Source organism: Malus domestica, chromosome 07, assembly GCF_042453785.1.
Source record: "Malus domestica chromosome 07, GDT2T_hap1".
In the NCBI taxonomy this organism is placed as follows: Eukaryota; Viridiplantae; Streptophyta; class Magnoliopsida; order Rosales; family Rosaceae; genus Malus; species Malus domestica.
In genome coordinates this window covers 28,038,690-28,180,696 of record NC_091667.1, presented here as the reverse complement: position 1 = coordinate 28,180,696, position 142,007 = coordinate 28,038,690, and the positions used below count along the sequence as shown (strand labels likewise).

The window sequence follows — 142,007 nt, the reverse complement described above, 5'->3', positions numbered from 1 at the left end:
TTGATGAAGATATTACAGGTTCTTCTGGCTTGCATGAAGAGTAAAGCATCTGTTATGTTGAGTAACCAGCACGTTTGCACTATAGTGAATACATGTTTCCGTATAGTTCATCAAGCAGGAACAAAAGGCGAGTTGTTGCAACGGATAGCTCGCCACACAATGCATGAACTTGTTAGATGTATTTTCTCACACCTTCCTGATGTTCACGACACTGAACCTACACTGTCAAATGGAAGCACTACTAGAAAACAAGAGGTACTGTGACTAACAAAGTTTGCATGCATTAGGTCTTAAGCTTAGATGTGTTCTGTTGATTATATAGTGTAAACTTATTAATTGATGCGCAAGTGTCCAATGTTTAGAACTTCTTTGTGAATCCGTGGTTGTTTTTTCTTGTGCAGATTGCCGGCCTAAATAATGAGTATGCTTTTGGGAGTAGACAATTGGAGAATGGCAATGTGAGTTCTGGGTATGATAGTCAGCCATTATCCACAAGTCCTGCATCAAATGCTTCTTCAGGCCTGGTAGCACCTGGGATTGATGAAAATGCACTCGCGGTTTCTACTGGGAAGGAGGCTGTTCAATATGATTTGCTTCTCATGACTGAGCCATATGGGGTACCCTGCATGGTGGAAATATTTCACTTTCTGTGCTCTTTGTTAAATGTTTCTGAGCATATGGGAATGGGACCTAAATCTAATACCATAGCATTTGATGAAGATGTGCCTCTTTTTGCCTTGGTTTTGATTAATTCAGCTTTAGAGTTGGGTGGATCCCACATTCAGAATCATCCCAAGTTATTGAGTTTAGTTCAAGATGAATTGTTTCGAAATCTTATGCAGTTTGGTTTGTCAACGAGTCCACTTATTCTTTCAATGGTATGCAGCATTGTTCTTAATTTGTACCACCATTTGCGCACTGAACTTAAACTACAGCTTGAGGCTTTCTTTTCTTGTGTGATATTGAGGCTTGCACAAAGTAGATATGGAGCTTCTTATCAGCAGCAGGAGGTTGCTATGGAGGCTCTTGTTGACTTCTGCAGGCAGAAAAATTTCATGGTGGAGATGTATGCTAACTTAGATTGTGACATAACATGCAGCAATGTCTTTGAAGAACTTGCTAATCTGTTGTCAAAGAGTGCATTCCCTGTCAATTGCCCTTTGTCTTCAATTCACATTCTTGCTTTGGATGGCCTTATTGCTGTTATTCAAGGAATGGCCGAGAGGGTGGGGAATGGATCTGTTTCTGCACATACACCAGTGAGTCTGGAAGAGTATACTCCGTTCTGGATGGTGAAGTGTGACAACTACAGTGATCCTAGTAATTGGGTTCCATTTGTTCGCCGGAGGAAGTACATAAAGAGAAGGCTAATGATTGGAGCTGATCATTTTAACCGTGACCCAAAGAAAGGACTGGAGTTCCTCCAAGGAACATATCTGTTGCCCGACAAACTTGATCCACAAAGCGTGGCCTGCTTTTTCAGGTACACTGCTGGGTTGGACAAGAATCTAGTTGGGGATTTCTTGGGAAATCATGACGAGTTTTGTGTTCAGGTTCTTCATAAATTTGCCGGTACCTTTGATTTCACAGATATGAACTTGGATACTGCACTCCGACTGTTTTTGGAGACATTTCGATTGCCTGGAGAATCACAAAAGATACAGAGGGTGCTTGAAGCATTCTCAGAGAGATATTATGAGCAATCACCACTAATTCTAGCTAACAAGGATGCTGCGCTTTTGCTGTCATATTCACTCATAATGCTCAATACAGATCAACACAATGTTCAGGTAAAGAAGAAAATGACGGAGGAGGATTTCATTCGGAATAATCGGCACATCAATGGAGGCAGTGATCTTCCTCGAGAATTCCTGACAGAGCTTTACCACTCAATATGCAAGAATGAGATCCGAACAACTCCAGAACAAGGTGCTGGTTATCCTGAAATGACCCCAAGCCGGTGGATTGATTTAATGCACAAATCTAAGAAGAGTGCTCCATTTATCATGTCTGATTCCAGAGCCTACCTAGACCACGATATGTTTGCTATAATGTCTGGCCCTACCATTGCTGCTATCTCTGTGGTGTTTGATCATGCAGAACATGAAGAGATTTACCAAACTTGCATCGATGGATTTTTAGCCGTTGCAAAGATTTCAGCATGCCATCATCTTGAAGATGTTCTGGATGATCTGGTTGTATCTCTCTGTAAGTTTACCACCCTTTTAAACCCATCATCTGTTGAGGAGCCTGTGTTAGCCTTTGGTGATGACACAAAAGCAAGAATGGCAACTGTGACTCTATTCACAATTGCCAATAGGTATGGTGATTACATCCGCACAGGTTGGAGAAATATTCTGGACTGCATCTTAAGATTACACAAGCTTGGTCTTCTTCCAGCTCGTGTGGCCAGTGATGCAGCCGATGAGTTGGAGTTTTCTGCTGACACAGGGCCTGGGAAGCCTATATCAAATTCTCTCTCTTCTGTTCATGTACCTTCCATAGGCACTCCTAGGAGATCCTCTGGATTGATGGGTCGGTTTAGTCAGCTCTTATCTCTTGAGACAGAGGAGCCGAGATCGCAGCCTACTGAACAACAACTTGCTGCTCATCAACGCACCGTTCAGACAATTCAAAAGTGTCATATTGACAGCATATTTACTGAGAGCAAGTTTCTGCAGGCTGAATCCCTCTTACAGCTTGCACGCGCACTGGTTTGGGCTGCAGGACGACCCCAGAAAGGGAACAGCTCTCCTGAGGACGAGGATACTGCAGTTTTCTGTTTGGAGTTGCTGATTGCTATTACCCTAAATAATAGGGATAGGATTGATCTTCTTTGGCAGGGAGTGTATGAGCACATATCGACCATTGTTCAGTCAACTGTGATGCCTTGTGCTCTGGTAGAGAAGGCTGTTTTTGGACTTCTTCGGATTTGCCAGCGGCTGCTTCCCTATAAAGAGAACCTTGCTGATGATCTCTTGAAGTCCCTGCAGCTTGTCTTGAAGCTTGATGCTCGGGTTGCTGATGCTTACTGTGAGCAAATTACACAGGAAGTCAGTCGCCTTGTGAAAGCAAATGCCTCTCACATCAGATCCCATGGGGGGTGGCGCACAATTACATCCTTACTCTCTATCACAGCCCGGCACCCTGATGCTTCTGAGGCTGGGTTTAACGCACTGTTCTTCATTATGTCAGAAGGAACCCACTTGTTGCCGGCCAACTATGTTGTGTGTGTTGATGCTTCAAGGCAGTTTGCAGAATCTCGCGTTGGGCAGGCAGAACGATCTGTGTGCGCACTTGATCTTATGGCAGGTTCTGTTGATTGTTTAGCAAGGTGGGCCTGTGAGGCTAAGCAAGCTGTGAACGAGGAGGAAGCGGTGAAAATGTCTGAGGATATTGGGGAAATGTGGTTCCGACTTGTTCAGGCACTAAGAAAAGTTTGTTTGGACCAGAGAGAAGATGTCAGGAACCATGCTTTGTCGTTGTTGCAGAAGTGCTTGACGGGAGTGGATGGGATCCCTCTTCTACATGGTCTCTGGCTACAGTGCTTTGATGTGGTGATCTTCACAATGCTTGACGACTTGCTTGAAATTGCACAGGGACACTCCCAAAAGGACTACCGCAACATGGAAGGCACTCTTATCCTTGCAATGGAGCTCTTGTCCAAGGTGTTCTTACAGCTACTTCCTGATCTATCGCAGTTAACAACCTTCTGCAAACTATGGCTGGGTGTTCTCAGTCGAATGGAAAAGTATATGAAGGTGAAAGTTAGAGGGAAAAAAAGTGAGAAGCTTCAGGACCAAGTACCCAAACTACTTAAGAACACATTGCTTGTGATGAATTTAAAGGGAGTGCTCGTGCAAAGGAGCGCTCTAGGAGGTGACAGCTTGTGGGAGTTGACATGGCTACATGTCAATAACATTGCTCCATCCTTGCAATCTGAGGTTTTCCCTGATCAAGGTTCAGAGCAGCCCGAGACTAAGCTGGGTGAAAACAGAGGTCTAGTTTCGGATGAAAAGGGTAATGTACTTCCAACTGAAATGGCGTCGCCAGAAGTTTCTGGCACTGCAAATTAGCTGCTTGTATAGTTGTTTGCAACTAGAACTGGTCCTGTTAGTGATCCCGAATACTTAGTTATTTTAGGAGGCATCCTGTTATGAAACTTTTATGTTACAGAAACTTGCAGACGACATCTTTGATTGTTTTTTTTTGTAGAGCTGCTAGATGTGGATTATTACAGAGGGAACTGATATACATACTAGTGTTTGAAAAACCCCGCGGATTGGTCGTTTCTTTGTACTCATCTTCGTCTTCCTTCATTTGCCTCCGGATAATTCTGTTGCAGTGTTACTCTTTGCCTAAGGGTAGCTAGTGAATCCATCTATGTTTCTGTACTGCCTTGTTCATCAATGTACAGAATTCAACGATTGCTGACTCGTATTTTTACTCGGCATCTATCGTGCCATGTTTGACATCGATAATTCGGATTTCGTGCATCGCAAATTGTTGGTTCGTTCTAACTTCTACTGATGTGGTTGTTTGAAAGATGTTTGGTTGCGAAAGTTGGTATTTTATGATGCAGTTTTGAGTCTTGTGTGGTTACTGTGGTAGAGGAGGTATTAGATTACGGGCAATACAGCTCTTCCCCCAGCACTTGAATTCAACTTTTGACGCTTTCACAACCAGATGGGTTCAACAATGTGGGAAAAGACCGAAAAGTCATATTGAATGAAAATAATGGTGCTTTTTATTTTTTATCCAATTAAATTGCTTCGACATAATTATTTTAGGGGTGTGATATTCAAACATCATTTTTTACTTCTCCCACATCTTTTTGGTTTTCGGCAGTTGAATCGGATGAATTGAAGAAGATCAATGGACATAAATTAACAAGAGGTATGTGAGAAGTAAAAAGGGATGTGTGGATAGCACACCCCTTATTTTAAAAACCATCATTCTAAGCAAACTACAAGGTTACATTATTTTTTTAACCCACTGCATTTTGAGTTCAAACTCTCTTTCTTTTCCGTTAACGTAAATCAAATTTTACGAGGCAACCATGTTACGCTCCAAGCTTCCTTGTTTCTTAAACCTGAGCTTGGCCTTTTCGTTTTGAGCCCTCAAGCTGATTTACAAAATAACATGATATATTGAATTTAGCCGTATCATAACAAGTTTATAATTATGAATAAATCAAAATTAACATAATACTAATGAGAACTGTTATTAGCATTTCAAAAATTTCATTTTATACTCTTGTGTATTTTTCTTTCTAATTATAGAAAGTTTAAAGTACAAAATGAGATTTTTAGAGTATCAATAACAATTCTCATACTAATTATTATACAATTTTGTAATATTTTTCATTTTATATCTTAGAAGTCTCAAATTTGACCGATAATATTTGTTTTGAAGGGCAATAAATTTTCTTTTTATTAAAACAAAAAATGATTTTTTTTAATGGGCATCATGAAAAACGAAAGAAATCAGACGGTCCACATTTGAAGAGACATTTTATTGGAAGACCTCATTGCTTCGAAAAACAGCGAAAACCATATAATCTGACAAAACAAACAGCGGAAACCATTGTTTTACAGTTCACCAGGACTTGTGGTACCAAGGTGGTTGGTGAACGGATCGAACCCGAACTTGACAATTAGAGCCGGCGACCGCCTCGCAACCGGACTCAGAGGCTTCCGGCATGAGATCGCCGTCGACGTCGAAAGGCGGGAATCTTCCGGGTTAGTGCCCATATGAAATTCGGATTTTGAATTTTCCTTTTCTCACTGAGGCACCCAAACTGTGGGATTCGAAAGGTTAGAGATCACTACGAATCCCCACTTTCTTTTTTCACTCCCATTTCTTTGGAGCTGCTGATTAGCATTTGTTTAGTTTCAAATTTTCTAATTAGAATCAAATCTTGGGTTTTTGGAATATGGATTATATTAGGCTTTTTATCAAAACAGTCCTGAGATTTGCATAACACATCATTTTGATTTTGAGATTTAAAATCAATAGAAGTGGTTTATGAGATTCTCCCTATCCATTATTTTGATCATAGGTACAACACATAACTTCGGTCTATGAGATTTGCATAACACATAATTTTGGTCTTTGAAATTTGCATAACACATAACACTTTGCTCTATGAGATTGTCTACCATCCATCATTTTGGTTATTCTATTAGAAAGCTCAGGTTTTTAATGGAATGACCAAAATAATAGATGGTAGACAATCTCAGGACCACTTCTAATGATTTTAAATCTCATTACGGACCAAAGTTATGTGTTATGAAAATATCAAGGACCATTTTGGCTAAAAAGGCCATTATATTATTACTAGAATCGAAATTGTCGAATAAAGGTTTTATGAAGATTTATAATGTCATTGAATGATTCCATGGCGGTCGTGATTCTTCGAATTTGGTGCTAATAGTTATGAACTTTTGGGTAGTTTCATTGCCTGCCCGGTTAGCTGATATGTTCGATTTCTACTAGGTATGTTAACCTTGGTAGATCTTGAAAGTATGCGATACCCCATATGCTACTTTGCTTCGCTCGGAGAAGTTGGGAAATACTGGTAGAATCTGGGTTCTGTTGAACGATGGGGCGTCTGAAGCTGCGAAGTGGAATCCAGGAAATTGAGGAAGAACATGGGGAATGTGATGCAACGCATTCTAATCATGCTACTTTAGCATGCATCATTAATTCAGAAATAGGCACTGTATTAGCGGTTATGAGGAGGAATGTAAGATGGGGAGGACGCTATGTGTCTGGTGATGATCAGCTGGAACACCCTCTAATCCAATCTTTAAAGGCGTTACGCAAGCAAATCTTTTCATGGAAGCACCATATGCATTCCGTCAATCCTTCTGCATATCTCCGGCCATTTTTGGATGTGATTAGGTCGGATGAAACTGGTGCACCAATTACTGGTGTGGCTTTGTCTTCTGTTTACAATATCTTAACACTTGATGTAATCAATCAAAATTCCTTAAATGTTGAAGATGCCATGCACTTATTAGTTGATGCAATCACTGGCTGCCGATTTGAGGTGACTGATCCTGCATCAGAAGAAGTGGTATTGATGAAGATACTGCAGGTTCTTCTAGCTTGCATGAAGAGTAAAGCATCTGTTATATTGACCAATCAGCATGTTTGCATTATAGTGAACACATGTTTCCGTATTGTCCATCAAGCGGGAACAAAAGGTGAGTTGTTGCAGCGGATAGCTCGCCACACAATGCATGAACTTGTTAGATGTATTTTCTCACACCTTCCAGATGTTCACCATTCTGAACATGCATTGCCAAATGGAAGCAATACCATCAAGGGAGAGGTACTTCTAATATCAAAATTAACAAGCATTATTGGGTCTTAGCATAGAGGTGATCTGTTAATTCTCGAGAGTGAAACAATAAGTTAAAACCTGCAGATGTCCAGTCTTAAATACTATTCTTATTCACGAATATATGGTGTTTTTCTTGTGCAGATTGCAGGGCAAAATAATGAGCATGCTTCTGGGAGTAGACAATTGGAGAATGGCAACATGATTTCTGAGTTTGATAGTCAGCTATTATCTTCAAATCCTGCTTTGCATGCTTCCTCAGGTCTTGTAGAATCTGGGATTGATGAAAAGACAGCTGGTGGTTCTAGCAGGAAGGAGGCTGATCAATATGACGTGCAACTCATGGCTGAGCCATTTGGGATTCCCTGCATGGTGGAAATATTGGACTTCCTGTGTTCTTTGTTAAATGTGGTTGAGCATATAGGAATGGGTCCCAGGTATAATACCATAGCTTTTGACGAAGATGTCCCCCTTTTTGCACTGGGTTTGGTTAATTGCGCTATAGAGTTAGGCGGGTCCTCCATTCGGCATCACCCCAAGTTATTAAGTTTGGTTCAGGATGAATTGTTTCAAAATTTGATGCAGTTTGGCCTATCAACAAGTCCACTTATTCTTTCAATGGTATGCAGCATTGTCCTCAATCTGTATCACCATCTCCGCACTGAACTTAAGCTACAGCTTGAGGCTTTCTTTTCATGTGTGATATTGAGGCTTGTGCAAAGCAGGTATGGGGCTTCTTATCAGCAGCAGGAGGTTGCCATGGAGGCTGTTGTGGACTTCTGCCGGCAGAAAACTTTCATGGTGGAGATGTACGCGAACTTAGATTGCGACATAACTTGCAATAATGTCTTTGAAGAGCTTGCTAATCTGTTGTCAAAGAGTGCATTCCCTGTTAATTTGCTTTTGTCTTCAATTCACATTCTTGCTTTGGATGGCCTTATTGCTATTATTCAGGGAATGGCAGAGAGGGCAGGGAAGGGCTCAGTTAGTGCTGTTCAGGCTCCCCCTATGAATCTTGATGAGTATACTCCATTCTGGTTGATGAAATGTGACAACTACAGTGATCCGAATCATTGGGTTCCATTTGTTCGCCGAAGGAAGCACATAAAGAGAAGGCTAATGATTGGAGCCGATCATTTTAACCATGACCCAAAGAAAGGGCTGGAGTTCCTCCAAGGAACCCATCTCTTGCCTGACAAACTTGATCCTGAAAGTGTGGCCTGTTTTTTCAGGTACACTGCTGGGTTGGACAAGAATCTTGTTGGGGATTTCCTGGGAAATCATGATGAGTTTTGTATTCAGGTTCTTAATAAATTTGCTGGTACCTTTGTTTTCCAAGACATGCATTTGGATACTGCACTGCGACTGTTTCTGGAGACATTTCGATTGCCTGGAGAATCACAAAAAATACAAAGGGTGCTTGAAGCATTCTCAGAGAGATATTATGAGCAATCACCACAAATTCTAGCTAACAAGGATGCTGCTCTCCTGTTATCATATTCAATTATATTGCTCAACACAGACCAGCACAATGTTCAGGTGAAGAAGAAGATGACAGAGGAGGATTTCATTCGGAATAATCGACACATCAATGGAGGTGATGATTTACCTCTAGAATTCCTTTCAGAGCTTTACCACTCAATATGCAAGAATGAGATCCGCACAACTCCAGAACAAGGTGCTGGTTATTCTGAAATGAACCCAAGCCGTTGGATTGATTTAATACACAAATCTAAGAAGAATGCTCCCTTCATTGAATCCGATACCAGAGCCTACCTTGACCAGGATATGTTTGCTATAATGTCAGGCCCCACAATTGCTGCCATTTCTGTGGTATTTGACCATGCAGAACATGAAGAGATTTACCAAAAATGCATTGATGGATTTTTATATGTTGCAAAGATTGCAGCATGCTATCATTTTGAAGATGTGCTCGACGATCTGGTTGTGTCTCTTTGTAAGTTTACAACCCTTTTAAACCCATCATCTTATGAGGAACCTGTTTTAGCCTTTGGTGATGACCCAAAAGCTAGAATGTCAACAGTGACAGTTTTCACGATTGCCAATACATATGGTGATCACATTCGCACAGGCTGGAGAAATGTTCTTGACTGTATCTTAAGATTACACAAACTTGGTCTTCTGTCGGCTTTTGTGGCCAGTGAAGCAGCTGGTGATTCTGAGTTTTCTGCTGACACAGGTCATGGCAAGGCCATAACCAATTCTCTGTCATCCGTTCCTATGCCCCCTCTGAGTACTTCTAGGAAGTCCTCTGGATTGATGGGCCGGTTTACTCAGCTATTATCTCTTAACACTGAGGAGCCGAGATCACAGCCTACTGAAGAAGAACTTGTGGCTCATCAGCGCACCCTTCAGACAATTCAAAAGTGCCACATTGATGGCATATTTTCAGAGAGCAAGTTTCTGCAGGCTAAATCCCTGTTACAGCTTGCACAGGCACTCATCTGGGCTGGAGAACGACCCCAGAAAGGGAGCAGCTCACCTGAGGATGAAGATACTGCAGTTTTCTGTTTGGAGTTGCTGATAGCTGTTACCCTAAATAACAGGGATAGGATTATGCTTCTTTGGCAGATTGTGTATGAGCACATATCGAACATTGTTCAGTCTACTGTGATGCCTTGTGCCCTGGTAGAGAAGGCTATTTTTGGACTTCTTCGGATTTGCCAGCGGCTGCTTCCCTATAAAGAGGACCTTGCTGATGATCTTTTGCGATCATTGCAACTTGTTTTGAAGCTTGATGCTCGGGTTGCGGATGCATACTGTGAGCAAATTACGCAGGAAGTCGGTCGCCTTGTGAAAGCAAATGCCTCTCACATAAGATCACAATTGGGGTGGCACATAACTACATCACTACTCTCCATTACTGCTCCGCACCCAGAAGCTTCAGAGGCTGGGTTCGATGCACTGTTCTTCATTATGTCTGAAGGAGCTCATTTGTTGCCTGCCAATTATGTTTTCTGTGTTGACGCATCAAGGCAGTTTGCTGAGTCTCGTGTTGGAGAGGTGGCGCGATCTGTGTGCGCACTGGATCTTATGGCAGGTTCTGTTGATTGTTTATCAAGGTGGGCCTCTGACGCTAACCAATCTATGAATGGGGAAGAAGCTGTGAAAATGTCTCAGGATATTGGGCAAATGTGGTTGCGGCTTGTTCAGGGGTTGAGAAAAGTTTGTTTGGACCAGAGAGAAGAGGTTAGGAACCATGCTTTGTCCATGTTACGGAAATGCTTGACTGGAGTGGATGGGATTCCTCTTCCACATGGCCTGTGGTTACGGTGCTTTGACACGGTGATCTTCACAATGCTTGATGACTTGCTAGAAATTGCACAGGGACAGTCCCCAAAGGAATACCGCTACATGGAAGGCACGCTTATCCTAGCCTTGAAGCTCTTGTCCAAAGTTTTTCTGGAGCTACTACCCGAGCTATCGCAGTTAACAACCTTCAGCAAACTATGGCTGGGTGTTCTCAATCGAATGGAAAATTATATGAAGGTGAAAGTTGGAGGGAGAAAATGTGAGAAGCTACGGGACCAAGTGCTGGAGCTACTTAAGAACACCTTAATCGTAATGATTTTAAGGGGAGTTCTTTTGGAGAAAGGTGACGTAGGAGATGATAACTTGTGGGAGTTGACATGGCTGCATGTAAATAAAATTGCTCCATCCTTGCAGTCTGAAGTTTCCCGTGATCCATTTTTAGAGCAGTCAGAGACTAAGCAGGGTGAATCAGGGCGAGTCTCTGATGCAACGGGCACCATACTTCCAACTGAAACCATTCCTGCTGAAGGTTCCGGTGGTGGAGGTTAAAAATGTTGTATAGTCATTGGAACCGGATCTGTTTTCTTTAAGGCATATTAGTAAGCACACATGGTCGTCACCATTTCGTAGTACAGAGGGAGGCGGTCTTGTTCTGGCAGGCTACCTCTTAATTTTGGCCGTAGAGCTGCACGACGCAGGATTTAGCACACAGATGGAACTGGTGGTCGGGGAAAACCCAAGCGGATCAAACTTTATCTTAGTAATCATCTTCAACTTCCTTCATATACTGTCTTCATCTCTACACTGTCCCTATAACTTTGTTGTATGAAGATGTCATATATGTCGTGTTTCGGAGTAGGGTACTTAGGCCCCTCTTTTAACTCCCCACACCCCAATTTTTTGTTATGTCGAGAAAATCTGGAAGGGAAGGATTCATTTCTTGCCAAGTTGCCACAGAGTGGTGAAATATTTTTGTTTGATTTGTTTACAATGTACAGAACTTGAGATTGCTAGTTCTAACTAGTACTTTTACCCTGCGTCGAACTGTTTTTTGTGCTCGTCTTTGACATTGGTATTTTCAGGTTGATGAATCGCAATTTGTCGATCAAGTCAGTGCAAGAAATTGGCTAAAAACTGAAATGGTTATCAGACGGACTCTAAACTTGTAGAGTAATTTGGTTTTATTGTCAAAATTATTTTCTTTTGTTGCCAACTGCCCTTTTTACTTTCAAAATTATACCTAATGACTAATGAGGACACTAGTGATGTTGCTACAAAAGTGGACATAAGTGTGACGTGCTTAACAGTGCATCAACCTATTGATACTGATTTGAATATTCTCCACTGAGGAAAATAATAATCACACGTTTTTTTTGTTATTTTTGCTCGTTCTTTTATATTTTTAATTATCGAATTGAATAAATAAAATAAAACAACAAACATAAGTAAACATAATTAAGTACGAGCAGCTGTAGAAAAGAGAGAGATAAAAAGAAATATAGCAAACACGTAAATGAATTTGTTCCGTTTTAGAATGAAAGAAATTTTGACATCAATTTTAAATTGTCACATCAATCTTCAAATAAAACTTTGACAAATCATATTTGACACCCTAAAAATTCTCCTAAGAGCTCCTAAATCTAGAGAATGAAAAAGAAGCTCCCAATGTTTATTACTAATTTTTCAATAAGAATTATATTCTTATTCGTCCACAATTATTACGACTGCTTAAACTAGAGAGTATAATCAAATTTTTTTTTAGGGAGCTAAGTTACTTTATAGTCTTTTTACTTAAAACTTAATCAAGAAATAAGGAGCATGATTGAAGTTTGAAGATGCTCTTACAAAATTTTAGTTTTCTTTTATTGTTTTATGTAATTTTTGTGTTGACTTAGAAGTCACATTTACACTACGTTAACCAACAATAGTCAACAATTATCATGAAGTTTTACTTTTAGCTATTCTTTAAATTGATGTTTTGTATTCCAAAACGACAATTAGATGCACACCGTGATATGCAAATATGATTTTTCCATCTCCGCAGTCTATAAAGAAGTCTAGCATTTGACCCACACCAAACATAGAGATGCAATTTCAAAATCTCGTGCGAGGATAAAAACTTTCATGACTTAGTTTTAGAAACTATCTTGAACAAAACATAAAGGGTAAAAAATGTAAAAATGGGTTAATGTTTGGAACGTTGATATACTAATCTACACTACCTATTAATAAAATTCTCTTTGTCAACTAAAAGACGATGAAAATACTATTAGTCTTCTATCATAGGAAAAAAAATGTTGATGAGCAATAATGTAACTTCACAAAACTAAATTTTGTTGTTTTTTATTGAATCTCACTTAAATCTGATTTTAGCATATATATAATATTAAAAAATAAAAAACAAAAAACAAAAACCAAAAACCTCTCTTTCCAATCCCTCGTTCTCTCTCCTTTTTTTCTATTTAAAAAAAATAAAATAAAAAATTATTCATACACAATGTGCGTAGGCATATGCTAATTGCTAATTACTATCTGAAGTTAGAGAAAATTTCTTATAAATTGTCCTTCGTTCATCTATTTGTCAACTCATTCTTCAATCAACTCACCATATTCTAATTGTTATTTTGAAATTTTTATATCTTAAATTTATCTTAAAATCTTTGAATAAAATATATTGTTGAAACCAAATTGCTAACTTACCGAAATAGCAAGTAGAGTTATAAATATACTAGATCAAATGCTACTTTTTTAATGGGAAATGTTATTAGCCTTCTAAAATTTTCATTTTACACTCTTTATAAGTGTATTTTTCTTTCTAATTATAGAAAATTTAGAGTGTCAAATGAGATTTTTGAAGTGTTAATAACTATTCTCTTTTTAATTTGTAAATTAGATTGTTACCTCTGTTAAAAATAGTTTTTTTTTTTCTCACGTGGCATAACAAATATAATTTTATTATTCAATTCCTACTCTCTTACGAAGAAAGTTGAGGTTCAACTATAAATCAATTTGCAATATAGAAAGTAGCCCGAGTTCCTTATAAACTTATGTAAAGTCTCTCTTCCCATCTATGTGAGATCCATTTTCAACACGCCTTCCACACATATGACAAATTTTTAAATCTAACGCGTGGATAACACTGGAGCACGTGCGGTCGTTAACTTTTACACGTGAGCCAACATGCTATGATATTATAAAGAAAGTTTAGGTTCCATTATAAAAACTAATTGGTAATATATAAAGTAACTCAACTTATTATAAACTTATGCAAAATTCATCCCTCTATCAACGTAAAATTCATTTTCGACGACCCAGGAGATACTACATGGTATGTAGAACAATAGAAGGTAAGTTGCGTCCTTAAAAATGGTAAAAACCTGTCACATATCAGTGGCTAAAGTTTGGTCATAAGCTCACATCAACTTTCCAATGGACTGTCCGCAGTAGTTACTACATAGGCCCAGGCTTAGGACTGTCACGTCAGGTTTAACATTGGTAAAGCAAACAAAACCAAATACTCGAAATACGAACCCCAAATAAAATTTTTGAAAAAATAATGAAAAAGGTATGAAAATTTTGAGTTTTAACTATAAAAATAAAATAAAAGATAAAATAAATAATATCAAGTTTGATTTTTTAGTGTAAAAATATAATTTTTCGTTAAAATAAACAGTATTGCAGGTTTTTCGTTAAAATTCTTATAAATTTTATGATACATATTTATTTCTTTGAAATTAAAATTGAATAGTAAGAGATTAAAATGTTCATGAATTTTGAAGTTTGAAAAAATGGAATTCGCCTTTTTAAAGTAAAAACTAAAGCCGAAGCATCTAAAATTTGGTGTAAGATAGTTGGACCAATTGGTTAATAATCCTGATCATTTGGTATAATGGAATATATTAAAGTTGTGCTACTCAACCATCAAATTACATTTTTTTTTTTGCTAATTCGAATTGAAGAGTAATATAAAAGAAAAATTAATGGAAATGACTTAAAAATTTTAAATTTTAACGATAAAAATAAAATAAAAATAAAATAAATAGTACTAGAATTGATTTTTTTAATGTAAATTTTTTATGAAAATAAATAGTACAAAAAAATTTTCGTTAAAATTCTTTAATATAAAATCGATCTATTTCTATATTGGCACTCACATTTTGACATTGTTTGGATACAAAACTATTGGGAATTGGATCCTCGCCGGATCTAATTGCTGGGGATCCTAGAGATCAACCCACGTGGACCGTTGATCAAAAATCGTGCGGTCACAATTAAATGTTTTAAAAGTAAAACAGTCTTGTTTTGCGTGAAAAATATAAAAAAGAAAAAAATTGTGACCGCACGATTTTTTATCAACGGTCCACATGGGTTGATCCCTAGAATCCCCATAAATTAGATCCGGCGAGGATCCAATTCCAAACTATTGATATCACCTTTGACAATATTAATGGTGAAAATATAGGAGCAAGTAGCTGACATTGACAATTCAACATTATTTGATTTGATTAGCCGCCCAACTCGAGGTTTTTCTTCTTACAATTTGCAATGTAATATAAAGGGTTTTGACTTTTTTCAGATCTTGTTATAAATCGTTGAATTCATTAGTGTATTTGGATAACGGATCTTAAATTTTTGTGTTAAAAGACGAACAAGTCATATGACTCGTGTGACAATGTAGGCCATTCCAGTAAAATAAATTGTACGCCATTTTCAGTTTCAACCAAAGACCAAAACAAATATACGAAGACCATCTCAGACCAAAGATTATAGGTCACTTTTAGCCCCAATTTGCAAAATTTGTCTCAATAATCAGCCCTAATTAAACTACAATTAAAAAAATTGGTAGGCAACTAAACTAGTCTACCTTTTTTGGATCCCAAATGCCTGATGACAATTTAATTAACAATTAATTTAATTATGCCTTCCTGTTTTTCTAACCCTAGGTCGTTAATCCACACAAAACTCATCCCACCACGTACAGCAAAGCAATTCCAGTCCTCACTTCTCTAGATTTTTCCTCTCCTTTCATTCAACCAAAACTCAATTGAATTTGGAGTGTTATAGACAGTTGGAGTTCAAGTAATCAATTATCAAAATTCAACACAAGAATTTTACTCCACAAGGTATTTTATACAACTTTACTTCATTAATTTGTTTTTGGCATTTCAATTTAGAATTTAGCTTTCTAATTTAGAGATCAATGGATGAATGATAACATGATTATTTTTATATAAAGAGATTAATGGTATTGGTAATGATATTATTATTCAACGCTTTCAAAACATGAAAACAATTCGAGGAATATTGTAATATGTTGTATGAAAAACTTTATGGATTAATATATTAGTGTTTTGTTCAATAAATTCTTAAGATTTTTAATTGTGACTTTGTTGTTTGAGGATGGGCTCATGCAAATCTCTGGCTTCGTCCCTGCAGCAATGCCAACATGAATCTGTTAAAAAGAATTAGGGCTAAGTTTAGTCAAGGATAGCCACATAGTACTATTTGTCTAGTCGTATTCTTCACTTGTAAATGACGTTTTAGGTTCGTTTCTCACTAAAGGCGAATTTGAACCATATTATTATGGTTGACCAATTGTAAGGATTAACTCACTCTCTCATCCTACTATAAATAATATCGTTTGTTAAATAAATAAATAAAAAAAGGTTAGTCAAGTACAAACTATATATACCAAGCTTCCAAGTTCCTCAACAGCCCCAACATGTGTATCACAAGCCAAAATAACAAAATTGACATGGCGGGAGATAAACAAATTTAATTCTACAATATTCTTTAAAATATTAATTAAAAAAAATTAAAACATAGCTAAAGGCTCGATATAACGGAAATGGATCCTATCTGGATCCCTTATACCTAATCCTCTTCATTAAACAATCTGAGTTCTTGAAATTTGATCAAACATCTAAAGTTATCATAATTTTTAAAATGGGTTCCTATTTGTAGCCGTTAGATCAAATTTCAAGGGTCTGAATTATTTGTTAAGGAGGATTAGATGGAAGGGATCTAAAGATGATCCATTTCCTGATTTTACTTAGAGATGGCCTTAAAAAACCAGAGCTAAATTTAGTTAAGGGCTAAATACATAAAGCCCTTTAAGACCATCTCCAATGGTGGCTTATAACCTAAATTTCCCCCTTTTTTCCCCCCAAATCCACTACAACCCAAAACCTAAATCAAACCTAAAACTTAAAACTTAAAATGAAGGTAAATATAGATCACAAATTTAGCCCACAAAAGCTGCTGGGACTCACAGATGAGAGTGAAAAGTGGGCCTTGTCCTGTAGCCAACGGCTACTTTTCTTCATCGGGTGGTGGTGGTAATTGGACCGTTGGTTAATCCAACGGTCCACATTCAATTTTTATTTTATTTTATATTTATATATTTATTGAATCCAACGGCTTAAATCGAATATAATCAAATCTAACGGTAAAAAAAAAAATCTAACGGTCCAAATTTAAATCCAATGGCTAGAATAATCATAAAATTTATTGGAATTTAAATATTTTTTTCCAACGGCTAGAATAATTTTTTTTTTAAGTTTATGTAGTTTATCATGATTTTCATGTATTGATTTAGTGATTTTTCAAAATTTATCGGAATTTAAATATTTTTAGATTAAAATATTCATAAAATTAATTTAGAATAGTCTACATATTTTTTTTTAAAAAAAAAAGTTAATTTAAAAAAAAATTAGGCTTAATTCATTTTTTGATAATCTGGGGCTAAAATTTTAGGCCAAAAGGGTTGGAGTAGAAAAGCTGTTTCTGGGCTAAAACCTAAATTTTCTAGGCTAAATATTTTTAGGTTTTAGGTCAGGATTGAAGATGGTCTAAGCCTATCGACTGTTGATTGTCTTTAATTTGTTCATTCCAATTCAAAATATAATCTCTTTAAAGAAGATGTCAAATCTTATGTGGAAATGCCAACATGCATATTTGACTTAAAAAATTTGCCAATCAAAGTATTATTTGTTGACTAAATTTGAAGTTTTTATGATTAGGAATCAAATTTAACGTCAATGTCAAATTTATTTTTCATTAATTAATAGTAAATCCTTTATTCTGCTAACATTTCAACAAATTTTTAAGTATAAACAATCATTTAAAGATTTCATTTAATAATAAAATAATATTTAACAATTTAATTAGAAAAATTAAAATTTAACATAAAACATTAAATTATTACATTAATCGATCATTATAATTTAACTGTTATAATTTCACATTTCTTATTTGATATCGACGGGCTTCAAGCCTTCAACATCTTCATTTCACGTGAGATGGAAAAATTTAGGCCGGTATGACTAGAGGTGGATAAAACTAGTGTTCAGTATTCTTTGAGAAATGATCCTTGCCGGATCTTTTTCTAGGAATTCTAGGGATCTTATGATTTCACCCGTTTATCATATATCGTACGGTTAGAAATTATTTTAAAATTTAAAATTTACAATTAAATATGAATAGTATTTAATAAAAACTGACCTTACGATATACGATAAACGGGTTAAATCACGGGTTTCTTAGGAAACGGATCCGGCGAGGATCCTTTTCCGTATTCTTTAAGCTTCCTATATGACTGGAGACGGCATTAAGCCCCAGTTTGGGGTTGAGGTGATTTTAAAAAAGGCTCATATGAAAAAAAGCTGGGAGTGTTTTTGGTGTTTGGTAAACTTAAAAAAAAAGGCTTATTTTGGAAGCTGCTGTGAGAATAAGCTGAAATCAAAGGAAAAAGCTGAAGCTGCAATTTGTAGCTTTGGAAAACTGGTTTTTTTTCAAAGCGCATAGAACTACAGTGCTCCTTTAATGAAGAGATCTACTATCAGACTGCTTTTTTTTCAAAAGCACTTTTACAAAAAAGTTTACCAAACACTCTGCTGATTTATTTCACAACCGCTTATTCTCACAGCAACTTTTTTTCAAAACACAACAATATCAAACCAGCCCTAAGTATGGGTCATCGGTCGCGGTTTCTGGCGGTGATGTTTTCAGACATTGGCATTCGATATACCTTGTCGCGACTCGCGGACAATGACGACTTCCCACTACTCCAAGCGCACGTTACCCCACACTCCTTTTCTCTCTCTCTCTCTCTTCTCTGTCGGTAAAAACCCAAAAAAAGGAGAGATGAACTCCAATTCTCAGAGAGATTCTTCAATGTGATCGGTACATAAAATATTATATTTATTAAACAAATAGTGAGATATGTATGCTAAAAAATTAATGATTTTAAAAAATAAAATTTTTTACCATTCCTATTAAAACATGTGATGCACTACTTATATTTTCGTCGTAATTAAAAATTTCTCTAATTCTTAACCTTGGCTTGCACACTTGCCCTGCACCTTTCCACCGTCTCTGCTTTCTCAACGTCAAATCAAATTCCCGCACGTCACCTCATGATGGCATAACGGTAATTCCGATTACAAAGATGCTTTTTTTCTTCCTGGTGGTTGGTTGCGGTTGGAGAGTCCAGTTGTTGATGACTGTAGAGGATTAAAATCTCACTCAACTTGGAAGCTCGGAACTTGTAAAGGCAAAACCGGAGGGACAAGAAAAAACCAGGTACTCTCTGCAAAACCGCCTTCTTCTTTTCCCCTCATAATTTTTTTGTTTTGTTTTTATTTTGTTTTTGTTTTGTTTTTATTTTGTTTTTGTTTTTGTTTTTACAAGTTTAAAGATAACATATGTTATCGTACGCCAGGGAGAGTTGGGACCCTTAACGTACGCCCCCCCGCAGCCCCCGAAGTGGTAAAAAGGTGCAGTATTGCAGTAGAAAAAGAGAGAGAACGAGAAAGAAAAGAAAAGAGAGATAAGACTGAAAATTACAGAGGAGAAGAGGCCCCCCCCCCCAACCACAGAAACAAAATCTTTGGGTTAGTTTGCTCGTACTGGCCAACCAAGATTTCCCATTGATTAGACTTGAGAGAGAGGGCAAAGCAACCCAAGCTATAAGGAAGAAAGAGGAAAAGCTAGAAGCTGCTCAAACTCAGAAAGCTTATCAGAGAAGAACACAAGGGATGCACTTTGTGGGTATCCAATAATATACATATATATATATTTGTATTTTAATGTTGTGAGCACAAATATGTGAATCGTTGGGTATTTTGGGACGTGGGTTTTGAAGATTGTTGAGGTTGGATTTGGTTTTTGAACTAGGGGGTTAGGGTTGTTGGATTCTAAATGGGGTTTGTTGGATCTAATATTTCTGGGTTTTTAGCTTTTAGGGTTTTCAAGTAATAAAAAGGAGATAGAGTTTAGGTGGTTTTGTGAAAAGGGATAAGGTTTTTTTTTTTGGATTCTATCTGTTGGGTTTTGGAGATTGTTTTTATATATTGCTTATAGGAGAGATCTTTCAGTCTGTTCCTGCAAGCAAACAAAGAAGAAGGCGAGAGAGAGAGAGAGAGAGAGAGAGGTGGGTTTTAAAGAGATCTTTACCTTCCTTAATTAGCTAGACAGGTGGTTCAACCGTGGTTGTCGTTATGCATCCAAAAACAGAAAGAGTGTAAAAGCAAGAGCTTAGATTTGGATTTTTTTCCATTCTTGCTCGGATTTGGATTTTGGTTTCTAGGTTTTTTTTATTATATATTTTCCCAAGATTTAATTAGAAGGATGGCGAATCGATGGTGGGCCGGAAATGTTTCCATGGGCGGAGGAGGTCATGTGGATTCAATCTCCTCGACTCCGCCGTCTCTCCACCTCAGAAACACCGAGGAACAACTCGACGACCAAGACAACACTACTCCCACCAACAGCAGCACCAGCCCACACAAGCAGAACAACAAACACCACGAAGATGGTCGGGACAACAATGACCTGGAAGGCGACGATCAGGGCCCTAACACCGGCAGCGGCAGCCATGACAGCCTCGAGCCAGGAAGTAGCAACCGGAGGCCGCGTGGCCGCCCCCCTGGTTCCAAAAACAAGCCCAAACCGCCCGTTGTCATCACTAAAGAGAGCCCCAACGCTCTCCGAAGCCACGTCTTGGAAATCAGCAGCGGCAGCGACATTGTAGACAGCATTGCCACCTTTTCTCAAAGACGGCATAGAGGCGTCTCTGTCCTCAGCGGCAGCGGAATTGTCGCTAATGTAACTCTTCGGCAACCAGCAGCGCCAACTGGAGTGATTACATTGCACGGAAGGTTTGAGATTCTATCGTTGTCAGGGGCGTTCCTACCTGCCCCGTCACCGCCCGGCGCGACAGGACTGACCGTGTACTTGGCAGGCGGCCAGGGGCAGGTGGTGGGAGGCACCGTGATGGGAGCGTTGGTGGCTTCAGGTCCGGTGATGGTTATTGCAGCTACGTTCACAAATGCAACATATGAGAGGCTGCCACTCGAGGAAGAGCAAGGTGGAGAAGGAGGAATGCAGATACAGCAGCAATCAGGTGTGAATTCGGCAGGGACAGGAGCGAATTCGGGATCTCGAGGTGTGGGTGAGGATCCTAGTGCAATGGCTGCTTACAATCTACCTCCGAATTTACTTGCGAATGGCGGTCAGATCCCTCATGATGTTTTCTGGGGTCCTCCCCCTCCGAGACCTCCTCCATCTTACTGAGACAACAAAGATTTAGAGAGAGAGAAAGAAAAAGAGAGAGAGAGATACTTGGTTTGATCACTGACTTGTTGTATTTTGGTTTTGTGCAAAAATATGTTTTGGCAGCTTTTGTAGGCACAGCAAGCAAAGGTATATCTTTTGCTTGTTAAATCTCAAATCTCTGTAGTTTTGTTGTTAGGTTTTATTTATTTTTTCTTTATCAGTAGCTATGTTTCGAAACCGGTGGATCATATGGATATATTTTGTTCGTTCTTTCGTTTAATTTTCTGTGGAAGAATATGTTGATGATGGTGTAGGGGAAAAGAAGAAGAAATAGTCAAGAAGATGGAGGGGTTTGGAGCTATTGAAATTTCCATTGCAAATTGTTTGTGAAAATTCTTCGTTATTGGTAAGCTTTCCCAAGAGTCTTTCTATGCATTGCTTTAGTGTCTCCGGTTCACTCGATAACTTTCCCGTGAATTATGAAATCTCAAGCGTGCATGCACCGTTAAATTCAGTAATGTATGCCAACCGTTGATCTTCTGCATATTGTCATCTGCATCTTCCCAAAAATGTCGTTTCATGGATAATTATTGAAAAGTTGAGTTTCCGGTTAAGTGCATGCTCCGACAGGAATATCATTGAGGTTTATTTGGATGGGAGATAACTTGAGAGCAGGTTGGTATGGATGCCTTTATGCTTGCCAGGTTTTAGGGTTTTAGGGCTGTATGATTTGATGGGTCGATCGACAGATATGACAAGTGTGTAGAGGCTTCCTGTTAGGTCTTGGAGAACTTTTTACATTATTGATTCTTCTTTAATCCACGAGAGTTTTCTTGTTTATACAAGGATATGCTGATATATTAAGGATAATATTGACAGTGTGTAGAGGCTTCCTGTTTGGTCTTAGAGAACTGTTTACATAATTGATTCTTCTTTAATCCACGATAGTCTATCTTGTTTATACAAGGATATGCTCATATATGAAGGATAATATAGTGCCATAGTTCTTAGTTAAGTTGTTTAGAGACACTTTAGGATTATGGAGACAATAGTTCACGGATGACAGTTCCCAATCATCCAAATTAATTGCATGTCGAGTGGTATTCTAATTAAACCACGGGAGGGGTAGAGAACAGTAGTCAACTTGGCTACGTCGGGGTCTGTAAATTACTTACACGCCTTTTGTTTTAATAGAATTTACTTAGATGAATGTATGTGCTTTCCTTTCATGTTTGCAGTATTGATCAAGTAATGTTTGAGTAACAAGAAACTTTGGATCATTGGTACAATTGGATGTGAGAATTTTTTAGATGAATTTTAGATGGTGTTTGGTTTAGAATTAGATATTTTTGTTTTTTGTCACACTCCTTTTTTCCCGACACTTGTTTCTTTAAACAAGTGGTGAAAGAAATAATTGGTGGTGTTGGTCGCCAGATTTGACTGTTTTAGGTCATCAAGTTATTTGGATTATTTTTCCCTTCATATATGCCAATTTTACTTGTATGTTGTTAGGATTATTTTTATTGTTTAATTTCTAATATTTATTTAGGTGATGTCAAGAAAAAAAATGGTGGGAAAATTTCACTAATGTCAATGTGTGATAGTCAATTTGCATTATTTGGAAATTTGACACGGAATTTTGTTAACTCATAGGGAAATGCTGGCTATACACCCGGTGTCTTCCTACGCATTTATGTTTAATCATGTTTTTATCAAATCAGGTGCTTAGAAGTAAAAAGAGCGGTGTAGGACGATGTTGTATTTCATTTAACTTCACAAACAGATACAAGGGTGACCAGTTGGGTACATAAACTTCAGTGACCAAGAAATTGATCTGAAGTGAATTTGCCAGTACAACAAATAATAGTAAACCTTTGTACGACAACCACAAATACTGTCCTGACCCTCCCACATACTATCATCAATACAAATTTGTTACAAACGCAAGCAACAAAATTATATAGACGACCACATAAGTCATTGCATGAATGCGAGGCCACAAAATGTCATCGCCGAGCGAGACCACCAACTCAACGCAAAAAGCGGAGACAACATCAACCAATGCAAGCACGCAACCACCATGTACATAGGGAGAATAACCTAGACTAAAATACAATAAAATAAATTCGACATGTCCACAGTGGAGAAGCAAGCAGGAGACGGTGGAGCAGCAAAACGTGCAGAGATGATAAAGGCGTGGGACACCCACCGAAGCTGGGGCGATATCCAAGGCACCAAAGACCGTCATCCGTCGCCCGGAGTGGGACGTAACAGGAGGAGGAAAGCGATGGCTGATAGGATGGCAAAGGGAACCAACCACCCCGCCGCACCACCAGCCCCACCACCGAAACAAACCCAAATAGGCTGAAATGATAGTTCCAAGGGCAAAGCCCTCGAGGAGCCCAAAGCACCAGGAACAACAGTTCTGCACATCAAAACTATGAGCAACCAGGAGGCCCTCACCGGGAACACCCAAAATTGACGCCACCTAGGACAAAGCACGACAAATCCAAAGGCCCACCACGCCAAAGCGAGGGAGAGACCTAGCGAACTTGATACTGGAACAGCAACACCAAACCCGGCAACCACTAAAGTCACCCAAAATCACAAAAAGGCAGAGCCACCCATGGGAGCACCAGTGGGACTAAGGACAACTGTGGGGGGAGAGGGAAAGGAGAGGAGTCCCGGATGAGGGAGGGGGAGAAGAGACACAGGGGGAGAAGCTGTTGAAGGGTGGGATGGGGTGGAGAGGAAAGAGGGGACGGGGAGAAGAGAGGAAAGCTAGGAGAATGAGGAGGAGAGGCGGTCACCGACCCCCAACCTTAGCCAGAGGCCGGCGACCATGGAGGAAGGGGAAGTTGGCTGCTTTGGTGGGAGATATTTTTCTTCTTAAAATTAAAAAAGCTTACTGGTTCAAACTACTCATATATACACTGCTATGCGATTGAGAATTGTTATTGGCACTTCACAATTCTCATTTGACACTTCAAATTTTTTATATTTACAAAACAAATACATTTGTGAAGAGTGCAAATTGAGATCTTTATAATGCTAATAACTGTTACCATGCATTTTAACTTTCTTATAAAATATAAAATATGATCACAATGGCATATTTTGTTATAATTTCGGGTACTTTCCTTTTTTGGTTCTTCACCAACTCCCCCCTCCGAAAAGGGCAAAAAATGTTGGTCCGGGTCAAGGGTGGTTAAACAAGAGCATAGTAGTCGCCAAGTTGGTAAATCAAATTGAAAAATAAGGACAGGATAAGGAGCAGTTATTATCTCCGAGAATTCAATTGACTTCTGCTGCATTTGCACTTTCTGAAAGAAAATGCAGTGTCATGATGTTTTTCTTCTTTTTCTAGATCAGCATGAATTGACTGAACATGCTGGAAATAAATGTACTCTGACCGATGACTGAGTCGGTGTTAGGACTCGAAATACATCGAAGGAAAATGGTACACATTCTTTGTATCCCTCTAAAAACTTTTAAAGAGGGGTGTGCGAGTCTAAGAGGGGCACGAAAGTCAGCTATGAATGTGGATGTTAGCAATCTTCGATTTGGACTATTTTTAATGACGTTTCTCTTTTTTCTCTTTTTACGATTTTAGTTTATGATCAAAACGGTTTACTTTTACATTATTGTTAATGATTAACTACAACAAATTAACTATGCTAGAAATTTTATGTTTTTTATAAACGATATTATTAGTGAGTCAAATTCTTAGTTGTTAGTGAAGAAGGGAAATAATGAGACATAATCTGCACTAGAGTGCAAAAAGATGGCCCTTTTTTGCCATTGCGATAAATCATCATCTATTATGCTAGAAAATGTTAAAATGTTCCGATTAACAAAGTTAACACATTTTGGTGTTTAATTATTAGGGAATTGTTATTGGTACTCCAAAAATCTCATTCTACACTTCAAACATTTTATATTTGGAAAGAAAAATACATTTGTGAGGAGTGTAGAATGAGATTTTTAGAGTGCTAATAACATTTCTCAATTATTATTTAGTTATAATGTTGAAAAAAGAGAGGAAGTAATGGCCTATTTATTATAAAATGCTGATAAACTCCCCCTGTCTATTCTTTTCAACCACATTTTAATAAATAAATTAATATCAATTTACCTCGTGTAAAATAATATTTAAGGACTAAAGCAAAAAAAGAAAAAACAAATCTTTTGTCTATTCACCATTTCACTGCAACCATCTCAATTGTCTCAATTCTTTTAAATAAACATTTTCTTCATTGTTTCCAAAAAAAAAAAACATTTTCTTCATTTTCTACTTTTCTAGTTTCTTCATTTTCTACTTTTCTAGTTTAATCATATATAAGAGTTATTCACAACATTTACTAATAAAATAATTATCTAAATCTTTGAAAAATGAAATGAGAGACCAGAAGAAGAAATTGGGCTTGGACGAGTGGAATTGGATTATTGCGAATTTGGAAATGGGACATGAGGATGAGATTTTGGGAATTCGGTATGAGGCTTAGTTGTGGGATTTGGAAGGGGGTTGCGTTGGTGGTGGAGAGGAAAAGAAGGAGAGTTGCAATCAATTAGAGATATAGGAATTGACCAAAAATTGAAATATTAACTGAAATAAAAATCGGGAAGGGAGGCCTTTACGGTAGGCTTATCAACACTCTAATATTTATTATGGAGAAATTAGGTTCTCATCATTCATTTTGCTACTCCATTGATTAAAATCCTATTCATTCAATTTTTGATCAAGGTTATTGCGTATTAATAACATCATTAATTATTTCAATAATAAAATATTTTTTTATTTCTAAATATATTCATTTAATGTTAAAAACGTTACAATTAATATATTTATATTTATGACTAAATTTTTTATCATATATTTTTAGTTTTAGTTTGTACCCATTTTTTGTCACAGCCCGTCCCGAATTATTTTATTGACAGAGTGAAATATCTATTTTGCCCTTGGACGTTGAGATGTGTTGTGTGTGACATGTTTTTAAAAGGGGACCAATATGTTAAGTTCCTAAGTGTTAGGACCCATTGAGGACTTAAACTTTTGTTTGTTTTGGTTGGTAGCCCAAACTAGGACAACACACACACACCCAAACAACCCCGTTGACCATTCTCTTGGATTTCATCCATCGTCCGTACAAGTTGTACGGTCACTCTTCAAACTAGCTTCATCTTACTCGGATCGAAGTCGAGGAGGTTGCTTTTGTGTTCTTGGTGAACTCAAGAGCTCATCCATACCCTTAGTTCGACGTGAGAGCTCGTAAAACCCGGAAACCAGAGAACCTGGATTGTGAACATTGTTCATGTGATCGTAATTGTTGAATTTTCAGCGAGTTTTAAGGTCATAGGAAGCCTTAAAACATCTTCACGAGGCTCGGGGAGTAACTTTGGAGTGTTTTGGACGTCGGGAAGCTCGGGTTCAACGAGTTACAGAGGTGGCCAGATTATCGTGCTTTTTCCAACGAGATCCTATGAATTTTAGGGCTTAAAATTGGTAAGGTTTTGTCCTACTCGTTGTAAGCTTCATTGTGGTATAAAATTCATGAGTTTTGGTTGAAAAATGAAGAAGATATGAAGGTTTAAACTTTTTCCCAGTTTCCGGCGACGACGACGATCTCTGGCGAACCAAGGAAGACGAAGGAGAATATTCCGTCAAGTTTGACGGAATATTCTAACGACGTCAGGCAACGCCGTCAACTTTTATTAAGATTTTAACGGAATATTCCTAATGGCCGTTAGGTTTAGTTAGAGTTTGGCTGCGCGTGGGTGGAAATTTTTTCTAAAAATATGGGGATGTTCGTGGTGTTGAGTAGATCACATTGGTATATTCAAACACCCGATTTGACCATTGTATGAGAAGTTATTAGCTAGTTTTGGTTATATGCTTTAATTAACGTTTATTTAGTTATTTCGCATATAGGTGAGACCTATCTTGAGGACGTGTACCATCAATCGAGGCTCGGGGGCTACGACCCTTCGACATATCAGTGAGTGGGCTTTTGGTTTTCCGTATATACCTATATACTTGAGATTTTTCCCAGAAAATGAATTTGAATGATTATACGTTTTGAAATGCCATGCAAAGTATCTGTCTATTTTATTTATGCATTAGTAGTTGCATATATTTATGATTGGTGCTGCGGACGCACAGGTAAGTGCCAGGTAAGTTCATAAATTAAAGATATGAGATTGCTTTAGTTATGCGAGATATGATGTGTTGCATTGAGAGCTCATAAACCTGCACCCCGGTGTTAGTGCTCCCGCCCAGAGTTAGGGCATAATCCTTCACGTGATGTTCACCTCCCGCACCATATGCTCACCTTGGATCCAAGTTAGGTGCACAAGCTTGTCGTACAGACCACTTTAGGTGGTTCCGACTCATAGGTGACTCGCGATCATTCGCACAGTCTTCACGTGATCGTAGCACTACATCATATTTATTTTACACCTAATCTTGTTGTACATACCACTTTAGGTGGTTCCGACTCATGTGCAGGATTTGATATGGTTGAGATTGGTTATGAGCTATAGACTCAGCCGTGCAGGTTAAGTTAGGTGGATCCTGCTGATATGATATCTGGCATTGATATATTTTAATTGGATTACTTATAGCATTTCATTGAGATACTTTGGCATGATATATTTCTATGGATTTTCATCCTGAGCATGATTTCTGACATAACATATATTATATTTCATGGGAAATTATACAGGTTTTACGGCGAGGGGTTAGAACTTTTGAGAAATGAAATGATTTTGAAAAACTTTATTTTTACCCACTCACACTTTTTGTTTTGTGCCCCTCTAGGTTTTAGGTAGAAGTGCTTTGGTGGCTCACGGGGATTTCGACGGTGGTTCTGACAAAACATCATAAATGTAGGATCACCTTTGGGTGCTATATAATTAGTACTTGTCGAGTCGGACTGCACTTAGGCTATTTATGCTATGATTGTGTATTTCACACTTAATCTTGCACTAGCACTTTATCTTATCCAGTGCTGCTAGTAGTTTGGTTTTTTATTTATTCATATTTCTCTATGTCAATTTTGCTTCTGCATTGTGCACATGTTTACGTCACTCTCGCGTGACGGCCAACACGTCCTGATGTAGGTCGGGGTGTGTCATTTTTAATTTGTACCAATTTTCTTTTCGGTTTTAATTTGTACCCATATATTAATTTCTTTTTGTGCCCATATTTTTTAAAGTTTATTTGTATTTGTACCCATATTTTTTTTATTTGTACTTTTTATTTTGCTAAATGTACCCATGCTAATTATATGTACCCATTCATGTTAAACTTTTTAATCTTAAAATGTACTCATTCTTAAATATATCAAGTTGTTATATGTAAAATGTACCCTTTTTTTATATAAAATCTATTCAGTTTTTTTCTAATCCATTTTTAAACTTATATGGGTACATTAATTCTTTTTTCTTTGATTTTAAAATGTATCCATGTCAAGTTTAATTGAAGAAATTTACTAATGTTATTAAGCCTAATCTTTATTTAATTTTTTTTTTTTTGTGATTTTGAACAATGTACCCATGTTTTGATACAATAATTTTTTTTTTTGGTTAATTTTGATGAATGTACCCATGTTTTTATATATACACACACGCAATAGTATATTTATATTTTAATATTTTTAATCCCACAAATTATGGTTTTTATTTAAAATGTCCTTTATATAAACAACTAAAATTTCTAATTTTAATTTAAAAAATATAGTAACGTACATAGAAATAAATTATTACATTAATTTCAGGGATCTCGATCAAAAATTAAAAACCAACAAGGTTTCAATAAAAAAATATTCATAGATAAGGACCGCATCCAAAGTCTTCCATTTATTATTCTAACAAAATAAAAAAGAATTTAGATATATATTAGAGGTTATTTTAGGAATAATAGTGGGTGGAAAAATAACACTTCAAATTTTTAATTTTTTTGTGAAGTCTTGATAGGGATTTTACTACACATGTGAACGGGCAAAAAAACTCCTATTATACTTGCAAGAATCACAAGGTTGTTGTAGTATAAACGGATCTCGCAAGTTTGTTCTCCACATGGATTATTAAATAATTCGAAACAAACCAAATTCCAATTAATTATTGTAAAGTAGAAATTGAGATGATTGATTTTATAACCTACTTAAATTAAAAAACGAATTTAATTAATAAAAATAAGACACTCTGCAATATTAAAACTAGAGGGAAGAGAAAACAGTTTTGGGAGAAATCAAATTAAGAAAGCACTAGGGTTCCACCATCACCTAGCAATCCTATGAACTTTTACCAATTACTTATGATCTACACATGTCACTTTGAAGGTTAGATTTTCCAAATTCATATTCTACTTGGAACATCCAACATAGAATGTATATCTAACATGCAACCCGTCCGGACGTTCGGATCAAATCTGAACATGAAAGACTCATTATGCTTTATGAAAACCCTTTGAAAAACCATGCAATCCTTAAGACTTGGTGTTCATCCTAAGTGAAATTACAATTATTAATCACAAGAAGCCAGCGTCAATTTCAGGGAACCTTTCGACCAAAATTGCATTAAATTACTTTTCTAAAGATCCTAATGGTGATCAGGCATTAAGACAATTAAATAGTTTTTATCCCGGTGATTAACAATTCAAAGTATGCATGCAATCAATCATAAGCAATTAAATAAAAATCACATATTCATGCTAAGGCTCAAAGCTTCGCCCTAGCAAAAGAAATTAGTTACACATATTCATAATTGAGATCATAGAAAATATTATTAAGAAAAGAATTGAAAACACCTTAAAGTAGAAAATCTCCAAAACCCTAGCAATTCTCTGTCTCCAAAATTGCATAAAATAAAGCGTCCCGAAAAAATGTAGACGGCCAAGCAATATATCTGCTAAGCCCCCACACATACCCTAAAAACAGGTCCTTTATTCCCCCTAGGAAAATAAAATTAATAATAAAATAAAATAGGAAACATAACCCTAAATTAAATGGTAAAATTCGCCTAAAATCTTAACAGCCACGTTTTGGACCCATAAGCTGCTCCAAAACTGGCCCATTATAGCTGGATTTAATGTTTGGAATATTCTGAACACTTCTTCAGAAGGCCACGAACCCATCCGAGGTCATCTTGGGCTCCAAAAATGTAATTTAAGCCCAAAAACGTCATTTTCCAGCACTGCGCATTGCTTCTTTATTCCATCGCCAGAAAATAACTGCTTGGTAAAAACATCCCAAATTTTGATACAAATACGCCAAGTGACTCACGAATGTCCTTCAACTGGAATTACTCCAAAATTCATCCATTTGATCCTGTTTTGCTCCAGAGGAAGTCGAAAGTCCTATATTGAAAATACAATTCAAAGTATCAAAATTCTTTCAAAATATTAACCAAAATATACTAAGATTAGAGTAAAATATATAATATAAAATCTACTCATCATGAAGGATGAGATTATAATGTGAGTGAGAAACTAAGATATTGAGGTGGGTCTAGTTATTATATAATAATAAGGAGATGATTAATTGAATTTGAATTTAGTTACTTCTTTTTGTAGAAATTACTTTTAAAAAGTAATTTGGGAAATAGAAGATTTGGATATCATATAACATTAACACCTACAGTCTACAGAGATAAGATATTAAAATGAGAAGGTTGCTAGCATTGTATGTTTTCGTGTGTGCGTTTGGGTATTGCCAACCTTTTTAGTTGAGCTTATAAGGCCTTCCATGATTTGGAAATTTTTAATGAGAAATGTTTAGGAGACTCTCTCAAAAGTTGGACTTTCTATTGATTCTTTGTCACCTCATGTTTTTGCCACAATGTTTTATAATGTTGGCACGAAAATTGACGTTAAACAATTAGGTGATAAAAAGTCTATAAAAATACTCAATTTGAAAGAGTTTCTTTAGAATTTCTCATTATGAGTTTGATATTTGAAAATAGATGAAACTTGGTATACTAAGCATGAAATTTTGAGTTCAATACCACTAGACCGTAGTACTAAATAAACAATTATATAAAAAGTTAAAATCATTACAATAACAATGTTATACCATTATTACAAATCAAGTTCATACCATTATATTAACAAGAGAAATGTTAGAGAGACCCCTTAAAAAGTGAAAAAGTAAAACTCTCTATAAACTTTATGACACCTTATGCTTTTGCATAATCATTTATAATAATAGTACATAAATTAACGTTAAATTTAGGGCTGGTTCGGGTCGGGATCCCGAATCAAAACCCAAAGCCCGAATCCCAAACCGACTCCTTTCGGGATGCAATTCTAAAACCCGAAACCGTACTAAAATTTCGGTGTTCCCGAATTTCGGGATTCCCGAAATTGTTTCGGGTTTTCGGTTCGGGATCGGGAATGACTGCAGTCCTAATTTAGAAGATCGAATCAATGCAGATCCCAAATCCCAAATTTGCAGACAAACCCTAAAAATTCAGAGAGTCAACAATACAAAGATCGAAAAAGCCCTCGATCAAAATTCAAAAGCAGAAAGCCAAATACAAAGATATCAAGCAGTAATTGAAATAAGGGGATTTTCATTTATTCTAAATCTCCAAATTGAAAGTTCAAAACCTTCTCAATTTTAGAATCCAAATCAAAATCAAGGTACAATAATTTCATGAATCTTGACACCTTCATTATCATATCAGAGAAGTTTCGGTTTGGAGGTCGTTCGAGGTGGAACCATGGAAGCCTGGATCTGGAATATGGAGGAGTCATAGAGGTGTGGTGGTCGATCGGACATGTTGAGTCAGCTCACAGAGGGAGGAGGAGGAGAGTAGAGTGTAGAGTGTAGAGACGATTTGAGAGATTCAAGAGAGTGTTGAGTTTGTTGACATAGCTTAGGAGGAGAGGAGAGAGTGCAGAGATATTTGAGAGGTTAGAGAAAGAGTGCAGGTCGTCTGAGTGAGAAAGGGAGTGCTGGCACGTTTGAGAGATTAGAGAGAGTGAGGTCTTTTACACAACGGTTGAGATTTAATCTCAACCGAATCCAACGGTTACAATTTATCCTAATATGTATAATATATAATAAATAAATGTATAATATGTATACAAATCGGTTCGGGATTACCGAACATCTGCCAACCAAGTCCCAATTCCCGTACCGAATCTATAGGATTTTTTCGGTATGGGTTACCGAACTTTTCGGGATATTTTATTTCGGGAATTTTCGGTTTTGAATTCGGGAATTTTCGGTCGGGTTCGGGTAATTCGGGATTTTTTTCCAGCCCTAGTTAAATTATCATGTAATAAAGAATTAAAAAAAAAATCACACTTTTGAAAAAATCACCACCAACTTTGAGCCTTTGAGAGTCTCACCATAACACCATTACAGTGTTACATAATTCGCGAATGAAATTCATATGCACAAACCGCGAGAAAGTTGGCACAGATTCTTGCCTACCTCAGCACAAAGTGCACTTAGTCGTTGGTTGAGTATCCCAAAAAAGTGTGCGTCCCATCAGCTTCGAGAAGTTGACGTAAGTAGGTTGGTTGGACCCATTTTTGGGCTGCCCAACGGGTTTGTCCTCCTCTTTTTATCCAGGGGTAGGTTGGACCTACTTCAGGCTTGACTGGAATAATAATGTTATTCAGCCCAACCTTTTCCTCTCGGTCTCATTATTAAGATAGACTTGGTCCGTATAGATTACGCCGGTCTCATTCGTCATATACAAAGTCACAGCATTAAATTAAATTAGTCCTTTTGGTGAAGGATTTTCATGAAATGAGGGTACCGCTATCATGACATTGGTAGAGGACGTTACGATGGTGTTGCACTCATTTTATGTAAGTCGGAAATCATTTGGTGGCCATAAGCAGGAGTATTAGATTATCTTCAATGTAATCTTAATTTTAGTACTCAAGGCTCAATCTTATGATTTTGGACTCAAGTTTCGGACCCAAGACCTCCTAACTAAGCTGGACACCGACCTAGGACCTAGCACTTGAAGACCGGGCCGAGGGTATCAAAACGCAACTTAAAATGATATTGTTCAATTAAGATACTTCTTTAATCTTATGTTATGCAAAATATTAACATTAAGATACTTCCTTAATCTTATGTTATGCAAAATATTAACATTAAGATACCTCTTTATTCTTATGTTATGCAAAATATTAACATTGTATGGTTATTAAAATTGTCCTATCCAATCTAGTGCTATCCCATCTCATTCAATATCCTGATTAAAATCCAATACAATCATGAGTACTAAAGGAAACCTTGGTTTTGAGGTTTGATTGACAGGCCAAGTAACTCGGAAGGAATGTAAACAAAGACGCTTATTTTCTATTCATGAGATTTAAATCTAAAATCTCTCGTTTATAATTTCTATTGGTGAAAATAGTTGATGGGAAAATCAATGTTGTAGTTTCCACCTTTGCTAATAGATTAGCACACTCCTTGGTATTACGTGTTGGTAGATTGAGGCATTTTGTATACAAAATTCATTATTTTCTCAATGATGAATTACAGTTTGGATAAAGGAGAATTAGAATGAATAATGCTCTTGTTCCTAGTTCCCCCATCTACGATTAATGTATCTTCACTGGACGAACATAATGATCCAAACTATTCATTCTCTTTATCATCACGTATATGAGAAAATTCCTTCAATTTGGAGATCGTTTAGTCATTCATGTGCATCAAACGAATGAACAATTCATTATGACGATGTTAGCGACCTGTTATCAAAACCGTTAAAAGTGACACAGATGAATGACTTAACGATCTCTATATTGAATAATTTTTTGCACATCTAATCTTTAGATGATGATAAAAAGAATGAATGGTTCAAATTATAATCATAGGTGAGGGGACAAGTAAGTTCTCCCGTAAGGGAACACAAGCATTATTCAATTTAAAAACCACGGATTCTTCCAAGAAGAGATCATTAACTAGTAAATGGTTATTTGATGAGATCGTACTAGTGGGGACTAAAAAAAGGAATTATCATAAAATTAAAGCATCTTCGAACTTTTGTATTAGATGTAATTATCAACACATTTAAAAGGTGGCAAATAATGGATTGGTTTGATGGATAAGATTTTTCTCTTAAATTCAATGCGTTGTGTTTTAAGTTTAAATTCTCTCATTCTTGTAGTTTAGATGATTTTAAGGTAACTTATCATATTATTTGTATAAAAAAATAAAGTAGAGTAAATTATAGTAATGGTCCCTCAATTCTACTCCAATTGGAGCAATGCTTCCTCAACTAAAAATCCATTACCATTGGTCCCTCAATTTATCAAAACGTGCAACTATGGTAACGTGCAACTATGGTCCTTTTTGTCAATTCCGTCAAAATAAGTCATGTGTCATGCATGAGGCTATATCAAAGGGCAAATATGAAAAATCAAATAAGAAAATTTGTATCAATGGTCTCTCAACTTTAACTCAACTGGAGAAATGGTCCCTCAAATTTAACCCAATTGGAGCAATGATCCCTCAATTTTAACCAAATTGTAGTAATGATCATTCCAACATAACTCATTTTGACAGATGCTGCGTAAATTAGATAACAAAAATTAAACTCATTAAGTCTCGAATTTTAGTGCTCGCAAGTATACGAATCGGATGATTGTATAGCATATAAGCACGGATATCGTCCCACAGAGATCGAATTGATTCTAAAATCTTACTAACCAAATTGAAACAAATCATAGTGGAGAAGCTTTAATGGAAAAGATATGAAACTTTGAAATTAAACTAAAATATGAAATATGACTTTAAATTAAATGCATGAAATAATAAAATTAAAACATAAGAAAATAAGACCTAGGGCATCCGAATTCACTGTAACCAATTCTACTTAATTATCTTAATATGTTATGCTCAAGTAGTTCTCCAATATTGATGATCGATTTTCCCTAAATTATTCAATGACCATGACATCTGGTTGCTTCAAAAGTATCCTTACATGTTAACCCTCTATGACATCTAGATGGATTTAAACAAGTAAGAACCCATTAAGCTCTATGGAAATCGTTGAAAAATCACACAAACCCTAATTGCATGGCATCTACAAATAGGTGTTTATGATATCAATTGCAAGAAGCTAAACCCAAGTTGAGCATGGCATCTACTCTAACTTGCATCAAATCAACCTAATTTATACTTAGATGGTGATCAAGCATCTAAATAAAAATCAAGCGTATTACGAATAGCAAAAGATACTCAATAAAGATGAAAAAACATGACAATAACAATGCCACAAGACAATTAAATATTCATGACTAGGGTTACATCGTAGTCCTAGTAAAGAAGAAACAAACTAAAAAACTCTTCCCTTTTTCCTTCCTTGCCCCAGTCCCCCTTTGGAATATGAATTGTGCGTTTTTTTTTTTTTTTTTTTTTTTTTGTGGCTTTCTACTTCACAATGGAGAATCAATCTCCACATATAAAACCTACGGCAAAGGTTACTAAAGGCCAATTAAAATGACCATTAATCCTAGGTTAATGGACTTTCAAGTCCTTATTAAAGAAAAGAAAAATAAACGGAAATAATAAAAACTAGAAATTAAGTTCTCCCCTAAAGTCCATTGAATAGCGTTCCCATGTCTATTTGATCTCCAAAACCGTTGCAATTTCATCTTCTTGTTGTAATGCACATGTCTTCGCGCAGCTAGTTAGCCTCGTGCTTCACTGGAATTACTGTAGACACCCGAAATCTCCATTTTCCACTTCTTTTTCACGTAACTCCCGTATTGAATGCCTATAAATTAAAACAAAATAAATTAGTGCATTTAACCCCTTCATATATACAAAAATCCAAAGGAAATATATGATAAAAATATATGAAAATATGCACCCATCAACAAAATTCTGAAGGAGTTGACGAAAATGATCATAGCTACAGTTTTGATGAGTTGAGGGACCAATTGTAATTAATTTTTAGTTGAGAGACCATTACCCCAATTTAATTAAAGTTAAGGAACCATTGATAAATATGGGATAAAAATTGCTTCCGAAATTATCAGTAATTCCCTTGTAAAAGTACTTAGGACTTCCTTCTAATTTTTGTCTAAATTTTATGTTTATTGTCTTATCCAGACAATGACATTTTTTTTATAGAAATGAAAAACAAAAAACATTCAATAAAAATTTAAAGGCTTTCCACGTATGCACGTGCATTTGTGTTTTAGAGCAATTTCAGCGGTCCAAGAAAGGCAAAAGCAAGGGCAATTCTAATGCGCCAAACCCACCAAATTTGCTACAACGGTCCAAATAATGGAGGGCAAATTGTGATATTCTTGCTTAATTTTGCCTTACCATGATAAAATGAGGGAGAAAAATTTTAGTTGTGTTCATACCTTGCAAGTTTTTTACCCATGATAAATTTCACTTGTTTCTGTCAAGATTTGTTGTTTTGCAGGATCCATTCCTTTGTTCATCTCTTGAGTGTGGGCGAGTGAAATTAGTTTTAGGCTTGGGGTATTTTATCAAGGAAACCAAAGGGGGGGATTGTGAAGTATATAATTATTGTTTGGCTTTCCTTGTTAATTCTTGTAAATTGTACCACACATGTTCTAGATAGTTTTAGGGTTAAAATGCTTCTTTTGGAATCATACTGCTAGAAATATTCATCTCAAGAGCTTAACTTCTCACATTAAAGGTTTGTTCATATATGTGCATTTCATGCTAATATTTCCAGTTCATTCTATCTAGTGGTTCTGTCTTGTCCAAATATCTCGTTGCTTTCCAGTTTACTGGGCACACACTTTAATCCAACCCACATGGGTCAACTGACACATATTTTCCGAGAGTGATTTTTAACCTTAGATATTTCCTAATTGTATATAGACTTGGCACGTGTCTCTTTGTTCCCTTTATTTGAAATATGCATGCCTCTCTTTATAAAGATCATGCTAGGGTTCATTTGGTCTTTGGGGTTTGAGGTTGGAAAAGTTTTTTAGAGCTTTATTTTCATCTCCATCTCAGATCTCCTAGGAGCATCAAACATATTTTATGGGTAATGTTCTTCATCGAATATTCCTAAATTTATCTTTGAAATTGCTTGCTTAAATTCGTTTTATATGCTCATTTGTTTTGGCTAGGAGTTTTACATTTTCATAAAAGAGTTGTTTTCAGCTTGGAGTTGCCTCTTTGTTTTTACTTGAAAACCCTAGCCACAAAATCACATTTATGCACTAAATACCCACATCATTGCATATCAGGGTAGCATTGTGTTTGTGATTTTGATCTTTGTTTTTAGGTCAAGTTTTTCAAGTTTCAATTATTCAAACTGACCTTTTTTTTTGGATTCGTATCAGTTTCATCTTTCAAGTGTTTGACTGGTGAAATTGACTAGACATTCGAACCTAGATTTGCATATCATTACCATATCATCACATGCATAGTTTATGTGTTGGTCTCGGTGCCACAAGGTGAAGAGTTTAGGAGGAGCTGCCATCTTGTGAAGACTGGAGACAACACTATTTCGATGCCACAAATTGAAGAGCTCAGGAGGAGTTGCCACTTCGTGAAGACCGAAGGAATCCATCTTGTGTAAAGCAAGGTTGTACAAAGGTAAAGCTGCTTCGTAGATAAGGATCTAGGAATTGAGCTTGTGTGATCTTTCTATGAACCTTGATTATACTAGTGGATTTGACTCAGTGGAGAGTCCCCAATTTTTTAACCCATAGTTTGTGTGTTGGACTCGGTGCCATAAGGTAAAGAGTTTAAGAGGAGTTGTCATCTTATGAAGACTGGAGACAACACTATTTTAGTGCCACAAGATGAAGAGCTCAGGAGGAGTTGCCACTTCGTGAAGACTGAAGGAATCCATCTCGTGTAAGGCAATGTTGCACAAAGGTAAAAATGCTCTGTAGATAAGGATCTAGGAATTGAGCTTGTGTGGTCTTTGTATGAACCTTGATTATACTAGTGGATTGGACTTAATGGAGAGTCCCTGATTTTTTAACTCAAAGGTGAGTTTTTCGGGCTAAAAACTTCTTGCGTTGTTGTCTCTTAAGCTTGTCCACATATCTTATTTGCTTGCATATGTTTCATACATCTTATGAATTGTTATTTGATAGTGTTAGACTAAGTTTACACTGCATATTATGAGCAATGAACTGAATTGTTGTTGACTAGGATAACTTGTAGTGAACTAAGTTTGATTCGTAGAATTGCCTTTGATTAATTGATGAATCTGTACTTAGTTGACTAGTGAGCTTGACTAGTCAATCCATCATACTTTAATTCATAATTGCTTTGTCATTGCTGTTTGCATAATGAATTGATTTGTAAATGTGTTCAAGCTTAGGAATTATTGTTGTGAAACTAATCTGGACATACTATGATCAGTTGAACGTATTAGTCAGTTATGTTTTGTTCTTGCAACTGCACTTTATATCACTGACTAACTTGTAGCTAGTTAACTAGCTCATTTGACTAGTCTACTATGCAAAATTAAAATTTTAATTGCAGGATATTCCGCCTAGTACCCAATTTCACAAGTGTTAGGCTCCACCAAGCCTGTTTGAATGCCCGACCTTCTTTGCTAGGCCTTGCGTCTGCTGGGTTAGGGCAATGTCAGCATGGCGTTAGCAACCAAAAATCAGGTCTCACACCTTTTCTTTAAATCAAAGCCCAACGACTCTTTGCTAGGTTTGGCCACAACCGTTGAATTTTCAAAGTCCTAATGGTCTGGACCGTTGGGTTTTCAATGGTAAAAGCAATTGAAAATAGGGATGTTTTGATATAGACGCCTCGTTTTTAAATGTCATAGACTAAATATATATTCCTTTTGCAATTTGATTGAACATTTTCCCTACAATATTGGTACTTTAATTTTATTTCATTAGAAGTCTATTCACGTTAGCATTCCCTTTTTTCCTCATATTTTTATGCATCTCTTATTATGATGATTTAAGATTTTATTTTTATTTTTCATTAAAATATTTATTTTAGTAAATTAAATAGAATGTAACAAAACTCATTGTTAGGTACGTTTGGTTATATCGGTACATTTGATTATAATGGTACATATAGTTACTTGGTACATTTGAATTTTTGGTCCATTTGGCTTCTTGGTACATTTGAATTTTTGTACATTTAGTTTTTGGTACATTTGTATTTTTGGTACGTTTGTTTTCAAAACATAAGTTTTATTACTTTTTTGTCCTAATAATGAGGAATTACTTTAATTAATTATTTTATTTTAGAAGGAGTTGTTAACAATGTAAAAGTTTTAAATTACTTTGATTAATTATTATTTTTATTTATAGAAAGAGTCATTAATCAACGGACAATAGCCTTTTTGTTAATTCAAAATTATATGATTTATCGTTATTATTTAGCATTATCTACAATAATAAGGATTTATCTTTGATCAACTAAAAGTTGTTCCAGAGACTTATCTACCAAAAAACAAGACTATCTAGAGCATTGTGTATGAATCAAACATATTTTTAAACATTCCAAAAAGATGAATATTCATTTTAATATAGTTTATAATTGGGTATGTTTTAATTCGGGGTTGGTACGTTTTCGTTTGACGTTGGTATGTTTTCATTTAATGTTGGTACGTTTCCATTTGGCGTGCGTATACATTTAGATTTGAAAAGTTTAAATTTTTAGATTTAAATATAGTTGAAATTATTTAAAATATATAGCAAATATTTAAATGTAAATTAATTTCAATTAATCTGAAGTAGTTCAAGTCTTAGTATCTTAATCAAATATTTCAAAAGCTTAATCAAAAACTCAAAAAGCATAAATGTTTAGTCTAAGTCTAAAATGAGGCATCTAATTCTAATTTTCTCTTGAAAATATGATTGGTGTGTCATGTGGCACAACCTAGAGCATCTAATTTTCAGATGAGTAAGGAAATCAATGGTTAGGATCAATCCAACAATAGAAAATGGAAAAAATAGAAAGAAAATTTATTTTCACTATCAGGGAAGACGTTTCTTTGCTTGAGGCTTGGGTGCGTGTTGCTCATGACCTAATCACGAGAAATGAGGTGAGAATGTGACAAATGTCGAAGAAGATTCACGCACAATGTTTTGAGCAAATTCAAGGCACAATATATAACGTTGGATACGAATAATATTGTTTTAATATCGTATTTGGTTATATTAGTAGGCTAGGACTCGCCTTCTATTTTTAATTAATTAGGTTTGTTATAATGCTATGTTTTGTTTTGTATTTGAAATTAAATTATTGGAGTTAGACATGAAGTTTTATTTTCAAATAACAAACTTATAAAGTTCACACTTAAACACATTACAAGGCATAAAAATGAAAAAGATATATTTGTGAATAGTAATTGCCCTTGCCTTTTCCCAACGGGTGGAGTTGCACAAATGTAATTAATTTTTAGATTGATAATTACATGTCATTGCCCTTGCCCTTGCCTTCCTCCAACTGGTGGAATTACTTTTATGAAATCACTAATTAAGGCATTACCAGCGATACGCGCGGGGGGGGGGGGGGGGAATTTGTGGGACCGGTGGAATTACTTTTATGAAATCGCTAATTAAGGCATTACCAGCGATACGCGCACAAATATTGCCAGACAAAAAATGTTTAGCCAATTGCAAAAATGGGGGGGGGGGGTGGGGAATTTGTGGGACCGGTGGAATTACTTTTATGAAATCACTAATTAAGGCATTACCAGCGATACGCGCACAAATATTGCCAGACAAAAAATGTTCAACCAATTGCAAAATTTGGGGGGGGGGGGGGGAATTCATGGGACCCATAGATCTTGACTGCTTGCCTAATTGATGGTTGTCTGTGGTTGTGCCAGTTGGCGATGCTAACATCATTATGATGTCAACCACGTTATTATTATTATTTTTTGAATCCAGATTCTCTTTGTAAGGATCTCGGGGATCCGTCAATCCTGTCTGTTCATCGTACATCGTGCAGTCAGAAATACTTGACAAAAACTGACTGCACGATGTACGATGAACATACATGATTCATGGATCCCCAAGATCCTCACCAAAATGATCTGGAGAGGATCTTGTTGGCTTTTTTTTTTGTCTAGCGCTAAACGCGTTGAAGAGAAAGTGAAGCCGATAACTTTTGTTATCGTGGGGCCCGCATGGCTTTTATACAATAAAGCAGCAAAAGCTTTTCCATGTGGCTTGTCCTCTGTTGCTTGATCTTCAACGGTCAGGAGATTCAACGATTTTATAATATGTGATTTATAAAATTAAAAAAATTGTAAACAATTTGAAAATTTAAGAAAACATGAGAACACTATTTATAACAATACAAAAGTATTATATTGTTATAGGCCTATTTGACTGAACTATTTTAAGGAATAGAGAGAGGGATGCCAACAACAATAAGAGAGAAAAAGATAGATTTAATTGTGAGGCGTGTGTTATACCACCCCATTGTGCCTTTATTTATAGTAGTAGCATAGGTTAAATCCTTACCTTTTTAGGATTACAACTCTAATAGGATATTAACTACTAAATGGAATATTCAAAGATATCCCTAGATACACTTGGATTTACGCAATCACATTCTTATTTTAAATATGACAACAACACTTCTCTTTGAGTGTGTAAATACTCAAACAAAACATCACATCAGATCTTCAATCGATAAGGTAGAATAGTTGATGAAGTTGGCGGCACAACGGGCGAATTCGAGTCTCAAATTTAAAGAAAGTATGCATTGGTAGTAAAACTCACAAAATCTTGCTACGGTAAAACCTAAGGTAGGTGAAAACCCATAGATTAAGGAGAAAAGTGAGAAGTATGCATAATGTCTAAAACAAACGTCAAACATGACGAAAATAGTGAACTCACGGAGTATGATCATCTTAGGATGGATGCCTCATCAAAACCTCGTTAGGTAGCAAAAACCCAGTGGGAAAAATGCTCATAATCGTAGGAAAAAGAGTACATTAAGATCAAGTGAGTATGCTTCTGGATACTCCCCCTGAGTTTGACATAACTTCCAAATAAGAGAACTACAAGCAATTCAACTTAGATAATTTACGCATACCGATTCTTTGGATGAGTTTTTGAAAAGTAGAATTGGGCAATGACTTGGTGAAGAGATCAGCCAGGTTGCCCTGGGAACGAACTTCTATGTTTTGATGTTGTTGTTGCTAGTGAGAATAAAAGAACTTCGGCGTTATGTGCTTGGTGTCTCCTTTGATGTATCCCTTATTTAACTGCTCGATACATGCTACATTGTCTTCAAAGATCGTCGTAGGAAAGTCAACGATGGAAGTAAGACCATTAGTGCTTCGAATATGTTCTATGACTGCTTTCAACCAAAAGCACTTCCGCAATGCTTCATGAAAGGCGAGAATCTCAGCATGGTTCGAAAAAGTTGCAACTAGCATTTGCTTGGTAGACCTCCAAGATATAACGGTGTCTCCAACGGTAAAGACATAGCCCATTTGAGAACGTGCCCTATGTAGGTCAGACATATATCCAGCATTTGCGTAACCAACAAGGCGGGAATCAGCCTGAAAACAGAGGGGGCATCACCTCTTGAGGATTCGTGGGTGTAAAACAAGCCCAAATTCGTTGTACCCTTGAAGTAGCAGAAAATATCTTTAACACCATTCCAGTGGCTGCGTGTGGGCGTATTGCTGTAACTAGCCAAAAGATTAACAGTGAATGAGATGTCGGGGTCTAGTGCATTGAGCCAAGTACAATAAAGCCCTAATTGCACTTAGGAAACTTCGGGCTCCAAAATCTCATCCTCATCCTCATTTGGACGGAATGGATCTCTTTTAGTATCTAGAGTCCGAACGACCATAGGAGTACTCAAAGGCTTTGCTTTATCCTTATTAAAACGTCGCAACACCTTTTGGGTATAGTTTGATTGATATACTAGGATTCCATCCGAACAATGCTCGATCTCCAAGCCGAGGCAATATCAAGTTTTCCCAAGATCTTTCATCTCAAATTTCGATTTCAAGTTAATGGTAATTTCCTTAAGCTCTACAAGAGTTTCGATGAGGTTCATGTCGTCGACATAAACTGTAATGATCGTAAATCCGAAATGTGACTTCTTTATGAACATGCATGGGCATAAATCGTTGTTTACATAACCCTGACTTGTCAAATATTCACTTAGACGGTTATACCACATTCGCCCGGATTGTTTCAATCCGTAGAGTGATCTTCTTAATCTAATAGTGAGAGTGTTCCGTGGTCTAGAACTATTTGAACCAGTCAATGAAAGCCCTTCTGGAACTTTCATGTAGATTTCTATATCTAGATCCTCATAGAGATACGCATTTACCATGTCCATAAGCTGCATATTTATTTTTTTGGAAACTACCAAACTAATTAGGTAGTGGAACGTTATAACATCCATTACCGAGGAACACATCTCCTTGTAATTAATCCCAGGGCGCTGAGAGAAGCCTTGCACTATGAGGCATGCTTTGTATCGCACTATTTCATTATTCTCATTACGTTTCCTCACGAAAACCCATTTGTAGCCCACATGCTTCATATGTGGTGGAGTAGGAGTTATAAATCCAAACACCTTACGTTTCACAAGCGAATTGAGTTCGACCTGGATTGCTTATTTCCAGTTTGACCAATCTGTTTTACGTCAGCATTCATCAGTGGAACGTGGTTCAATGTCATCGCTAAGCATGATGTCAGTAGCTATTGTGTACGCAAATGCATGGTCGACTATCATCTCATTCCGATTCCAAACCACATCCAATACTGCGTAGTGGACCAAAATCTTGCGATTCTCGGGAGGTTGGGTTGTCTCATCTAAGACATCATTGTAATCTTGAATAATCTTATGCATTGGAACAAATGAGTAAACGATGGTTGGATTCAAACTAGGGTCACTAGCTGGTGCCGATTTCCTCTTCCGGGGTTGTGAATCCTTTAAATCAAAGGGTTTGCCACCCTTCAAGTTCGAAGCAGATGATTGGCTAGCCTCCAACGTACTAGTCCACATGGAAGTTGCAGCCTCCCCACCTTCATAGATGGTTTGACTTTCCCAGGCGGTGTTACGACGTACGCGGTGTACGTCTATCCTTGCATGTGCGTTTGCAGCAAGTATATGTGATCTTGTTACCTTATCTAGATCAGTAAAAGCATCCGGCATGCTCTGGGCAATGCTCTAAAGATCTATAATTCGTCGCACTTCAGTTTTAGATTGGGCAGTGTGGAGATCTAGATGAGACAGAGTAGAAGCATACTATGACAATTGACGGCGTTCTACAAGAATGTTAACATGCTTATCTCCCCCTAACGACGAGAATACTGTCTCATCAAAGTGACAATCCGCAAAACATGTGGTAAAAAGATCTCCTGTTAAGGGCTCTAAATAGCGAATAATTGATGCGAATCATAACCGACATAGATTCCCATTTTTCTCTGAGGACCCATTTTGGTATGTAGTGGCGGCGCTGTTGTCACATAGACTGCGCACCTAAACACACATAAATGTGAGACATCAGGCTCATATCCAGTAACCAACTGTAACGGTGAATAAGGTTGGGTAGCGGCAGTTTTGATGCGGACCAGCATAACTGCGTGCAATATTGCATAACCCCAGGCAGATATCAGCAGTTTGGTTCGTATAACCAAAGTCCGAGTTATCAATTGAAGGCCGCTTATGAAAGCTTCTGCCATGCCATTTTGGGTGTGAACATTGGGTATAGGATGTTCCACTTCAATCCATACTAACATGCAATAATCGTCAAAAGTTTGTGACGTAAACTCTCTAACGTTATCTAGTCGAATCGACTTGAATGGATAATCAGCTTAATAATTTGTGCTAGGAGTTTCACAAATGAAGCCTTGCGTGTGGACAACAGGCAAACATGTGACCATCATGTCGATGCATCAACCAACACCATAAAGTAACTAAATGGTCCACATGTTGGTTGGATAGGTCCACAAATATCCCCTTGAATCATCTGAAGAAACTTAGGAGGGTTGTGAATAATCTTTGTAATTAAGGGTTGAGTATTCAACTTCCCTAAAGAACAAGCTTTGCATGGCATGAATCTAATGTAGGGAGGTAAATGATGCCTATATGATGATTTGAGGGTACGACGCATTAAGTCACGTCTGAAATTCCCATACGGTTATGCCAAAGCAGCAAAGTGCTCTGGACCTCAGGCACAGGGCCGGCCACATGGTGGCTTTTATGCCTCGAATGATTGTTATGTACAACCCACTCGAGAGACGTTCTAACTTCTCGTGAATATGTTTCTGGCCATACTTGTGAGAGGTGATACAAAGAAATTCAGAACCATTGTCTTTAGTGGTTTCAATATGATATTGATTATCTCGAATATCTTTAAAACTCAGCAGCGTTCTTCCGGAACGTAGAGAATAGAGGGCCTATTTAATGGTTAAGACGGTGCCATTGGACAACATGATACGGGCTTTCTGTATGCTTCAATAAGTTGGATGAGCCTGAGAGAGTTGTCAGAGGTACAAAGTTAGTAAAATAGTGTCTTTCACGTAATATGGTGTGCGTGGTAGCACTATCAAACAAACAACTAACTTCCCCATTAGACATACCTAGAAATAAATTAAGTGGTGTGCTATCCACACACCCATTTTTACTTCTCACACACCCCTTGTTAATTTCTACCATTTGATCTTCTTCAATTCACCCGATCCAACGGCTGAAACTTAGAAGGGTGTGTGAGAAGTAAAAAGGGGTGTGTGGATATCACACCCCTAAATTAATTGAATTGGTCACATGCATAAATATAATTCTATTCATTCAATTAATCAATTCGAGAAATAATATCTATAAAACAATTATCCATAATTCAAAACAAAACAAAAACAAATTATTCCAAATACTTAGAAAAATTGTCTAAAAATTAAACCATAAAACTAGAAATTAGGAAGGGGTCTGGTCACTCCTAGTGGGATCGGCTACTAGGGGTAAAACACCCTAAAAACATGTCTAGAAGAATAAAAACTTATTCTTTCATAGAAGCTGATGCCTCCTGAAAATTTGATATCTTCATGGATGTAGTAGCATCTTCGAGATGATCCATATGCGCAAAGTTAGACTCATGACGGGAATGATACTTGGTAATGGCCTCGGGGGTAGCTCTCCACAGTGGTAGCACATGTCCATTTCAGTGGAGGTCGATTGAACAATAGTTTTTCCCTTGTTCTTGAAGTTTAGGGCCTTAGGGGCAAGTAGGTTGCACTTCTGGGTTAAATTTCTTTCCTTGGATGGGCCTTGGCTCTGTTGACCTTGGTCCCGTGATGGGGCTTGTCGCTCATTGCCACGGCCACGACGATTTTTGGGTCATTTGTGACTGCTACAATTGGTCGCATGTGCTTCAGGCATGGCGTTCGAGCCAGTAGGCCGAGCTTGATGATTTTTCATTAAAAGCTGGTTCTTCTTTTTAGTGATAAGTAAAACAGAGATCAAATCAAAAAATTTGGTGAAATTCTGTGCCCTATATTGTTGCTGTAGGACAATATTGATTGCATGGAAGGTCGAATAGGTATTCTCCAATAGATCTGATTCGGTTAAGTCCACTTTACAGAACTTAAGCAGTGATCGGATTCTACAAACTTTAAAGTTGTATTCATTCACGAACTTAAGCATAGATGCTACCAGTCTTATCTTGCTTCAGGCAAGTAAATGTCTTTTTAGTGATCGAAACTATTGGCCATAGCAAGCCAGAGGGTGTTTGGGTCCTCCTCAGTGAGGTACTCGGTCTGTAGTGCATCATGGATGTGTCTTCGAATGAAGATCATTGCAGTAGCTTTCTAAGCTTCGTCGACAAGTTTGTCACCGATAGGTGCCTCGACGGTCACTCTAATACCCTTTGTAGTAAGATGAAGCTTCACGTCTTGAACCCACTTTAGGTAGTTTCTTCCAGATACTTCCAGAGTGGTGAAATCGAGCTTGTTCAAGTTCAACATGTCTTTAAAATTGGTGTTGGGTCGAAAAAGGTAATGGGCTGGCTACGATGTAGGGATGGGCCCTGCAGCACAGCCGTAGGCCATAGGGCCATGAAGAAAACTACAGGCTGAGGGCCGAGGGATCTAGGTGAGCCTAAAAACCATGCACGGATTAAGCCCAGCACAAAGCTGGCTTGCGAGTTAATGCAAGAAAGCCCAACCGAAGTTAGGTTTTTGGTATTTGGGTCAGGGCGAGTTAAGCCCAACAGCATAAGGCTGCTGGCGAGTAGGCCGAGGCATGGGCAAAGCCCAGTAAGCGAAACGGGCTTGTTGCAGGTGAGCCAAAGATGCAAAACCAGGCCCAACAACACACGGGTTGTTGGTGATGGGCCATAGGTGTGAGGGCAGAGCCCAGCAAATGGCTACGGGGCGTGCTGGTAAGTGGGCTGGGGCAGCAGGCCCAATCCGAACCAAACCCAGGCTAATGAGGCCGAGTTGTTTGTGCTCGCGGCAAGCCCAATGGGCTGCCACCATGGTTCAGATGTCAAAACGACGTCATCCTAGTGGCATGCTCCACGAGGCTGGGCTGCAGGCCAGCGTGGTGGTCAACAGCGGTGCCACGGTGGTGGTGTAATGGCCATGCCGCACAGTTTCCCTTAATTATTTTTTTAAGCGTACTTGATTGGTAGAAAACAAATAAAAGCCTTTGAATTTTGTAGAAGAGAGCCTCCTCCTACGATCTTTCAGTTCATTAGCTTATGGCAAGAGAATACTTATAACATGTTATAGGCCTATTTGACTGAACTATTCTAGGGAATAAAGAGAGGGAGACTGGTGACAATAAGAGAGAAAGAGAGAGATTTAATTGTGAGGTGTGTGTTGTATCACCCTATTGTACCTTTATTTACAGTAGTATGATATGTTAAATCTTTACCCTTTTAGGATTACAACTCTAATATGATATTAACTACTAAAAGGAATATTCAAAGATATTCCTAAATACACTAGGATTTACACAATCACATTCCTATTTTAAATATGATTGCAATATATATATTATTTTTCTTTTATAAGTACCCAACCCATTTTTCTCACTCCAGAACAAAAAATAATCTAACATGTTCGCTAATGATTAAATAACTTTATTGTGCACAAAGGCAATTACTTTTCGCCATGGCAATGACAAACATATAGAGTTGCACAAAAACAATTATATATTTTTTAGAATGAACAGTAACATCATTGAACTGCTATTACCTACCTGGGCAATAGTAAAACGGATGGAAGTGCTCTTAATTTCATAAACAGTAACATCTTAGTACTTCCTCAAAGGCCTCAAAAAACCTAATTTCATAAAGCACTTGGATTTATTTTTGTCAAACACTATAAAAAGTGCTTTAATTAGTTAGTTGAAATCAACTTTCAACACTCGCGTAATCAGAGTCTTAATGATACTCACTCTCATCTGACTACAAAAGTTTGGCGTAGGTATTATAAAACATAATAAAGGTTTCATGTTGAATATGATCATGGAAAAGGTAAAAATAGGGTAGACACGCTTGATACAATACAAGGATATTTTTACATATTCAGGCTAAAGAAGGTTCAACGACTCAGAAGCTGAATCGATTAACAAAAACCAAAGGAGAAGAAACAAACTAGTAGAACATTTGCCTTTTCCTATACGGAATTCTAGCACGAACACGAGGATTTATCTGCTTGCTTTTTATCTCACACTCACGTGATTGTGAGAGATAGATACAAAGGAATAAATCTCCGGTTGCAAATAAGTTTTTCTCCTGTCGACCTACGCTGGTATTGAACTAGCTCCTGCATTTTTCTGAGAGCTAATTAATAAAACTCCCTTGTAGCAGTCTCATTTGACCATGGATTGTTTCCCAACATGTCTTGCTCCATGCCTTCAAGAAATCTTTTTAAAGGATCTGGTGTAAAGTGATCACCAAATAACTTCACTTCTTCCCATTCATGTACAGGAGGCATCTCTATATCCATCTCACTATTAAACCCTTGGTTGGCAGCTGCAGTTCCTATGTGTGGAAATATTGGTAGTTCTGGTAACTGATTCTGGATATGTTCAGCACCATTTTGTGAAAGTACTTGCAACTGATCAGTGAATGTGTTGCTGCTATTACTTGGATGGCAAGTTGTAAAATTAACCATTTGGCTCCCAAGAGTTTCGATCTCCTCTTGTAAGTATGCGACCTGCAAGGAAAGGTTGATGGATCAATGGCGCGCACAAAATTATGTATTGACAGGTATAAGTGAGAAGTTTGGAGTAAATTAGCAGCATGGAAACCTGTTGCTGGAGTGCAAAGATTTGTGAGACACATCCATACACAGGATCGTGCATTCGAGCTAGCGCTTCGTAAGACATGGTGATGGCAGCATCACTTCGATGTTGTACCGGTAAGTGTAGTAGCATCTTGGACACATTGCTTGCACCAAACACTTTGTGCACTGCTGCAAAGTGGTCTGCAGCTTGGTCATAGCAGAAGTAAGGAGCGAACACGCATTCGCTTGTGCATTTTCGCCGTAGGAATTTGCATGCTCCACATGAAAAACCTAATCCTGTCATAGTCCTAAGCTTTTAGTACTAAACCTGTGATGACAAGGGTTTTTTTCAGGTGGTACTATAAATTGACTGGTTCATATCCAAAGTTTAGATTGACTTTATAGCCATCACTTGGAAGGGTCAAGTATTCCTTTTGTTTTCTAAAGAGGACATCCTCACTTTAGTGAAAGCTATTGTTCTTTTGGGTCTCCTTTATGGGGTACATCATCAATCTCATATTGGGTAAGCATTTCCTGATTAATTAATGCCTCTAAATTAAGGGTCCTTATTCTTAAAGAATCTTCAAGAATGAGTCCAATATACTTGATGGAAGACCTAATCATTATCATCATAAGTTGGAAAATGAGAATCAAATATAGCTCTAATTAGTACATTATTCTTGAATATCTAGTAGACACAAGTACAATAGCTATACATTTCTTTCCCGTATATGGAAAGTATATCTTGCCCAAAATAAACTTAATTAGGTAAAGTATGAGAAAGGGTAAGAAACTTTTTAAACTTAAAGGGTTCCATCCATAGAGATAACCTTAATTAATCTTGTTTCTGTAGCAAATGTGGTTCTAACAGTTGGCTAGAGCAGTAGATCCCCACTCCTTCCAGTCGCATTAATCTTTTTCTATGTAAATCAGAATAATTTAGAATATCGAATTGTAAAAGAAAAAAGAAGCCATTATTAGTCAGAATTTCAGGGCTGCAAATATCAAATTGAACTACTTTTCTATAACCTTCATTAATGTAATTAAACTATTTTACTCTACTAAAAGTTCATTAGTAGTAGATGGCCATGGAATTCTCCTCTATTCCACTTACTAGGGCAGCCATTTGACGAGTCGATAAGCCAGTGCATGAGGAGCTCATGAAAAAACACTTTGTAAATTATAATATACCTTGAGTCAAAATCAAATGATGGGGTTGGTGGATTTCTGCTATGTCATTCTTTCCTTAACTAATGAGATTAGTTTTCTTATTAATTAATTAACCCTAGTTTCCTGGCATAGGGATTGGATATAGAGCCTGTGACTCATGGCGTCTAATTGTCGTTATGCTACTCAATTCTCCATTATTAACCTTGTTTTAAATCCATAATACGACGTCTGAAGTCCCCATGTTTATATTTTAATTTTACATTATCAGGTTGGCTGTTGGCCACTTAATTCCGGGCGGGCCGGTGCTAAGACGACTGTTCTTGTCTCTGGAACACCACAAAAAGCTTCAAAAATAGCAAGCTGTTAATCCCCCCACAAACCCTAGCTATCTCCTGTGTTTGGCAAGGAGTTGTAATAAGAGCTTAATTAAAATACCCCCACAAACCCTAGCTATCTCCTGTTTGGCAGAAATATTAGGGCAAATGAGAGAGTGAGTTGGAGGGGACAAAACGCTATTTTCAGCAAAATGTATGAACTTTTCTGCTTTCTGTCATTTCACATTTCACAACTGTGAAATTCCTTTTGGAGTCGAGTGAGAATTAATTGATGCATGAGAAAGGAATGTATGAGGGGGATGGTGGGGCGGGAACTTTCCGTTTTCGGGTTTCGAGTTTAACGATGAAAGTGTCTTTCCCTATCATGGCTCAATTATGCATCGATCCTTTTTAGTTTTACCCAGCTGCAATGGTAGCTAGCTAGGGTTTGCTAGCTTAGCTCACATTTTTTGGTGTCTGTTTGTGCTTGTTTGTTCCTAATGCCATAGTTTCTGGCTTTAAGGCTGCTGCATGTGAATCCTTTTTTTCCCTTGTGTTCTTGATAAACATTTGAGCTGTCATCAACTGAAGTAATCAAGTTGATCACAGTTTCTCATTTAATTCTACACCGCACACTGCTGAGTCTTGAGAGTATTTAATCATAAGAAAAAAGATAATAAAGTTAAAAGAATCATGGGAATTGGGAAGTATGTGGTTTTGTGAGTCATCTGGATTAAGAAGTGTGGTTTCCAGTTTTTCCATGTTTTTATTTTTAATTTTTATATATACTAAGTAATGTTCTACACTAAATTAATCTAAACTACGTGAATGGAGATTCAAACTTGGGTGTAGAGCAGGGAGCACAGTGTTTTGACTAGCCCACGTCTCTGCTCCAGGTTTTCTATATGTTAATTTGCGCGCTGCGTTTTCTTTCTTGTTCTGCATATTCAACAGCAAATGGTTTCGGTAAGACTTGAACCTACTATTGAGGAATTTTTTTTTAATAACGTCTCTGTTTGTTACAAGTTTTGTATGTCAATCAGTTTTTGTTTTCAATATCATGTTTATGTTGTGTGACTAACCATCTCAAATAAACGGCAGGGAAAAAACTTTAAAAAGGACCAATATTCATATCAAGGTTCTAAAAAACGTTAGGCGCTAGTCGGACAGTGGGTTGGGGCATAGTGCCTAGGCGGTTAGGCGGGCGTCTAATCGGACTAGGCGAATTTAAGTAAATCTATTATATTTTGTGTAAATAAATGTCAGTTTATACATAATATATATATATATAATTTCATCATAAACTATAAAGTAGAATGACATATATATTATGAAATATTGGAACATAATGAAAACATGAGGAATAAGCATATAATGTGTGTTCATTTAAGTATTCAACAAGTCTCTTAAAATTTATTGAAAAAAATAAAATGCAAAATAAAAGTTATCTATTTCCTGTCTAAGTGAGTCGCAACCTAGGTGGGTGCTTAGGCGGGTTTGGGCAGGCTAAGCGGGTGCCTAATCAGCCTAGGTGGGCGCCTCAACAGGTTTAGGCGCATTTTCTTAATTTTCAAACGCCTAGGTATTAATCGGGGTTGTGGCCAGCTGCCTAGCGCCTATAAAGGAATGTTTAGAACAGTGATTCATACTTCAATAATCCTATTCTTACCACATTATTATACCACCTTATGGGACGACTGAGTTGGACATACACATCACTTAACTACAGTATACTTGGATTTCTATATACGTTTTACTAATTTTTATTAGTTTTTGGTAGCAAACAGATATTAATTTGAATTTTTTGAGGTGAGATATTAATTTGAATTAAAACACTTCAATCTGACTCCTTGCCGAAACCGATCATCAGAGAGAGAGCAGAGAGAGGAGAGAGAAACAATGGTGAAGTTTCTGAAGCCAAACAAGGCGGTGATCAACCTCCAGGGCCGCTACGCCGGTCGCAAGGCCGTCATCGTGCACGCCGTCGACGAGGGCACCTGCGATCGTCCCGACGGCACTGTTTGGTTGCGGGGATCAAGAAGTACCCGAGCAAGGTCATCCGCAAAGACTCCGCCAAGAAGACGGCCAAGAAATACAGAGTGAAGGCCTTCATCAAGGTCGTCAACTACCAGCACCAGATGCCCACCCGGTACACCCTGGATGTGGATCTCAAGGACGTCGTCAACGTCGAGTCTTTGCAGACCAAGGACAAGAAGGTCACTGCATTGAAGGAGGTGAAAAAGCGGTTCGAGGAGCGGTTCAAGACCGGAAAAAACAGGTGGTTCTTCACCAAGCTCAAGTTCTGAGAAGGGAGATTCAACAGCGCCGTATCGGAAATGGGGTCTGATTTGCCTACTCTGTGTTTTTTTTTTTTAAGTTAATGTTTTAATTTTGGAATTAAATGGATGTGACCTTTTCATGGAGAAATTTTTAGTTGTGACGGGAACACAAGTGGTACATCACGTGTTTTAATAGGAATGGTAGGAAATTTTATTTTTTAAGTTATTAACTTTTTAGCACACATGTTCCACAATTTGTTTAATGACACATGATATACCTTATGTACCGATCACACTGAAAAATTTCTCATTTTCATAGATTTATGGATCAATGTTTAGCTAAACAATTATATTTGCTGTTATTGAGATATTTAATTTGTGGCATTCCTTGTTAAAAAAAAAAAGAACACTTCAATCTGATAGAAAACTTGTTCCTTTTGACTCCTCCAATTTTTCAAATATGCACATAAAAGCATTGTTCAATGAAACAATTAGCTAACCCTTATTTTACGACAATGAAAAGAAAAACAAATATGATCAGCTATAAATGAAATAAAATTCGACAAAAAAATGGAGATTGCTGAAGGTTGAAAGGGCAAGGAGGGAGGAGATTGGGCGTGAGAGGGACTGGAAAACGGAACGTGAGACCTAATCAATTCTAATTAGGCTTTTTAATTATTATTATTTATTTTTATAAAGAACGTGTTTAAATTATACAGACTAGCATATGGACACATACAAATGTGTAAGAATTTTTTTTTTTTTTGAAATAGAAGGAGAGAGGAAGAGAGTAATAGAGAATGTGGGAGTGAGAAGTTTATTTTTTATTTTTAATTAGAGATATGTTAGGATTATATGTAGGTGAGGTTTTGAAAAAAAAAACAGTAAAATTTGATTGTGTGAAATTACATTCCTGCCCCATGTTTCTTATTCCTGTTCTATTTTAATTAGAATATTAAACTGGTAATTTCATAGGGTTTTTGTTGACAATGAGTATTTTATTAATTAGTAGAGATAATAAAATTAAAACTAAAGATGTGGCATGTCCACGTAAATTGCCACATAAGGTAGTATGAAAATTATGACATAATAATGGAGAGCATTTTTGCTCATTACCATAAAATATGGTGTATGCTCACCATACATATAATTATTTGCCACGTGCCCTTTCACTTAACCTTAGTTAATTTTTTTTCAAAACTCAAAAAGTAACATTTAACGTGAAAGTTAACTAGAGTTATATGAAATGACACATGGCATATGATCAGGTGTATGTTGAACATACACCATAGTTATAGTGGTGAGAAAAAATGTGGTAAGAGTAGCATTATTTAACATACTTATATTAGTATTATAACTGACAAACATAAGTTTTCTCCTTTATATATAGTCCCAATCAATATACAGGATTAGAATGGAACATAGGTTTTCTCATGTCGTTTTAATGAGTGAAAATTTGAAATAGTCTATATATGTCTTCATGTGATTAAAGATTTCTACTTGTGAAATTGAGTTGTGTGGTCGTGTTAACTGTTAGAAAGCAATCATGATCCCGATCATAAAAGGCCTAGAATAGGCGTGTAATCAGTAATTAATATAATAATTAGTTTTGTAAAATGCGTATTCCATCAAAACGATAGATTCACTAATACTAAAAGTTTATTTACATTTTTATTAAGTATAACATAAGATTTTGTGGTATCCACTAATGTAAATATTTTAAATTGAAAATCAAGTTCATTCATTGTATTCATATAGAGTCAAGGAGTGTCACAGTAAAAAATCATCAAAATCGGAGTTAAAATAACCATTAAATTGTGATTTTTCGTTGATAACTGTCAAAAAGTTTTGTCCCGTTACTTGATCTCTGAATGTTTGTTTTTTGTAATTTTTTGCGTATGGGATCTCAAAGTACATACAAACATATTTGACGGTTGGATCGTTGAAACTAGTTTCGTAGAATGCGTATCCCATCAAAACAATAGATTCACTAACACTTAAGAGTTTATTCATACTTTCATTAAGTATAACATAAGATTTTGTGGTATCCACTTGTTTAAATATTTTAAATTGAAGATCGAATTTATTCATTGTATTCATATAGGGTAAAGGAGTGTAGCTGTAAAAAAAAACATCAAAATCAGAGTTAAAATAACCGTTAAATCGTGATTTTTCATTGATAACCGTCGAAAAGTTTTGTCCCGTTACTTGATCTCTGAATGTTTGTTTTTTGTAATTTTTGGCGTATGCGATCTCGAAGTATATACAAACATGTTTGACAGTTGGATCGTTGAAACTAGTTTCATAGAATGCGTATCCCATCAAAACAATAGATTCACTAACACTTAAGAGTTTATTTATACTTTCATTAAGTATAAATTGAAGATCGAATTCATTCATTGTATTCATATAGGGTCAAGCAGTGTAGCTGTAAAAAATCATCAAAATCGGAGTTAAAATAACCGTTAAATCGTGATTTTTCGTTGATAACCGTCGAAAATTTTTGTCCCGTTATTTGATCTCTGAATGTTTGTTTTTTGCGATTTTTTGCTGATGCGATCTTGAATCATATACAAACAAGTTTGACGGTTGGCTCATTGAAATTAGTTTCGTAGAATTTGTATCTCATCAAGTTCAATGGTGTGTGTATATATTTATATATTTATCAAGTAGATTTAAATTTATTTTTTTTGTACGTATAACACTTAAGAAATTGAATGGTATGTATATTTACGCCGATCCAATGGTCACCAATTTTTAATATTTAATTTAATATATATATATATATAATTATTATAGTTTTTAAGGGTATAAAATTGTTAAATTAATATATATAATTATTATAGTATTTTTTTAGGGTTATAAAATTATAAAATTAATATTTTGCTTATCGTGTATCGTGTTACCCACGTGTATACCCGAACCAACCCGTTATCTTAACAGGTGCTTATCGGGTTACCTGATAACGACCCGATTCGTTATTGTGTCAACCCGAACACCTGTTAATTTCGTGTCGGGTTATCGAGTCGTGTCAGGAATTACCAGGCCTACTCACAACCGACATCGGGTTTCAAAATATTTAAAAAAACTAAAATCTATGTCGCTCAGAACCGACACAAGCTTTAAAATATTTAAAAACAATAATTAGTGTCGCCTAGAAGCGACACCAATACTTTATGTTGCTTAAAAGCAACATTGTTTTGTTTAAAGCGACGCCAGTATTTAAAATTATTAAAATATATGTCGATTATAAGCGACATTAAATGTTTACGTCGGTTTAAAAGCGACGTAGACATTTTATGACGCTTATAAGCGACAGTAAATCCGACATCATGTTCAATTAGTGTCGCAACTGTCTTATGCGCCACTACATTTGTTTATACCATATTTAGGGCCTCGTATATTTGGGCCTTGGGCCTTGTATTTAGGCCTCACACTAAAGCCCATACTTTGTAAAAGAGGAGGAGCCCCTTATTCTATAAAAGGGGACTCCTACCCTCATTCTAAGAGAGGCAAAAGAGCCAAGCCTAAGAAGGCTAAGAGAAGCTATCATTACATTCAGGAGAGACCTCACACCACCGAGGCTCTTCTCTCCCTTCTCTTCTTTCTCCTCCGGGGGACTTCCCCCAAACACTTGTATCCATACAATTACAGAGAAACAGAATCAACTACAGTGTGGACGTAGCCCAAACATTGGGGTGAACCACGATAAAATCCTTGTGTTATTTACATTACATGCAGATCCACGGTCGGATTTACGTTGTTCCAAGACCATCCGGTTTTGTGCATCAACAACATTATATTAAATCGACACCACCTATTGACATTATAAGTCCCTTTTGTAGTAGTGTTCCTTCCTTTCTTGTATGGTAGAATTGCAGGATCAGCTGCTTGTTTATAGGGAACTCTCCGTATAAAGTTAGTAGACTAATATCAATACCATCATTCTGGCCAATTCTATTCCTCAGTCATTGGATTAGATTTTACATAGTATCAGAGCAGGGCTTCCCTTAGCTCTGCTCTGCCACGCTTCCGTCAGATTTTCTCGTGCCTATATAGCAAGCTTTTTCTATTTTTCATTTTTCTTGTTTTGTGTTGTCAATCCTAGCCACGGGTAACGTCCAAAGCTTGGATGGAGGCAAACCAAAAACCTCTAATCCATTTTTTATTCACATCCTTGTTTCCAATGGAGAAAATTATGCAACCTAGTGTAGATCACTCTCAGAGACGCGGTTTCAACAAATGTTTTCCATCATGAATAATAAAGTGACCAAGCCGTCGTCAACCGTTCCACAAGCTTATACCACAGGCAGTGAACCAATTCTGTCCAGATTTCCAGTGGACTCTCGTCAATGGTTAATCAATAATGGAGTAACATACCATATCACGTCTTCCCCTCATTTGCTTGACTCCACCAAAACCTCATTGCCACCGGTTGTATTACCTAGTGGAGAAAAGGCTCCTATAACTTCTATTGACAATTTGTCTTTAAATTCATACATAAAATTGAGAGATGTTTTGGGTGTACCTAGTTTCAAAGTTGATCTTATGTCGGTTAGCAAAATTACAAAGGGTTTGAGTTGTTCGGTGACATTTTTTCCATATTGGTGTATTTTACAAGACTTGGCTACAAAGAAGATGATTGGTCTGGGAAAACAACGCTGGGGACTTTACTACCTTGTGGCGTTGGCTACTCAACAATCCTTCTCCAACAATAAACCCTCTTGTAATCTTATAACTATTTCTTCTGATTTGTGGCACAAGCGTTTGGGTCACAATTCTTCCAATCGCTTGGAATTTCTATCCAAAACTTCATTAAAATTCCCTTATTCTCATACTGTATGTGATATTTGCCCTTTAGCCAAACAAACACGACTTCCATTTGGTACAAGTTCCCTATCTACTTCTAGTCCTTTCTTTCTTATACACTGCGACATTTGGAGACCTCATAAAACCACTTCCCTCTCTGGAGCACATTATTTTTTAACTATTGTCGGCGATTTTTCTAAGTATACATGGGTGTTCCTAATGCACCATAAATCCGAAACACAAGGCAGTCTTAAGTCTTTTTTTGCATTCGTTCAAACATAATTTAATTCCAAAATACAACAAATCTGAGTGGATAACAAAGGTGAATTTTATTCTTTGCGACATTTTTTCCAAGATAATGAGGTCATTTACAATATTCATGCGTTTACACACCCTAACAAAATGGGGTTGTCAAACAGAAACATAGGCATCTTCTTGAAACCGTCAGGGCATTACTTTTTCAAGCCAATCTACCCCTTCAATTTTAGGGAGAGGGTGTCTTCACTGCTGCCTACATTATTAATCAACTTCTCACTCAAATCCTTGCCAAGAAAACACCCTTTGAGAAACTATATCCCAAACATCCCTCTTACACCCATATGCGTGTTTTTGGGTGTCTTGTATATGCCACTTATGTTCACCCCACTTCTAAATTTTCGCCCCACGCCTTTCTCGGTTATCTCGCTGGACAAAAAGCTTATCGTCTATACAATTTAGACACTGAAATTTTTTTTACTAATCGTGATGTTGTTTTCTTTGAAGAAATTTTTCCTTTCAGACTACCAATCCTTACCAACCCGGGGCCACCAATACCCATGCTCCAGATCCAACTACAATAGTCCCTCTTTTTCCTCCCGTGGTCCCAACCACATCAGACCCTATTATTCCACCTATTGTTTCTTCTTATCCATCCATGTCTGACACTTCTCCCTCTTCCTTAACTATTCCAACACATGCTCATTTAGCCTCATCTTCTCCTTCAATTACGTCGTCTTCTTCAGCCTCACCCTCTTTTACTTCATAATCATCTCATATTTCAGAATCTTTTGCTTCACCAACCAACCTCATCCCTCTACCTTTAGACGATTTTCCTTATTCTCATATGCCACCCATTGTTATCACTTTTCCTACTCCATCTGAGTCCCCAGCACCACCATATGCTCATTCTCTTTGCCAATCACAACACTAAAAACAACCTTATGTTCTTCTCAAAGACTTTGTCTGTTCGCAGGTGACTCTACCCCCAAACCCTTCGTCTTCACAGTCGCCTAGCCATTCACTAGGTACTCGTTATCCTCTTTGTAATTTTGTTTCTTACCATCGGTACTCACCCATGCATTTATCATTTATTGCCAATATTAGTAAGGATATCGAACAAACCTCTTTTGCAGAAGCAAAATCACATGTTCATTGGCAGCATGCAATGAACGTCGAACTTAAGGCTCTCCAATCCAATCATACATGGACCCTCACTTCCCTTCCACCAGGCAAACATCCAATTGATTGTAAGTGAGTCTATAAAATTAAGCGTCATTCAGACGGTTCCATTGAGCGTTACAAAGCTCGACTTGTCGCCAAAGGCTTCACTCAAACTGAATGCATTAATTACCATGACACCTCACCCACAGCGAAAATGATCATTGTGCGTTGCATTCTTGCCATTGCCTCTGCGTAACTGGCCACTTAATCAACTCAACGTCAACAATGCATTCCTTTATGGCGACCTTCTTGAAGAAATTTGCATGACACCTCCTCCGGGACTTCGACGACAGAGGGGAGAACCTAGTGTGTCGCCTCAACAAGTCCTTGTATGGCCTAAAACAAGCCTCACGTCAATGGTTTGCTAAGTTCACTGAAGCTGTTCAAGCGGTTGGTTTCGTTTAGTCGAAAGCTGATTATTCTCTTTTCACTTGTATGAGAGGTAAATCATTTATTGCTTTATTGATTTATGTCGATGATATATTGATTACTGGCAATGATGAAAATGCAATCAATTCCCTCAAAAAATTTCTTCATTCCCAGTTTCGTAGTAAGGATCTTGGTGATCTCAAATATTTCTTGGGCATTGAAGTTTTTCGTTCGAAGAAAGGTATTTCTTAGCGAAAATATGCTCTTGATATTATTAAAGATGGAGGTATATTGGGTGCCCGACCTATTTCATTCCCAATGGAGCATGGAACCAAGTTGTCTAATACACGTGAATTACTAAAGGACCCATCTCAGTTTAGACGGTTGGTAGGTCGTTTGATCTATCTTACCATCACACAGCCTGATATTACATATGACGTACATGTCTTCAGTCGATTTATGCATGAGCCTCGTCGACCACATATGGAGGCTGCCCTTCGCATACTTAGATACCTCAAAAGTGCTCCTAGCTAAGACTTTTTATTTCCAGCCAATAATACATTGAAGTTGAGTGCTTTTTGTGACTCCGACTGGGAGAGTTATCCCATCACTCGAAGGTCTACCACTGGATATTGTGTATTTCTTGAAATTCCTTGATTTCATGGAGAACAAAGAGACAAAAAACTGTCTCACTCTCTTCGGCAGAAGCTAAATATTGGGCGATGACGGGAGCATGCTGCGAGCTCACCTAGCTACGGAGTTTGTTGCGTGACCTGCAGTTACCACATCCGGAAGCCTCATGACTTCATTGTGACAATGAAGCCGCACTACACATAGCTGAGAATCCGGTCTTTCATGAGCGAACGCAACACATCGAAACAGATTGTCATTTCATTAGAGACAAAATAAAAGATAGACCGATCACTACCAAGTATGTCACCTCCTCGCATCAACTATCAGATGTTTTCACGAAGCCTTTGGGTAAGGATTCTTTTTCAGTCATGATTCGCAAGTTGGGAGTTCTTGACATCCACTCTCCAACTTGAGGGGGAGTGTTAGAAAGCAATCAGGATCCCTATCATAAAGGGCCTAGAATAGGCGTGTAATCAATAATTAATATGTATATATTTCCTTCCTTTCTTGTATAGTAGAATTGCAGGATCAGCTGCTTGTTTATAGAGAACTCTCTGTATAAAGTTAGTAGACTAATATCAATACCATCATTCTGGCCAATTCTATTCCTCAGTCATTTGATTAGATTTTACATTAACGAGTTAAAAGGTTGCATAAAAAAGCATTGCTTAAGCGCTAATTAATTAATAACTTAATACGGTGCTAATCACTCATTTTTACATTAACGAGTTAAAAGGTTGCATAAAAAAGCATTGCTTAAGCGCTAATTAATTAATAACTTAATACGGTGCTAATCACTCATTTAAACCCGTTGTACTAGTTTGATTGCAAGCAATCCACCACTTGTACTAGTTTGATGAGTTTTACTTGCACAATCGAATTGTGTTATGACGTGTTAATGGGTGAAATGGTCAATAGGCTTGAGGTATGGGCCAGGCCAGGACTCTTAGAGGTTATTATCAGATGTATGAGGCCATGACTCTAGCTCATAGGAACAAAATAACCAGCCCAATATGATCTGATCTAGGCCTTGGACTCAATAAACATTTTTTTTTCGTCGAAAGACTCTCTAAACATTTTGATTGACTAAACTTTGTGCCCTAGGCTCCTATCATAACGCAAACATGTTTGTTAAAATTCTTCCACAAATCCATTTTTTTAAGGAAATGAATTGTTGCTAGTCACAAACATTTTATTCATGGTGCACCTCATTTCTCCATGCATTTTTTTCTTTCTGTAACATGGAAGAAAAAGAGAAAAAAAACACTAAGGAACAACTAGCTTAGCTTTAGCGACACTAGAGTAGTCATCGGAAAGAGTTTGAACTAAACAGGGAGGAGGCTCCACAAGCTCTTGAAAATTCATTGCACTATACCCAACTTGGCCAACCCGTCAACTGCAAAATTACTCACTCTATGAACATGCTACAAATTGCAGCTCCAGTTCTCTTTTATCAGAATTCTGCACCCTGAGACAAGACCGTAGAGAGGATGATTAAGGCTAGGAGAACCATGAATGAGAGAGACCACCAAAGCAGAATCAACCTCCAAATAAGATGAGAGAAATTTCTACTACAACTATCTTAAAACTCATAAAACAAAGCCCAAAGCTTAGCATGGAGAACTTCCCCAACTCTTTTTTTAGCAATAATATCGATGATTCAATTACCTTGTTAATATCTAATTAATCCTCCAATTTCAATCACCCCGTTAATTAGAACCAAGCCTATCACCCATTCACATTTAATGTGAAGTCCTAAACGGAAGAGAAACCAAGCCAGGAGAACTTGAACATGATTGTGTTCCATAACCTCCAACCGGAATTAGCAAGACCTCTCCATGCATTTCCATTATAAGAAAACAACAAAATAAAACCCCACAATAATAGACATGGGCTTTCCCAGTTTCTTCGATTCTCTCAATTCTGTGGCCAATAAATTGTCCAATTTTTACTTTTTTTTTTTGTTACAAAAATTGCCTAATTTTTTGTGTGTAGAAGAAGAGAGCTTAAACACTACCCTCAAGTACCAAGAAACGAGTCAAATGACTGAGTTTCCATGCACTCTTTGTTTGACACGTGTCATCAAAGCAATCTTGATTCAATGATCTCAAACCATTCAACAAGCAAATCCAAAGGGTATCAAATTCTGTACACTCATAAACAAGTACCATAAGTACAAACCATTTCTCATTTCTTTTCCCTCCAAAACACAAGAATAGCATACTGTGCTTGCAGGCAACCAGGAGTGCCCCCTCCTCTCTGTTACTCACACTAGAAAACAACCGTTCCGACGGAGATCATGGCCACTGCTGTATCTACCATTGGAACTGTCAACCGAGCACCGGTATGGCTTAACTCTTTTTTTGTGTGTTGTCAATCACCTGCTTAGAAGCTAAACAGTAGTTGGTTGTCCTTGATTATATTTAGTTACCTACTTAGGGTAATGTTTTGTCAGACGTATGTTTTCAAGTCTTCTAGATAAATACTTATGTTGTCCTATGAATCCAAACTACATATACAACCAAGAATAGAAGTTATCCATACCCATGCGAGTTTGGGAAACAATTAGGCATGGGTTTGTTAGTTTGGGAGGTGATCACAATAATACGGGTTGCACTTGAGCCTGAATGGCTCTAGGAGCAGTGCTTCAGTTCCAAGCTCAACCTTTTTGGGAAGCAACTTGAAGAAAGTGAACTCAAGGTTCACCAGCTCCAAGGTTTCCTCCGGAAGCCTCAGGATTGTCGCAGAGGTGGAAGAAGAAAGGCAGACCAACAAGGACAAATGGAGAGGCCTTGCATTCGACACCTCCGATGACCAACAAGACATTACAAGAGGAAAGGGTATGGTGGACTCCCTCTTCCAGGCACCTCAAGGAGCCGGAACTCACTTTGCCATCATGAGCTCTTATGAATACATCAGCACGGGGCTTCGCCAGTAAGTTCATAGATCATATATGTTCTTATGAATATTTCACGTTGCCAAATCCACGACCGATATAATTGTCCCCAAGTTTCGGGTTATTACAGTTAACATGGTAACGAGATGGTTCTTGAATAGGTACAACTTTAACAACAACATGGATGGTTTTTATATTGCTCCCGCTTTATGGACAAGCTTGTTGTTCACATCACCAAGAACTTCATGACCCTTCCTAACATCAAGGTAAATATCACTATCAAAGATGTAACTATGACACACCCTGACCGGAGTCGAGGCATGTTGATCAACACCCGAAGATGACGTAACCAAAAGGGAAAGTGAAGCATAAAAATATGGATAAATTAAAACCAAAGCTAACATTTATATAATCTAAAATTGAGAGTGCGCAGTAGAGGGAAGAACTCATAAAACACAAGTGTTCAGAGCATAGATGACATAAAAGTGTGCAGTCGAAACTAGTTAAAGTGCTTATTACACAACAGGAAAAGCTCCTACATTTATTTAGGGGTATGTCATAACCGCCGGATATTCCTCGTACGCCACATAGTAATCAGCTATCAAAGTCCTGGAGGGGCGAAAAACAAAAGGGTGAGTGGGAAAAAACAAAGGTTTATAAAACACATTTAGTTTCTGAACATACTAGCCCCTCGCCGTAAAACATGTATAGTTTCCAGAAAATCATACTACGTATAAGTATGAAATCAACTGTAAATCAACAATAAATCCAGAAATACGCTAAATCACAATATCTCAACAGTAGCATAATAAAATCAGGTGCTCATCAATCTATGCTAACACACGAGTCATGTAGAGGGGATCTGACATGAACAGAACTGGGTGTAATCATAATATACGCTTTAGTACTACAATCACGTGAAGACTAGTGCTAGGCGCATCACATACGAATCGGAGTTGCCTAGGGCAGCCTATATGACATGATTGGCACCTACAATGGATCCAAGGTGAACATGTGGTGCGATGTGTACATACACATGAAGCCTGGCATTGGCCCGGGCGAGTACTACACAGGTGCAAGCATGCATGATCAGCAAGTATAAAGCGTATGAACATGCCATGACAATATATAAATCTCAACAATATAATGGCATTTTTTAAATTAAATAAAACATGGCATGATAGGCGTAAATCAATCCAAAAGCACTTGTGGAAACTATAAAACTTTATATATAAAAACAAATGCTCACTCACTGATACATCAATGGATCGTAGCCTTCTAGCCTTATTTGTCCTCGTACCTCCTTAGGGTAAGTCTCACCTATATGTGAAAAATAATTAATTAATTAAGACCTACACAGAACGGCTAGGAAAATCCCCCATAGTTTGCTCAACGGAGGGTTTAAATATACGAAAACATTCTACTCGACGTCATGGACTTGTACACATCAAGCACACACTGGCCGATAGCCAGACGCACCCTCACTCACCGCCAGGATACGGCCACACGTGCAAGCCACTCGCTTGACAAACAGATAAATTCCAGGGATTCTGATGGAATATTCCATTAAGTCTAACGGCATCAGAATATTCCGTTAACTTTAACGGAATATTCTCCTTCTTATTCGATTGACCTCCATCGTCCGTCGTCGTCTGGTTCACTGGAATCTGGAAAAATTCACCGATTTCTGGAAAAATTTCAAAACTTTTTCATTTCTCAACCATTTTCAACGTACATTATATGGAAATGAAGCCCATAAAGAGGAGAACAAGTTTATACCTCTTGAAAGTCCAAAAGGTAGACAGAAATGGATCAAAACTCAAGACTCTCAGCCCTAATTTTTGTTGTCTCAAACTCGTGGGTTTCCTCGTTGGCTCCACTTCAAAACTAGGCTAATGGCCTTGGGGAGTTGCCTAGATGCTTCCAAACCTCCCAAAATCTTGTGACTCGAGCAGAAAAACGTCAGGGAAAACTCCACCTAAGTCGAAGCTCCGAGTTTGAAGCTCAAAACTCGTTTATTTTAATATCAGTTGGTACGGATGGGTTCGTGAGGATGAGTGGAGCACAATGGTGGTGCTTTAAGGGTCGATATGTGAGGTTTGATGTTGGTGTGTGCAAGGTTCTAAAAAACGTTAGACGCTAGTAGGGCGGCTAGGCAGGATCTAGGCAGATTTAGGTAAATTTCTTGTAAATAAGTTCATATTGACACTTACAAAAAAATTATACTTGTATGAAATCCATGAATAAGATAATAAACGAATGATAAAATGCAAAAAGATTATCCAACAATATCTCTCCAAGATAGAATTTTCTTTATATTTTTTTAATGAATTAGATGGTATAAGATGAAAATTCATATTACTTAATAAATATTTTTTAAAGATTATTTATTATATAGTGAACTTAAAAAAATAAAAATAAAAAGTAATGGTGTAACCTGTAACAAAGGTTGGGCACTCTGCACCAAAAACAGGTGAAGTGGGGCACACCACACCAATATTCAATGTATGATTGTATGTTATATGTCCCTGCAATTGATTAGAAAATTTAAAAAAATACAACAAAAAGTGGAGTGGACCGAGTGGTCATGTCTGTCTGTCACGTGGGGGAATGCGAATAGAGAGAAACTCATTTTGATCTTCTTCTTCCTTTAGTCTTCCTAAATGTGAAACGCAGAATTGCAGAACCATAACAAGAACACAGCCCTCTACAACGACAAAAACTCTAAAACTCCCAGACCGCCTAGGCCATCGAGTCGCCCGCCTAGGCCGCCCAAGCACCGCCTAGGCTGCCTTCACGCCCGCCAAATCCTCTTGCCGATTTTTCTCCTGATTATGGGCTAATCGGAGCGGCTGGCCACCGTGTAGCGCCTATGCGCCGTCTAGGCTGCCGCCTAGGCCGATTTTTAGAACACTGGGTGTGTGTGTTGCAGAGGGAAGAGAGGCTCGGGTACGAGGGAGAAGAAGAGAGAGAGGCTTTTCTAATTGGCTAAGAAGAAGAGAGGGGGATTTTCTGATTGGTTGAAAAAGTGAAGGTGTCTTATTGGGGGAGAAAGTGTTTAATTGGTGTGCATGGGTAAGTCACGGACAGGTTTTAAAAAAAGAAAAAGAGATAAGGTTTTGTACAACTGAAATCACACGAAATCTAATGTACATTATCGAAAATAGTAGTTTCCAACACTGAATAATTAGCACATGCATATATAAATCTATCCGTTGTTAACGTATTTTAACTAAGCGTAACTTTTTTGTTACAAGTCCGATTCAGGTCTAAGTTGCGCTCATGCACTCGTAACAACGAGTATTATTTAATTATGATAGTGAGAAAAATAATTTAAATCCGAATAACTACGTCCACGTCAGGTTCCTTTTGCCAAAAAGGACATAAACGTCAATTTACACACTGAGGGAGAAAATTACATGAAAAATTAGGGACGGGTCGTCACAAACTATGAGTTTTTTCCGAAAATATATTAATTGTAGGAATTTAACTTGAATCATCACTTAATTTTGTTCGCAGGTTCCTCTCATCTTGGGTATTTGGGGAGGCAAAGGTCAAGGTAAATCTTTCCAGTGTAAGATTGTCTTTGCCAAGATGGGAATCAGGTCAGTACATCTGTCACACATCCTCTACGTCACTCAGTTTAAATTATCCATATGCTAGACTCGAAATGTCAACATTAGAAATTTAAGTAACTAACGAGTCGTTTGATAACCTTCTTTTTTTTTTCTTTTTTTTTTTCAATTTTTGCTTTTGTTATCAATTTTTTGTTTATTTAAACAGATAATTTCTTTAGTAACTTTTTTTTTAGAACTGAATTTTTTTTGGTAATTTACTTTAGTGAGTTTTCAAATTTTGGCTTGATATTTTGGTTTCCAAATTTTTTTTTTTTACAAAAAAACCTTAAAACTGAACTAACTAGTTTATGGTCACTTGGTCAGATAAGTTTGCTTCTTACTGCCTAGCTTTTTGATGACATTTTTTCAGCCCTATCATGATGAGTGCCGGAGAATTGGAAAGTGGAAACGCAGGAGAACCCGCGAAGGTGATCAGGCAAAGGTACCGTGAAGCGGCCGACATTATCAAGAAGGGTAAAATGTGTGCACTCTTCATCAACGATCTTGATGCAGGAGCTGGTCGGCTTGGTGGAACCACCCAATACACGGTCAACAACCAACTGGTGAATGCCACCCTCATGAACATTGCTGATAACCCGACAAACGTCCAGCTCCCAGGTATGTACAACAAGGAGGAGAACCCCCGTGTCCCAATCATTGTCACCGGTAACGATTTCTCAACACTGTACGCTCCTCTCATCCGTGACGGCCGTATGGAGAAGTTCTACTGGGCTCCCACCCGCGAAGATTGCATTGGAGTCTGCATTGGGATCTTCAGGAGTGACAATGTTGCTAAGGAAGACATTGTCAAGCTTGTTGACACCTTCCCGGGACAATCTATTGGTATGCTAAATGTTTTTCCTGTACCTTAAACAGCCCGACACGTTATATAATTAATCAGTTAGTCAGACATTTTATGTCATGTCATCATACAATTTGACATGTTATGTATCCCTATGTCATGATTTTGCAGATTTCTTTGGTGCCTTGAGGGCTAGGGTTTACGACGATGAAGTGAGGAAGTGGATTTCGGGTGTTGGCGTGGAGGGCATTGGGAAGAAGCTTGTGAACTCAAAGGAAGGACCCCCAACTTTCGAGCAGCCGAATATGACAATCGAAAAGCTCCTCGAGTACGGAAACATGCTTGTCCAAGAGCAAGAGAATGTGAAGAGAGTTCAATTGGCTGATAAGTACTTGAGCGAGGCTGCTCTTGGTGATGCCAATTCAGATGCTATGGACAGATAGAACATTCTACAGTTAGATCCCTTGATATTCAGAGATCCTCTGTGGGAGGTTTGCATCCATTAGCTTGATTTGGTCGTAGGTCGTACCCAGTGCACAAGGCTCCCGCTTTACGCAGGGTCTGGGAGAGGTGAATGTCGGCTAGCCTTACCCCCATTTATGGAGAGGCTGCTCCCAAGATTAGCTTGATTTGGTAAATTTACAAAATGTATTAGGGGTGTGTGTGTATTAAAGGTTTTATAATTGGTCTTTGTGCAGGCAAAGCAGCGCAGCAAGTGAATGTTCCAGTTCTTGTACTGATCCAACGGCTAGGAGTGATGATGGAAGTTGCTTGTACACATGTTAAGTCCTTTTCTTTTAGGTTATAATTGGAGGGAGGGAGGAAGGAGGGAAGCACTTTTATAAGGATGTTAAGGGTAAACAATTAATGTTGTTGCATTGTCTTCCTATGTTGGATTGGTGTAGTGTAATCTTGTATTTAGTCTTGTTGTGCTGCCTTATATCTCTATCGTTTCTCCCATGGACTTTCTTCCTTTGGTTAATATGAACCCGAATGTGAAATTATAAATTTCACTAGTTTATACTTTCAGATATCTAAATTTTAATCTTAACATGTAAGGCCATATGATTGATTCAAGCTAGGTTTGATTTTCAGAAGGATCAGAATTAGGGAATTCAATTTTCTTTTTTAGGTCGGAAGGGAAATTGTTGCTCCATAAGCTGGGGTGCTTATAACACCAAAAGCGGAGGGTGGAGGGTTGCACCAGAGGCCGGACCACTTATAGCACCAAAGGATGGGGTGGTGGTAGCACCAAAAGGACTTGTTTGAGCAGGTTTGGACCGAAATGCTCCAAACACGGGCTTCTGACAAAACCAGATGAACCACCGAAAGGTGAAGATGAAGGACTAGAAGTTGTTCCTCCAAAAGTAGGCGTTGTATTAATATTTCCAAAAGTTGGTGACGATATTTATGACCGAAAGTTATGGAGGAAGGAAAAGGTGAAGAAGCTTGAGTTGCGCCAAATACACCAGTTGAAGTTCCTCCAAACATGGAACGACACCCCGTTTGCGAGCCAGATACACCAGTTGAAGTTCCTCCAAACGTGGAACTCCCTATTTGCGAGCCAAAACCAAAAGTCTTGGGAGCGAAAGGATTGTTACTTGCGTTGCAAGTCTGCCCAAATACCGATTGGGACCTAAACGGGCTGCTAGATGACTGCCCAAAAGGATTAGAAGAAGCCTACATCTTCTCTTACGATGTTATTTCAAAGGAGGAAGTAGGCCGCAAAAATTGACAGTACGTTATTGTAGCGTAAAAACTAAAATGTACGTTTGAATGTACATAATGAAGGGGAGTAGGCTCCGATGTTAAATTAATTAAACGACCTTTGCAATGAAATTTTTATTTAAACAAGGAAGATACGTTGTCACATTCTCTAAATACCACAAGGCAGCTGCAATATCCAATATTTTCAAGTCGAAAAGGACTTCGTTTTCTTCAAAAGTTCTACAATGCACCAGTGTGTTAGACGCGGAATTTACATGGCTTAATAATTTCGACAATAACATGATATACGACTAATAATATTTTAGAGGTTGTGTTCTTGGTGTGTTTTAAGTTTTAAATGATTTTCTTATTGTTCTGCTGCGTTAATTGGTATCACCTTATACACGAGTGTACTGTAGAAAACCCCGTTTCTTCTTCAATCTCAAAGCAACTGGTAGTATGAAACATAGCACATATAAAACCAGCTTAATTTTAAATTTACCCAAGATAGAGTGAACAGATTTTCTAATACTTTTACATTTCATCTGGACGAGAACTAGATTGGAAATTTATCTTCCTAACAACATTTTAGTTGCTTCAAACTATCTGCTTAAAATTATCAGCTACAATGCACTACACTCTAATAATGAAAACTACCTGTGTGGAGGCTACAAAATGTTCCAGACACAACATGCACATCTACTTAACTACATCTTCCTCTGCTCGGTTGCAAACTACAAGGCGATGATTCGTAACCATGGGTCCTTGATGTCGATAACTGACTCATGGATAAGGCTCTAATGATTTTCTACATTGTCTTCAACATTTTCCTCTTCACCGTGTTTTGCTCTGCTAAAGATCTCATAATCATAAAAACCTGCATATATAGACCAAGGTTAATCAGTGTACAATGTGATTAAGAACAAAGGTCATTTGATTTTTAGCAATTGTCCACTTTCAAGTATAAAATTACCAGAGCCCAAGTCATCGGCATCATCATTGGACGGCCCTAAAAGCATTGTGCTGGCAGAGGTTGAATCGAGTTCCATCCAGTCGAAACTACCATTGTCATCTAAGCACATGTCCTTCCCGGTAACCCAGTCTTCCGTCATGCTAATGTTTTCAAATGATATGGGATCCATAACATCTTGTTCGCTGTTCTTATCAACCCTGTGAGGAAACAAAAATTATTATTAGCAAAAGGAAAGGAATTTCTCCCCACTATTTTTAAACCGCCGTTCTTAATTCCATAACAGTATTGCTTTGTGCTTACATTTGTTTCAGTCGCAAGTTATACTGAACAAAGACAAGGTCACTGAGACGTTGACGCTCAAGGCAGTTCCTTGTGTTGTGTGCTCTCTCAAAAGGAATCTCATTTCGCCTGCACCCAATCGAACTGCAAGTTTGACTGAGAATTCGGATTGCCAAGCGTGTCAAATTTGGGCAACCTCCTCCATATGTTGACCACCATTCAGCTAAGACAAAAGTACATTGTGGATAAAATTAGCTAAACGTGAGAGGTTCAAAAACGAAGAACATAATACAATGATGACAAGTTCAGTTTCTGTTCCAAGAATACTTTCAATATGTGCAAGACAGGTAATTTGGCATCGTAGTTACACCAAATACACCCAAAAGATTAAAGAGCTTCCGTTTTACCAGCAGTAAACAAAATTGAAGGCTTGAATTGATTTAATACATAAAAATGCTTATAAATGTCATATATACTACTTGAATCGGAACAGCAATATTTATCTGACTTAGCAGTTAGCATGCACGAATGCATATCAAATGGATTATTCGAAGGGAGTTTTAATGAAACACTCCTGGTACTGTTCACTTTTAACGTTAAGGACATTTTTAGCCTAAAAAGTCACTCCTGATACTATTCACTTTCACCTTTATTTTGTCATTTTGATTAAAACTAAAGTTTTTGAGGACTTTTCGTTAGTTTTTCTTTATTCGAATGTGCTAGTACTTAAATCATTGCAAGCTAAGTCATGACACAGAAGTTAGAAATAACAAAACAATCGAAAAGATTAGGCCCTCACCAGGAAGCAGAGTGTCTTTAGCCCTAATTGCCATCTTCCTTCGAAAATCTCCAGCAGCACTCTTGTACAAATTTAGCTCTTTGATGATTTTATCTTGGACTTTTGTATCAGGAACCAATCTCTCGATGCAATCAAACATATGTGAGAGGATATCACCATGCATATCTCCTTCGAAACTATAAAATATTTTGGGGTTAAGGTAGAAGCCTGCAGCATGAAGAGGAGAACGCCACTGCTGTTCCCATCGTTGATCTATGATATTCCAGTATATCATGTACTCCTCTCTCTTGACGAGTTCTTTCTTAATTGTTTCTTTTGCCCGATACATTCCAGCATACACGTATCCCATTGCAGGCCTCTTCTCACTACCAACCATTCTCAAAACCCGCAAGAGAGGATTTGTCAGGCCGACAATCAGGATGCATGAGGACCAAAATGACTGACTACTAATAAGATCTAACATCTCCAGTCCCCCCGGTTCCTTTGAATATAGGGAGTCCATCCACTCCTGTGAAGTAACCATAACCTGTAAACAGTGTTTTAGATCAACCAGTCGTTTTAGTGTTGTAAAGTTTGTTGAGAAGCGAGTGGCACCTGGTTCTACAATATCATTGCCAAAAGTAGACCTTCTGACCATATTCAACACTACACTATGATTGTACACAAACTTTGTAATGGACCTTGCTTGTTCAATGACCGTATTTATCCACTCAATGTTACCAAAATCTTCGAGCATTAGATCTAAGCACCGAGCTGCACATGGAGTCCAATATAGCGTAGGGAAAGTATCAGTCAACCTTCTCCCTGCAACCATACATTGCTCTTCACCACTAGTAATCACCTGCAGCACATCTTTTACTCCAACTTCTTCTACCACTCTCCTAAGCAGTTCGTAAAGGGCATCCGATGAATTTATAATGTCTGATGCATCCACAGATTCCCAAAAAACTGTTCCTTCAGGACAGTACACCAAAAAACTTAGCAAAACCTTACCTGACTCTGTGTTCCACTGATCGACCAAGACTGAACAACCAGTTCTTCCCCATGTTTCCCTATGTTTATCAATATTGTTCCTCACTTCTTCAACCGAATTCTTCAATATCCAACTACGAATATCATGGTATGTAGGAGGCACAACCCCTGAACCACCTGAAGCAATTGCATCAATCATCGGTTGGAAATACGCAGAGTTCACTGCATCTGGAGGGGCCCCAATATCATACAAAAACCTTCCAATTGCCTCGTGAACAAAATTGTTCACTTTTGGAGGACCTAACGCAACACTATTACTAACAACAAGAGCACTATGTCCTGCACAAGAACTTTTGCCCCTCCCCCTTTTCCTTCTCTCCAAACTCCTCCCACTTGTCATTCCTTCTTGATTCCCCAACAACCCCTTGTGCTCAAGCGGTTCGGGAACTCCAATCAACTGTACCCCATTGCTCACATCATTCTGAACAGCAATCAATTCCCCCTCACCATGAGGTGAGGGGTTAATGTTAGTAATCTCCTCATCAAGCTTCTGCCTATTCCTCTTCTTCACCACAACCCCATCTAAACTCTGCTGCATTTGAGCCCGAACATCTGGCGGAACTCTCAGACAAGTCGAAGCATTACCCTTCTGACCGGCAAGGTGTTCCTTAATCCTATGAATCCCACCACCCTTAAACAATTTGTTACAATATATGCACTTGAGCTGAACCCTCTCCCCAATCTTAAACATTTGACAGTGCTTCCATGCCGGGTCGTGTTTTTGCGATGTTATCGGCACGGGCTCCATTACCAGACCGGACGCCATGGCTAAAACCTCAGAGAATTAACTAGTTTATGCAAAAATGCCAAAACCCATTACAACAAAGACATGAACTTTCTTGTTTAATTAGAATTAAACCAAATAATTAACAGAAACCCAGCAACCAAATGAAGCAGATAATACACTCAATTAAATTAATTGAATTAAAATTGAGAGAGAGAGAGAGAGAGAGAGAGAGAGAGAGAGAGGGAGAGAGCTTACTTGTTTCTGGTTTGAATGCTTGCAGATAAACAGAGAGGAAGGGAAACAGAACCGAGTTAGGGAGGTTAGGAGAGCGAGGAGACCGGATGGACCGGTTAGGGTTGGCTCAACCGGTTAGTTTGGCCATTATTTAGATTTTTGGGTTTTTTTGTCCGAAAGACCCGGTCAGGTAGTGGTTGTAGCGGTTTTGGATAACGAGAAACCGAACCTTCCGGTTGCCTGGCTGACGAGCCGTGATTGTACTCTAAACTCGAGCCGGCCGCCGCGGGAAACTGACTGAACCGGCGATTCGTGGTAGTTTAACTTTCAGGTCTAAGTCTGGTTTCTATTTCGTTCTGTCTAACAATATATATGTATATATATCTTCTTTTTTTTCTTTTTTGCAAGTGACTCTTTATAATAGTGGTAAAAATGTGTTAAACTTTTGCATGGTAGCTAATCTAACAAAATTTATCGTTTGATAAAAAAAACAATATTTTTTTTAATTTCTTTATTTTGTTCCATTCAAAAATAATTTCACTATTTACAATTTTTTAGTGTGTAAAATTTTTGGCTGACTTTTGGTAGTTTTTTAGTTGGGATAATTTGATTGCGGTCCCTAATCCTTAACATTTTTTGATTAAAACCTTAATAGTATTCAAAGTTTGATCAAGGTCCCTTGACTTTGTACACCTCATTATATTACTATTAATATTTATATTCTTATAGTTTTGCAATTAATTGATTGATATTTTATGAGATTTATAATCCTATAAATTTAAAATCCTTCATTATAATACTATTAGAAACGGTTATAATAAAAAAAATTCAAACATTTTAATTGAATAAATGGATAAAAACTATGTAAAAATAAGAAATAATAAATGGCAAAAGAATGTATCCATAGTGTTAAAAAAATTGGTACATTTTACAAAAAAAAATTGGTACATTTCACATATAACAAAGTGGTACATTAATAAAGAAGAATGGGTACATCATAAATAAATTAGGGTACAAATAAAAGATTAAAAATTATGAGTACAAATGAATTTTTAAAAATATAGGTGCTAAAAGAAATTAATAAATGGGTACAAAATAAAACTAAAAAGAAAATACTACAAATTTTTTTTAAAAAATGTTGCAAATTAAAAGTGGGTACAAACTAAAAATATAAATATATGGTACAAAGTTTAGGCATAAAACATAAATATACCATATGTAATTTTTCTATCATTGATTAAATATACAATGTCACGTGATGGTATACACATGGGTACAAACACAAATAAAACTTTAAAAAATATGGGCACAAAAAGAAACTAATATATGGGTACAAATTAAAAATGAAAAGAAAATTGGTACAAATTAAAAAATATTTGCAAATTAAAAATTGGTACAAACTAAAAATAAAAATATATGATAAAAAATTTAGCCATAAATATAAATATACTAATTGTAACATTTTTAACACTAAAGGAATATATTTAAAAATAAAAATATTTTATTATTCAAATAATTAATGATGTTATTAATACCAAGGACCTTGATAAAAAATTAAAAATGAATAGGATTTTAATCAATGAAGTAACAAAAAGAAGGATGTGAACCTAATTTTCCCTTTTTAGTTTGTACAGTTTGCAAGTCACATTAATTGATGAATACAAAACTAGATTTAATGATGCTTATTTACGTCAAATGGGTATCGAAATTATATTGGTTATGAACTTCTAGCATTTACTGAAACACAGGTCTTGAAATTACTTTAGTTAATGACTTTTTAAGTATTTACTAATACACTTATAGTGAATTTCATATGGTTGTGTTTGGTACGCTTAAAGAATTCATGGAAAATGACGTTAAAAGATACCAATTAATGTTTTTTTTTCCTTGAGGAAAGAAAGTGAATACCAAGGGGGTAGAGGGATTCACTTTATCCCAATTTTTCTATAGGCCGGAAAATCACTTCTCAAGCCTAAACTTACTATACATGGGAAATGCAACATTTTCCCATTCCCCAACATTTTTTTTCCACATAGCAAACGTAACATTAAATCAGTAATTCAATTTTTATAATCAACTTATTAATTTGTATAGATTCCTTATTTTGCTCCCCAATTCATGATTTCTCACATTTCAAGTGAGAAAACATGTACAAAAGCTATAACATTGTTCAATTATGTGTTTATATCTTTCATTCCGTGTAAGTGGTACACATGACTAGAGATTAAGTATTTTTGCACTTCCATTTTCTCACCATGCACTTCTTCATTATTGTTGTTGTTTCAAGATTAAATAGATCAAAGAATTAACGAATAAAAAACAAAGAAATGCACTTGTTTCATGTAATTTTTTTCTTTTTCTTTTTTCTCCGAACCTACTTCCTTCTTGGAAACTATTCATTATTTATCAAACATCATCTCTTCACTTTTTTTCACTTAATAAGCAATCCTCTTTTTATATAGACAAGCTTCATGGCGCTCACAGATCCAATCCACATGAACAGAACTTCTATTGTAAAGGGAATCTAGTACAAAAAAGGATAAACTTATTCTAAAAGTGGAAAGCATCATTGGTTATGTTGAACTAGCATGTCATCCTCCTTCAAGCTTTGTCCTTGTAGAATGGCTTCCTTTTAGCTTTTCGAATTATCTCAAAAGGTACCAAATACCATGATAGCTCATTCTTTTTTCTTTTTTTTTGGAAATTTAACGAAAAATTCTACTGTTCACTTTAATGAAAAACCATATTTTTACACTAAAAAGTCAATTATGATACTATTCACTTTACCCTTTATTTTGTCCTTATCGTTAAAACTCAAAGTTTTCAAGTTTTTTTCATTAGTTTTCTTTTTTTTTTGTTTTTTAACATACTAAACTACTCAGATTTACAGAAAGAGAAATTCGAATTTAAGTGCAAAAATACAAGCGTAATGTTCTGATCAACTCGTCTAACTCACATTCAATGCCCCAATAAATATCAATCTCACTCAAATTACCTATTAATGAAATCCTGTTTGTCAACTAAAATTTTATCATATTACCATTCTAACCTCTCACCAAAACTGAACAAAAATAGAAATCATGAGAAATTTAGTAATTACCTGTAACATAAATTTTGTTGTTTTGTACGCCAATCTCACAACCATGTAAACATAGCATGCCTTGTTATGAAATTAAAAAGTAAATAAAAATAAAAATAAAATATACCGGGGGTTAAAAGAAACTGCTCCATCATTGTTCCATTTTTTCATAATTGATTTGTTTTTAAAACTTTAAAAACTAATCACACTTCTTAATAAAAAATTAAATAAATTAAATAAAATTAAATTGTTTACACAGTGTAGTCTTTTTAATAAAAAGGAAAATCGAGAACTCTTGCAATTTGCAAACCGCCATTGCATGTGCAGTTGTTCGTAAAGTTACCACTCCTTTCCGTGATGGCGAGAAAGAAGGAGCCTTCCCCTTTTCACTTTTCCACACGTAGTAAATAAAAGAGCCTCCCAGTTACCAAACTCACGTCTCCGTTGCTCATATGAACAAATGCCAATCTCGCCTGAAATCTTCTTCCTCCTCTCCTTTCTCATCTCCCTCTCCTTCACAGGTGATCAAATTGTCTCTTCTTTTTTATGCGAAATTTTTCGGTTACATTGGAGAGAATCGAACGCTGAACGTTCCTTATTTGGTGGTTTCTGTAAAATTTAGATTGACAAATAGCATTGTTGTTTGCAGATGGGACTCAACTCATCATAGTGAACAACTGCAAGGAAAGCATATGGCCCGGAATCCTTGGCAATGCAGGCCACACAACACCTCAAGACGGCGGCTTCCACCTCTCCAGCGGCGAGCAACAAGTCCTTAACGTCCCCGAAAACTGGTCAGGCAGACTATGGGGCAGGCAAGGCTGCTGCTTTGATGAAAAAACCGGCAAAGGCACATGCCAAACGGGTGATTGTGTTGGGCTCTTACAATGCAGGGGACTCGGCGGAGTCCCTCCAGCCACACTCGTTGAAATGACACTCGGAACCTCGAAATCCGCCTTGCATTACTACGATGTGAGTTTGGTTGACGGTTTCAATGTGCCGGTTTCGATGAGGCCAGTAGGTGGTGGTGGCGGTGGTGGGTGTGGAGTTGCTGCCTGTGAGGCTGACTTGAACGTTTGCTGCCCGCTTGCCTTGGTGGTCAAGAAACAAGGTAGGGTTGTGGGGTGCAAGAGCGCTTGCTTGGCCGGGAAATCGGACCGGTATTGCTGCAGAGGGGCGTTTGCGGATCCAGAGAGCTGCAGGCCTACTGTTTTTGGGCATCTTTTTAAGGCTATTTGTCCTAGGGCTTATAGCTACGCCTTTGATGATTCTACAGGGCTTAAGACTTGTTCGGCTCCTAGGTATGTCATTACGTTTTGCCCTCCTAAATATTGATTTGTGTAGACCAAACCCTAGTGCAAAATGCTGGGTAGGTTTGGTAGGGTTTTCTTGTATTGTCATGTATTACTTTGGTTCTTTGGTACTGTGGTTTCAGTTTCTTTTAAGTTTTTTGGTTGCCGGCTCCAGTTTCTATATTTGGACAACTAGAATCTAGTCCGGTATGGAACCGATGTCTTTTCTTTGTTGGTATGTCATGGATTACCTGTCGATATCATTGTCGCAAATGAGTAAATGAAACTTATTGATACGTTGTTGATGCATTTCCGACAATATCGATGCACTTTGTTAAAGGGCAAACGTCCTACACATGAATTTTGATCCAGCACACAAAATTTAGAGCTCAATTTCACGTTAGGCATGTACATGCCTACATTGATATCTAGTTGTTTAGGTAAAGTCAGGATATGTCAAAAATCAAACTGATATTCCTACCATACATGCCCATTCTTAATAAATAAACACAGGAAAATGATTCTGCAATTCTTCCTTTCTTCCAATATACTCCGCTTTGTTCTAGCCGTTGATTGAATAAATCAAAGAATAATCAACAAACTGAAACGAAAAAGAGTGCATAAGTAGGAAAAAAGGGAATGTGGAAATGATTTCCCTGAACATATAAGCCTCAGTTAAAGGTCCAATCCTTTGGGAGGACAGACGAATCACCAATTTGAGCTTCAACATGTGCTCGAAATCTCAAGAGAAACAGCGAAACGAAACATTTGAGATTTCATACGACAGCATGACATAATGAATCTGTAAATAGAATCCCAACTCGAAAAATTGTTCGAAGAAAAAAAAAGTTGATTAGAAAATAAGGAAAACTAATGAAAAGGGTGTCATACATCAAAAAAATTTATGGAGGACTCAACCTGGTAAAACATTTGTACCATCACGACCACAAATTCTACTACCGCCTCGCTTTTTACACCCTTAAAACTTGTACACTAAATTTATCTCCTCTGCAGGGGGCCTCAGGTGTATTCACCGTCTGAGCCGCGACTACTCTAAGGTATATCCTCAAACTAACAATGTACAGTTTGAAGTACAACCAACAATCTTTATTTCCGTTGCGCCTTATCCATCTCAATACATGGACAGAGCCTTTACTTGACATGTATGAAACAGAGGGGCTCACATTATCCTCAGTTAGCTGTACAACTTCGTTCCCGTGCCCCATCTAAGAAGCAGATGCCTGGGGAGCCAGAATGCTAATCCTCCTCTCTGCATAAGATTGAGAACCTTGTTAGCGATTTGAGAAAACCCGGATTCATATATTAGTAGCATAAGAATCCAAACATGAACGAGGAATAACAATACATATCACGTTAGAAAATCATATTATTTATGCTAGAAACGACAATCATTAAGTATAATGAAGTAATAAGATAGCGAAAAAGTACCCCCAGCAGCAACAAGTTTCTCTACACGTGCAACTATATGCTTCCCATAAGTATACTTCTTCAGAGCATTCAGATGAACCTTAATTCGGTTAAGGATTAGTTCAAGTTGCTGATCGTCACAAGTTTCCAGCACTTTCTGTACAACATAGTTTGCGAACTGATCCTTCATCATCGCCTAAATTCAAACAGAACAAGAATAAGCAAGGATATTGAAAGACCCTAGTCTAGGCATATGACCGTCTTAAAAACCAATCCCTGGCAAATCATTTTCCTAAAGCCACAAAGTATTTGGAAAGTTTGATAATAACAAACTGAAAAACCATCACAATTCAAAAGTTTGTCAAACTCATTCGAAAAGTAGGCAATGTTAATAAAAAAAGAAAATGATATGCATTAACAAATTCAAGCTTTGAATAGTCATTACTAGCACATTGTTCAATCTTTATTACATACTAAGTACACGATCCAAATCATTTGTCAAAACAGCTAGATGCATAATAAAGAAAATGATTCGCAAAGATGAGGCAAATTGTCGTTGAGACTTTTAGAGGCAACAGTTAACTTTTATGTGTCAAAAGATATAACAGACAGCATCATAGCTATTGATCAAAGATATAACAGACACCATCATTTCAGGGAACAGCATAATCATAGTAAAAGTAATCATAAGAGCTTCAGATGTGTATAGATAAGTTACTTCAAATTGTAACAGGATTATGAGTATTATCATAAAATCCTCAAAAGTTAGAGACGTCGACTCTCTTCAGCACTTTGCAAAGGATCCCACTTAGTTCGGGAAACCCAAATACGCAAACTTGACCGAATATTTGAAGATTGCATATTGAGAAAAGAAAAGCAGTAAAGATAATAAAAAAAAATACAGAAAATTATAATACAATGAAGAATATACCGCACTAAAAAGTTTATAGTAACCGGCAAACCTGAAGGGGCTCATTTTCATCAGTGGTACCAAGCATCTCAGTTACAAGGGCCTGGCGTTCAGCAAGAGTTCCAAAACTTAAACACTTTTCTATAACATTTGACGCAAACTTTTGCTGGCTCATTTGAACAATCTGCCCAGTTAGTTCCTTAATTATACATGACCGTTCATGTGGCTTTCCATGTTCCAGCACATGCTGTAAAAGTAATTGCAATCGGTTAACTGAGTTCAATGTAAACGAAGAACAAAACACATAATTTACTTTATACAGCAAAGGCTACAGGTTGTTGTTTCCAAATTCAACCACAATTTAAAGTATCCACAACTCCTTTCTGGGATAAGTAACATTGGATCAGTTGTAGTGGCAGCTTATTTGTTTTTACGGTTTCTGAGTTGGCTTATGCAAACCTATTCTGAATTCTACAGCAAGTAAAGTTTATAAAGCACAAAGGACCAAAGGTATAAAACATTTATTACTTCTTTTTAAAAAAATATTATGTCATCAACCTGATGTAATGGCTCTGGTAAAAAACCAGAGGCAGGGAGGTAACTCTCTGAGTAACAGTTCTATGGCATGTGATTATGGTTTAATCAACAACAGCATCTACCAAATTATACTTCCACAGATCATCACCAAATATATTATTTGTCTTTCGACTCATTGTAAATGCAAACAAAACCGTATTAAGTTAATAAATTGCACCAGGAAACAATCAAGTATGGGTGCATAAACTCATTCAATAAGCCAAGTACGGTGTATAAACATAGCTCAAAGAAATTAAATATGAAAATACTAAATTGGTGGACGAGGGGTGGACTGGAGCTGAAATCATCTCATTTAAATAGAGAGCTCTATTTGATACTAATATCAAGAACCCTATCTCACCAATGGGTATTATTTTTTAACACTCCAAATCCAGGCTAAATTGAACTGTGACTGATGAAAAGGCTGGAATCACGTCCAGAGAATGAACATGATGGACACTAACAGTCCCATTATTAGTATGATATCGGAACTTGATTGACAGGTTAAGTGAAGTCACAAATGCATGGTCGTACCCAGTGCACAAGGCTCCCGCTTTACGCAGGGTCTGGGAGAGGTGAATGTCGGCTAGCCTTACCCCCATTTATGGAGAGGCTGCTCCCAAGTCTCGTACCCGAGACCTACTGCTCATGGGTGAAGTCACAAATGCATGAAGAGCCCAAAAAAATTTGAGCTTCAGGTGAGACCAGAATGTGTAGAGAAATCAAATTTGAACCTCTATACTGTATAAAATAAGAACCAAAATAACATCCAACAATGAAAGTTAGTCGATTAAGTTAAGAGGTCTGTTTGATACTTCACAAAAGATTCCATCTAACCACTGTGGGCTCATTTTCTTTAACAATAAGAAGGTAGTGTGACAAAAATTTCTTAGAAATGAAACAAACCTGCACGACATAATTTCCATACTGGTCTTGTGCCAAAATGCAAACGGACTGCAAAATCTCATCCATCATTATTTGCTGCGTTTTGGGGTCATGGCAGTGCTCCAAAACTCTCTGTCAAATCAAAAAGTTACTATACCATTTAGAATGGCAATAGTTGCATTCATAATCATTTATCTTCAACGTATCCAACATATATGATCAGTAGGCATATGCAAAAGTATGAAGGCATGAGTCAGAAAACAGAGAGGTTCTTAACCTGTATGACACGACAACCATATGGATGAGTTGAGAGTGTCACAACTTGATCATAAAAAGTTGAAACAACAAACTGGATGGCATCTTCAGGTACACATTCAATACACTTCTGGACAACATGGTTGCCATTTTGATCACGAACACAACGCATAACATGACCATCCAGTTCGGCTACCATTTTAGTCTGCTGGTCCAGCTTAACAAATTCTATAGCCTGAACAGCAAAATGAAAGCACATGAAAGCTGAGTTCTGGTGATATGATAGATATCATCAACCATTTATTTTTCCTAGAAACCTTAAAAAGAAAAGAATCTACATAATTATGAAAGTAAGAAAAATATGTTTTTTCTCTAAAATCTTAGATGATCTATATCTACTAGGTCGTATTCTGATTCCCAGGAAGTACAAGAACAATTAGCTCAACTGTTGTGACTCATGAAATTCAAACTTGAGAAAATCCAAAATTAAATGGTGTTTTCTTAAGAGACTGAAAAAGTTTGTTCGTTTTACTAACAACTAATTTCCAGGGATACCCCCAAACATATTAGGTTAGATACTTATCTTGTCTCCTGCAACACATACAAATATGTAGAAGGTGATCCTTCTAAGTTTGTATGATAGCCGGATAGTAAAACTTGCAAGGGAATATCAATAAGATAAATTAATTACTGTCTTCAGTCAACTAACTATACATACCTTCTGGATCACTCGACAGCCATACATTTGAAGGCTAAGGGTCAGCACATGCCCAGTGAGCTGGTCCGCAAGTTCTCTTATTTGTGCTGGAGTTCCATGCTCAAAAAACTGAACTCAAATTGCAAGAGTCAGACATATAAAAGAAAAACTGCAAAACTTATTTTCATTCAGGCACTAAACCACTGCATATCATGGACATGCTAATACACAGAACACATAGCACATAAAGGCAAATCAAACTAAGGGGAAAAGGTACCTTCTGAATCACATAATTACCAAACACATCAGTCATAAGAGATAGGGCTTGCGGCATAATTTCATCAAAAACCATGTTCTTTTCTTCAATTGTGGCAGTTTCAAGTTTCTGTTGAATAAACCGACTTCCATACTGGTCGGCACTGTTCAAGGTATTATATGAGTGAATTAAGTTGTGGATATCTGGAAGCATATAAGGCACAAAGTTTTAAAGAAACAGCGACAAATATTTACCTGAACTCAACAACATGCCCTGCAATCTCTGAAAGTTCAAAACATCTAGTCTTATTGCTTTTGAACTCATCTAATAAAGAGGACGCAAAACTTTCATCCAAATTTCCACCAGTTTCGGAGTGCCAAGCTCCCACGAGACCTCCACCCATGTTCCTCAACCCAGAAGAAAAGCGCAAGTTCCGCTCACCATGCCTGGCCGGACTACCAGGTCCAACAGGAGAGTTTGGAAGAAGGGGACCACCCAATGGTGTTCCAGAATAAGACATCCCATGCCCATATGCTGGATTTCCATAATAACCGTTATTCAAGCTAGCAGACTTGCCAACGTAGGGAGCACCAAATTGTGATTTTTGGGGTGTGAGGAATTGCCCCAAATAAGCTTTTTGCAAACCAAGTAAATCCATGTGCATACTACCCATGCCTTCCCTATCTTTTGTGGGGTCATTAAGGGCTGCAAGCTGTGCAGCTGCATATTCATTTGATCTCAAGTACTGAACATACAATGGGTCCATCATGGGAACCTGAAGAGCACTCCCAGTACCATGATTTCCAACCCTAATGTTCTGCAATTCAGCGGCTGCTGCCAACAGATTTGGTCCTAGAGACATACCTCCAAATGCTCCGGAGTCCAAGCCACCCATTGCAGATGCAGCAGCAGCATTTTCAAATAAGGGTGGTAAACTACCATTACCAAGGGGACTACCCATCATGGATGGAGACAAAGGACTACCAGAATAGCCGTAGTTCGGAAATGAGGTATTGTCTACATTCTGATAGTGGGAGTGTGAGCTTCCTCGGCCATGAAGAGTTGGCACAGGTCCTCTTAAGTATGAGTTCGCAGAAGATACAGCAGGATTATTAATATCAACTAGATCATCGGACATATATGAAGGGCTATTCAGATCCCTGCCAAATCCACTGCCTCTTGCCATATTCTGATAAGGCTTGTTAGACGATTGAGAAGCAGAATGCAGATGAAAACTCCCAGAATCAGACTTATTCAAGTACGAATTTTGTTTATTATGGTTCCGATCACCTTGCATATCAAAACGGTTATGGTGATTATCAATTTGTGATCGTGCATGATTCTCCTCATCCATCCTACCATTAGTTGACAGGTTCATACCAGATAAAGCAGCTGCCAGATCTGCAGACTCATTCACTTTGGGCGAGGCACCATTGAATGAGTTTTGACCATTGCCAACTTTTTTATCCATGGAGGAAGTCCTTCCTCCACCAACTGGTGGAATTCGAGGACTAGGAGCCCTAGCTACAAGCTGAGGGTCTGGTGTATTGCTTCTCAACAATGAAGCACCCAGAGCAGAAGCATATGTATGAGAACTGGATGAACCCCCGTTCTGAACAGCTGACATTCCCTGTAAATGGGCAAACTGGGTATCTGAAGCATCAACACCATCATCAAACGCATTCTGGCTAGCTGGACGAGAAGGGTGCCTTGAGACATTTGTATTATGTATATCATCCTGCATTAAAATATCAAGAGTTTTAGACAGCATATCTGACAAACAAATTCAATTTTTATTTTGCAAAATTTGTAGCAGACAATCAAACTTAACCAGGAAAAACAAGCACACAACAAAAAGACCACTACATCCAAATACCTTAAGCAGAAAGAGTTTCCATTCCAATTAACTTTATATTTTACTGGTGAAACATTTATGCAGAATGAAAATTATAACAAGCAAGATAAAAGCATTACTGAAAAACAATTCCACTTTCAATATCAGTGTCTACAGCAAATAAGCTGATAAATAAAAAAAACTTGAACCAGTATCAGGAGAACTAGTTCAATCTCTCGTCCCAATGAGCACTTCCATCTCATGGAATTAGTCTCATCGGCTAACGATTTAGAGAACCCACTGTCAAGGGCACTAATCATTGACTTGTTCCATTTCATTAGGATAACAGAAAGGCGCACCGTACTTAGAGGAGCTGAGCTAGGTATCGAGTAATCATCATATAATGGTCAAAACACAAAACATACGCAAAAAAATCAAGGAAGAAACATAAAGACTAAGCCTTTATAAAACACAAATTAGAGATGACATCTAATCACTTGATACTCCAGTAAGCTTAAGCTCATCAAACTATATTACAACAAGAAAACTAACATGAAAACATATAATATTTCCTAAGGCAAACAACATTCAACATTCAAGATAACAAGCTATCATATAAACCATTAAAAAAACAAACTTTACTAACACTTAACCTGAATAATCTCCGCAATACTCTTCCGCCTACTCCCAAGTCCCAACCCCGGTAACCCAATCAACCCATCACCGCCCCACTCTGCAGCACCCTTCCTCGCCGCCACACCATTCTCCTCATTCCCTCCAATCCCCGGCTGCACAGAAAAAAGTGACCCTTCACCACCACTCCTGCCACCTATCCTCCTATCTCCAACCGCCGAAACTCCACCTCCGCCTTGCAACCGCTGCGCAAAACGCCAGTCCTCCTTTGAAAGGAGCGGCGGCGGAAGCCGCGGATTGAGATTGACATTGGAATAATAGTAATTCACATAAGCTGGATCGGCGCGAAGCTCCTCCTCAGTTGCAAACCCTTTGCTGTCGTTTTTCATGAAACCCGACAGCGAGGACGCCTCAAACAAGCCACCGACCGCGTTTAACGAACCTTCCACGGTAGGCGGCGCCGACCCACTTCTGTATATATTCAGTTCCTTCTCCCGCTCACTTGCTTCGTGCTGGCGCCTCTGTTCGCGAATCAACATGCTCAAATCTTCATTGTACTCGCCGCTTTTCAACATCGATCTCATAGACATGTCGGACATCGTCGAATAAGTATCGGTGACCATATCATACAATCAACAACAACAACAACAAATCATAAAAAAAAATCGAATAAAAACCACTGAAAACTGAACAAAAATTGAAACTTTCAGCCCGGGTTTAGGCTACAAAACAAATGTGAATGCTCCAAAACATTGGATAAAGTGATTTTCTCTATTAAAAACTACGAACTCATTTCTCAGAATTGCTGAAAAGAATAGTTTAAAGTGTAGATTTTTGTGGTGAGTGAGACGAGAATCGAAAGCTTAGATGATCAAAAATATGGATTCAGCCATTTTTTTACGAAGGAGAGAAAAGAAAGAGGGAGACGGGAGACAGTGAAGTGAGAAAGAGGCAATGATAAGCACAAACGGTGGAGGGATCTGATCCGTTGGATACGAGAAATGACGGCCAGGATTTGGTTCCAACAAAGAGGTCCTTTAGGGTTCTATTCATCGACTGCTGCAGCCCCTCCTGCCTGTTTTTTCTTGGGATTAATTTTTGTTTTTACTTACTCGGCATAAATTAATTAATTTAATTCAAGGTTTTAAAATTAAAAATAATTAGTAAATTGCATATATGGGTACAATTGTTCCTACGTTTCAGTGCTGCAGTTCAAGTTTACGAAGTATATAGTGATGAGTTACGTCAAAGTTACGGCTTTACTTTACTAAACCATCACGACAGTTTAGAAAATTTTCAATGTGTTCGAAATACGGAATTGTACACCGTATGGCATTACACTTATATAAATGAAGGAACACTTAAAAAATAAAATTTTCCTCTATTTATATAATAACATGTGATGTATCACTTTATATTCCAAGCATATTAACAAATCTCTACTCAGAAAACTTGTTTTTTTTCGACAAAAGTACTTTTTTCTTTTGAATCATTCATCTGTATGTATTTGTTCAAAAAACTCGGTTTGATAGTTTGTGGTACAAAAATATGATGTTTTCGCATTATAGTTGCGTTTGAGGTTCCGAGCTTAAAACCATGAATTCAACCCATCTCAGTAATCATCCTAGATTGATTTTGAGAACCCAGCTAAACATAGCTGCTTGGTTGAAAGTGTGATACCTAATTGCAGTAAGAGTCGATAAATCTCGTTCATTAGGAGGACGGGTCAATTACTCTTTGAAAGTTTGAATGACATGTTTGGCACATTCATACTAGTGGGAGAGATTTTAATTAGGTAACAATTAAGGCCACAAGAATTCTTCAATACACACGCTTTTAGCATCTTTTTTTCATTACAAATATTTACTGTTGTCGCATCTATCCAAATTATTGAGACATTCTCTAATCAAATAGAAACTAAATGCCCCTACACCAATTGCTCATGACTGGTTTTTTATGATCGACATTGATGAAATATTCAATTTAATACCTCTTTCAACATTAAGAAGATAAATATCGCTAAATAAAGTTCCAAGATTTTTCTACTTCTTTCCTAGTAATTAGAATGATATAATATATCTCAACTCGACCTATTGAATATAAACACTCAACTAATGTTAGCATATATCAACGCAATTTAAAAATGGAATGATGACTAACTTATTTTAAACTTTCACTAACTCCGCCACCCGCTAAAAACCCACAGAAATATAAACTTCAGGATGCAACTAAACCCTAGCTACCAACCCTACCACCACCAAGACCCCAAACCATGAAGAGATTTTTTAATATGATCGGCACATGAAGCGGTACACTACGTGTCATTAAATAAATAATTGAATATGTATGTTAAAATGTTAATAACTTAAAAAATAAAAAATTTCACCACAATACTTCAAAATAGGTGATGTATCACTCGTGTTGCCGTCACATTGAAAATTTTCTCCAAACCATGGGCAAAGAAGATGCCTTTTTCTTTTTTTCTTATATATATATATATATATAGACTACAAAACAGCACTGATAAAAAAGAAGAAGAAAATACAGAAAGGGCATACGTATTACGTATTGTGAATTTGTGATAATGTTAGTTTTGTGATTATGTCAGCCACAGTTTGTTTACATTTACAATATTTTTGCAGAAACAGTGGATAACGATGCCGTTCAGTGAGTCACTTGATCCATCATCTCCTATCATATTCTTTCTTTCGTTTAGGAGAGGGTCACTTGACTTGACTTGTCCGTGCTTTCTTCTACATGATCGCTATCACGAACAAGTCCACGTACCATCTTATCATATATATAAAACTATTATTCTGTCTACAATTCATGGGTTGAATCCCTAATAATCTTGTGCCTTAATTATGCTTAAAAACGAATACTATCCAGAAAATAAATATAGAAATTTGTTGTAGTATATTTCCTTTATCTGTTTAAGCAAAAATAAATAAATAAATAAAACACTTCAGTTATTTATGTTATCTTTTATATTCCCGATTTTCAGTGTCAACTCATATGCAGATATACAGATATTTTAGTAAAAAAATCAAAGGAGTAGATTTATATATACATAAAAAGAATAGATGATAGGGTGAGGCATAACCTCGAAAATTGGCAAGCGCAATTCATGGCTAGCCATATCTCCCATAAGTATCTTATGATGCTTATCCGTAGTCGGTAACTGCATACGGTAATGATCTTTTCATTGCTTACCTTACTGTCAATCATGTATATAGTATATAAAATATAGTATACGCTCAAGCATCGATCCCTAATCTTGTCTTAAATAAGTTAGATTTTCAACTTTGTGCCTAGGAATCGAGCAAAATTTCAACCTAGCAGACATGTTGATAGGATTGTGATCTTTGTTGATTTGAAAGGTTGGTGAAATATGGAAAGTAAAAGTAACGACTTAGCCAGTTCATTACATGGTTTCAAATTTTCTTCGGTGCACCTGGTTTTTCTAATTTAAAATATATATCATAAAACAAGGGCAATGGCAGATAGCAGGTTACAACAATTTCCTTTTGACTTTGTAAATGTGAAGTGTCACATTCTGATTGGCTGACAAAAGAGAAAAAGAGAATTTTATTGACGTGGTCACGTGGGATTTGAGAGATTCGTAACATAAAGCGTAACAATACATTAAACAAAAAACACTTTGATATACAAAAAATCTTAAATTGTATAATGTCATGTGATGTCCTTTGTATTTCCAGTTACACTAAAAAACCTTTCGTGGAATTTCATCTCTTCTTCCAATCTCTAACTTCTTCTCCTATTCCTTCAGCTCTCCACCACAAAACCAGAGAGTTTGAGTTCCAAATGTCCTCAGTTTCTGAAGACAAAGCCTTGGAACAGGAACCCAGGAGCTTATAGCCGTAAACTTTTAAAACCCACAAATGAATAAATCCAACATTAAGTCTTTGTATCATACTTTACTAATTCTGTTACTACCAAGCACGGGACAACTTCGTATCTTTAATGAACCACTGAAGGATTGGTGTGTCTTGAGGAAAATCTACCGAAGCACAAGAGTTTCTCTCTAACTAGGAGGTCATTCTCCTACAATTAATCTCGAATGTCATTATTGTACTTAAACTCATCATTAAAACTCACTAATGATGACTATACTTGAACCTATGTATTGTGTAAACTTTTCACTATTAATGAGAACTTCTCTATCTTTATGGACATACTCTGTTTACTTTTCTATCTCTATCTCTTTACATATTATCCTCACTAGGTCACAAACTTGTGAAGGTTACAAACTTGACACTTTACGTTGTTTCAAAGTCTAATTGATTTTGTGCATTAACATGATCTGCTAAACCGACTGTTGTGGTTCAACTGAAAAATTTCTTCGAAACCAAGAAAAATTGGTTTGCTATCACGTAGCAGTCGCATCGGTGGAAGAGGACAACGAGGTCCAGTCACCATCGTCGACGTTTTGGTGGAAGTTGGCTTAACTTAAGATTGTCAAAAAAGACGAACGATTTTCGATAGGGATATGTGACTGTTCAAGATTAACTCTGCCCTTATGCTCCATCCCATTAGAAAGCATCCGACTTTCGAACCCCTCTGCCGATTTCCTGCAATTTCATTATTTGAGCAATATAAGAGACTACAACAAGTCAACAAGTCAACAAGTTACTCAATCGCAGCCCCATGATCAAATCAGACGGTGAGAACATTTTCCGTATTAATACATATTTGTACTATACTTCACCAATTCCGAGCTACCAAGCACACTTCATCAATCACAAAGCTACCGAGCACCAGTCAACTCACAGCCCCATAATCAAATCAGACGGTAAGAAAAATTTATGTATTCATACACCATACTTTACCAATTTCGAGCTACCGAGCACACTTCACTAATCACGAAGCTACCGAGAACCAGTTAACTCCATACCTTCAGGAACCCACTAATGGATTGGTGTTGAGACACCCCTGCTGAATCACAATAATTTCTCTCCAACCAGAAAGCCAATCACAACTCAACACGAGTCAAACATCAGAATAAAACTCCTAGAGTCTCACATTGACCACGGATAGAAGCCAGAAACTCTCCTTAACTATAAAAGAAGACATTTCTCCTACAATTAATCCCTAATGCTATTATTGTACTTAAACTCATCATTAGAACTCACTAATGATAATTATGGTTGAACTTATGTATTGTGTAAAATCTTCACTGTTAATGAGAACTCCTTTACCTCATGGACGTAGCCCAACTTAGGGTGAACCACATACATCATGTGTTTACTTCCCTATCTTTATCTCTTTACATATTATTCTCACTAGATGACCGGAACAATCTTGTGAAAGTCACAAACATGATACTTTATATTGTTCCAAAATCTCACTGATTTAATTTGTGCATCAACAATACCTAGTTGCACCGAATTGCCGTTGTTTCAAGACGGCAGTGAACTATGCTGAATATCTTATTTGAAAAAGGTAAATATCTATTCACTTGCAGATATGGGTTTTGGGGAGTTCCACTTATTAGTAAATTATCTGCATGTCTATATGAATAGAGGACACAATTTGGGACAGAATAAAATATGATGAAATGCATGCATGCTATCATGCTGCTAACAAAAATAAGCAATAAATTAGGTCAAGCGTTCGAATATCTGCAATGTAACTGAAAATATAAATCATGCATGCTAACAATGGCGTTGTTATCAGCTGTCCACGACCAGCTTGTGGTTCTGGTTGTTCTTTGTATGTCATCAGTTTCCTTTAGGTCATCATATATCAACTTGCATGCTTCTGCATTCTGTTTAATGAACAATGATTACAAACCCTAAAACCAGAACCCCAAAAGATCTCAGCCATTTCAACATTTTGGTGAGTTGGGCTAAAAAATTTCCTCTTTAAGGCCTGATCTACCTATGTTGGGGCTGGGAAATTGAACTTAATTGTAAGGTAGTTCTATTCAAATAAATTATTTTACCTTTCACACACTTTCTACTAATTTCTGACATTTGATTTTTTTTCAATTCGTTTGATCTGGCGAAAGGTGTATGAGAGGTAAAAAAAAGAGATGTGTGGATAATACTATCCTAATTATATGGTACCACTTCTTTAGGCTAATCGAAAGGCATCTACCTGCCAAACAACGTACGTGTATCGGTTTATGCCGAAGCATGTGATTGTAGCTTGTGACAACTCAAAAGTATGGATACAAATTGAAATTGGGTATGTGATTAGTGATTTTTTAGTGTTGTCCAGGGTATCTTGTACACATAGTTTGAGCCATTAGACACACCATAACATATTCGTCACAATTGCATACTGTTGCGGAGAAACTAATACAATAACACACAATATGTATATTTTTTTTGCTAAAACTGAAAGATTGGTTTTCATCATCTATTCAAAACAACCTTAACTAACTTGGAGCAGAAATATTCCTTGTCAATCTGATAAAGCAAATTAACCTTGATTAGCTGCATGCATATATACTTGATTGCACGAAAGCCGGAGACGGCAAATGGCTAGATTGGTTAACCTAATTTGAATTGATTTTTCTTGCAAGCTTTGCTAATTGCTTTGCATGCATGTGTTGCTTGATTTGAGGATCAATAGGAGATTTTACCCAATTCATTTTAACAAGTGATTCGACTTTCTGTAGGAGATCTATTAGGTATGACCTACGCGAATTTGATATGTTTTCCTTATTGACTACGATCTTATTTGATTTATTAACATATTAATCAACTCAAAAACTTAATATTGAATTTGTATCATCAATTAACAGCACTCATACAAATAATTAAGTTTAATCAACTCATAAGGTATGTATAGAAAGCCGGGATTAGTGTATTCGTCCGATTCTGATGACAATGGTGAAATCTGCAGTGCAAAGCTATTCGGACATGAGAGGCCGATTCATCATGTTCTTGGAGGCGGAAAAGGTATGTAATGTTCATTTAAACTGGCATGCATGCTAAAACCGTAATTGGTGATCTGCTAATTACCCTTAGTCATATGGCGATGAATACATGAAAGATCATAAATTAGTAATTAATCGCATTAATCTTGCAGTTGCGGATGTGTTGTTGTGGAGGAACCAAAATGTATCGGTTGCGCTTTTGATTGCCATGACGACGGTAATCTGGTTTCTTTTCGAGGTTGCCGAGTACAATTTCGTGACGCTCCTCCGTCACATCTTGATTTCCACATTGTTGGTAATCTTCATATGGCGTACGGCTACAGAAATATTCGGATTGTAACGTTCTTGATCTTCATATGGCATACGGCTGCAGATATAAGTCACTAAATATTAAATTTTAATGTGGGGTGTATTCAACACTATGTAGGGTGCTAATAAAAAAGTCTTATAAGATTTGATAAATGTGGGGTGTATCTACAAAATATAAGGTATATATTGAAAATGTGGGGTATGGGGGGTATTATGGGAAAATACGAGATGGGGTGTATTAAGATAATTTTTAAGTGAAAAAGCATATGTAGAGTGTCTTAAGTATGTGAGGTTTATTCAACAATTTATGAGGTGTTAATATAATATGCCTTAAAGATTTCTTAATTATACCACTGCAAAACAATTTCCAAGGATATGAATCCTCTCGCTTTTACGTGACTTTTAACCAAAGTTAGCTTTCCTTAACTCACATGTTGAAGTTCAACCTTATCTTGTTTACACCGATCATAGAAGAAATTTTTTTCGTTTGGTGATACATGGACGCGCATGAACAAGGCGGATGCACACTGGGATTAAGGTGGTCTCAGACAATTCGGAGGACGGGAAACAAGCACATTAAGGTCTTCGGAGAACCCTCCAAATGTTTGGTACGAGTTTATATGTGTTCTTCAAATGTTTAATGTAATGTTTGCTAAGCATATCTCGGCAGCATTCAACAAGTTGCGTTAACAACACTCGACAAACAATCTTAATAACATTCATCAGATTGTTTCGGCAAATATCAATATATGTTGACATATCCGCAACATAATTTGACTGACACAAACCCAACAAATGTTAATTTGATAAAATGCATTCATGAATAAACTGAAATTTATTTAAGCTATTAGCGCTATATTTCTATCTAAAAAATTCAGACCTTTAACATAAGAATTCTAAGTTTCAAATTCTAAATCTGCCACGGGCCATGAAAGTCAAATATTGTCAAAACGAAGTATATGAGATATTCCACTTTTTTTTATGTAATTTTTGTATTGGATACGAACGAAAACTTTACTCATGCGAAGTAAGTATGATTAATGTATGTCGTTTTGCTATTATTCTCCCTCATTTTCTAAGGCAATTGTAAACCTACATCTCTGAGATCCTTGTACTATGTCCATGTAAACTGTATAACGAAATCTTCAATTTTTTTTAGTACATCGATATTTTTACACTAGGGGGAGGGAAAGTTCAGCTAAGCCATACACTGGCAACCTAATTTGGTATCAAATTCGTTATCAATGAGATTCGAATCTAAGACCTTTCACTTCTAAACGAAGAGGAATACCACCAAACCATAGTACTGAGTGACACGAAGGAAATTCGTACAGTGTTCTTAATGGGGAAAGAAGAAACTCAGTTGCTTCTATTAAGAACAAGGAAATGCCATACAAAACTATATACATCAAAATCTAAAATGTGGAAAAAAACCAAAAGAGACAATCGAAACCGAAATTTCGCAGAAATTTCCTCATCAGACAGCTATATTGGGTAATTGGAGTCTTAATTCCCCATGCAACATGAACGTGGGGTGACCAAACCATTGTTACACAACTCTTTGCAAGCCTTATATACGAAGATTGATCGAATAACATGAACTCTAATCACGTACGTTGTAAAATGTTAAAAGTAAGTGACCTAAGTAAAGGCACCAAGTCAGACCTACTAGTAGGTGTGTACAGATGGACTTTTTGAATCACAAATTAAACGCCCACGTCACAAAGTTGTTGGGGTTAAGTAATCCATCTTTTGCGTGTATTTACGTGGCGTATAATACTTTTTTCGTTGCAGCTACATCCACCTCAAAAACGCAAAAGCAAAGAGATCGAATTAGAGTGAGAAAGACTGATCACAAACACAAAAGTTCTTATAAAGTAATTAGGGTTGTTGTAAACTGATAAACCGATTCATTCCTACATTGTTCTAACCAGTCAAGTACTCATAACCCAAGCCAAATATAGCACTTATAACCACATGATCCTTGGCTTAATTAATCCCAAACCGAGAAAAACAAGAAAGCCAAGAAAAACAAATGCAAACAATTACTAGCTCAATGGAGTCTATCGTCTCGGAGCTCGAAGGAACACTTCTAAGGGATCCTGACCCCTTCTCCTACTTCATGTTGGTAGCATTTGAGGCGTCGGGTTTGATACGGTTTGCCGCCTTGTTAATGATGTGGCCGGTTATTCGGTTTCTGGAGATGATAGGCATGGAGGAAGCCGGGCATAGGCTAATGATTTTTGTGGCTGTTTTTGGTATTCCAAAATCAGAGATTGAGTCCGTGGCTAGAGCGGTTTTGCCAAAGTTTTACATGGATGATTTAGATATGGAGGTTTGGAAAGTGTTTAGCTCATATGATAGGAGGGTTGTGGTGACTAAGATGCCAAGGATTATGGTGGACAGGTTTGTTAAGGAGCATTTGAGAGCTGATGAAGTTATTGGTAGTGAGCTTGTTGTAAACCGATTTGGGTTTGCAACCGGCTTCGTTAAAGGTGAAGTTAACATATACAACCGAGTGGCCAATCTGTTTGTGGATGAGGAACAACCGACGTTAGGGTTGGGAAGGACTTCATCATCTGGTTCTTCATTTTTATCCCTATGCAAGGTACGTGCTAACTAATTAATTATGTAGCACATAACATAATGGTACATGCTAACTAATTAAGTAAATTCTTGGTCCCGTACGTACTAATGGAGTAAATTAATTATGCCTGCATGGCTTGTCTCTGCAGAAAGAAACCCACCCACCATTTATGATCACCAACAAAAAGCATGATGAGCAGCAAGTCCTCCGACCACTCCCAGTGATCTTCCACGATGGTCGACTAGTCAAGCGCCCAACGCCCACAACTGCCCTCTTAATCCTCCTATGGATGCCACTAGGCATCTCACTTGCCTTCATTCGCTTATTCATGGGATTGATATTGCCGATGAGGGCTATACCCTACATGTCTCAACTATTTGGGGGCAAAGTCATTGTGAAAGGCAAAACCCCACCGCCCTTCTCCGGTGGAAACTCCGGCGTGCTATTCGTCTGCACTCACCGAACCCTAATGGATCCCGTTATTCTCTCCGCCGTACTTAAACGTAGAATTCCAGCAGTCACATACTCTATCTCTCGACTATCAGAGCTCTTATCCCCAATCCCCACCGTTCGATTAACTCGTGTTCGGCATGTCGATGCTGAGAGAATCAAGCGTGAACTAACCAAAGGGGACTTGGTGGTTTGCCCCGAAGGAACGACGTGTCGTGAACCTTTTCTTTTGAGGTTTAGTGCACTCTTTGCTGAGCTTACAAACCGAATCGTCCCGGTGGCCATGAACTACAGGGTAGGGTTTTTCCATGCAACGACAGCTAAGGGCTGGAAAGCTTTGGACCCCATATTCTTCTTCATGAACCCTAGGCCAGTTTACGAAGTTACGTTCTTGAACCAGTTGCCTGTGGAAGCCACGTGTTCGTCTGGAAAAAGCCCTCATGATGTTGCAAATTACGTGCAAAGAATCTTGGCCTCCACGTTAGGGTTTGAGTGCACCAACTTCACAAGGAAGGACAAGTACAAAGTGCTTGCAGGGAATGATGGTACCGTTTCGTATACTTCGTTTGTCGATCAGTTTAAGAAGATGGTGAGCATCTTTAACCCTAAGACAATGAAAGAATAAGATTTCGTTGTTTCTAGGACCGCCGTACGTGGATGTACAAATGAATATTAATTTCGTCGGGGTTAATTTGTAATTTTATTTTTTGTATTCGGTTAATTAATTATTATTTCTTGGATTGTTCAATAAGGTACCGTTTGGTACATGGGACGGGACGGGACGGAACGGGACGAGCCGTTCCGTCCCACGTTTGGTGCGCCTAAAAACTGTGGAACGGGTTGTCTCATGGGACGAAATTTGGCTGATTTTTCGTTCCACCTCTTCCCCCTGGAACGACCCGTTCCACATCCGTGGAACACAAATTTATAACATTTTATGAAAAAATTTCTCCTTTTCTTTTTCAATATTTACATCATCTGTTCTGTCCCGTCCCGTCCCGTTCTGTTCCGTCCCGTCCCGTCCCGTTCCGTCCCATCTGCGTACCAAACGGTACAAAGTATATGATTGTAAATGCTGATCATTTTGTTTTTAACTGATTTTGGGACCTTTTTTAATTGTTAATTAAAGTATATGATGATTTTGATTGGGTGTAAATTAACCATGTGCTTACTTTGGGTTTTTTTTGTTGTAATTAACCTTTTTCATAAGGTGTTTGGTTACAAATTTCTCTTTTTTCTATTTTCAACTTGTTTGGGATGAAGTATGTGTTAGAATGAATCTCATATTGATAGGAGGAGAGATTTTGTAGGGGCTTATAAATAAGTTAAGTTACTCTTCGTATTGCCAATTGGTTTTATGGTGGAACCTCAACTTTCTTCATGGTATCAGAGCAGGTTGTCCTATTTGTGAAGACAAATGGCCCCATGCGCCCCCCGTCACTCCATTGAGTTGTCCACGTATTAAGCTTGAAAATTCACCATTAGTGAAGGGTCGTGTTAAGAATGAATCTCATATTGATGGAGGAGGGACCTTGCATAGGTTTATACCTAAGTTAGACTGCTCCTTTTATTACCAATTGATTTTATGTTGAAATCTCAATTATTTTTACTTTGATTAGTGGACGATTAGTGGTTACAATGACCTTGCATAAGTTTATACCTAAGTTAGGCCACTTTCTTCAGGCTGTAGATATTTGGAGTGGAATGTGATTCTCAGACTACTGTTTTGTGATTGATGATCAATGATCTTTACTTTGATCAGCGGTTATATTATGCAATTATTTAAAGTCCTGTGGTGTTATTTCGGAGGATTATAGAGTGGGCCAGACCTTGGGCCGTGATATTGCTAGCTAGTCTTTTATTTTTTGGGCTTAGTCTGCACCCAAAATAATTTCTCTCTTTTTACCACGATTCTTTCTTAATTGAAAATATTAAAAATAAACAATCATATACACCCAAAAAAGAATGTATGCGAAAATAAGAAAAAATTAATGAAAATGATTTGAAAATTTTGAGTTTTAACGATAAGGACAAAATAAAGGGTAAAGTGAATAGTACCATGATTGATTTTTTAGTGTAAAAATGTAGTTTTTCGTTAAAATAAACAGTAGCTAGATCTTTTTGTTAAAGTTCACAATAAAATAATTGCATGAGTGATCAAACCAATAATTTCGTCTGCACACAGTTTTCAAATGGATTGTTTAATACATACACACACACACACCTTATTGATTAGTGGATTAAGGATTATTTTAACGAAAAGCATCAGAAAATTGTAAATATTTTACAATATTCCAGCAATTAATCGTGGGTTTGTTCAAATTATCAGTATCAAGAACTCGTTCCACAGTTGCAACCGAAACCAGAAGAATCTGGCGTTTTCAATTATTATCGGGAACCCAATCGAAACCCTCGTTCTGAATTTCTATATAAAGTTCTATGCAAATTACTCAAAGCATTTTCCTTACATTTTTGTTACTGAATAATTTATAAATGATTTGACGATATATCTTGGAAACATCCTATCAAACCTTTCATACCTGTCTTTATTTCTAATCAAACAGAATCAACGGTTATAATTAAATAAGGATGTGTATGAAACTAAATAAGATGTGTGTTGATCATTTCCATATATCTTAATCCTGTTAGAAATAGATTAAATTTAGAATTTTACAATTTATCATAGATAGTATTATTAGTCATAATAAATCAGTATAGAGTAATTTTATTTGATTTTTTACTATACAAAATTGGTAACAAAAAGGATTGATGTGTACATTTTTGTATGTGAATATATTTTTCTTTATAAAAGTGAATGCTAAGTTCAAGTAAATTGCGGAGAAAGATATTCGAACTTTAGTGCAAAAATGACAAGTGAATTCATAATTTTCGAGTCCTTATTAAGAATAATCCATTTTATTGAAATAGGTCCGATTCCTTGAGTTTAGGATTATTATTTATTTATTGTTTTTTTTTTCTTCTTATTCATGCTTTAAACCCAATTCGTAATTGTTTTCTTATAATAAACTCATATCACATACTAATTGTATTATGTTTTTGTACATTTTATATATTATGCAGGTTGTTAAGGCCTATATTTACTAGAGAGGTGCAGCAAAGGGAAGAGAGAGATGGAGAATAGGCTTGAGAAATTGTATGTTAATTCCCCAGTCCTTGTGCCTTTATTTATAGTAATTAGGAGGAGAGAAACTTACTCTCCAAGTAATACAAAGTATATTAGGAAAGATCTTCTAGACCCCAAACGATTCCTACTTTATCTCTACTTAGGATTTACACAATCATATATTGATAAGAACATATGTCACAACACAGGTGAGTTTATGTTAACTTTAGTGTTTTGTACACGCAGGGGCATATATCCCTAATTGATCAAATATTCACTTAGACGGGTATACCACATCCGTCCGGATAATTCTGCATCCATAAAGTGAAGGCCTCATCAGAACTGATAGGGTGTTCTTGTGGTCTAGAACTATTTGAATCAGTATATGTAAGTCCTTTGGAAACTCCATGTAGGTTCATATCAAGATCCCAGAGATACTACAACCACGTTTATAATGTTGCAATCAATCACATGGCGTATGAAAGAAACCTTATGCCACAAGGCATCATTTTGAACTATTTCATTCATCTCATTCGTCATCAATTGATTCTTCTAGTTGACCAATCAGTTCTACGTCGACATTAATCAACGGAATGTGGTTCGTTATCATCGTTTTTCATTTACATCAGTAGTTACCATATAAATGAAACATCATTTATGATAATCTCATTCCAATTTCATATCTTATCCAAACTAGTATACAGGACCAAGAACTTCAGGTCTCGGGAGTAATCCGAATTTAATCTCATGAGATGATAAGGATCAAGACAACGATTGAGGGACATATTCGTTCGTGCCACGTTCCTCCATTTTTTGGGAAGTGAATCCTCGAACCGAGTAATCTGCCACGCTTCTGGCGCATGACAGATTGATTAGCTAGCCGCCAATGTACGAAGGTCGGCCACAATTGTGGCGTTCCTACCTTCGGGTCGAAGGTCCGTTGTACATTTGGTACATATCTTTGCATGCACATTTGCAGCTGGTATATATGATCTCGTCACTTTTACTGGATCAGAGGAAGTGTCTGGTTATACCCTGACGATCTAGATTGCAATCGATATGAGACATAGTGGAGATGTCCACGATAATTCGCGTCGTTCTTTTATGAACGTTGACGTTCTTATCTCCCCTTAACGACGGGAAGACTGTTTCATAAAAGTGACAATCTGCAAAACGAGCGGTAAAGAGATCGCATGTTAAAGGTTCTTAGTAGCGAATATTAGAGGGAGAATCATAACCAACATAGATTTCCATCATTCCCTGATGACCCATTTTTCTTTTGTATGTAAGGGCAGCTCAAATGGCACATAGACTTCACAACCAAAGACGCGCATATGCGATATGTCGGGTTCGTATATGGTAACTAACTGACACGCGCTTTAAAGGTTGGGTCGTGACGGGCCTCAGGCGGACCAACAAGGTTGCTTGCAATATTGCATGGCCCCAAGCAGAGATCGGGAACTTTGGTACATATGACCAATCGATTGCGCAATCATTTGAAGACGTTTAATGAATGCTTCTGCTGGGTCGTTCTGGGTATGAACATGGGACTTAAATGTTCAACTTCAAAACCCAACCGACATGCAATATACATTGAAAGTTAAAGTTTTCAATGTATATTCCCCAACTTATCAAATCAAATAAATTTGATCAGATAATCAGGGTGGTGAGCCCTGAGCTTGTTAATCTGAGCTACCAGTATGGAGAATGCAGTTTGTGGACAACAGCCACACGTGTGACCAACGTGTAAAAGCATCAACCAATACTATAAAGTATCTAAATGGTCCGCAGGGTGGTTGAATCAGTCCATTAATGTCCATTTTTTGAATCCTTTATAGAAAGATGAAGGGTGCTAAGGTATGATATGCATCCAGGTATGATGTCTTTACTTCGAATAAAATGATGTCCAAAACGGCACATCATAGATCATCCTAGATATCCCAAACGTACATCCATAACAAAATTCCTTAGGAATAGCGGGCGGCTTCTGGCCGGCCACATAATGGGCCTGAATGGGTGTAATCCACTCGTTAAGTGTTCCATCTTCTCTAGAATATGCATTTAGCTATATTCGTAGGAAGTGCAATATGGTAATATGCCAAGGAATTTTACTCCATTTTTCTACATTGGTTTCAATATGGTAATAATACTCTCAAATATCTTTAAAGCTCAAAAATGGCGTTCTTCCAAAACGAATGAGTATAAGGCTTCCCTTTATGGTAAAATTAGTATCATTTGACAATATAGGACAGTGACATGCCCCACAATCAGGTTGGATAAGCCTAAAAGGTTGTCAAGGGATGATTAGGTATAAAGTTAGCATAGAACCAGACATCTAACTTCCCCACAAAACATACCTAAGCATGAGTTAATTGTAGTCACATGTGGTAATTTTTGTTAATTAACTTTTTTATTCGAGAATAATAGTGACAGCTAAATACCAATCTTAAATCCGAGAATAAAACAAATTATTCACAAAGTAAACCAAATATAGAAGGGGATTCGGCCAATAAGGCCTTTCGTGTCAAATTTTGCTCTTCCAAATGTGTTAGGTGAAGCAAAATTAGTATCACATAATGACTACGAGAATGGTACTCCTCAACAACATTGGTAAAAGCACGAAAAAATTGCATAACCATTGATCTATTTCGTCAAAACTGAATTAGATTATGCAGGGTTGAGGTTTGGAATACTATCCCATATTCTTGAAGTTTTTAGGTGCCAGAGATCATTCTTCGGGCATGATACAACCTCTGGGCATGCCTGATTCTACCATATGTTGTAAAACAAACTCGAAAATGGGATTGTGAGAAAGAGACGGACCCAGATTTGGGTTTGGAAGGCCTCTGCCAAAGTAGAGCATTATTGTTCGGTGCATCCCTGCCGAAGCAAAGCACCTTCATTCGGTAAACTCTAGCCGAAATTGGATCTATACCGTTCGGTAGCTCCCAGCAAAATTGCTGGGGTACCCTTCTCTCACAAGTGTAGTAGTAATCAGATCCGAGAAATTGGTAAACTTCCACTCTTTATACTGCTACTTCAAGAGCAATTTAGATATAAAAGGACTAGAAAGATTTTCTTCCAGTCAAAATTCGATCGAATATAAACTTCAGAATTGTACCTATTCATGGACGTAAAGGTTTCAATCATGTTTTGCTTCAAGCAAGATTTCATCTTTTCATGATTTGAAACGATCCATAGTGGATCAAAGAGCCATGGAGTCCTCAGCAATGAGGTACTTCCACTTGATTATGCTTCAGGCATAAGTCTTCAAATAAAGAATTTGCTACAATGATTTCACAACTAGTCATAGTCAAGCAAGGTGTCATGTCTTGTATCGACATAAAGTAGTTTCTTTTTTGAAACTTTCAAATCAGTGAAATCGAACTTGTTAAGGGTTGACAATACGCTGAATGACGGAAACAAGAATGTGATTGGTGTTTTAGGAAATAAAATTTCCATAAACATCAAAGTTTAGAACATTCAGGTTCAAAGACATGGTTTGGTTTAAGCAGATTTAAGCATGGAGAACTTCGGGTCTCAACATGAGTGTTGCGCGTCAAGAAACTTCAAGTTTCTATGGCACATTTCCGAAACTTCAGGTTCAGAATTATGAACTATACCTGCAAACAAACGCAATATATACAAGATAGAAATATATAAAGCAAGAGAAAACCAATATATTATAGTGGGTAGCTTTAAGAAACTTCAGGACCCTTTGTGTGAAAGTTTAGGGAAATGGCCTTAAAAAAATATGGAGCTTCGGGTCCCAAAAAAAAAAATATATATATATATATATATATTATTTTAATTGGAGAAAAATTGGGTTAATAGAACCCAGGCCCAAATATGGGCTAAGAAAGAAAAAGTGCAAAATCAAATCCCGATTTATAGGGTTTAGGGTTTCATATGGGCTAAGTAAACAGGCCCAAAAGAAAAACTTTTTTTTTTCACACGAATTAGACTGCAGGTCCAATCTGAAAAAAAAAAACAAATGGGCTGGAAAACAAATAAAAGGCCCAAAACTGGTAAGATAGCCAAACTGGGCTGGTTGCCTATTTTGTTCTCTTGGGGTATGTTGTCAAGACCTGGCCCAAAGAACTGAGGGCCCAAGAAAAATTGAGAACCAAGCCTTAGGCCCAAGCCATGGGCTGAGCACAAACAAAGAGGCCCAAGGCCTCGAGTCGGGTTGGGGACATCCTAGCGAAGGCTGGGTGTGCTGCCGACGACAAAACAAGGCACGGCGCTGCAGGCGGCGGTTATTCCCAAGCAGATGATGTCGGGGTTACGTCAAGATGATGTTCCAAACTATCTGAGGAGTGAGAAATCTTGATTTCCGCGGAGATTTTGAAGGAAAACTCAAAGCTTGAATCTTGGGGAGGAGATTGGACGACATCTAGTCGTCGGCTTTCACCACTGTGATGACTTTAGGTCATCGAAAAATTGTGGGTCTCACCTGGAAACGATTGCATGTTGTCTATGTTTGTCGGAAATCATATATTTCAACTGAACATCACACAATTGCGATGAGGTGGACGGAGAAGATGGTACGAACGACAAGTTATTCTGACCCATGTCTCTAGCTTAGCGCAAGCTTTGGCTCAGCGACTCCAGAACGAGTTGTATGCTTAAGCTGAGGATATGTTAATTAAGCCCAGTTTAAAGAAGACTAGGGCATTTAAGCCCATTACGAGTTCTAGGGTTTCAGCAACCCTTTTTTCTTTCATTTTGTTTCTGTATTCACACATATTTAATTCATATAATAGCAATATTATGATTATAATGCATAAACAATTTATGTAGAATCTAAAATTCGTAAATCGTAAAGTTGGGTCATGCATTATGGTGAAGGTTCATGCAATCAAGGTTGAAAAAATATCAAGATAAACACCATTGTTTTAGAAGAACCTGGATTGCGTGATAAATATGGTGAACGGGTTTGTAGGAGTTCTTTCTTCAATTTTGGCTTTTATCTTCAAGCTTGTATCACGTTCAACTTAAGAAGAAAAATAAATTGAATCAATAAAAGTATATGAATTCAATATAATCAAAATTTAACCAATTAAAAATAATTAAAACGTAATACTCTCCTGATTGAAGATGAATAAATTCTCTTTAGCACAGCGTAAAGAGCGTGCTGATAACGTGTTGTGGCCTATATTTACTAGAGAGGTGCGGCAAAGGGAAGAGAGAGATGAAGAATAGGCTTGAGGAATTGTATGTTAATTCCCTAGTCTTTGTGCCTTTATTTATAGTAATTAGGATGAGAGAAACTTGCTATCCAAGTAATACAAAGTATATTAGGAAAGATCTTCTAGACCCTAAAGGATCCTTACTTTATCTTTACTTAGGATTTACACAATCACATATTGATAAGAACATATGTCACAACACATGTGAGTTTATGTTAATTTTAATGTTTTGTCGGAAGTTATTAAAAAGATTGAAAATAAACTCATTTTTAAATATTCAAATTTTTTAAAAAATGCATGAAATTAGAATGTTTTAATTTAGTTTTAAATTTTTAAAATGAGATACAAATACTAGTGAATAAAAGGTAAAATTGAACTTAACCTAGTAGCAACTCATTTTTTTGACGCAAATTTAGATGTCCTAATTTTTTTAATTGAAATTTGGACTGAATTTTAAAGGAAGTTTACACATAAAATACAAAACAATGTCTTTGTTACGACGTTAATTAAAATACAAAATGAATGTGTGAATGGAAAGCGTAGGCATTCAATGATAAAAAGACAAAGAAGCATGCGATGTGAGGAAATGACGATGATGACGTGTTGGGCAACGAACTAGTTCAAATCATGACTCAGCTAGTTAGCCGTGCCACATTCGCATCCTCAGACGAGCCGCTTCTCACTCCGGCTCGCCCATTTAGACCCATTTTTACCTTCCAAGAGAGTGAGTGGTCTTTTTTTTTTTTTTTTGTTTTTTTTGATCTGAAATGTAAACTTCATTAAAGTGAAAGAAGGTTATAGGCAAACACAGAGGAAGGTAAAATAATCCAAATACATTGGGGGAAACCAGATACATAAAAGCTTAGCCCCATTAAATGAGTAAAACAAAAGAGTAAATTGTAGTTATAGTCCCTTAACTTTAACTCAATTAGAGCAATGATCTCTCAACTAAAAATTCATTACCATTGGTCCCTCAACTCATCAAAACGTGCAGCTATGGTCCCTCAACTAAAAATTCATTACCATTGATCCCTCAACTTTAATTCAACTGGATAAATGATCTCTTAACTTTAACTCAATTGTAGCAATGGTCCTTCCAACATAACTAATTTTGACAAAATTTTTGACGTTGTTGACAAAGAAGATCATAATTACACACTTTGATGAGTTGAGGGACCCTAATTATATAAATGGTTATTCCAACATAACTTATTTTGACACAATTTTGACGAAATTGATGAAAATGACTATAGCTACACATTTTGATAAGTTGGGGGACCAATGGTAATGGATTTTTAGTTGAGGGACCATTGCTCTAATTTGATTAAAATTGAGGGACCATTGCTACAATTTACTCCAAAACAAAAACCCGAATCCCTAATCTCCAATCGCATAAAGTAGCGTCCGACTATGTCACCACCACAAAAGTCATGCCAGCATCTGCCGAAACTACAACACTAAAGAAAATGACCGAGTGGTGAAACCGACCAAGACATCGCCAATAACGTAGTCACCCATAAGCCTAGGGTGGGCTGTAGCCCAGGGAGATTTTCTGTAAGAGTAGTGTTATCCATGGACTCATTTTTACTACTCACACACTCCTCTTAATTTTCGGTTGTTCGGATCGAATGAATTGAAAATGATCACAGATACAAAATTAATAAGGCTGTGTTAGAGGTAAAAATGGGTTTGTGAATAGAATTATTCTTTTGTAAACTCATGCTTATAGCCTACTCAATTTCAATACGTATTATTATTTAATGTATATTTAGTAGAGGATATGTAGTAAATAATACGTTTTATGTTAAAAATTATAAATTAGTTATATCTCCAGTCCCCTTTTATCCTATTCTTTAAACAAAAAGACCATTTACCCTATGTACTTTAGTCTTTGTGTTTCTTACTCAATGAAATATTTTTTTTTTTAAATCCACAATTAAATCTCTATCTACGCAATTCCTTACTTTCTGTTGCGATTTTCCAATGAATGTCACCTTTGGTATGTTCTTAATCACTTTATTTACTTATTCTTGATATAATTAGTAGGTTAATTTTATATGGTCCTTGAATTTATCATTTACGGTTATGATTTTAGGAATAGTTTATATTATATTGTTGTTATTTTATATTGATTATTATATAATTTTATATGAGCAAAAAAATAAACATATGGTTTTATGGTACTATTTTCAGCTAGCCCACCCAAGAAAAAAATCTTGGCTTCGCCCTTGGACATCGCCACACCAAAGTACAAAACCTGTAACCAAAAGCACACCACATCCAGATTTCTTCACCATAGACGCAAAACCAAGAGATAGTCACCGAATCCAAAACCCACTCACCAATCCTTGCAAATATATATAAACAAAGTAACACATGGATAGAATGTGAGGATAAGGGGTATGTAAAAATACCCTTACTTTAACCGTAGCCGCAAAACATTTGGCCTTGAGATAAATCCGGCAAGCTGGTTATGGGAAGGAACGTGAGGGAAAGAATTAAACTTGGCAACCATATCTGGCCTAGAGTCAGCAGATCAGAGCAAAGGATCGGGAGGGTATGAATTATGAGGAAGGGAGGCAAAGGGAAAAAGTGAGGGAGGTGGAGTTTTGAGTATGGAAAGTAATGGTCATAGGATAGGGAGGAGTAGAGAGGAGGGACATGAAGCCCAAAGGTGAGACAAAACTCACGGAAAAAATGGAAATAGAGCTCACGGAAGCCGAGAAAAATCTTAGGGAAAAAATGAAAAAGAGAAAAAGAGAAAAAGAAAACAAGAGAATGAGGGAAAGAGGAAGGAGATTTGACAAGGTAGCCACCGAAACCCAGGCCTAAGGCTAGGTCCAACTGCAAGGGTGATTGCAGATTAAGAAACCAGAGAGAATTTCATGTGGTTTCTAAAGAGAGATAGAAGGGAGTCTTAGTGACTTCATAACAACCTAGATCTAACCTTTTAGTTTTATGTGAGTGAGTGGTTAAATTCGTAATAAATTAATTATAATAATTAATTTAAATTTATTTTTAACGAGTGTTCAATTTAAAATTTCTAACTTAGGTTATCTATATTTCATTAATCTAATAGTTCTATTTCGATCTTATAAACTAATGAGTAGAAATAAATGGAGTCGGATCGAAAACGACAATTTTTTTTGTTCTCTTTTCTTCCAAAAATAAAAATAATAAACATAAAAATATCAAAACAATGTGCTAATTTGAAGACATAGGCAAAAGTAGGGGTGGTTTGGTATGAGATTGTTTGGACCCGATTTTACACTATTGGCCCGTGTAATTAAGGCCGTTGAGTAAGCATAGTTCTCAACCATCAGATGGAAAAATGAAGATATTTTTGTTAAAGGATAATATTATGGTTTTTATCATAATTATCTTTTAATACGAATTATATGCATCTTCTTAAACCAGATAAATATGATTCGAATTATATCTCAACAGAGAGACAAGTGGAACAGTCCGATTTAATTTGGGTTTTTTAGCAATATACCGTGTGGGTTAGAGCAACTCGGCTATATATATATATATAGGAATTGCTTAAGGAGAGGGATCCCCATTTTTTCAAAAAAAATGGGGACACGCTCCACACCGTTGGATTTGAATTAAATGAAATCTTGTGGTTGAGATTCTATGGCCTGTGTTTTAATCTCAACCACACAATTTCATTAAAGTCAATCTAACGGTGGGGAGCGTGTCCCCATTTTTTTTGAAAAAATGGGGATCCCTCCCCTTAAGCAATTCATGTATATATATATATATATATATATAGGAATTGCTTAAGGGGAGGGATCCCCATTTTTTCAAAAAAATGGGGACACGCTCTCTACCGTTGGATTTGAATTAAATGAAATCATGTGGTTGAGATTCTATGGCCTGTGTTTTAATCTCAACCACACAATTTCATTAAAGTCAATCTAATGGTGGGGAGCGTGTCCCCATTTTTTTTGAAAAAATGGGGATCCCTCCCCTTAAGCTCCCTGTATATATATATATATATATATATATATATATATATATATATATATATATATATATATATATATATATATTTGATTGATGGCTGCTGTAACATGCATATGGCAAGGAAAGGAGGCCTAGCCTAGCTAGGCTTCTAATATGATGAGGTTTGAATAGTCAGGATGCATGGTTTTGGGATAATGTTGAAGTCAAGATAATGATGCAAATTGGAGCAGATAATGGTGCATGGGAATTTGGATGGCAGTAATCCACGGCATTTAAATATTATAACCAATCTTTGGGTTAGATTGGTGTTCTGCAAAGATGAAAGAAGCATGGCATTACAAAATCTACAAATAGAGGCAGCGGCAATGATATAAGGACATCCAATTCAACACACAACTGCCCTGCGCAAACTCTCTCAACAACTTTGAGATTTTTATTTTCTCTTTTCGCTGACACATCTTCCGTTGGCATCAACAGCACTGTGAAAGCAACCGGTGATATCTTAAGTCGGCATAGATAGCTCTGTCACCGTAGAATCAATCGGTCTCGCAGTATCTTTCGTTGGCATCAACAGCACTGCGGCGAGGACGGTTGGTTACTTATCCAAGTCTCGGTCGAGAAGGATTTCCGAATCCTTATTGATTGAGGTCATCTCATTAGCCTTTTCGGCGAAGTGGGGTGTTACAGTTTATTGAGCTCGGCGCATTGCACGCCGAGTTATTTTATGATTGGATACTCCCAAGTGGGATTTAGAGTTCGGCATTCAGACGGCCGAACCACGTTCACTATTAAGACTTATATTTGCTTTGAGTATTTGTGCCCTTACACTTTGGTGTCGATTCGGTGAGAGTTTACTTTGACGAATAACATCACTGTGACCGAATCCGACGACAGCGATTTGTGAATGATGCGAAATAGATAAGCACTCAAATTAAACCCTCTTTTTGTCAAATTGTAGCAAAGATGTAAGTAGGGATCGTTCTAGACCGGGGATTAGGAGGGATTGCTAAACGCTTGGAAACTGACTTAAACACTCAAAAACAAAGTTAAAAACACTAAACTAGACTCAAAGAATGCAAAACTAAAAGTTAAAACACTTAAACAAACCTAAAAACCAAAACAGCAACTAGAAGGCTCAAAACTGCCTAAAAACCACTTTCTGGGCAGTTTTGAGCACCTACACTAATTTGGACGAAATTTGATGAAAACTTGAATCAAAATACTTAGAAACACAAATCAAAACACTTTCTAACTAATCTAGGACTCTAAAATAAAGGGGGATTTTGTTTTGACGAAAATTAAACTAAAGAAAACAGATTGTAAAAACGATTTTGGTGAAATAGATGGTTAAAAGGCTAGTTAGGAGGTTCTTCTCCACACATGTCACACTTGCAAACAAAACGATTTTCAGTTGTTCTTCCGATAAACTATGAATACTCAACGCCCCAAGTTAACCGTGAATTGCACTAATTAACCCTCAGTTTTTCCACAAGTTATTAAGTTGGATGATTGCATACGACAACCCAAAACATTCCCTACAAGTTCCCTACATGAATTGCATAATAGAGATACAAGCAAGAATCATTACGTTCTATGAAAAACATAAGCATTGACGAAGCATTTGTTACTATGAATTGCATGAAACTTATGCTAAGAATTCATTCAACGCGATCGTTTTCAAGCGATCTTCACTACTTGTGATTATAAGATTGTAACTATTAGGTGAAACTCCCTCATAATCTAGCATCATATTCATGCATGAAAACTAAGCGTGCACTCTCAATCAACATACACAAATAAGTTATCAATCAAATAGATGAACGAATTGAATCCATAACTTATGAAATAACAACTGAATGTAATCGAATCAAATTGCAAGCATGTACATGGTTTCGAATCACCCCCCAACTAAGGGGGTTTAGTTCCTCATACTCACAACACAAAGTTTATTGAATTGAAACATCAAAGACATAAGAAAGATTACACCTAAAATGCCAAAGAAGTCCACTTTGAAATCTGCACAGAAAGCACCTCTTTCTTCTTCTCCTTGCTGCGGCAGTGAGGGTTTAGGGGCTGTTTGGATGTGATTTCGGTTTAGGGATGGATTTGGGATGATATGGTGGTTCGGCAAAGGGTAAGGGAGGTGTATGGTGGTGCGGCAAAGTGGGGTAGGTTGCTGGAATGGATGAGTGGCGGCTGGAATGGATGGATTTTGGGTGATGGTGGCTGCGGCAAAAGGTGGGGAAAAGGAGAGATGGTTTTCTGATTTTTTGGAGAGGGGAAGATATCTGCGGCTAGGGTGTAAGGGTGGTATATATAGGCACTTAGAAACCCTAGCAAATCAGATTAGGGCCTTTAAAACACAAATCCATCAGAAAAATAGGTTAAGCAATCAGAATTTTAATGAGCAAAGGCCTAGGGTTCGGCAATTAAGTGGGCTAGGGCTAGGGTTTGTAAAATAGGCCTTCTAGAATGGAAAGGTGCGGCATAGGCTTAGGGTCCACAAGGAGTTCGGGTTTAGGTCGTCTAAAAGCCCAAAGCCAAGAATAGAAACTCACGAAAATGGAAACCTCCAAGAATAGAAACTTCCAACTTTTAGAAACTTTGGTTGCCAATTCCGGTTTAGGAAAGATCAACCCAAAATGGAAACTTTTAGGCTTAGCTTTCCTACATCAAGTAGGAAACCTCAAATCTTCAACTCTTCAATTCCATCCCAACCTTGTGTTCCAAGCATGTCCTTTTCAATCCAAGCTCACTTTCTTGCTCCAAAAGCTCCAACTTGCATCATTTCATGTAATACGTCCTTTAACCTGAAAACACATGAAAGTAGCTTAAAAGACTACTTTAACGAAGAAAACATAACGAAAATGCATAAGAACTAGCTAACTAAGGCGCATAAATATGCTCCTATCAGTGAACTTCGTAAGAATAGTAACCTTGTCTTCAGGTTCGAGAGCCTAATAGGCCGAGACGTGTTCCTTTCTCGGCCGCAATCGCAAGACGCAGAAGTCAGCCGCGCACCCAACTCAACATCAACAAATTCACTCATCGGCCAAGCTCGGCCGACGAGTTGGCACGCCCCGCATTCACCGAATGACGTAATTAGCTTATAGATTACTCGGCCTGCGCGCCACATAGGTTTGCTAGTTTTTAGGGTCAACATTTTGGCACGCTCGGTGGGACCCAGTGCTAAAACTACGAAGTTCTCATGATCTATCTTGATCAGGCTTCAAGGGATGAGTGTCATCGCCTATTAAAGAAGCAAAAACAACTTCTCGAGAGATTGGGAAGAATTTCTGAAAGGCAAGAGGCCGGGGGGCAAATTTCCACTCCGGCCACAACCAATATTCGGCCTAAGAAAATTGTTAATTTGGCCGAAGAACAAAGGCCACCTATTTTTTCGGTCGAGACTGGAAGTGTGGTAGGCTTAGAAGAAAATGTTTAAGTTTCTAAGCCACAAATTAACTCAGAAAATGATTCGTCAGAGGAGTGCTCCAATGACGAACAAGGCCGCAACATTGGCTTAGCCCAAGAAACCACGACAATTGATATGATTATTGGCAATAAAGCCAATATGGAGAAATCTCGTTCGGCTAAGATGTTTGAATTAAAAGCCGAAATTATTATGCCCGAGGGGCATAGTAATTGTTCAATACATTCGGCAGCCAATGATAAAAAATATTCGCCGAGTCAAAAGTATTTGGAGATGATTCTTTCTTCGGCGTAGAGCAAAATCAATTTCAAAATTTTGTTATTACAAGATCTCGACTTGGACTAAAGCATCGTTGGCCTCCTCCTGACTATGGTTCGGCTACTTTTATTTCCATTTAGAAAACAAAAATAAAAGAGAATAAATTATTTTCTTAATCATCTGGCTAATTAAGCCGATGCATAAGAAAAATAAGGGGGGCAACAACACTGCGACAATCCAAATATATATATATTAGTTGGCCGAGGAAGTAATCCAAATTTGCTAAGAAGACGTTACATTTTGGCATGTATTTCATTGTGTGTTTTCTGCTGCGAAGACGGCTGAAAAAAAAAAAATTTGGCCTAATAGTTATACACCCAATTCCCCTCGGCCTGCTTTACAAAATTACATAACCATACACACCGAGCTCGGCGGGGTGTATTGTTGCCAAGTATGGTCTTTTCTCTCGGCCTAGTTTTCTCGGTGGCCCAACCAAGTCATCCACCAATTATGGGATGGTCGAGGTGGTCTATTAAGGTGCTTGAAGTCGGCGACTCCGAGGAGCAAATCAGTTTCCTTAACCATTCGGCTTACGAGCCGAAGCTCAAGGAAACTGGGGGGTAATGTTTGGACTCGATTTTACACTATCGGCCCGTGTAATTAAGGCCATTGAGTAAGCATAGTTCTCAACCATCAGATGGAAAAAGGAAAATATTTTTGTTAAAGGATAATATTATGGTTTTTATCATAATTATCTTTTAATACGAATTATATGTATCTTCTTAAACCAGATCAATATGATTCGAATTATATCTCAACGGAGAGACAGGTGGAATAGTCCGATTTAATTTGGGTTTGTTAGCAATATACCGTGTGGGTTAGAGCAACTCGACTATATATATATATATATATATATATATGATTATATATATATATATTTTTTATTGATGGCTACCGTAACATGCATATGGCAAGGAAAGGAGGCCTAGCTTAGCTAGGCTTCTAATATGATGAGGTTTGAATAGTCATGATGCATGGTTTTGGGATAATGTTGAAGTCAAGATAATGACGCAAATTGGAGCAGATAATGGTGCATGGGAATTTGGATGGCAGTAATCCACGGCATTTAAATATTATAACCAATCTTTGGGTTAGATTGGTGTTCTGCAAAGATGAAAGAAGCATGGCATTACAAAATCTATAAATAGAGGCAGTGGCAATGATATAAGGATCTCCAATTCAACACACAACTGCCATGCAGAAACTCTCTCAACAACTTTGAGATTTTTATTTTCTCTTTTCGCTGACACATCTTCCGTTGGCATCAACAGCACTGTGAAAGCAACCGGTGATATCTTAAGTTGGCATAGATAGCTCTATCACCGTAGAATCAATCGGTTTCGCAGTATCTTCCGTTGGCATCAACAACACTACAGCGAGGACGGTTGGTTACTTATCCAAGTCTCGGTCGAGAAGGATTTCCGAATCCTTATTGATTGAGGTCATCTCATTAGCCTTCTCGGTGAAGTGAGGTGTTACAGTTTATTGAGCTCGGCGCATTGCACGCCGAGTTATTTTATGATTGGATACTCCCAAGTGGGATTTAGAGTTCGGCATTCAGACGGCCGAACCACGTTCACTATTAAGACTTATATTCGCTTTGAGTATTTGTGCCCTTACACTTTGGTGTCGATTCGGCGAGAGTTTACTCTGACGAATAACATCACTGTGACCGAATAACATCACTGTGACCGAATCCGACGACGGCGATTTGTGAACTTCGTAAGAATAGTAACCTTGTCTTCAGGTTCGAGAGCCCAAGAGGCTGAGACGTGTTCCTTTCTCGGCCGCAATCGCAAGACGCAGAAGTCAGCCACGCACCCAACGCAACATCAACAAATTCACTCATCGGCAGAGCTCGGCCGACGAGTTGGCACGCCCCGCATTCACCGAAGGACGTAGTTAGCTTATAGATTACTCGGCCTGCGCGCCACGTAGGTTTGGTAGTTTTTAGGGTCAACAGAGATACCATACCGAAACTAGTATCCTGAATCCCAAACTGAAATTTTTCGGGACATGAATTTGAAGACGAATCCCAAACCAAATTTTCGGGAATCCCAAATTGAAATATGAAATTATGAATTGTTGTTCAAATATATAATTCAAGACCACATTCATGAACTAGGAATGCCATTTCATTCACACTACCATTTAATCTAAAACTAGCATGCCTGACTGTTTTTATCAGAGTCAAAATTCAAATTCATTAAACCCTTTTTGCAATCTATTGAGAGACAAAAGAATCAAGCATTCTGAAATCATCAGTCATGGTAACATCAATAATAAAATCCAAATGAATATCAAACATAACATGAAAAATATGCAAGGTGTAGGGCATTCCAGGTTGCGGAGCATGAATTAGAAACTACTAGCATCAATTATAAAAGAATAATATAGATTATATATATGTATAAATATATATATATATATAATAATTAATATTATATATTTTCGGTTCGGTATGGGATTCCCGAAATATCCAGAAGCCAATCCCGAATCCCGTACCGAAATTTCAGGATCGGTTTGGAATATCATCCCAAAAATTTCGGGAATTTCGGTTTGGGAAATTTTTGGTTTGGGATCGGGATTTTTTCGATTTGGTTCGGGATTTTCAGGAAATTTTTCCACCCCTAGGCAAAAGCTTAAAAGTCATGTGAGATAAGTAATCTAATTATTTTTGTATTTTTAACTCTTTGTCGAGAGATTTTTTAGTATGACCGACACATAAGGTAGTACATCATATGTCACTATATAAATGGTGTGATATGTATGTTAAAAAATTAATAACTTAAAAAATAAAATTTTCCACCACTTATATAAAATTACGTGATGTACTAACTGTATTCCTGTTACAATAAAAAAATTTATCTTCTTTGTCTTATTGGAGAGTTTAATTTGTTTCATTTACCTAACACGTTTTCCCATAAATAGGAAAACAAAATAAATATAAATTCAAAAAAATCTAAAATAAGAAAAGTCTTGCCACGTCGCCCTATTTACAAGAAGCCTCTAACTTTTCGCGCCAGCTTGCATAGCTCAACTAACAACTGGAAAAAACGGCGCAGCCCTTTCTTCCCGCGGCTTCCGAAACTCCGTTCCGTTTCCACATGGAACGCGCCGTCTCCTCCAAAACTCGATCGACTGATATCTAACGCTACTAAACGTCGTTATGCGCTCAGCCAATCAAGCCCCCACGTGTCGGAGAGTTACAGCGTTCACCACGCTAACAAAGACGACGCGGTTTAGCCGTTAATACCTCCATAAATCTTTTTCTGTCTTCGTCTTTTCAACGCGCAAAATATCAAATTCGACCTTCCCAAAAAACCCTTTATATATTTTTCTCTCGGCGCTTTGTTCTTTTCCCCGTCTCCCAAACCGGGCTTTTACGATTGCGAAAATTCGATCCCGTTCGGACTTTCAGCGGTGGTGTTTTGTTTTCCGATCTCGAGAGCGTTGATTGGCCGTCTCCATGTCCGCGGCGACGCCGTCTTACTGGTGCTACAGATGTTGCCGCTTCGTTAGGGTTTTCAACGACGCCGACGTTTCCACCGTCTCCGCCGTATCTTCCTCAGTGTTGTGCCCGGACTGCGAGAGTGGCTTCGTGGAGGAGATCGACAACCCGACCCGCTCTGGAAACGTGGACTCGCGCCGCAGCAGGAGGTTCCCAGCTGCCGCGATGTACATGATCGGAACCAACAATGGCTCCGGTTCCAATCCGGATCATACCGCGTCTGGTCCTTCGGGACCTCGAAGAGTTCGACGAAACAACGGCGACCGCTCACCGTTCAATCCAGTCATCGTCCTACGCGGAACAACGGCGGACAGTGCCGCCACCACCGAGGAAGGCCGCGGATTCGACCTTTTTTACGACGACGGCAGCGGCTCGGGGCTCCGGCCCTTGCCTGCAAGCATGTCCGAGTTTTTACTCGGGTCCGGGTTCGACCGCCTACTTGAACAGCTGTCGCAGATTGAGATCAACGGAATCGGCGGATGCGAGCAGAGATCGGCGTCGAGATTGGCGATTGAGTCGATGCCAACGATCAAACTTGACGACGCTCACATAACGGCGGAGCATCACTGCGCCGTGTGCAAGGAAGCGTTCGAAGTAGGCACGGAAGCTCGGGAAATGCCCTGTAAGCATATATACCACTCCGATTGTATACTGCCGTGGCTTGCGCTCCGGAATTCGTGTCCCGTGTGCAGGCACGAGCTGCCGGCCGATTCGTCGCCCGAGACGGGTCAGGGTCCGGGTCAGCAGGAAGACGAAAACGCGGGTCTTACGATCTGGAGGCTGCCTGGGGGCGGATTCGCGGTGGGGAGATATAGCGGGGGGACTAGAGGCGCCGAGAGAGAGCTGCCGGTGGTGTATACCGAGATGGACGGCGGGTTTAGCGGCGGCGGAGCGCCGAGGAGGATTTCGTGGTCGAGAAATGGTGGAAGACGGCGACAGAGCGGTGGGTTGAGGAGGTTTTTTATGAATCTGTTTGCTTGTTTTAGCGGGGGTGGGTCGTCGGCAGCGAGTTTGGGTAGGGGTTCGGAAATGAGGCTTGGGACGCCGACGCCACCTCCGTCGACGAGTCATCAAAGACTGAGGTTTATGGAATTGGAACCGGCGGAGACGGCGACGCCAAGTCGGCGGAGGACTTGGTCTATGGACGTGAATAGCGGTATTGTGAGATGGTGACACGTGGAAAATGTAGTCGTTTCCGTTCGTTGATTCACTCGTGCTGTAAATATTGGGGGGAAAACGAGTGAATGTGAAAGGACCTTTTGAGCTCGCGATTTGGCCGATTAATTGACGATTAATTGAGCTGTGGGGAAAGGGCCCGAAAATCCCCAAGAAATTACTAAAGCTAGTTTAAGTAAAATCCAAGAGAAAAGCAGAAAAATTTGGAGAAGGACCTCCAGTTGAGATTTCAACTTTTCAGGGACTGAAATCTAAAATCAGAATTTAGATTTGGTGTTTTTTCATAGATAATATTCTATTAAAAACGTCTTTTAATTTTCATGAATTTGTAATTTGTAGGTAGATTCAGTTTGTTACTTTCATATTACTCCCGTCCTACTTCCTAGTATAGTAATAGTACCTCTCATTAATTTTTCAAAAAATGTATAATGCCTAAGGCGTAACCATTTTTTGTTCGGTAAATTCTACCATACGACAATGTATGCAATATTGTTTATCTAATATACAACAGTTTAACTATACGACTATTTGGTCTAATAACTTACCGTTTGATCAGCGACGCATGTCGTACGCGAGTTCTTGCATTACGTAGAGGAAGGGAATATTGCTTGGAATCATAATTACGAATCATTCCGGAATAATGCTTTTGCCGAATTCACATTGGAAATGTGGAAATGTTGGTTTATCTTGTTGTATTTGGCATGTGTTCCAAATGAGTGGCAAAGATTGAGGGTACGTTTGTCGGTTGCCAATGAACTCGATAGGGACAGTGACAAAGGAAAAAAGACAAGGCTTTCAGTATCCGAGTTAGAAATACAATGCTGCGTTTGATAATTCAGATTTTCCCACTGGGGAAGTGGGGAAACGGTCACTTTTTACTGTTGAGGCTTAGCTGGGTTTTCAGGCATTTTTTGCCCTTTCTCTTCTGGGATGGGGACTCTCTTCAGACTCTTTTTGTGAGAATTTTGGAGATTATTTCATCGTATCTATTCATCATAGATCATGCGGTCAGTGTTCGTCAGGTACAGTTTGTATTTAATTTTAAATTAAAAAAATCAAAATGATTTATGAGCACACGATGTACGATGAACAAACACAAATAAACGATTCCTAGAATCCTCACAAAAGAATCTGGATAGGATCCTATTCCCTCTTTGGGGTTGGATAAACGATGATTGATGCACTCGATCTCCTTTTTCTCTTTCAAGTTCTGTCATCAATGACTCTAGTATTAGATATACTCTCATGTGCGTGACATTGCATGATCAATATTTGTTGGATAATCGGAGTAATTTTTTAACACATGGCAGCATTCAAGGCCGATGACACCTTTGAGATTATACATTGGTTTCAAAACAGATCTCTCATGTAGTAAACTATGCTTTCCAGTTCTTGATTCATGGATTTCTGGAAATTTACCTCATTCAAATAGATGACTTGTAAACATGTCTGAATCGTTATATCAATAATATGTCTGAACCGTTATATCAATAAACAGTTCAGACAATGTCCGACATCATGACACGTATTTGATCTCTGCAAGAGGTGGCCAGGTTTTATAGCAGAAGGGCAATTGCAATCTCTTATTTGTTATTGTCATGTAAGTTCCTAATTAACCACTTCTTGTTGGTTTGGAATTATTCCCAAACAATTACCTTACTAGCATAGTTGACTAAGAAACCAATACACAAATTGATCGCCTACAATTACGAAGAAATAAAGAGTAAATTGTAACAATAATCCTTTAACTTTAACTCAATTAGAAAAATGATCCCTCAATTAAAAATTTATTACCATTGGTCCCTCAATTCATCAAAACGTGCAACTATGGTCCATCAACTAAAAATTAATTACCATTGGTCCCTCAACTTTAATTCAACTGGAGAAATTGTCCTTCAACTTTAACCTAATTGTAGCAATTGTTCTTCCAACTTAACTCATTTTGACAAAATTATGACGAAGTTCACTAAATAGTATCTACACATTTTGAAGAGTTGAGAGATCACAATTGTAGCAATGGTCCTTCCAACATAACTCATTTTGACAAAATTTTAACAAAGTTGACGAAAATGACTATAGCTACACATTTTGATGAGTTGAATGACTATTGTTCTAATTTGATTAAAATTAAAGGACTATTGTTACAATTTACTCAATAAATAAATCATAGAAAATGCCGGACGTACTTATACCTGAAATTTTTAACTATTTTGGTCCCAACAGTATCCCCATCGAAACCGGTAAATATCTTGAAGGGATTTGGAACTCGATTTGATTCGATCCTCCACCGATTTGTGTTGTTTCAGTTCCTTCTTTCTTCGGTCACATATTTTGATTTGGATGGACATATTTCGATTTGGATGGATAATATTTTGTTAGATAGGAATTGACAGATTATAGTTACAAACTTACATAACAAATATCCATCAACTCCTGTCTAGGGATGGGTAAAATACCCATGAATTTAGGTAACCGTGATTACCTGCCTATTTAAAGTTCACGATTACGGCTATGGGTAACCATTTAGATGAATAAACAGTTATGAGTATAATAATTTATCCGTGAAATTTAAATGAGCGGTTATGAGTATTACCTGCGGGTATAACGAGTATCCATTTGTTATGAGTATTACCCGTGGTTATAACGGATATCCATTTACCTATTTAAATGAAATTTAATGTTTTGAATTTGACATCTCGTTTGGAGATGCTATGAGGTGTGAGGGGGTAATGCTAAAGTTGATTTTTTTTTTTGGTCGAAATAATGGTAATGTTGGTTCAGTCGTTCATTCAAATATATAGAGATTTCAACCAAGTTTGCAAAGATCCTAAAAAAAGCCATTTGCTCTTGCAGTGCAGACGACTGCAGTGACCTTTCTCCTTCGATATCCATATTTTGATTAACCGGTTTATAATTAAAGATTTGATTGTGTATGGCAGAAAAATATCGTTCGTAAACTATTATTTTAATTATTAGAATTGTATGAGAACTTAAATGATTAAAATAGGGAAATGCATGCTAAAATGTACCTATAACGATGTTTAATTGTCAAAAAAAATGAAAATTATGACAAATTTATCTTTTCTAATTTTTAAGTTGTTAAAAAAAACATGTAGACGGGTGAAAAAAGAGGTAAATGGGTAAAAAAATGATAAACGGGTAAATTGTTATGGTTAAATGGGTAAACAGTTATGAGTATGGTTAACCGTTTATAAACGGTTATGGATATGAGTATAACCGTTTATGTAATTACCCAACGGGTAAACGGTTATGCGGGTATAAACATAAACAGTTACTGAGTAAATAACCGTGGTTACCTACCGGCCATAATCATTGCACATCGCTACTCATGTCGCCCATTGAGGGTCTCACGCGTTACTCATGTGATTAAATTGTTGTAAGACGCCTCACGTGTGAATTGTGTGACTAGTTGTAGTAAGAGATTCGTTGAAACCTGTATTTGTTTGAATACCTGAGAGGTTCAATTTTTTCCCAATTTCTGCTTTCCCTGATCTGTTCTCACTTGTATAGGAAAGCGGCCAAGAGTTTTCCCACGGCAACCCGTGACCCTTTGTCCTTTCTCAGAATCCAGAAAAGAGAGTTAGCCCATCTGCTCTCAACCCTTGTCGATTTGTGGGCTTTCAGTATTATGCAAGGTTGTTCTGGGAATTTGGGATCAGACTCGATTTTGAGGGGTGGTTTGGGAGTGAGATGCTTAAAAAAAAAGCATCCATGAAAAAAAAGCTGTGAGGGTTTTAGGTATTTGGTAAACTAAAAAAAAGGGCTTATTTTGGAAGTTGCTGTGAGAATAAGCTGAAATCAAAGGAAAAAGCTGAAGCTGCTATTTGCAGCTTTGGAAAACTGTCTTTTTTTCTAAGCACACAAAGCTACAGTGCTCCTTTAATGAAAAGATCCACTATCAGACTGTTTTTTTTCTTCCCAAAAGCACTTTTACAAAAAAGTTTACCAAACACTCTGCTGATTTATTTCACAGCCGCTTATTCTCACAGCACAGCCGCTTATTCTCACAACAGTTTTTTTTCAAAACACAGCAATACCAAACCAGCCATGAGTGTGCCGGAAACACAAGATGGGACATTACGTGTCACCAAACAAGTGGTGAAATAATTATGTTAAAAAATTAACAACTTAAAAAATACTTAGTGGCCCTTTCGAGGGTTTCATGCTTGAACTTCAAGCTAGAGTACTTGTTGATGCATGTTGCAGCCAGGCCTGCATTGCTACGCTCTGGATAAATAATGTGACTAACAAAACATGGCATATGTTAAAACATCTAGTATGAAATCTCATAAAATCCAAATCTAAATTCCGAGTCATGGCTGCAGCCACATTGACTAGTTCAAATCCGCTCTCTTTATGCACACGAGTTTGAATTTTTAACTTTAGTTTTAAAGATTAGTTTAAAGAGAATATCACCTGAATCAGAAAAACTAAAGAATTGCACTTGTACCTTGTTTAATCTGTGCCAATTTTGTATTTACCAAAAAAAAAAAAAAAAATTCTGTGCCAATTTTGCAATAGCCTGCATAAGCAGCAAAAAGAGAGAGAGAGAGAGAGCAGTGTGAAGGCAGCTGCTGCCAGAATTACGATTCCTCTACTTATTGACAACCCTGCAAAACAAAATATGGAAAATTGGAAATAAGATCATTGGATTTTTATATAATATTAGTATTCTGGGCACAATGAAAATTTTTCAACAATTGATGGCAAACCACGATTATCTACTTTTTCCGAATCCGAAAGAGACTAGTTAGGAATGACACCCTACTTAATATTGGCTAGGCCTAGAACATTAGTCAAATTTTGATTCGAATAGTTCTATTCAGACCTATTCACCTATTTGTTAATCGTATTTCTTAATTAGTGATACTTATCTTCTCAATTTTAAAAGAGAGCGTTCGAATTTCCTTCTCGTGCTAGACAGAAACAACAATGCCCATTCAAAAAAGAAATGTGGGACACTGCAATATTTAACAAGCTGGTTGAAGACAGTGGACATCATGATTACTTTGTCAAAGTCGGTTTGGTATTTAATCAATTTTAAGTTAAGCCATAGATTTTTAAACCTAATGTCAACAACCCCATAAAAATATTATATGGTGGGCAAACACTCTACACTGTCATTATTTATGTAATACTATTTCTCCCATGCAACACAACACTCATTTCAATCATTGACTAGGGTTTTTTCATTTGTCCTTTTTTTTATCTTATTCCAAGAAACATAAGATATAAAAGTTGAAGTTTCAATTTAACGTTAATTGGCCAATTGGAAAATAGTGGGAGAGATCCCATTGTAGGAGTCACACCTTTAATATGATGAAGTTTTAATTTAAAACTAGTTAGCCAATAACATGTCAGATATTTTTTAACAACACAAAAAAAGTTAAAGTTTCAATATTTTTTAACTCACGCACTCATGAATGGGCAAGACGACGTTATTATTATCTTGGACAACGTGTTCTAAAGCATAAAAAAAAAATTGAAGTTTCATACTAAATTTAATTTGTAATCTAAAAAAAGACTCGATTCCTTACAATATATCAATACAAAATCTCTCAACTTTTCGGCGTGAGATTCACACTCCCAAAGCAACGTACTCTTTTTATTCAGAATTAAGAGTAACAAAACTTGGGGAAAGAACAAAGTAGTTGGTGACCGATTGCCAAACCGCGTTTGCACTTGGAAATTGAAAAAGAGTCGTCGACTGAGGAAGAATGCAACTCACGTCACGTATATAAAAGCTTTGCATGCAACTTATCTTTCCGCTCTGGTCCCTTGAGTTTGTCTGATTGATTGAGAAAGCATACCAAATTCAACTGTTTAGTTCTATTGACTCCTCCAACTCTCTAGCATTGTTAAAGCTAACCATCATTATTCAATCACACAAGTAACTATCATTTTTGCTTTTGATAATATCTTTAGTGACCTCAAATTCATTAGAATAATAAAAAACAACTTACCTATGTAGTTTGACCTTCTTTTTCTTAAAATTAAAAAAATTAAAAAATTAAAAAAACTAATGAAAATGGCTTGAAAATTTTCATTTTTAACGATAAGGATAAAATAAAGCGTAAAGTGATTAGTACCAGTATTGATTTTTTAGTGTAAAATTGTGATTTTTTGTTAAAATAAACAGTACCAGAAGTTTTTCGTTAAAATTTCTTTAAAAAAAAAGATACTAAAAGCTTTTATTCTCATAATATAAATACTTTCAATTTTTTTTGGAAAGAGTTAATTTTTTTTGTCGAATATCTAACTTGTTATTTGATAACCATACATATCTTGTCTAATGCGTATAATGCCCAAATCGTAAACGCAGATCTCAGTTTAATATCATCTTAAACATTAAACCATCTTAATTCATAGTTTAATATTATAACATACAAGATAATCTACAGGAAATAATGAAAAGTTGAATTCTAGCGAAATTCCCCTAAAATTTTCTCACTTTGTATGCTAAAATTTCCTCCAATTATGTGGCAACTCTTTGTCCCATTGTCTAGGAATTAAGGAGTTGAGGACTTTTGAAATATTTCCAAATCAACTTGTCCATGCAATGCTAATAATTTTTGGTTTTTTGCATTCAACGAAGAAAACTTTAAACCCTAGAAAGTGAGGGCGAATTCATTGGCATTGACAATGCAGATGGTCCCTAAGGGGTAGTAACTAAGCTAATGGATAAGAACAAAAACAAGTTGATGGACGCACAGAGGGACATGTGGTTGGCCATGAAAGCTTGAGTGCTTGACTTGATAATATATTTGCACGTAACTTGAAAGCCTTCAAACTATTAGGTTTGAAGATTATCATCGATCGCAGCTATGTCTTTCCTGTGAGGCATTTAGTTTTGTTATAGTTGCTGTCAAAGCATGCTGCATGCCTAGGAATTGTGATGGGAAGGGAAACATCATCAGGGAACGCGCACGATTCCCTTTCGGTCACAATCGTTTTGGTATTAGTATGCTTCACATTATTTGAAGATTTTGACCCCTAATCCGTGTGGGAACCAGCATATTAATTAAGCGGTAATCAAGCTTGTTGATGAGATTATGCATCATGCATCTTCTTTTTGGTAGCTAATTGGGTACACCAATCATCATTCATCAATTTTGATATATACATTTAGACGGCACATTCTTACAATGACTCGATTTATAACTATGTCATTGTATTCAGAATTTAGACTATACATTCTAACGATAACTGGATTTATCTAAAATGAAAATCATTTTCCCCTAAAGGACTGGTCCAATAGTCTCACTAACTAGTAAACATCACTATTCTCCGCTACTTGAATATGAAACATAACATCAGATCGGAATAAAACTTCTATGATCCGTGGCTGAAATTGGCAATCTCAGATAACATAAAATTAACAATTTGACAATATAATATGTTATTTTACACCTTGAGTTCAGATTATAAATTTGAATAATAACTGAAATGATCAGCGACTCAAATTAACAAGAAGTTAGATTGACTGACATGACTAAAATGGCATATGGTACGTCAAGACTGTCATGCAATAAAGCGTTTCTCAATAAAGTAGAAGGTTCTGAATGACACTTAATTTGACTGATAAACAGTACCAGGGAGGGGGCTGCCTTCAAGACCAAAGTCTAGGGTTTACATGTATGCCGAAAGTTCAAACATTTGTTTAATATTGGTGCCGGGTTGACAATATAATACATACTTAACAGTAGTTAATCAAATAATTGTCTACTAAAAAGGTTTAAGAGTCAAGGCTTAATTAATAATATAAGTTTCTCATCTCCTAGCAGCATACATTTTTGTCTCCAGTTGTACCTTCCAGATAATGCCTTCTCAAAGGGTATGTCGGCAATTCACGAATCTCTAGCTCACATAGGTCAGATTGGTTGCTAATCACCAGCTCATCTAATTAAGATTAGAGAGATAATTGAAATTCATTAACTTTCATTTTCATATTAATACAATAACAATGAGTTGCAGTAGAACAGGAAAGAAGAAGAAAAGACTAAAGTAGTAAAAACATTAACGTTACAGAGAAACGTGTGGGATTTTTTTTTTTCCCTTTGGGTCGAGTTGAAATCCTTGAAGGGTTTTTATCGTCTGTGTACTTAGTCATTATTCACCAAAATAATGAATATCTTACTAAAAATAAAAAAAGTGGTAAAACGGTACCAAAAAAAAAAAAAAATCAATGACAATTATTAAAAGAAAATGAAAACTAATAAAAAGAATTTAAAAACTTTGAGTTTTAACGATAAAGACAAAATAAAGGGTAAAGTGAAGAGTACCAGGATTGACTTTTTAGTGTAAAAATATATTTTTTCGTTAAAGTGAACAGTACTTGGAGTTTTTCGTTAAAGTTCTCTAAAAAAAAATCATGAACAATGGAAATAAGTTGTTTTTTTTGGATTTGGATTGTCTGCCCTCCCATTTTGGTGCCCTCTTGTTTTATGTGGTCACGGTTAAGCCACGTCAATATTTTATATTGTTTTTTTATAAAAATAATAAAACAAAAAAAAATAGTAATATAAAATGTTGACGTGGCTTAAACGTGACCACACAAACAGGAGGGCACCGAAATGGGAGGGCAGACAATCCAAATCCATTTTTTTTAGTGCAGTACAGAAAAAATTGAAGAAAATCATAGCATAATTGAGGTGATGCTTTCTCCATAAGGAGATTTGATTTGAAACTTTATTTATGAACAAGATTGTTAGGAGTAGTAATAGGTGAATAATTCTTTTCAAAGTTTAATGACCTTTTTGGGCTGTTGGATTCGAAGCTTAATAAATCAGAAAGGGAAGAATTAAGCACAGTCTAGCCACTAATATATTCATGGCTCGTAATAAACAAGCAAATAGCAAAGCATATGGTCAGATGGAATGTTTACCGTACGCAATCTTATTTTTACTTTGTAAAGATGATGATTCACAATTTAAACTCGTAATCTTTTGATCAGAAAGAAGCAACATGTTTTGTTGCGCTAAAGCTCGCCCTCACATTAGAAATTTAAGAGGTAAGAATATAAAAATTTGACCTTTAAATTGTTCATCCAAGGCAACGAAAGAAGAAGAGTAAAAGCCAATTTTTATATACGAACAATTTTAGATTATAAGTAAAGGAATGCACCTACTTCAACCTGAAAACATACGTATGTGAAAAGGGAAGACTCCATCACCAAAAACCCGATAGCTTCAAAGACAAAAAGCACGTATGAGAAAGAATTACGTTAAAGATTGAAAAAAAAAAGAAGAAAACGTTAAAGACAATGAAAACGAGAGAAGGGAATGAAACATAAGTTCTCGGATACAAATTACAATATAACTGCTTTTAAGCGCGCTTTAATTTTATTACAAATTTATGGTAAAAAAATACATTATGACTTAGTTTACTTATTAGTAATGAGTATGAGAAGAAAAATATCGTTTCTTCTTGAGAAAATCAGTAATACAAATTCCTAAAAATTATGAATGAGACTTATTCCTTACTTTCTGCATCCCTAAGTATTTAAAGTTCTTACTCGTTCCTAAATTTCCCATTCATTTCCTAAAATCAACGGTTATTTTTTAGTTTCCTAATCATATATATAATGGACACGGATTACAAAAGTTAATGCTTTTAACCGTTTAATACTACGAAAGTAAACGTTCTTAAGAGCTTGACTAATTACAAACCCCTTGCAATAAAATCAGAACTTTGATTACATAACATCTCTTTATTGGTACAAATACATAATCACGTGAATTGCATGTATAAATTTTCTTAAACCAAATTTTGGGAGAAAGAGAGAGAGAGAGAGAGAGAGAGAGAGAGAGAGAGAGATTATGTAGAATATAAGAAACCAAAAATCGTACCTTTCACCACTCACGCACACCTGCAACAAATACAAAGACCCCGCCACAACCTCTCGCTCATTCACCAATCTCTCAAACTCCCCTGCAACACCAACGCATTCAAATCCCAAATCCAACAAAAAAAAAAAAAAACATACATTCCATTTGATTTCAGTTCCCCAGTTCGTAGTTTCACCAAAAACCATGCTCATTCTCCTACCCTTCCTTCTTCTTCAACTCCTCACCACCCTCTGTTTCTCTGCTCCAAAACCAGAAACTCTAATCCTACCCCTCAAAACACAAACCCTCCCTCAAGGGTACCTCCCAAAATCCACCAACAAGCTCTCCTTCCACCACAACGTCACCCTCACAATCTCGCTTTTGGTCGGCTCGCCGCCGCAGCAAGTCACCATGGTCCTTGACACCGGCAGCGAGCTCTCCTGGCTCCGCTGCAAAAAAGCTCCCAACTTCAACTTCGTTTTTAACCCACTTGCATCCAAGTCCTACTCCCCAGTCCCCTGCTCCTCCCCCGTCTGCCGGACCAGGACCAGCGACTTCCCTAATCCCGTTTCCTGCGACCCGAAAAAGCTCTGCCACGCCATTCTCTCCTACGCAGACGGTTCCTCCATCGAAGGCAACCTCGCATTGGAAACTTTCAATCTCGGGTCGTCAGCCCAACCCGGTACGATATTCGGGTGCATGGATTCCGGGTCCAGTTCGAACGCCGACGAGGACGCCAAGACAACCGGGTTAATGGGCATGAACCGCGGGTCATTGTCCTTCGTAACACAGATGGGATTTCCGAAATTTTCCTACTGCATATCGGATCGCGACTCGACCGGTATTTTGCTTTTCGGCGAAGCGAAATTCGATTGGCTCAAACCGTTAAATTACACCCCTCTGGTTCAGATATCGACACCATTACCGTACTTCGACCGGGTCGCGTACTCGGTCCAGCTGGAGGGGATCCGGGTTGGAGGTAAGGTGTTACCGCTCCCGAAATCGGTTTTCGTACCGGACCATACCGGGGCAGGTCAAACAATGGTCGACTCGGGGACCCAGTTCACTTTCCTACTCGGTCCGGTTTACACTGCGCTGAAAAACGAATTCGCTCAGCAGACCAAACCGGTTCTGAAAACTTTGGACGACCCGAATTTCGTGTTCCAAGGAGCGATGGATTTGTGTTTCCAAGTCCCCACGAACCGGCCAAGCCTGCCCGAGTTGCCGACAGTGACGCTGATGTTTCGGGGGGCCGAGATAAGCGTATCGAGGGAGAGGCTGCTGTATCGGGTGGCGGGAATGGTGAGGGGCGGGAATCAGGTGTATTGCTTCACATACGGGAACTCTGACTTGCTGGGCATAGAGGCGTTTGTGATTGGTCACTATCATCAGCAGAACCTGTGGATGGAATTTGATCTGGAGAAATCTAGGGTGGGAGTGGCTGAGGTTAGGTGTGATCTTGCTGGTCAAAAGCTTGGCCTAGGTGCTTAAGTGGGACCCCGGCTGGGCCTGAGCTGGCAAAGTTTTGGTGACTTACAAATCGAATACGATAACGTGAAGGTATTTCAAACCAATGACGTACAGGGACGTGAGCGGTGAAGGGCCGAACAAAGTGTTGGTAGTAAGATAGGTGGCCCATTTTGTTCAGATATTCTGTGGTCCTGGGGATTTGCGTAAATATTAAAAACTCGGTGCTACTTTGAATAGTTTAACTTTTCTGTTTTGGTAATTTTGTAGTTTATTTTAATTTTTTAACAGTGAGATTCTGTAGCTCTGTTGGGCAATGAATATGTATTTTAGTAAGGGCAGGCGGGGCTGTCACTGCGGGGCTGGAGGGGTACAATGTTGCAGGGTTCGATTGCCCAAGATTCCAACTCCAATGGTGGATTTTGGATTTTCTGTGGGACCCAAGAGGACGATGAAGGGTGCCTGATCTATCAAGATTCATGGAGATGGAGTTGCAAGAGTTGCACATGTTATAAAATCATACATTAATTTGCACTTGAATTGTCTCCCTCCCCCATGTTTTGCTCAATTTACCCTACATATGTGATAAAAATTAATATGCAATTTCTCTAGTCTCAAAATTTCATTGAAATTGATACACAATGTACTAAATCCCTTGTTAGTCAGATATGTTTTAAAATTTAATGATCAAGTCATGAAAATCAATGTAGATGATCTAATATCCTACTAGATAAGGTGTTGAGTTTTTACCCGTATGTTTCGGGTTCGAAATCCTCCCCCTTCATTATATATATATATATATATTTTTAAGTTCTACAATAAACAAACTATTCCCCTGACGATCATAAATAAAACAGAAAGTGGCTTATTTATACCACAACAAAAGTCAAAGCGAATTTGTTTATCTTTGACGGTCTTTATTATTGTGGTCAGACTTGTGACGTAATCTTAGAACCAGTTAGAATTACGTTGTTTGTTTGTTTTGTTATTGTGGTCATACTGGTGACGTAGTCTTAGAGTCCATTTGATGAGTTGGATGAGATTGGACCTTAGGGATATAATAGGATTGGCATGGACATGTAAGACATGACTTGTAACTCATGTATAAAGATAGGTTAGATAACTCATTCTATTGTGATTCATAACCCATCATGTCCAATCATGCTTATCTACATTTTGACACAACAAACAAAGGATTGGACTCAAGTCCATTTTAATTGGCTACACCCTATCCAAACAGGCCCTTAGAACTAGAGAGACTTACACGAAAGAGATTCACCAATAGAAAACCCAATTCATTTTCTTCTTTCAACCTATTACATTGAAGTTGCTCCCTCAAGAAAATTCAATCATTTTAAATTAAAAAAAGTGAATGATTTGAACCTTGAACGTAATAAATTGTAAACGCATTGTAACTAACATGACAATTCACCACTTGTGATAGACAACCTAATTTTGGTTTCTTGGTTGGTAATGTTGTTTGGTTTCTTGTTGATCAGAACGGTGCGTTTAGGACGGAATTCGGATTGTGGAAGCTCGAAAGTTGAAACCGAAAAGGAGTCTCCGAGATTTCGCAGTCAAAGCAGCCGTTAAAGACTAACCAGGAGGGAAACGGTGTCGTAGCGAAACACTAATTGAACTAAAATCTTCGTAGAGTCGTTAAACAAACCAATTCCGACAGACAAAACAAAAAGCTTAAAGCTTTTTCCGCGGCGAAACGCGTCCGAGTCAACTCAGATCTCTGCACGCTCCAACTCGCTTCCTTTCTTCCACCGAAGAAGCGCTTGCACGGCGTTTTCGTGAAAACGCTGCCGTTTCTTGTGATCTGAGCCATCTGAAGTCGTTTCTTTTCTGTCAGTCCCTTGTTTAATTTCTGATTGCTTTAATTTTCTTGATCGTAGCTTACGAAACCTTCTTTTAATATGCCTCTGTAATTCTTAATCTCTCACAGCATTCGATTGCGACCTGAATTACTAAAGTTGAAAGAATAATTTTTTTGTGGTTAATTGCATAGCCAAGGGAGCGTGATTTGGGGATTAGGGTTCTTATTGAGTTGTGATTTTGTATCAGGAATTTGGAATTAAATGGGTTTTAGTTTTATTTTTTATTTTTTTTCACTCGTGATTTTCTTGCTGCATGTCAATTGGGAATCTTTAGTTACGTTTTACCAGTAGTTTGCTTCTTTTTGCGTATGGATTATGAGGATTACTGATTGTATGTGTTTTCTTGGCGTGTTTCAGTTCAGTGAATTGGAAAGTCAGTGACTTCATAGTTTGAGCAGAGAGGGTTTTGGAACTCTACAGACATGAGTTTTGTATTCCGGGGTTCCAGGGCGGATATCGAAAGTGGATTCCCAGAATTTATACCAGAGCGGCGTGCAATGGTACATTTCTTGTATTTCACATATTTCCATTGACTTTGGCCCTAATTCGACCTTTTTCAAGGGTGGAGGTTTGAATTTCATGTTTTAATCCATGGCCGGTGTGTATGCAATTTTCTATTTTTCTCATTTGCCAATACCATTTGGGCCCAATTGCACCTTCTCCCTTTTAAAGGCAAGGGTGGAGGGTGAGTTCTGGGGGGCAATGCGTGTAAATTATCTACGGGAACAGGGGCAAAGTTATTATTATTCATTCATTTGTACTGATATTGGTTGTTTTATCTCAGCGCGTTCATCCACCACGCTCTGTCAATTCCAACTCACTTGCTTTTCTTGTCACAGGTGCCTATCATATTACCCTTTGTATAGTCTTGTAATTTTGTTGGTTGGTACTGATATCTGTTTATGTGTTGTCGTATGGCCAGTTCTTTTGCTGTTCATGATACTGAACTCACACCAGATGTCACCAAATTTTCTGGTATTGTCTTTCTCTGAGTGTGTTAAATTGGTTTGCTACATTTACTGGTCAAGGTCGCGGTTCGTTTAGGTTGTTTTATGAGAAATAAGTTCTTTTAAACTTATGCATGTAGCTCTGGCTAGTTCTTGGTGTCTTTTTGATGGCTACAACATTAAGGATGTATGCAACCTGTCAACAACTTCAAGCTCAAGCACAGGCTCATGTTGCGGCAGCCAGTGGCCTTCTTGGCCATACTGAATTGCGGTTGCATATGCCACCATCGATAGCCCTAGCAACAAGAGGGCGCCTTCAAGGCCTCAGGCTTCAGCTTGCACTTCTTGACCGGGAATTTGATGACCTAGGTTAGTGGTTAAATCCGTCTAAAAATGATTTTTACATCTTGAAACCCCATACATGGCTGTTATTAAAATTTTACTAGCCCAACCATAGCTTTGTCTCTTAGTATTTTTTATAGACTTTAGTTTTATGCCAAATTACTCTTCTGTTCAATACCAGATTATGAAACTTTGCGAGCTCTGGATTCTGATAATGTTCCAGCAGCTTCTTCTATGAGTGAGGAAGAGATAAATGCACTTCCGGTCCATAAATACAAGGTGCCAGGTCCTCAAATGTAAGTTCTCTAATTTTTTTTCTTTCCTTGAGTGATTGATTTAGACAAAAAGAGTCCAACAATTTTCGAGGCAAATGGAAGAATGAATTGAATTATAGTTGTTTAGCCTTTGCACGTTGAATACATTTGTTTTATCATGGTTTTGTTCTGTATGCAGTGGTGCTTCATCAATGCAACAAGCTTCATCTTCAGCACCTGCTGAGGTATTGGCTATATATTATCCCTCTTTGCTTTTGTATTTTTCACCCTTCTGTCACTCTATAAGAGTAAAGAGATTCCTGCATTTCATTTTGTATGAGTACAGCCAGAAGAAATTTTGTGTACGATATAATCTCATATGATATGATAGCAGTGCATTTATTCTGTGGCATTGTATCTTTCTGTTCTGTTTTGCAGAAGAAGCAAGAAACTGTCGACACGGTTGGGAGCACAAAAGCAGTGGAAGATGAACTGACTTGTAGCGTTTGCCTGGAGCAAGTTACTGTGGGAGAACTAATCCGCAGCCTTCCATGCTTGCATCAGGTTCGGTTCTCTTTTCAGTGGTTTGACATTCTTAGGCCTCTTTTTCCTGTATTTTTCAGTTGCGAGTTTTAGGATTTCTTGCTGGACTAAAATGTTTGCTAAGAAATTCTTCTGATACGGAGTAATGTGTGGTTGGTCCCAACTACAAAATGCATCTAGTTCTGCTCGACCTACACACACACACGTGCACACACGTCCCCACACTGCATGCTCTCTCACACTCACGCAAATTATGAACCTAAAACACATCTCTAGCTAATTGGAATAGAGGAGTAAACTTTGTGTGGTGCATTGTTGTGATAGAAGACACTTCTTTGTAATGGTGCTCTGGTATTCTAAAATCTCGTTTTATTATTGTGTTTCTTTCTGTTGTTTTGCTGCAGTTCCATGCTAGTTGCATTGATCCATGGCTGAGGCAGCAGGGAACCTGTCCGGTATGTAAATTCCGAGCAGGATCAGGGTGGCATGAAAATGGAGAAGCTGGAACGGATGCTTCTTACATGGTTTAATTATAACAGAGTAACTAGTAGATGTACCTACCTGCATAGTTAGGCACACTGATGGATCAGATTCAAGGGTTATGCCCAGCATTGGCATTGCTGTAATTATCTTGACATTTAGGCATTGAAATGGCTATATTATGCCCTCAATACAACAAATTTTGTGTATTTTGAAATCCGTATAAAAAAGATGCTCTTTGTAGACCACATGACATGGCGGGAATGGAGATCCTCCGGATCTCTATGTCCAGAGCTAAAGGACCAAGAGATCCCAACCGTTCATTTTTAATCTTGCGGCTCCTATTAGCCAATCTCACTGGCTCATCTTACACAAACCAAGAGTTTGAATTTCTCTCTTCAACGGTCCGGATCTCTTTGTCCATAAGCTCTGGACATAGAGATCCGGAGAGGATCCCAATTCATGTGGCGGTTGTGGTTGGATATTTTCTTTAAACCATTAACAATGGAATCCAGCCATTAACTGTCACATTATTTGGTTTACAAAATTAGGTCTAAAAGATGATCATACTAACATTGTATGATCGATCTTAATTTGTTGACAAAAGCTTGTTTACTGGTCACTTATAGATTCCGATAAAAATAGATTTTCGAAATGAAATTCCGTTGTTTTAAATTTACGGATTTGTTAGTTGACGCTCCAACATAGTCTTGCACTTTGCTCTTATGTTCTTTCACCAAGGAGTGCAGGATGAATTTTTGGAGAGCGATAACATCTCCGTACCTTACGAACATGGCCTTTTTAGCGCTTGTGATTGGATTAAAATTGAAAATTTCATAAATCTAAGGCTTTTCTAGTACTACCGTGTTGGGGGAAATTGCAAATTATAACGCTTGAAGCGACAAAGTGCCTAAACCTTCGAAATTGAGTTTTTTCCTCTGTGAGGGTTTCTTTCTCTCTGCTGTGAGAGTACTTCTGTGAGATCTTCTTCCAGGCTCTTCGGTGGCACCGGCCCTAGCTTCGGCTGGGGTCGGGTGCTGTGTCCTCTTCTTCCTTTTCTCCTTCTTTTCTCCCTGTATCTACTGTTGGTTCTCCCCAATTTTTTATTTGACCTTTTCAATTCCTCCAGCTTTGTGGGTTCTCTTCTTCCTGATTCTTCCTTGCTTCGTTTTTTAGCCATGTTTTCTGTCGAGATCGTGTGTAGAGTTTCGGCGCTTGCACCGGATCGGGTGTGTTCCACACCACCACGTTCTCCTTTGTGTTTGCCTCTTGCGGCAGTGTTGCTCGGGACTTGTTTTGAGCTTCCAACTGGTGCTTGGCCTCTGTCGCTTGGATGCTGATTACTCATAGCTTATGGCTGTGTGCAGGAGACGTCAGCGAAGAAGATGATCAACGGTGGTTGGGGTATCGGATGGCTGACAATTCCTTGGATCGTCGGTGGAGAAGGCATTGATGCTTCTCGGATGTTCTTTGGTTTTGGGCTTTTGGGCTCATTTTCTGTTTATGTTTTTTTCTTTCTGTTTAGGCCATTTTTGGCTGTGTACAGGTGTTGTTAGGCCTTTGTCTTTGTGTTTTGGTTGAAATAAAATCTTTCCGTTGACAAAAAAAAAAAAAAAACGATTGAAGCGACATACATATCCCAAATCCACAAAAAATAAAAAATCAAAAATCAAAAAATCAAAACAGTAACAATCTTCACGGGCGCTCAAAGCAGTTGCCAGTGCTGCTGGTATTCTTTCCGAAGAGGCTGAACTTCCTTCATCAGCTCAGCTTTTGGTTTTCCAGAAAATTAAAAAAAGAACAAGAAGATAACGGATGCGTACCTCTCGCATATGAATTTTTCTTAAAATTTATATATCTTCTTGTGTGGAATTCCGAAAAGAATCAAGAGTTTCTTCTTGCGTGGAAGAGCACCTGATTCTGTGGCAGTTTGATGTGTCTGACTTGGACAACAAGCTACTCGACAGTTCACCTCTTCTCTGCCTTCAGCTGCTGCTTAATTTGTTTCCGGCAAACCCACTGCCAGGGACGTTCTGTCTTTGAAGTTTGATGTGGCGATAATTCTCTCTGCATAATTAGATAGAATCTTTGAGGAAAGGCCAAAGAGGTTGGTGAATCAAGGTTAGCCTGTCCCAATAGGCATGGCACTGGAGGATATGTGTTCTGGCAATCCAGATAAAATTGAACCTGATTTCTGAGGTCACTTCCCAATGCAAGATGGAAAAGAGAATGGCGGACGCCGCAGGTGGTTATACTTACATAAAATCTCACAACCCCAAGCTTCTGGAAGGGTGACGGATGAGTCTTCACTCTTGGATGATGGAGCAGGAGTTGAATCTGATAGCGCAAACAACGACGACTGTATGTCATCCTGCACCAAGGAATAACACAAATTATTATTTTTTTATATTTTTTATTTTTTTTGAGAAGAGGAATAACACAAATTATCATTCAGAACAATCCATATAGGGTTGTTAATTACAATTCAAAAGATGAACTTCGACGTTGAGCATTCATTTCCTCCAAAAAACTAAAAATCCTGCCGGGCCAAGGAAACAAAAGTGATGAAGGTGGCTTCTTATCTGCAAACAAATGATCCTTGTTTGATCTGTCAGCATCCCACAGCTTGTCAAGTGTACGTGTGAATGGATGAACATCCACTAGAGGGTAGAACACCTCCATGTCATCCTTGAAGTTATAAGTAGATCGAGGAGGATGCAATGTACGCAATGTTCCGCCTCCTTGCGGTGTATCCTCTGCAGTAGATGCATCAAGTGTAACTGAAGATGCTAATCCGCTGCCAGCTGCTGTCACTGAGATGTCTCGGCAGATAAACTTGAACGGCCTGGATTTCGAGAGCTCGATACTGCCATAGATAGAGGAAGACTTGAACAAGTCACAGAAGGGGGTCAGGCAGAAGGGTTACATCTTCAACAGCGTCTCCTAAATTACTCATGATTCGAGAGGCGAGGCTAAAAATCTAAGGACTTACGAGACCTTGTCATTCGATGGTGAAGAAATTGATACTTACAATTACAATACAAGTTTTGTGTATTTGATTGAAATCTCCTTGTTAAAGCCTTGTGATTCATAAAGTTCCCCACAGTAAAGAAATGCAATAATTCAGCATTAGATTATGTAATAATTCAACACCTCATATTTCAATAACACATCAATACCATCTTTTCTGGTCCGAAAATAACTTATTTATGAAGGACATAGTTCGGTCTAACTCGCGAATTAAATTTATTTATTGTATCTACATAAATATGAAGGATCAAGCTCATGCAAACATGCGAGTATGCGACCAAGTGCCTATTTTGCTTTCCCTTTTCCCTTTCCTCCGCCCTTCTTGGCATCTAACTTTGCTTGAATACGAGCGGCGGCAGCAGCTTTGGCCTCTTCTCTCTTCTTCTTCTCTTCCTCTTTGTTTGCAGCAACTAACTCCCTCTGTTTCTTCAGTTCTCTGTTGTGAGGACCAACGTAAAATTCAATCAATCATACTGGTCACAAAAAAGTTGGTAGATCTCAACGGAACCAACAAAAAGTTCAACGGTAACAATAAGACTTGCATTATATATCTGGAATATAAGTTATGGAGAAGATGAAAGTAAATGGACTTACTCTAGCCTAGCCCTTTCCTCTGAAGCACTACCCAAACTTAATCCCTTCCGCGGATTGCAAGCAACTAACTCCACTTCAAATACAAGGGTTGCACTGCAGGAGTAATTTGTAACAGACGATGAATTAATTCCAAAGGCATTGTAGAGAGACACCATTTGTAACAAGAAATAAAACATGATTGACCAAGAAAATTGATGCAGACTTTTACGAACACTTGGATACAGTCATAAACCAGAATGCGCACAGATTAGCAAGTATCGAGCGTGAAGACCCTCCCTTGTCTTGCCACCTGGAATTTATGTACATTTCTTGCTTCCGGAGATTTTACATCTATTCAACAAATATATTGGTTTATAGTTGGGAATCGAAGATCACCAACCAAATAACTCTTAAATCATAGACTAAGATGCAATTGTTTACTATAAGCATATACTATCCACATTTGGGAGATAATTATGTCTGGACAGTGTTGTTTTGGCACATCGGTGCGCAAACATATTTTTAACTTAACAAAGCTACTAGCACTCCTAGTGTCCCTTGATAAAAAAAAAAATTGACAGAAAAATAATGAATAGAACAATGGCATTACCCGGGTGGGATATCTGGCGGAGAACCAGCACTTCCATAGCCGTATTCTGGCTTGCAAGTGATCTTAGCAATCTCCCCAACCTGAGGAAACAATCAAAAGAGAAAACATGTAATAGGGGACTTGAAAATTTCACAAAAAAATCCTCAAAGAGAAACTTATTTTAAACCTTCATGGTTTTCACTGCAATATCCCAAGCCTTGATCACACTGCCTTTCCCAATCTCAAATGAGAATATTGTATTATCTTCGTGCGTCGTGTCAAAGACTTCGCCGGTTTCCTCAAGAATGCCTTCATAATGAACTGCCAACATAATGTATATGATTATTAACAAATTGAACATAAGTTTGCTAGGTATTTCCACTCAACCTAATCACAAAATGTTCGCACTGCACAAACGAAAAATAAATATGATCAGCAACAACACTCTAGCCCTTACCATCAACGAGCGGAAGGTCTTGGGTCGGAGCAATTGCATCTGGCTTTGCACGCCTTACAATTTTCTTGAGAACACCGCCATCCCCGGATAAATCAATTGCATCACTCATGGCTGCAGCAGTTGCAATCTTCAATGTTCTGGTCATGTCATAGACATACAAACATGAATCCATGACATGATAAAATGGATATGAAAAAGGAAAATCCACCACATCATTACTTAGCATAAAAAAACCCTCCAGAAAGGTTGTACCTTTGGAAAAAAATTTCCATTAACTAATGATAAATTGCAAGACATTAATAAAAAATTTCAAAACCCTAGTGGGTTTTAGATACAATTACAAACAAAAACCCCCAAAAGTTTTAAATTTTGTTGTTCTAACCAGAAATTAACAAGGAATTGAAGCTAAACTAATAAAATTAGGGGTTTTAACTAAAATCCACCAATTACTTCAATCTCAAATTAACAAGGTGAGAAAAAAATAAAATAAAATAAAATAAATACAAAAAATCAGTAATTTTGGGAGTGAGAGTGAGAGAGAGTTGGAGTTGGACTGACCCGTTTCGAGGCGATAAAGGAGCTTCGGAAACGGAGAGGGGCAATCGGGTCGTCGGGTTGAAAGGGAGACGATAAATCGGGTGGTATAGCCGGGAGCTTCGGTGGCCATCGGCGTCTGATGAAGGATGTGCTCGACGCGGAAAGATGGCGTCTTTATATAACGATGACTCGATGATGACAATGAAATTCCCACGCGCACGTGTAGCGATTCCAGCAGATGCTGAAATGATGGGAAGAGTATAAATAAACACCGCTCAAGTTTTTACTGTACCACGATTAATGGTAGGGAGGTCAATTGGATTAATTTTTCAGATCAAAATTATAAATTATATGGTGTGTTATTAATAAAAATAAGTACATTAATTAACATTTAGTTAATAATTTAATCATCAGTAATCACACATGCAAAAATCTGATCTAAATTTGTCATTGCAGTTGAGAGAACATGCGAAAATTTGTTCGACGACGTTGAAGTGTGGGAGACTATGAGGTAAGTTAGATAACTTTATTTGAGATTCGTAACCTATTTTGTCCTATTATATCCAAGTTACGTTCTTACCCAACAAATATCGGTTGGTTTATGTTCAATTAAAACGACAAACATCTGTTTGATTACCAGTCCAATTTAATTGGATATAACTCATCACATTCTGCCGACCAACAGAAAAAGAGATTCTCTCCGGATCTCTTCTTCTTAATCCACTAAATTCGTGGATCTGAACCATTGAAATTTGATCCAACCGCTACAAATAAGGGCTCACTTTAAAAATTATAATAACTTTAGCAGTTGGATCAGATTTCAACGACTCGGATCTCTGAATTTAGTGGATTAGGATGAAGTGATCCGGATAGGATCCCTTTCCTACCCAAAAAAGTCGTAATAGTAGTTGGATTCATGTTGAAAACTTAAAAGCCGCCGTTTCTCTTTTCTCTAGCCCCAAAACCGGTTCTTTTCTTTTTCCTGTTCGGTTACAAACAAGAACAACCCGTCCTTTTCATTTGACATTGATGATTTGGATACTGCATGAGCAGAGATCCGGATGGAGGCTTTGCTGGGTTGGGCTGTAGCCCAACGGAAATTTCAGACAAAAGGTTAATACTTAAGGGGATTAGCCCATTCAGCCCACCTCAGTTCCATACCCAACCCAGTTAGGCCATAAAATAACAAATTACTCCTCAATTTCCAGATTAGACCCCACCCCATTGAGAAATTTTTTATTGTGACGAAAATACGAATGATACATCACGTGTTTTTATGTAAGTGGTGGAACATGTTATTTTTTAAGTTATTAACTTTTTAACACACATATTCTGCAATTTATATAATAACATGTGATGGACCACCTTATGTGCCGATTACATTAAAAAATCTCTCCATCCCATCAGCCTTTTTCTCCTTTCACTCCCTCCACCTCTTGTCTTCAAAGTTGAGTCCACCGGTGTTTAAAATTCTGGGCCCATCCCCTGTGCATGAAGCATGCAACGGCAGAGACCCACGTAGGAGTTCTGCTCCCGCGTGATCGTGGGGTCCTAGACGAAGCTCCACGTGAGCAACGGTCCAAAATGGCGCAAAGCGTGATTTGGATGATTATCTGCAAGACGCCACGTATTGATTAACTTATGTTCCGATCAGATTCCTGGGAGCTTATCATCTCCTTCAGGCTGGCGTGCCCGTGATGTGACCGTTAACCAAGCGCAGTTTCACTCCAGAGTGTTCTGCATTTTGTTTCACTGTGCAGAGCGCTGCCCGCGAGTCCTCATCTGTGTGTCTTTTTGTTGGATTTTCTTCCTGCTATACATATGTTGCTCGTCTTGGAACGGAAGAAAGATGGAAAAGCAGGGCCCTTCCATTTGCTTCCACAGATTTATCGATCTCTCTCTCAAGCTCCAAATCGCTAGCCTCCACAAGAAGGTTCGTCTCTCTCTCTCTCTCTCTCTCTCTCTCTCTCTCTTTTCAATTCGTGATCGAATTTTCTTTGCAAGAATGTTACATCTGTTTCCTTCGGGAAGAAAGTTTAAACCTAGAAAGGCTTGGTTTTCAGGAAATCGTCAATCCTGCAGAAACCTTGGGTTTCCTGGTGAGCTATCCGGCATATTTGTTTCGGGTTTTGGTTTTTTATTTCTCTTTTCTTTGTTCAAATTTTTATAATTTTAAAACCTCTCGGTGGCTACAAATTTCATCAGTTTTTCAATTCGATTAGGATCGATTTTTACCCTCGAAATCTAGCGTCTTCCGGTGAGTTTTGTGACTTTCTCAGTGTGGCTGCTTCGAATTTTATTTTTGTGGTTTTCGATGTCTACATGGGTTTTTTGTTTGAATTTTGTATTTGTGATTTGGCTGGTTGTTTTGAATTTATAAATGGCTTTTCTGTTTCAATTTTGATTCTGTGATTTTGAGAGTTTGTTTATATTGTTAGATTGCTGTTTGTTTTTCGGCTATTATGTATAGACTTCCAAGCCCTTTGTGCACAAGGTAAATAATTTAGCATCTTCCTTTCAGAATTTTGTGTAACAAAATTTTTACTTTTTGTATATTGTGGAGGTTGAATTTTGTATATTGTGAATGTTGAATCTATGCAAATCCATTTGTTCTTAATTTTTTTGTGTTTTGGAGAATGTCCTTGTGTGTGTGTGTGTGTGTGTGTGTGTGTGTTTTAGGTGGTGTTGCATAAGTTAGTGTACGATGAAGAGGAATCTTGATTAAGAGTCGTTTTTAAAAGAAGAACAAAAGAAAAAATGAACACAATACAATCTCCTTTAATTAGCTCTTAAACCCTAATTTCTCTCTCTCCTCTCTCTCTCTCTCTCTCTAAAATCCATTTTTCATTTTCTGAAAAGGGTTCAATGGATATCGTCCCTTTGTTCAGGTAGTACTCGGAGAAGTTTGTCAAGGGCCGATGGGACAAGGAGCATTGCATTTCATAATGGCAGAAATACAAGACCTCCCTCTCTGTGCGTTTCCAATCTTTACCCTCCCCCTAAATTTTCATATAAATCACAATTTATATGATTATTTTGCTGACTCTATTTTTTGGTATTTGTGTTTTTATCTCCTGATTATTTTTTCCAGAGGTTTTATTAATTTTCCTTTGACTGGAAATTTGGGGTTTCTTTAGGTATAATGTTATCAAATTCTATTTTTTTAATTTTCTGATTTTGGGGTTTTACAGGAATTGATATATATTGATTTTTTGGGTTTTACAGTTATAATGTTATCAAATTCTTTTTTTTTTTAATTTTCTGATTTGGTATAATCTCATCAAATTCTTTCTTTTAAAAAAAATAAAATAAAATTCTGATTCAAGTATAATGTCATCAAATTCTGGACGAGGTGCATCCAGACATCAGTTTGGTAAAGGTAAAGATTTGCCTAATCCTATTGGTACATAATCATATGAGAAAATAAGGATTTGAATATGTTAATTAGCTAAGAATTAGTTTACATTAGAGAATATATATGATTTTGGAATGTGTTGGTGTACCTAGGGACAATTATATCTGTGAACAGATGTTTGGTTGGAAAGTCTACCCATAAAGAAGAACACATCTAAGAGTAGAGTGAAACTGAAAAGCAGCCAAGCTCAAAATGTGATTTCCCAAAGAGTAGGATTGGCCCTTCGCTTTAAAATTATCATACTTTACTTCTCATTCTTATATACCCTTATGTATCAGTAACATGTATTCGACTTTAAAACTTTATCCGAAATCATTTGGTGGGTGTTTGGAATTTTAGAATTAGATTTTCAATTTGTTTGGTGAATTCTTAACTTTTAATCTCATTTGGGTCTATTTAACTGTTTTTGTTATGAAATTGTTCACTGATTGCATATTGGTAATTTGATAGATTTTGTTTGTGTTGGCTCCAATTTCTTGCTTTAAGAAAACCACTTGGTTGGGTTTAAGTTTTTCGTACTTTTCGTTGTTTTGTTTGCATAAAAACATGTTTTACAAATTTGGGGACTGATCTGAAATCATTTGGTGGATGTTTGTAATCCCAATTGGAGAAGACGAAAGTTTGTTAATTGATAGAGATTGTAAGTATAACATGGTGTTGTGTTGGATTTTGGTTGGTTTAGGTTGCAGAAGATGGGGGCTTTGGATGTAAAGAAGTTGGTGACAGACACCAGGGGTGGCTTCTCATAATTTGCAATTGGTTACATGGGGTGTTTTCTCTTTATACCAAAGTTAGAGAAAGAGTTCAACTTTGGTATATATTTGAGAATTAGTTTTTTTTATATTTTTTATATTTTTAATTCTAATTCTGTGGTATATATCTTCTCCAAATTAAGAGAACTTTGTGATTATAAACATTTTCATCATTCAAGGGAGTCAGACTGATGATTGTTTGCACTACAACTTAGTCATGTTAGACTAATAATTTTTCCATCAATTTCTCATCTCTTTTTTTTGGTTTACGAACGTTAATTGTTTGATCCATGGTATACTATGTTGAATGATAACATGTTAACAGTAGTTTTGAACCAACATGATCTTACCCCATTTTGAAAACAAATTAAAGAAATAATGATGGACATGCATGTTAAAAATATTACGAATTTAAAGAGGTGAAACCCAACTCACAACTGCTACTTGTTTAGTTTAACACAATTTTCCTCTGCTTGGTTGCTGATAAAATGTTGGGAAACAAAGGAACTCAATTTGAGTGATATTGTCGTGATTTAAAAAATGTCTTCTGCACACGTGTGAGCGCATGCATGAAGGCTAGTGTTTAGGAATTTAGATT

General features: G+C 37.4%; 14 protein-coding genes, 1 long non-coding RNA gene and 2 pseudogenes across 23 annotated transcripts in view; 11 read left to right on the top strand and 6 right to left on the bottom strand.

The window, feature by feature from the left end:
* The window catches only part of LOC114826110 (ARF guanine-nucleotide exchange factor GNOM-like), a 6,472-nt gene extending 2,282 nt beyond the window's left edge, over window positions 1-4,190 (top strand). For all 3 annotated transcript variants that reach the window (XM_070824878.1, XM_070824879.1, XM_070824877.1), the window contains 2 exons: window positions 1-255; window positions 402-4,190. The exon at window positions 1-255 is cut by the window's left edge and continues 573 nt beyond it. In XM_070824878.1, the coding sequence (XP_070680979.1) occupies window positions 1-255; window positions 402-4,076 (3,930 nt within the window). In that variant the 3' untranslated portion in view covers window positions 4,077-4,190. The remainder of the gene's footprint in view (window positions 256-401) is intronic.
* Window positions 4,191-5,503: 1,313 nt separating this feature from the next.
* On the top strand, window positions 5,504-11,658 carry LOC114826109 (ARF guanine-nucleotide exchange factor GNOM-like). 3 transcript variants are annotated; one of them, XM_029105897.2, is made up of 3 exons: window positions 5,504-5,741; window positions 6,499-7,339; window positions 7,493-11,658. In XM_029105897.2, the coding sequence occupies exons 2-3, from the start codon at window positions 6,605-6,607 to the stop codon at window positions 11,168-11,170; spliced, it is 4,413 nt and encodes a 1,470-aa protein (XP_028961730.1). In that variant the 5' UTR covers window positions 5,504-5,741; window positions 6,499-6,604; the 3' UTR covers window positions 11,171-11,658. The 3 variants fall into 3 exon arrangements, with proteins under 3 accessions (XP_028961730.1, XP_028961731.1, XP_070680977.1); XM_029105898.2 differs by having other exon boundaries at window positions 5,504-5,816; XM_070824876.1 differs by lacking the exon at window positions 5,504-5,741 and having other exon boundaries at window positions 7,262-7,388.
* Window positions 11,659-19,236: 7,578 nt separating this feature from the next.
* LOC114826108 (AT-hook motif nuclear-localized protein 15-like) lies at window positions 19,237-21,458 on the top strand. Its single transcript, XM_029105896.2, has one exon. It carries the CDS (start codon window positions 20,252-20,254, stop codon window positions 21,194-21,196), a length of 945 nt encoding a protein of 314 aa, XP_028961729.1. The 5' UTR covers window positions 19,237-20,251; the 3' UTR covers window positions 21,197-21,458.
* Window positions 21,459-48,597: 27,139 nt separating this feature from the next.
* Window positions 48,598-49,706, bottom strand: LOC103436175 (LOB domain-containing protein 33). Its single transcript, XM_008374601.3, has 2 exons — window positions 49,378-49,706; window positions 48,598-49,283 (listed from the first exon to the last, which is right to left on the bottom strand). Exons 1-2 carry the CDS (start codon window positions 49,654-49,656, stop codon window positions 48,912-48,914), a joined length of 651 nt encoding a protein of 216 aa, XP_008372823.1. The 5' UTR covers window positions 49,657-49,706; the 3' UTR covers window positions 48,598-48,911.
* A 2,981-nt stretch (window positions 49,707-52,687) lies between these two features.
* LOC103435308 (large ribosomal subunit protein eL27-like) lies at window positions 52,688-53,173 on the top strand (annotated as a pseudogene).
* Window positions 53,174-62,704: 9,531 nt separating this feature from the next.
* On the top strand, window positions 62,705-68,744 carry LOC103436167 (ribulose bisphosphate carboxylase/oxygenase activase, chloroplastic-like; annotated as a pseudogene).
* Window positions 63,683-66,394, bottom strand: LOC103435291 (uncharacterized). The gene is made up of 4 exons (XR_529398.4): window positions 65,081-66,394; window positions 64,791-64,988; window positions 64,555-64,621; window positions 63,683-63,910 (listed from the first exon to the last, which is right to left on the bottom strand). It is a non-coding gene; the product is annotated as an uncharacterized lncRNA (long non-coding RNA).
* Window positions 68,745-69,901: 1,157 nt separating the features above from the next.
* On the bottom strand, window positions 69,902-73,766 carry LOC103435298 (uncharacterized). Its single transcript, XM_008373686.4, has 5 exons — window positions 73,493-73,766; window positions 71,479-73,298; window positions 70,701-70,902; window positions 70,401-70,597; window positions 69,902-70,304 (listed from the first exon to the last, which is right to left on the bottom strand). The coding sequence occupies exons 2-5, from the start codon at window positions 73,274-73,276 to the stop codon at window positions 70,225-70,227; spliced, it is 2,277 nt and encodes a 758-aa protein (XP_008371908.1). The 5' UTR covers window positions 73,277-73,298; window positions 73,493-73,766; the 3' UTR covers window positions 69,902-70,224.
* A 3,177-nt stretch (window positions 73,767-76,943) lies between these two features.
* LOC103436157 (thaumatin-like protein) lies at window positions 76,944-78,141 on the top strand. Its single transcript, XM_008374585.3, has 2 exons — window positions 76,944-77,071; window positions 77,200-78,141. The coding sequence occupies exons 1-2, from the start codon at window positions 77,011-77,013 to the stop codon at window positions 77,883-77,885; spliced, it is 747 nt and encodes a 248-aa protein (XP_008372807.1). The 5' UTR covers window positions 76,944-77,010; the 3' UTR covers window positions 77,886-78,141.
* A 530-nt stretch (window positions 78,142-78,671) lies between these two features.
* Window positions 78,672-86,511, bottom strand: LOC103435281 (pumilio homolog 1-like). Its single transcript, XM_008373668.4, has 9 exons — window positions 85,337-86,511; window positions 83,104-84,587; window positions 82,871-83,012; window positions 82,615-82,722; window positions 81,919-82,131; window positions 81,663-81,773; window positions 80,233-80,427; window positions 79,292-79,466; window positions 78,672-79,112 (listed from the first exon to the last, which is right to left on the bottom strand). Exons 1-9 carry the CDS (start codon window positions 85,937-85,939, stop codon window positions 79,069-79,071), a joined length of 3,075 nt encoding a protein of 1,024 aa, XP_008371890.2. The 5' UTR covers window positions 85,940-86,511; the 3' UTR covers window positions 78,672-79,068.
* A 7,934-nt stretch (window positions 86,512-94,445) lies between these two features.
* Window positions 94,446-96,304, top strand: LOC103435271 (glycerol-3-phosphate acyltransferase 5). Its single transcript, XM_008373659.4, has 2 exons — window positions 94,446-95,140; window positions 95,268-96,304. The coding sequence occupies exons 1-2, from the start codon at window positions 94,568-94,570 to the stop codon at window positions 96,192-96,194; spliced, it is 1,500 nt and encodes a 499-aa protein (XP_008371881.1). The 5' UTR covers window positions 94,446-94,567; the 3' UTR covers window positions 96,195-96,304.
* Window positions 96,305-114,677: 18,373 nt separating this feature from the next.
* Window positions 114,678-116,813, top strand: LOC103435249 (probable E3 ubiquitin-protein ligase RHC2A). The gene has a single exon (XM_008373639.4). It carries the CDS (start codon window positions 115,075-115,077, stop codon window positions 116,287-116,289), a length of 1,215 nt encoding a protein of 404 aa, XP_008371861.1. The 5' UTR covers window positions 114,678-115,074; the 3' UTR covers window positions 116,290-116,813.
* A 9,252-nt stretch (window positions 116,814-126,065) lies between these two features.
* LOC103406353 (aspartic proteinase PCS1-like) lies at window positions 126,066-128,210 on the top strand. Its single transcript, XM_008345345.4, has one exon. The coding sequence runs from the start codon at window positions 126,345-126,347 to the stop codon at window positions 127,629-127,631; it is 1,287 nt and encodes a 428-aa protein (XP_008343567.1). The 5' UTR covers window positions 126,066-126,344; the 3' UTR covers window positions 127,632-128,210.
* A 959-nt stretch (window positions 128,211-129,169) lies between these two features.
* Window positions 129,170-132,304, top strand: LOC103406354 (E3 ubiquitin-protein ligase SDIR1-like). The gene is made up of 9 exons (XM_008345347.4): window positions 129,170-129,460; window positions 129,848-129,990; window positions 130,275-130,329; window positions 130,413-130,465; window positions 130,578-130,806; window positions 130,961-131,075; window positions 131,233-131,278; window positions 131,472-131,597; window positions 131,981-132,304. Exons 2-9 carry the CDS (start codon window positions 129,913-129,915, stop codon window positions 132,104-132,106), a joined length of 828 nt encoding a protein of 275 aa, XP_008343569.1. The 5' UTR covers window positions 129,170-129,460; window positions 129,848-129,912; the 3' UTR covers window positions 132,107-132,304.
* Window positions 132,305-133,794: 1,490 nt separating this feature from the next.
* On the bottom strand, window positions 133,795-134,964 carry LOC108170002 (uncharacterized). Its single transcript, XM_017324441.3, has 2 exons — window positions 134,539-134,964; window positions 133,795-134,427 (listed from the first exon to the last, which is right to left on the bottom strand). The coding sequence occupies exons 1-2, from the start codon at window positions 134,736-134,738 to the stop codon at window positions 134,025-134,027; spliced, it is 603 nt and encodes a 200-aa protein (XP_017179930.1). The 5' UTR covers window positions 134,739-134,964; the 3' UTR covers window positions 133,795-134,024.
* Window positions 134,965-135,170: 206 nt separating this feature from the next.
* Window positions 135,171-137,469, bottom strand: LOC103406355 (peptidyl-prolyl cis-trans isomerase FKBP20-1). Its single transcript, XM_008345348.4, has 6 exons — window positions 137,264-137,469; window positions 136,706-136,842; window positions 136,436-136,569; window positions 136,270-136,349; window positions 135,681-135,773; window positions 135,171-135,522 (listed from the first exon to the last, which is right to left on the bottom strand). Exons 2-6 carry the CDS (start codon window positions 136,812-136,814, stop codon window positions 135,372-135,374), a joined length of 567 nt encoding a protein of 188 aa, XP_008343570.1. The 5' UTR covers window positions 136,815-136,842; window positions 137,264-137,469; the 3' UTR covers window positions 135,171-135,371.
* Window positions 137,470-138,661: 1,192 nt separating this feature from the next.
* Window positions 138,662-141,619, top strand: LOC103406352 (uncharacterized). 5 transcript variants are annotated; one of them, XM_029105893.2, is made up of 5 exons: window positions 138,945-139,175; window positions 139,306-139,341; window positions 139,681-139,736; window positions 140,102-140,215; window positions 141,340-141,619. In XM_029105893.2, exons 1-5 carry the CDS (start codon window positions 139,092-139,094, stop codon window positions 141,404-141,406), a joined length of 357 nt encoding a protein of 118 aa, XP_028961726.1. In that variant the 5' UTR covers window positions 138,945-139,091; the 3' UTR covers window positions 141,407-141,619. The 5 variants fall into 5 exon arrangements, 1 of the variants encoding a protein (XP_028961726.1); XR_011582881.1 differs by lacking the exon at window positions 139,681-139,736 and having other exon boundaries at window positions 139,035-139,175; window positions 140,131-140,215; XR_003774968.2 differs by lacking the exon at window positions 139,681-139,736 and having other exon boundaries at window positions 139,035-139,175.
* The last annotated feature ends 388 nt before the right edge of the window (window positions 141,620-142,007 follow it).

Bases quoted from the DNA above. Each gene is read 5' to 3' on its own strand.
- LOC114826109 (XM_029105897.2), top strand. From the start codon at position 6,605: ATGGGGCGTCTGAAGCTGCGAAGTGGAATCCAGGAAATTGAGGAAGAA. The intron at 7,340-7,492 runs GTACTTCTAATA...TTTCTTGTGCAG, and splicing joins GCAATACCATCAAGGGAGAG to ATTGCAGGGCAAAATAATGA.
- LOC114826108 (XM_029105896.2), top strand. From the start codon at position 20,252: ATGGCGAATCGATGGTGGGCCGGAAATGTTTCCATGGGCGGAGGAGGT.
- LOC103436175 (XM_008374601.3), bottom strand. From the start codon at position 49,656: ATGACAGGATTAGGTTTTTCATGTGGAGCATGCAAATTCCTACGGCGA. The intron at 49,284-49,377 runs GTTTCCATGCTG...CTTTCCTTGCAG, and splicing joins TCTTTGCACTCCAGCAACAG to GTCGCATACTTACAAGAGGA.
- LOC103435298 (XM_008373686.4), bottom strand. From the start codon at position 73,276: ATGGCGTCCGGTCTGGTAATGGAGCCCGTGCCGATAACATCGCAAAAA. The intron at 70,903-71,478 runs GTGAGGGCCTAA...CTTTTGTCTTAG, and splicing joins TAAAGACACTCTGCTTCCTG to CTGAATGGTGGTCAACATAT. The intron at 70,598-70,700 runs GTAAGCACAAAG...GTTTCCTCACAG, and splicing joins AACTTGCGACTGAAACAAAT to GGTTGATAAGAACAGCGAAC.
- LOC103436157 (XM_008374585.3), top strand. From the start codon at position 77,011: ATGCCAATCTCGCCTGAAATCTTCTTCCTCCTCTCCTTTCTCATCTCC. The intron at 77,072-77,199 runs GTGATCAAATTG...TGTTGTTTGCAG, and splicing joins CATCTCCCTCTCCTTCACAG to ATGGGACTCAACTCATCATA.
- LOC103435281 (XM_008373668.4), bottom strand. From the start codon at position 85,939: ATGGTCACCGATACTTATTCGACGATGTCCGACATGTCTATGAGATCG. The intron at 81,774-81,918 runs GTTAAGAACCTC...TTGATTTGACAG, and splicing joins ATGGTTGTCGTGTCATACAG to AGAGTTTTGGAGCACTGCCA. The intron at 79,467-80,232 runs GTTTGCCGGTTA...GTTTGAATTTAG, and splicing joins ATGAAAATGAGCCCCTTCAG to GCGATGATGAAGGATCAGTT.
- LOC103435271 (XM_008373659.4), top strand. From the start codon at position 94,568: ATGCAAACAATTACTAGCTCAATGGAGTCTATCGTCTCGGAGCTCGAA. The intron at 95,141-95,267 runs GTACGTGCTAAC...TTGTCTCTGCAG, and splicing joins CATTTTTATCCCTATGCAAG to AAAGAAACCCACCCACCATT.
- LOC103435249 (XM_008373639.4), top strand. From the start codon at position 115,075: ATGTCCGCGGCGACGCCGTCTTACTGGTGCTACAGATGTTGCCGCTTC.
- LOC103406353 (XM_008345345.4), top strand. From the start codon at position 126,345: ATGCTCATTCTCCTACCCTTCCTTCTTCTTCAACTCCTCACCACCCTC.
- LOC103406354 (XM_008345347.4), top strand. From the start codon at position 129,913: ATGAGTTTTGTATTCCGGGGTTCCAGGGCGGATATCGAAAGTGGATTC. The intron at 129,991-130,274 runs GTACATTTCTTG...GTTTTATCTCAG, and splicing joins TACCAGAGCGGCGTGCAATG to CGCGTTCATCCACCACGCTC. The intron at 131,279-131,471 runs GTATTGGCTATA...TCTGTTTTGCAG, and splicing joins CATCTTCAGCACCTGCTGAG to AAGAAGCAAGAAACTGTCGA.
- LOC108170002 (XM_017324441.3), bottom strand. From the start codon at position 134,738: ATGGAGGTGTTCTACCCTCTAGTGGATGTTCATCCATTCACACGTACA. The intron at 134,428-134,538 runs GTAATTAACAAC...TCCTTGGTGCAG, and splicing joins CGAAGTTCATCTTTTGAATT to GATGACATACAGTCGTCGTT.
- LOC103406355 (XM_008345348.4), bottom strand. From the start codon at position 136,814: ATGAGTGATGCAATTGATTTATCCGGGGATGGCGGTGTTCTCAAGAAA. The intron at 136,570-136,705 runs GTAAGGGCTAGA...TTATGTTGGCAG, and splicing joins AGACCTTCCGCTCGTTGATG to TTCATTATGAAGGCATTCTT. The intron at 135,774-136,269 runs GTAATGCCATTG...TTACTCCTGCAG, and splicing joins CCGCCAGATATCCCACCCGG to TGCAACCCTTGTATTTGAAG.
- LOC103406352 (XM_029105893.2), top strand. From the start codon at position 139,092: ATGGAAAAGCAGGGCCCTTCCATTTGCTTCCACAGATTTATCGATCTC. The intron at 139,342-139,680 runs GTGAGCTATCCG...TTATATTGTTAG, and splicing joins CAGAAACCTTGGGTTTCCTG to ATTGCTGTTTGTTTTTCGGC. The intron at 140,216-141,339 runs GTGCGTTTCCAA...TGGTTGGTTTAG, and splicing joins AATACAAGACCTCCCTCTCT to GTTGCAGAAGATGGGGGCTT.